The 109,732-nt window shown below is 48.1% G+C and overlaps 8 protein-coding genes and 1 long non-coding RNA gene across 20 annotated transcripts; 6 read left to right on the forward strand and 3 right to left on the reverse strand.

The window, feature by feature from the left end:
- Window positions 1-402: 402 nt before the first annotated feature.
- Window positions 403-16,272, reverse strand: brsk1a (BR serine/threonine kinase 1a). 9 transcript variants are annotated; one of them, XM_086140886.1, is made up of 19 exons: window positions 15,037-16,272; window positions 14,850-14,944; window positions 14,665-14,750; window positions 14,154-14,294; window positions 12,460-12,576; window positions 12,295-12,328; window positions 12,144-12,212; window positions 11,880-12,026; window positions 11,374-11,405; window positions 11,105-11,269; window positions 10,029-10,126; window positions 9,065-9,215; window positions 7,149-7,209; window positions 5,749-6,379; window positions 5,588-5,636; window positions 5,369-5,492; window positions 4,877-5,087; window positions 4,517-4,606; window positions 403-3,092 (listed from the first exon to the last, which is right to left on the reverse strand). In XM_086140886.1, exons 1-19 carry the CDS (start codon window positions 15,119-15,121, stop codon window positions 2,893-2,895), a joined length of 2,586 nt encoding a protein of 861 aa, XP_085997012.1. In that variant the 5' UTR covers window positions 15,122-16,272; the 3' UTR covers window positions 403-2,892. The 9 variants fall into 9 exon arrangements, with proteins under 9 accessions (XP_085997012.1, XP_085997017.1, XP_085997010.1 ...); XM_086140891.1 differs by having other exon boundaries at window positions 5,749-6,025; window positions 9,065-9,218; XM_086140884.1 differs by having other exon boundaries at window positions 9,065-9,218.
- A 1,341-nt stretch (window positions 16,273-17,613) lies between these two features.
- LOC147215000 (uncharacterized) lies at window positions 17,614-25,509 on the reverse strand. Its single transcript, XR_015104319.1, has 4 exons — window positions 25,439-25,509; window positions 24,461-24,637; window positions 21,638-21,748; window positions 17,614-20,764 (listed from the first exon to the last, which is right to left on the reverse strand). It is a non-coding gene; the product is annotated as an uncharacterized LOC147215000 (long non-coding RNA).
- Window positions 25,510-25,786: 277 nt separating this feature from the next.
- On the forward strand, window positions 25,787-45,233 carry LOC147215001 (proline-rich protein 12-like). The gene is made up of 15 exons (XM_086141041.1): window positions 25,787-27,088; window positions 28,974-29,131; window positions 31,499-31,660; window positions 31,901-36,813; window positions 37,083-37,304; window positions 37,435-38,191; window positions 38,272-38,774; window positions 39,643-39,759; window positions 39,853-39,986; window positions 40,644-41,077; window positions 41,165-41,284; window positions 41,666-41,763; window positions 42,745-42,876; window positions 43,627-43,722; window positions 43,827-45,233. The coding sequence occupies exons 1-15, from the start codon at window positions 27,006-27,008 to the stop codon at window positions 43,959-43,961; spliced, it is 8,064 nt and encodes a 2,687-aa protein (XP_085997167.1). The 5' UTR covers window positions 25,787-27,005; the 3' UTR covers window positions 43,962-45,233.
- A 254-nt stretch (window positions 45,234-45,487) lies between these two features.
- irf3 (interferon regulatory factor 3) lies at window positions 45,488-55,660 on the forward strand. Its single transcript, XM_086140682.1, has 11 exons — window positions 45,488-45,551; window positions 46,700-46,866; window positions 46,950-47,121; window positions 48,047-48,120; window positions 48,196-48,256; window positions 48,323-48,388; window positions 48,466-48,705; window positions 48,846-48,936; window positions 51,782-52,071; window positions 52,137-52,255; window positions 55,207-55,660. Exons 2-11 carry the CDS (start codon window positions 46,702-46,704, stop codon window positions 55,318-55,320), a joined length of 1,392 nt encoding a protein of 463 aa, XP_085996808.1. The 5' UTR covers window positions 45,488-45,551; window positions 46,700-46,701; the 3' UTR covers window positions 55,321-55,660.
- Window positions 55,661-55,672: 12 nt separating this feature from the next.
- On the reverse strand, window positions 55,673-63,728 carry LOC147215003 (chaperone Ric-8A). Its single transcript, XM_086140680.1, has 14 exons — window positions 63,567-63,728; window positions 63,038-63,128; window positions 62,912-62,959; window positions 62,614-62,631; window positions 62,437-62,526; window positions 61,740-62,362; window positions 60,531-60,666; window positions 60,104-60,292; window positions 58,583-58,677; window positions 58,346-58,496; window positions 58,180-58,275; window positions 57,953-58,097; window positions 57,597-57,876; window positions 55,673-55,924 (listed from the first exon to the last, which is right to left on the reverse strand). The coding sequence occupies exons 2-14, from the start codon at window positions 63,125-63,127 to the stop codon at window positions 55,786-55,788; spliced, it is 2,100 nt and encodes a 699-aa protein (XP_085996806.1). The 5' UTR covers window position 63,128; window positions 63,567-63,728; the 3' UTR covers window positions 55,673-55,785.
- A 6,061-nt stretch (window positions 63,729-69,789) lies between these two features.
- LOC147215004 (uncharacterized) lies at window positions 69,790-70,925 on the forward strand. The gene is made up of 4 exons (XM_086140458.1): window positions 69,790-69,910; window positions 70,045-70,128; window positions 70,229-70,381; window positions 70,483-70,925. Exons 2-4 carry the CDS (start codon window positions 70,058-70,060, stop codon window positions 70,646-70,648), a joined length of 390 nt encoding a protein of 129 aa, XP_085996584.1. The 5' UTR covers window positions 69,790-69,910; window positions 70,045-70,057; the 3' UTR covers window positions 70,649-70,925.
- A 436-nt stretch (window positions 70,926-71,361) lies between these two features.
- On the forward strand, window positions 71,362-89,651 carry LOC147215005 (transient receptor potential cation channel subfamily M member 4-like). Its single transcript, XM_086140899.1, has 28 exons — window positions 71,362-71,509; window positions 72,632-72,693; window positions 72,778-72,955; window positions 73,713-73,893; window positions 75,617-75,786; window positions 76,089-76,266; window positions 76,727-76,791; window positions 76,868-77,101; window positions 77,861-77,963; window positions 78,060-78,181; window positions 78,284-78,565; window positions 78,661-78,762; window positions 79,484-79,612; window positions 80,876-81,005; window positions 81,157-81,302; window positions 82,555-82,667; window positions 82,790-82,906; window positions 82,987-83,036; window positions 83,130-83,368; window positions 83,509-83,624; window positions 84,125-84,257; window positions 84,330-84,504; window positions 84,613-84,778; window positions 84,852-85,033; window positions 85,814-85,946; window positions 86,045-86,117; window positions 87,737-87,830; window positions 89,170-89,651. The coding sequence occupies exons 1-28, from the start codon at window positions 71,447-71,449 to the stop codon at window positions 89,196-89,198; spliced, it is 3,765 nt and encodes a 1,254-aa protein (XP_085997025.1). The 5' UTR covers window positions 71,362-71,446; the 3' UTR covers window positions 89,199-89,651.
- An 849-nt stretch (window positions 89,652-90,500) lies between these two features.
- On the forward strand, window positions 90,501-93,987 carry LOC147215006 (uncharacterized). Of its 2 annotated transcripts, XM_086141057.1 has the most exons (7): window positions 90,503-91,441; window positions 91,478-91,856; window positions 92,163-92,254; window positions 92,346-92,417; window positions 92,491-92,545; window positions 92,627-92,663; window positions 92,740-93,987. In XM_086141057.1, exons 1-7 carry the CDS (start codon window positions 90,884-90,886, stop codon window positions 92,759-92,761), a joined length of 1,215 nt encoding a protein of 404 aa, XP_085997183.1. In that variant the 5' UTR covers window positions 90,503-90,883; the 3' UTR covers window positions 92,762-93,987. The 2 variants fall into 2 exon arrangements, with proteins under 2 accessions (XP_085997182.1, XP_085997183.1); XM_086141056.1 differs by having other exon boundaries at window positions 90,501-91,856.
- Window positions 93,988-95,435: 1,448 nt separating this feature from the next.
- LOC147215007 (carbonic anhydrase 4-like) lies at window positions 95,436-106,060 on the forward strand. 3 transcript variants are annotated; one of them, XR_015104321.1, is made up of 17 exons: window positions 95,436-95,547; window positions 95,623-95,668; window positions 95,749-95,790; window positions 95,869-96,045; window positions 97,112-97,263; window positions 97,340-97,429; window positions 97,552-97,618; window positions 97,944-98,107; window positions 98,937-99,039; window positions 99,120-99,158; window positions 99,221-99,397; window positions 100,116-100,270; window positions 100,347-100,436; window positions 102,975-103,019; window positions 103,100-103,190; window positions 103,280-103,423; window positions 105,715-105,854. XR_015104321.1 is itself a non-coding variant. In XM_086140900.1 (17 exons), the coding sequence occupies exons 2-17, from the start codon at window positions 95,623-95,625 to the stop codon at window positions 105,874-105,876; spliced, it is 1,764 nt and encodes a 587-aa protein (XP_085997026.1). In that variant the 5' UTR covers window positions 95,436-95,547; the 3' UTR covers window positions 105,877-106,060. The 3 variants fall into 3 exon arrangements, 2 of the variants coding, with proteins under 2 accessions (XP_085997026.1, XP_085997027.1); XM_086140900.1 differs by having other exon boundaries at window positions 103,260-103,423; window positions 105,715-106,060; XM_086140901.1 differs by lacking the exon at window positions 103,280-103,423 and having other exon boundaries at window positions 105,715-105,907.
- The last annotated feature ends 3,672 nt before the right edge of the window (window positions 106,061-109,732 follow it).

The following is a 109,732-nucleotide window of genomic DNA, read 5'->3' on the forward strand; positions in this document are numbered from 1 at the left end:
GTTAGATGGAGAAAGTTGACTCGCTGTGGCGACCCCTGAAGGGAAAAGCCGAAAGAAGGAGAAGAAGTCCAGGTTCTTCCCCAGAGGTCCGGGTCCGGGAGGTTCTCCGATGAGGATCGTGTAAGGCCATCCTCGTGACCTTGGCCCGCTATCCATCGCAGGCCGGAAAATATCCAAACGCCAAGGAAAACTGCGAGCTGATGATGTTGGAAAACGGAGCAACTGTCATTTCTGCCACGCCACTGTTTTGTTTTTTTGTGTTTTTCTTTGACATATTGGCTGTGAGTGTGTGTACGGGACGAAATAAAAACGCCTTGCAGCCAACGTTAGACAAGAGCATGTTAAAAACAAGCGTTGCAACCGACCGCCACGATAAGAAACAGAAACTACACACACACACATGAATTTAGGGTTTATTATTGTAACCATAACAATAAGGTGGATCTCTCTTTATTTTGACCATCAATTCAATCATAATTGTTCTTTTTTTAATCACAGGCAATAGTTATAATAGTGCACTTTTTATATTTAAATTATGATACAGACATTTCTTTTTTTTTTTAAACACCTTATTCTACTGACCCTTATGGATGAGAATAGTTTACAATCTTAGCCACAAATCAATGAAAGTGAAAGTGATGAGAAATGTGATGATGATCGATGACGGTGAGCAATCATAAAAGTGTGTCAGGACAGTGAGGCGATCAACTTCCAATGGTTTTTCCATGTGCTGATGATGGCTACACAATGTGTGAGGGCGGACAGACGGGTCAAAGGGACAAGGCATAAAAGCAAGAGATGGAGCTAATTAAGCAAGCTTTCGACACGTGTGAAAGAAAGTTTGTGCCGGCTAGTGTTCGGTTATGTCGACCCGCTAAGTATTCCCGGGTCAATCGCGCGTATCGACGGTAAACCTGATGACGGTTGTGTGTAGAAGCGGCGCAAAAACGCATCCTCCGCGAAGTCGGCGGCTCGCTATTCCTCAGCCATCGTCCGCCGACCGATCTCCCGTAGAGAAGCGCGACGAAAAGAGACCGTAATCGGCAAAGCGACGGATAACGCAACACGTTTGTTCTGCTATCAAGTCGGTTTTCAAAGAAAGGGGTGGTTGGGGGTCGGGGGGAAGCGTGCGAAATGATACAGAAGAAGCTTCTCGTGTACTTTTGTCAGCATAAAAACGCGGCCCATAAATAAATACGTCACACGACAAACGATAGGACGAACAAGATCGATAAACGATGCGATAATTAAATAAATAAATAATGAATAAATAAAGAAACGGTAGCGATCTCTCTCTTAAAAACATTCTGCAATCCGGTTTGCATATTGTGCCGTATGGAAGACTGGTGATGAACATCGAATTCTCCGGTGGAGTACGGGAGTAATACTACGTGACGGCGGGAGGCGCTACCTCCGCTTGCAGGACGGCGTGACGTTTTTTCGTGTTGAGCGTGGATGCGGTGATGAGCTACTTGGCTTGTTGGTGAACACTGAGGTGAGGCGCATGGGCTAGCGGGCTGGCTGCCGGGCTCGCTTTCCGTTTCCGCGGTTCCCTTCGACAAGAAATTGACATAGCAAGCTTTTTAATCGCGGTACCATGAAAATGTCCCTCGGTGAGTTTTCCCCGGGTGGTTTTTTTTTCCCTTAGTTATTTCGTCGAGTTAGTACATGGATACTATGGCAACAGTAGACGAGAGAGCTCGACAAGAACGGTGGCTTCTGTCTGATCCACAGGCCAGGAATTCTCTTCTCTTTCAATGTGGGCACAAACAGCTGTGATGAGGTTCATGGAAATATTCACGCGTCGTGGTATTTTCCATACGATAATGTTCGTATTTCTGTCGAAATCAAAAAAATAACTTTCTTCAGAGCAACGGGGGTCCAATGCAAGAAAAAAAGCTTTGACGCATTAGTTCATCTTGTCTCTGAGTGAAAAGAAAATACAAAAAAGGAATCGGAGCATTTAACTTAAAATCAATGCCTGCCAAGACGCGTCCGGAAAGCTTCCCCTTTCCGACGCCGAGTCTTCTCCGTCTCTACCGTTTCCACTGTGCTACTGACATCCTCGAAAGCAACGTGTAAACCTAAATAAAAATCAAATAAAAAAATATTTTTTTTCACATTCACATATTTAGCTTACTTTGTTGGTTTCCTTTATCTCCGGAGAAGAGCTGGACCCCGTCGGACTTCACATTTCCAGGACGCAGTTTCTCCAGAGAAATCGAGGACATTTTGTTCAGCTCATCGCCGCTCGGAGGCGGCGGCGGCGACGGCGACGGCGGCGGCGGCGGCGGCAGCGGCGTGTCGCCAACTCTTAGGATTCATCGACCGAAATGCATCAGCATTCGTTTCATGGTAATCGGACCGGTAATTGCATGTTGCTGGATAGTGATATGAGCGCACTGGTTAATTTTAAGAGGAGCCTTGAGAACCGTCACAAAACAGGTAATTCTTTTGGTGTCAGATACTGCGGTACAACAACATGGTAGACTATTCTATTCTGATCATGTCAGTATCCTTTTGCAGGCTGATATGCTAACTGGCATGCACATTAGCACTTCAAAATTCCTAGTTTGATTTGTGAAGCTGTATCTATGATGGGTTCCGACTGCTCATTCACATCGTTTTCATTAAAGGGCGATTCCTCGACGCTTCTTTCTTGTTTTAGGGTAGGAATCCTTGTCATCCCGGGGGGGATCGCGATAATGTCGGGGGGGGGAAAAAAGCATGACCGGGGGAGGGGAGGGAGCTCGATCCTCGCTACGATCGAGCGCCTTCAGTAACTTAGTCGAGGAAGAATAGGAAAAGCTCATGGCTTGCGGGGATACTTGGAGATGAAGGTTTACTGTCCGTGGAGTTCCGGCTTCCCGCCGCACGCGCTCATTTTCTAGCCTACGGCTGAGATTGGGTTCCGTTAGAGGACAGAAGTCGGGCTCTCTCTTTCGCCGAGCCTCTGCGCTGCAGAACTCCCCCGCTGCCTCCGATGCCTCCGCCATCTGCTCGGTCGCCCCACTCGCACCTGTCGCCCCCACCCTCGGAGCGCCTCGAGTTTTGGCGGGTGGGGGTCCCGTGGGGTCGGCCGTTCTTCTCATCTGGGAAGGGATCAGGAGAAAAGGACGGGAAAGTCACTCTTACGTAAACACAGGGGGCGAGATGCTAATATCTTCCTCCTTTCCTTTGGGTTTTTCCCTTCAGGGGTCGCAACACTGAATCCACCTTCTCCATCTAACCCTGACCCTCCTCTCTCACACCAACTGCCTTCATATTCTCTCTCACGACGTCCATCCATCTTCTCTTTGGTCCAGTTCCAGCATCCGTCTACCGATATATTCACCCGCCTTCCTCTGTCGATGACACCACCATCTCTATCTGACTCCAAAACATGGGCCGTCCCTCTGACGGACTCATTCCTGATCCTCTCCGTCCTGGTGGCTCCCAAAGAGAGCCTCCACATCTTCATACTTGAGACCTCCGGCTCTGCCTCCTGTCTTTTGGTTACTGGCAATGTTTGTAGACCATCTCACCACTGTCTCCTCACCCTTTTCTTTCATTTTGGCTGATAGTTTTCTATCTCTTCGTACCCCGGCACTTTTCTCCACCTGCTCGAACCCGTTTCTTTACCTCTTTTCCAAACTCACCTACGCTCCGGACATTGACCCCAAGTACTTGAAATCCTACAACTTCTTGATCTCCGCTCCCTGTGGTCTCATCGTTCCACCCTGGTTCCTCTCATTCACACACATACACTCTGTCTTGCTGCGACTAACTTTCATTCCTCTCCTTTCCAGAGCATACCTCCACCTCTCTAGATGTTCCTCAACTTGTTCACTGCGCTCACAACAGATTCCGATGTCATCTGCAAACATCATGATCCATGGAGATTCCTGTCTCACCTCATCTGTCAGCCTGTCCATCACCGCTGCAAACAAGAAGGGGCTCAGAGCTGATCCCTGATGGAGTCCAACCTCCACCCTGAACTTCTCTGTTACCCCTACGGCACACCGGGACCACTGTTTCACAGCGTGCATACATGTCCTGCACCAGTCTTATATACTTCTCTGTTACCCCTACAGCACACCGTACCACTGTCTCACTGCGTGCATACATGTCCTGCACCAGTCTTATATACTTCTCTGTTACCCCTACAGCACACCGTACCACTGTCTCACAGCGTGCATACATGTCCTGCACCAGTCTAACATACTTCTCTGCCACTCCAGATTTGCAATACCAGCGTTCCTCTGTCGGCACTCTGTCGTATGCTTTTTCTAGGTCTACAAAGGCGCAATGCAGCTCTCTCTGACCTTCTCTGTACTTCTCTATCAGCATTCTCAAAGCAAATACCGTGGAAATATACGCCGCTCTAATTATAGCGTGAGGGAATATTAGCCCATGTCGTGTCGGTGGTGACGAATTATTTCCTGAGCGTTCAGTAAACTCTAAAAGACAACGGAAATCGAATTTGTGAGGTAGAGAAGGACGACGATCTCGCAACGCCACGCGTGAGCATGCTTACCAGATAGGGCTTGTACCATGGGTTGGTCATGGGAGCTGAGAAGCTGGGCTTGAATCGTTTCCACCACTCGTCTGAACCTGCGACTTGGACCTGATCACACGTAAATGCAAAGTGAGGCGGGCTTTGCGCAACGTCTGCACCCGCCAAAACCCTTCTCAGGCCCGCTCCCCTGGCAATTCAAGGGGCGCACCTACCATTGCAGACAGTACCTGCAGACCGACACTAAATTCAAGACGATACTGTGCGACGTTTCCCTAATTGGAGCAACGACGCGAGTACATGAAACACTTCATCGTGATGAAAAGTACCATTCAGAAGCTGAAAAAGCCCTCTCGGAAATAAAGGACGGCGGAAACTCGCCTGATATGAGGGTGAACGTCACGCTGTAGATTCCGGTCTCCCTCCTTCCCTCCCTCTCGGTCCTCTCCCTGTCCCGCTCCCTCTCGCCCTCGGAGAAGGCGATGTCCACCTGGAACTTGACGGGCTTCTGGAAGACGGAGGGGCCGCCGGAGGACTTGTATTCGGCTCGGAAGCTGGTCTGGGAGAGGACGCTGTGACTGAGCGACGGGATCTGGGTGGTGGGGAGACAGAGAAGAAGCAGAGAGACCGACAGACTTACGAGGCGGGAGAGGTTCGGGGACCAACGTGAGTATAGGGAGACAAAGGGTGAGGGTGAGGACAAGAGAGAAAGAGTGAGCCATCGGCCAAACCAAAGTGATCCATCAACATGCCACGAGTGACGACGACCGGAAACAAAGAGAAAAGTGAGACCACGACAGAAATGAAGCGAATACGACGTGAGAGTGAATCGGAATCTTTCCCAGCGACGGCCGACAAACGGCGGGCACTCACAGACAAGAAGGCGTGGACGATGTCGGCTTTGACCGAGCTCAGAGGCTTGTCTCTGATCACCACGAAGATCTGCTCCTCTTTCTCCAGGCCGATGAAATTCCCGAACCACGACTTCTTCGCCAGCCTGCCGATCGGACAGAGGACACGGAGGCCGCAAAAACGTGAGCGCCGGTTCGGTGGGCGGGAGGCGGTCCGGAGGAGTTTGGTACGGCAACTTACTCGGGGCTGGACTCCGGCGTTAAGCTGGACATGTCTTCTGACGTCGGGACTGCAATAAAACAAACGGCGCGGTGTTACATCTGCAGCTACGGGGGGACTTCGGAGCGCGACGCTCCTCCGGACCGCCGCAACACAAAGACACACCACGGGAGGCCACCGACCTTGCAGTTTACGGCGATGGAACCGCGGCGAGCCCAGTAAGTTGTTCTTAAAAGAATTGAGCCGAGTCCTCCAGTGGGCAGAGCTGCTGGCCGCCATACCGCTTCCCCCTCCCGGGCTGGAAGGCGGCGTCAGCGACAGAGAGCCCACCCCTCCCCCTCCCTCTGCCCGCGAGGAGGACGAGGACGAGGAAGAGGAAGGCGGGGTGGAGGAAGGGTGGTGAGGGTGGTGGACAGGGGTGCCCAAGGGCGTGGGCAACGGAGAGCCCTGGGGAGTGACCTGCGGCACAGAGTGGGCAGAGTTTGGGTAGAAGCTCTTAGTCACCGACTTCAGGACGGAGGACGAAGGGAAGAAGAAGCGGGGAATGGGTGAGAGGAGCGGAGAAGGGGAAGGCGAGCGGGAGGATGGGTTGTGCAGAGGCAGGGATTTGATGGGCTGGAGATGGGGTCGGTCGGCGGGTCCCTTGGTGGGCAAAGTCTGGGTCTTTGGATGGGGGGGAGCTTTGGGCTTGTCATGAGCCCGGGCCGAGCGAGGAGTGGTGGCGCTTCCCTGTTTGGGCTCCTTTGGGAGGGGGGTAGCGGAGGCAGAGGTGACGTCTGACTGGCTGAAAGTGAAGATGGGGCTTTGGTAGGACTGGGGGAGGGAAGGGGGGGTGGGTTCGTGGGTAGAAGAGATGGACAACAAGAAAGAGGGGATGGAACATAGAGAAAGAAGGATGGAAATGAATATCATGCTTCATGACAAAGGAGTGCATCTTGTGAATGGTGAAAAGTGTCAAACGAAGCGCCGGCACGTGGCTAGCGGTAGTAACCGGATTACTTGTGCAGTGACGGAGGGGCGGGTGGCGGTGAAAGGGTTACTGTCAACACGGGCGATCGATGATATTTACTCAATAATCGGAGGTTCGGACACCAAATGTTAGCGCACTATACGGTACACAAATAGCAATCATGCATTTCGAAAAACACGGTGAATTCAACTGATCCATGCATCATGAAGAAGAGCGGTAGCACAAGGACGACAGGAGACTATGGAGAGGAAATACAAACCTTGTTCAGTGACATTTGTTCTGGGGATCTACTTTTGATGAGCGTGGACGCTAAAGGGGATTGTCCAACGTGTGGGCGCGCCACGGATCGTGCATACATAAACATTTAGAAATCACATACTATCGAAAGATTAAACAAAGAAGCCAAAACACTGATATTCCCATTGCTTTCTGAAGTCGAGGTAAAAGGTGCGACGCATCGGGATGCGTCTGAGGGAAGCTAACGAAGCGAGGAAGCTAAAACGTCACACCTCGAGCCACAACCGCGTTTTGAAATCAGAGCCCGTACGTATTTCTGCAAAGAAAAGCCAGGAGCTACAGCTGTGTGTGCAGCGCTGAGCGGCGGAGCCTCACCCTGGGACTGCTGAGGGGGCTGGAGGAGAGGCCGGTGGACGCTCCGCTCACCGAACGGGATCTGATAAACACACCGGAGACACACCCGTCGTCATGTCGAAACACAAATACAAAATACAAAACTACGGCCGGATCTCCTTTTCCCCACGTTTTGCCACGTGGTTATCCCTTGTGTTGTCTTGCGGGTCAGAAAGTGACCCTCTACCATGTTTAGCTGTAGAAAAAAACACCTTAACCTATTTGTTTTCCAACTTGAAATTTTATGACTTTTCCTAAAGAGACCCTAGAATTAGAAAAAGTGATACTTCTTTTTTGTTTATGTTTTCATGTGGGCTGTACGCCACTAGCGTACAAAGATTGTCTTATGGGTCATTTTTGACCCGTAGGACAAGGGGAGTAAACACAATGTTAAGATCGCACAAGGGTTAAGTTTACTGACAGTAAAATATACAGTTTTACATCTTAAAATGTTCCTTGGACAGATACATTCATCTATATCATATGGAGGAAAATCTATTCTCAAGTGGGTCGGACAGGTAAACTCATGACATAGCAACTACTATTAATGTCACTAGGGTTCATTTCAGACCCGAAACCCGGTATCTTTCAGCTTTGTGACCCGGATTAAACCTGATCCGGCCCGCAGGCCTTAAGTTTGATCCATATTATATGATTCAATGTTTTGAGTTTTTCCCTAATTTTGCATGTAACTTTTCTCCAAAGGAATCCAAACAGTGACGAGCGCAACCAAAAGGCCAACGTCCTTTCTGTAAATACCAGTGAACCGTAACTATTCCGCGCTGCGGCGGAGGCAAACCTGGCGTATTTGTCGGCGTGCATTGAAAATATGACGTCCCGCAGCCGACGATATACAACGGACCCTTACTTTTCGTGGGAGTTACGTTCAAAGCCCCCCTGCGAAAAGTGGATTTCCGCAAATTCGAGACATTTTGATGGCATTTGATGGTATTTAGTTAAATGAAGCCTCAACAATCTCGCCCAACCCTTTACGAACCTCCTGCAATCTGTTATCAAGCCACCGTCGACAGTATTACGCTTCACACACTCTTATACAGTACATTGAACACTTTTGGATAATTGTAATGTGAAATCTTCTTCCTCTAATCCTTTGGGTTTTTCCCTTCAGGGTCTCCACAACGAATTCACCTTCTCCATCTAACCCTCTTCTCTGGATCCTCCTCTCTCACACCAACTACCTTCATATCCTCTCTCACGACGTCCCTCCATCTTCTCTTTGGTCTTCCTCAAGACCTCCAATCCCAGCATCTCTCTACCAAAATCTTCACTCTCCCTCCTCTGTCCATGACCCAACCATGTCAGTCTGGCTTGATCTCCAAAACATCTACCTGATGGACTCATTCCTGATCCTCAACAAGAGAACCTCCACATCTTCGTCTCTGTGACCTCCAGCTCTGCCTCCTGTCTTTTGGTCATTGTCAGTGTTTGTAGACCATCTCACCACCGTCTCCTCCACCTTTCCTGTCCGTCTGGCTGATGTTCTTCTATCTCTTCGTACCCCTGACACTTTTCTCCACCTGTTCCAACCTGCTGGAACCCGTCTCTTCACCTCTTTTCCACACTCTCCTACCCTCTGAAAATCCTACCTTCTTGATCTCCACTCCCTGTATCCTCAGCGTTCCCCGTGTTCCTCTCATCCACGCTCATATACTCTGTCTTGCTGCGACTAACCTTCATTCCTCTCCTTTCCAGAGCATACCTCCACCTCTCTAGATGTTCCTCAACCCGTTCCCTGCTCTCACTACAGATCGCAATGTCATCTGCAAGCAGGATCATTGAAATGTACAATAAACATTGAAACGCAATACAAAAAAAAAAAGGAAAAATTACAAAATTACAAAGTAGAAATAAATAAATACGGTGTTTCCATGCCGTACCTCTGGCTGTGAGCAGCCGTGTCCAGGGCCCGGCGAGGCGGCGTGGGCGACCCCTGCTCGGTCACGCTCAGAACCTCCAGGCTCTTCCGTTCGGGGCGGCAGCGTCCGTGGCGAGTCAGCATGGGAGAGTCCACACGCTTCCGGGGTGGATCTGCTGGAGAACCCCGACGAAAGCTGTCACGTCGACGACGTGGACCGTCACGATTCAACCGCCACGACAACACCGGGACAGTTTCACAGAGACGGGTGTTTTCCCGATAAACCTCAATCCTTCCACTCCCTCCCGCCATTCTGCGCCATTTTTTAAGCTTCTGCTTCCACGAAAGAGAAGAGAAATCCAGCAGCGAGCCTGTAAAGCTCAGGTTAACAACATTAAATGGGTAAAATGTGGTGACACAAAGACTTTAGAAATTGTTAATTGCCGTTAAAAATTGGATTCTGGAGCACCAAACATGCTCACACTAACAATGCCAGACGGGTGTTTTGCCCCCAGATGACCAAAGTAACAATATCACAACAAGGGCACTTTCAACTTGCAAAATACATATTTTATTGCCTGTTTATATATTGTATAGTTATTTTATTGCCTATTTGTATATTTTATATATATTGTCTATTTTACACAGTTTTATATTTGTATTGTCCAGGACTACAGATGGAAATAAGCTATGAGCTACAATCTGGTCCAAACATCTCTGCCTCTGTGCTTAAGGTATTTGTACACTGTCCTAATAAACTTCTAAACAAACAAACAAACAAACTTCCCCCTTCACCATCAAATCCTAGTAACTGACATTCAGACTAGATGCTAACGCGTCCTCGAGCTCCTATCTTGCAAAACGTGCGTTAACAGCACGGTTTGTTCCCGGCGAGGCGTCACACGTATCTGAGCACACGTCTCCGGGGTCAAAGGTGAAATCCGTGAAATCCGTGAAATCCGAAATCCGTGCCTCTAAGGACTGACCTATGTCGTTGCGTGGAGGCAAGTCCTCGTCTTCGTAGCTGGGGTAGCGCTCTTTCCTGTCCAGCAGAAGGTAATAAATCATCTTCTCTTGGTTTTCTCTGAGACGCAGAAACAGATGAATCAGTGACGGAGGTGTCCGGATGAAGAGGGAAAGGAGAAACATGGCGCGGGGTTTGGACGACGCCGCCGCGTCTTCGTAGTGGAAATACTGGAGTTGTTTCAATGTCCCTGAACGCACCGCTGGAGACGAGGGCGACGGCCCATTCATCCGCAGCTCATATGTCACATAACATTTACAGAACAGTGCCCTCTGCTGAACTAACATCCAGATTATCTAGCACTCTTTACCGAAGGGTAATTGCCGGTTTAATTTAGGAATGATGCTTATTTGTGCAGCCAAACAGCCTCTCGCTGCTCTTCATTCCAGTATCCTCCACGCTATTTCATGCTATTTCCCAGCGACGGGCAGCAAAACTGACTGGAAAAGTCATCATTTTATAAATAGCAAAATAACTCATTTTAAGCCGGTCATCAGTAATATATCCTGTTCTACATCCAACCAAATAATTGACTTTGGTCACAGTCGGTCTTAACTGCAAAAACACAATTCAGAAAAAGAGATGCACATCAGACTTACTTCACTTTCACTTTAAATCAGCATTTAAATGCTTTGCCCACAGGATATATTCACTCAGAATATTAAGAGACCAGACGAGCTCCTACAATGAATGGATAAACTTAGTCTGAAATGGTTAGTGACGCCGCGTCAACGGGGTTACATATCATATGTAAACGACAAATCCCATCTCCATTTCAGAGGGCCGGGTCGGTAAAAATCAATTACAACTGAAATGTTATAGATAAATCATCGAAAATCACACGAGGAAGACGCGCGGATATAAAAACAATCAACCGCGTAAACGCCGTCTCTTACAACAACTCCTCCGGTTTGCGCGAACCTTAAAACACACGGTGTCGGCACTGCGTTTTAAAAGTTTGGGTTGACGTTCTGGTGGCGCTCTCATGTCGCACGTGATAAAGAAAGAAAAGAAAAGAAAAGAAAGAGCAAATCTTACTCTTCACACTGCAAATCACGTGTGAGCTTGACTCTGTCTCTGAAACAGCCCAGCGAGTGCATGCTGTCCAACACATCTGGGTCCAGCTCAGTTAAGGACAAGATTCGCCTCACACACACTCTCCTCGGGGGAGGCTGCTCAGGACACGGCTCATTACGGCCACCCCTGGGAGACACACACACACACACACACACATGCACGAGTGACATGAACTTTATGCGTGCGGTTATCGTGTAGCAGCTGAGTACGTGAAGTGAACCTATACTCACAGATACCAGGCGTGTTTCTGGATGGTCTCTAGCTGTAAGAGGCGACAGGGCAGATGGAGCCATTAGTTTCTCGGCTGTTCGTGGCCAGAATGCTGACGGAGCAACGCTGTGAAAATGTTTCGCGCTAAATCTGTTTTTCCACTTTGTTTTCTTGCAGGGGCCGAAAGACATTTTAATTAAAAACAAACAAAAAATTGTCCCTGAGAAAGGCGAACTCTTTGACGAGACGCTCGAGAAATCCCTCGACCGTCGATCCGGACGATTTTTGACGGGCGCAGCGAAAGCCGACGTCAAAAACGCGCGGAGAATTTACCGGCCGTGACTCGGCTGGTGCGATTTTGGCGTGTGTGATCGCGTTGCGAATGTAACAGGAACTACGACCAGCGGCTCGGGGCTCTCGTCAGCCAGTGAGCTGTCGTTGAGTCCAACCGGTAGAAACCGTCGTCGCCGACCCGTACGCGTATATACGGACGAAGGAGGTTTCGGAGGCGACGTCACCCACGTACCGTGAGCCTCTTCTCCGGGTTCACCTCGATCATACCCTTCAGCAGGGACTGGCAGTCAGGGGGGATAAAGTGCGGCATGTGAAAAACTCCACTCTTCACTTTCTCTAGGAGCTGACGTAAATTGTCATGGTCAAACGGCAGGGCCCCCTGGAGGAAAAAAAAAACAAAAAACAAAAGGAAAGGGTGAAAGAACAGAAGGATACGCCACCGATTGTAAGGATTATCCAAATGTCGATTGCATTGGAATCTAAAAGGAAGCATTACCACCAGGAGAGCAAAGAGGATGACCCCGCAGCTCCATACGTCAGCTCGACGCCCGTCGTATTTCTCTCCCTACCCAGGACGTGAAATTGAAAAGTCACTTTCTTTGGAGATCTAGTCGAGCCTTATCCCGTTTCGTAGAGGAGACACTTACCCGTATAACTTCAGGGCAAGCATAGTGCGGCGATCTGAAATGAAAGAGGGTCAGGGTCCAGGTGAGGCGCCGCTACGCTACGTGGGCGTTGATAATCGAAGTATAAAAGGTTTTGGGTGCGTTATTATCAAGCTCTAACATCCACACGGGTTGAGTCATACGCACCCACAGCTGGTTTCCAGCAGGCTGTCCCCCACCTGCAGGGACGCCATGCCAAAGTCCGCAATACGGATGTTGTTCTTCTCGTCCAGGAGGAGGTTCTCGGGCTTTAGGTCTCTGTGACTGCACGGAATAGAACACAACAGGTCGCGTTTTCAAATCCGTTCTCTTGTGACGACGTAAATCGTGATCTGAAGTAAGTTTGAGCGGCTTCTGAGCGCACGTTTTACAATACAACTAAATTGCAACATCATTTCAAATTTAGCAGACTGCTTCTGACAGCAACGCTGGGACAGGGAGGGACAGACAAATGCTCTGAGAAGATCTTGGGTTCTGCTGCGACATCTGTCGCGGTCATGGCTGGTTTCCTTGCTGTGACTGTCTACTGAGTCCCACTGCAGTTATGTGTGTGTGTGTGTGTGTGTGTGTTAAAACGCGGCAGCTACTGCTAGCAATACACCGACGGAGTGAAGGAACACTTTGCTTTATGTCCTAAAACTTGAGATCTATGCTAACTGTGACTGTTAGGCTGGTGGGGTGCGGCGACAAATCCATTTGGCAGTTTTAGCGGAAAAAAAAAAAAAGGCAAGGTTGGGGTTTGAATCAGAAACGCCGCCGTTCCAAACGCCGCTTCGGTCCCGCGCAGGGAACGTCTTTCCGGAAAAAGCGTTGTGTTTACACAGCGGTACCTCGGAGGAGAAATGAAAGAGTCCTCATTCTACTTTTCACAATCGCCACGGCTCAAAGCCCTGCAGTGCTGCTTCACCACAATCCAATCCTGAATTTGGCAATAATTGAGAAACCTTGAAATACTACAATTTCCTGAGAAATAAATAATGAGAAGTTTTCTTTGCACTTCAAATTCCTCCGGCGGGCCAAAACCCTGGATCCGTTTCCCAACGGGCTCGGCTGCCAGGATACGCAGGTGACACTCAAGGTATCGCTTTCCGGCCAAGAAATCTTTCAAACATGTCAGCAACGAATGACCTTCTCGGACAGGATTTGCAGTAATATGTGATTTCAGCACAACAGGGACGTTAGCATCTCTGGTGTTAGCGCCGGCCAATATTAGCCACAGGCTCCGAGTACATTGTCATGACCAAGCATTCTCTGAGAGTGCGTGCGTCCGGATGGAAAAAAATAAGAATAAAAATCTTTGTCATGGTTTATTGCAGTACATTAAAGAATGATTTGATATAAACATTTATTTCTGGTGGCTTGAAATGAACCGATATGGGAATTTTTGGTCTTTTTTTCATCCCTGGAACTGGAATTCCTTAGCACGGCTGTATAATTGTTAAAACTATTCCTAAAGAGGCCTGGCAAAAAAGTCGAACAGATGCTTATAGGATGGTTAAATGTTTATTTCTACCATTTTTGCTTTATAAGTTGAGCAAAATTGGCCACGCGTGAAATTTACCGAGTCACTTTTCCTCGGAGATCAGTCCGACGGTTTTTATTTTTTTTTTCCCAGGTGCTCAAAAGACGGCTCGCAGAGCCCTATATTTAAGAGGCCTCCGTGACGCCGCCTTCAAAAGCAGCCAACCTGGAGGCCCTTTGAAGGCGCGTCACAGACGGCCCGTGGACATTTGCTCAAATCCAAACTTTACAAACCCTCTCGAGATACAGCGTTTTACACATTTTCACCGCACGACCCGGTCCGGCGACGAAACGAAACGCCGCTCTTTGTAGGAACTAACCAGATGGAATGACTGTGGCAGAAATCCAAGGCCGAGATGATCTGCCTGAAGAACTTCCTGGCCTCTTTGGGCGTCAGACGGCCTTTCTTTACCAGGTAGTCAAACAGTTCTCCTCCTGACACATGCTCCAACACCAGGTACCTACAGACATTCAAGGACAGTCGGGGTTCAGACCCTCCTGTTTTTCCTCGGGGAAAAACAGGAACACTTCTGGGAACCATCAAAACCGAACCGCCCGACCTGATGAGTATGACGACGGCACGGGACAATAATAAAATTGGTTTATCTCACGCCCGTTTTCAATCGGCGTGGGTATTCGGCGGCTGTCGGGAGTATTTTCCCCGCGAACAGATCAAACAGGAGGCGGGTGAAAACGCGAGTGTGTCGGAAATAACGGCCCATCATTACAGGTGTGCGTCCGTCAATCCATGGCGGGGGGGGGGGGGGGGGGAGGGGGGAGGAAGAAAAATAAAAATAAAAACAACATGCAAATGGGAAAGAGGCCACTCACAGATACTTGTTATTCTCGTAGACATCGTGCAGCTTCAACACATGTGGATGTTCAATCAGTTTGAGAATGGCAATCTCCCTCTCGACCTGCTCGGAAACACGGAGGACACACACACACACACACACACACGCGAATGTCAGAGGTCATGCCGGAAAGGTCGCCGTGAGAAACCGGCCACACCGTACCTTCATCAGGACCGACTCGGACAGCTTCTCCCTGTTGACTATTTTGATTGCTACTTTCTGACCTGTGATGCAGTGGACTCCGAGCTTGACCAGACCTGAGGCGGAAGCAGGGGAAGACAATTGAGAGATTATTCGGGCGGCGAGACAAACATTCGCGGGATTTGCATCGAGGGTCGGGTCGGCTCACCTGTCTGTCCCTTGCCCAACGTTTTTTCCAGTCGATAGGGCCCGACATATTGAGCGGACTGACTTAGAGACAGTTCCTTACTCATACTGCTCTCGCTGGCGGCGGATACGACGACGACGACCGCACTCGGATTATTGCAAGTACCGCGATGCGATACGGTGTGTCCAGAAGTTCGCGGCGGACTCGGACGGGGTCGGGGACGCTCGACCCGTTTCACTCGGCTGCTACTCCGGAAAAAAAGTTACCGGTCGGAACATCCGGATAGGGGAAACACATTCACGGGTCGAGCGACATGGTTGGGTTTCTGCGGGCCCCCCCCCCCCACCCCCAGGTCTTCGGTGGGATTAATGAAAAAGCAGAAACAAGCAGGAGAGCGGGAGCATCACCAGAAGAGCTTCGGCGTTAAAAACCAAAACCCAAACTAGATCCACCTCCGTTATTCAGCTTCTCACTAGCACATCCCCCCCACATTAACCGTGGATGCAGACATGTAAAAGGGGATGGGGGGGGGGGGGTGCAAAAAAAAAAACAAACAAACAAAAAATAACACAAGGAGGGTTTCCCCCCCTGCTGCAGCAGCAAACACCCGGAGGAGAATATGATGTGCACGCCGGCGCCGGCGTGTGAAAGCAGAGGTTTCCTCCCAGTCGGGCCTTCACAGGTGCACCGACATGCTAGGCTCTCCCGCAGCAGCTCGGCTAGCTTTAGCCTCGGCGCCGCGACCCCGCTCTCCCGCCGCCGCCTGTCAAAAACACCCCAAGTTATCCGGCGTCGGGAATCTCTCGTCGGTCGTCGGTCGCCGCATCGTCGCGGTGAATCGAGATGAAGCGCGTCGCCCGGCCGAAACGAGCATTTTCATCGGAGCCTAGCTCCGTCCGTCCGTCCGTCCGACCGTCCGGTTCTCCCCCCCGCACCCGGTCCCCGCTCCTCCTCCGCCGCCTCCCCGCCTCTCTCTACATCCCTGCGAGCCGCGGATCACAGCATCTCCCCGCTCCGCCGGAGCGCAGGTGTGTGTGTGTGTGTGTGTGTGTTGGGGGGATGGATGGAGGAAAACAAAAATTAAAAAAAAAAACAAAAAAAAACCCACGGATAAAGCCGCAGTAAAGCCGCCGGGCCTAAGCCTCCGCCTCACCCCGCGTCCGGTTCAGCCGGGGTAGCGGGCCCTGCGATTCACACTCCCTCCGCTTTCCTTGCCGTAAATCGATATTTTCTCTCCGCTCTTCCTTCCTCCGCCTTTCTCGCATCAGCATCCGGGTCCCACTCCCTCTCCATCCTCCCCTCCCTTCTCCTCCTCCTCCTCTTCCTCTCCATCCTCCATCCTCCTCCTCCTCTCCCCCCGCCCCTCCCCGGTCGTCCCTCCCCGGGGTGGGCGCATCCTCCCCGGGCGCGGCGGCGCGCTCGTCCCGCTGCAGCTCCGACTCGTTCTTGGAAAACCAAAACAAAGGTGGAACTAGAAGTAAAAATACTCCGTTTATTCAATCGACAATTAATCATACGTAGGTTTACTTTGACCTCTTTTTTTGCTCTTTTCTTCAACATTCAAAGTCGGTTCTCTGCATGTTCTGGACATTACATTACATTACATTACATTACATTTGGCAGACGCTTTTATCCAAAGCGACTTACAATAGAGGACATAGGGACTGCAAATAACACTTGCAAATACAAGATGCACAGGAAATATACAGAACAGTAAGCTTGTTTTTTTTTTGTTTTGTTTGTACACACACACACACACACACACACTGCATAGCCTAACTTGGTTCCTAACCTGATCTGGGGCATCAGCGCAGTAAAAAGTCCTGAAAGAGAAAAGTTTTTACCTGTTTCTTGAAGGTTGAGAGAGATGATGCTAGTCTTGTTGCTTCCGGAAGTTTGTTCCACCACTGGACATACAGAGGAATGGAGAGGATGTTTCTCACAATCCCATTTCTTCTTCTCCTTTTGGCTTTTCTCCTCAGGGGTCTCCACCTTCTCCATCCAACCCTCTTTTCTGGATCCTTCTCTCCCATATCCTCTCTCACGACGTCCATCGATCTTCTCTTGGGTCCAATTCCTGCATCCGTCTACCGATATATTGTCGCGCGTCATGAATGTTTGGGTTTATGTTGATGCTTGTTTTCTGTGTTTTTGCAGTTGCTGGGAATGATGTGGGTGTGTTTTGGGTGCAATGAATTCTGTTTTGTTTTTTTTACCTGGAATTGAGCAGGAACACTTGGAAGTACCAGAAATTCTCCTCCGTCTTGATCTCCACGTTCCCCCCGGGTTCCTGTCATTCACGCACATATACTCTCACCTTCATTCCTCTCCTTCTCACGATCCCGCAGTGACATGGAATTAACAATTGAATAAAAGTCATCAAAAAATTGCCCCGAGTGAGTGAGTGAATGATTGTTTGTCTATATACGGTATTCGTACCCCCAATGAAGGCTAGGATAGGCTCCAGCATGCAGGATAAGCAGCAGAAGATGGATGGATAAAAGTAATCAAGTGCAAATTAGCAGTGAAGTGAAAAGCACTGTGACATTAAACTATGAGGTCTGATGTATAAGACTGATATTTGACAGCGTGAAAGAATAAGAATAAGAACAACTTTATTTATCCCGAAGGAAATTGTGTTGCCAGAGTTACAAGAAAAACACAACAATAATAAATAACAATAGAAAATTGTATAAACAGTAAAAAAAAAGGGGAGAATAAGAAATACAAATGAACTATAAAGAGTCTTAAGTAACAAGTGAAGACTATAAGATGAGATCAGATAAGATAACATAAGAACAACTTTATTCATCCCGAAGGAAATTGCTGTGCCAGAGTTCCAAGCAAAAACATAACAATAATAGGTAATAGTAGGAAGGCGGGAGAATAAGAAATACAATAAAATATATATTGTCAAGGTTAAGGCTATAAAGTGTCTTAAGTACCAAGTGAAAGCTAAGGAGTGCACAAAAATATGAAAAAATATTGTACATGAAGCTGTAATGAAATGAAATATTGCACAGATGAAAATATATACAAATAAATGATTACAATTTACAGTAAGTGAGTGAGATTTTTTTTTTTTTTTTTTTTTTTAAGGTTTAAGATTTTGAGAAAGAGTGGCAGCAGAGGTTTTTTTTTATGTACAGTTTTAGCGCAAAGGTCAGTAGGTTCTCCTTCTTTTACGTTCGGCCGGTCAATCTCCTCCATCTGATCCCGCTCTCTGTTTCCTCCTCTTTCACATCCACTCGCTTCACATCCTCTTTCACTCCGTTCCTCCAGGTCTCCTGCCTGCAGCTCCAACCCCAGCATCCTCCTTCATCCCGCCCTGACCTTATCGCTGAAACATCTACCATGTGCTGTCCCAATCCTGACGCTCGCTCCCAAAGACAACTCAACATCTTCTCGTCTTCTCTTCGACGCCGCCGTCTCAGAACCAAACAGCATCGCTGGTCTCACAGCCGTCTTGTACACCACTTTTTCTGTTTTGATTTTTATTGTTTTTTTAAATCTGTATTTTGCGCACATGCATATATCTGGACTTGAGTATTCAGCATGACGGCTTAAATAAAATGTGTTATTATTATTATGGTACAACAAAATGGAAAAAAAGGACTATCCAACCAGCACACATCCAAGCCCTGATGCTGTTATTTAGAATAAACGCACAAGTTGAATTGACGAATGATAAACATCACAACGCGGATAAAGTCTAAAGAGACAGTCAGCAAACAGAGGTGACATAAAAAGGAAAAGAAGGAAATACTATTACCCCAATAAATATAAAAAAAAAAAAAAAAAATGTTATCGACAGAAATGATAAAAGGGAGAGTTTGTGTTGAAGTGATGCGAGAGGAGGAATGTAAAGAGAAAACAAGAGCAATGATATAATAATAAAATACTAGAGGTGTACTGATGCGGGTACAACCATACATAAAAACGAGCAAAATCGAATTTACCAAGAAGTAAAATAGAGGTAAATAAACACAAAAAAATAAACCTGCCAAGATGTGCGGGCCTGTGCAAACGGACAAATAAAAAATGAATCTAATGATCTAAATTGATTCCGTATTTACGATATCACTACTCAGAATCTGTCATTTGTTTACATTTGAATTTTGTCTTGGCGCCTTCTGTGTTCTATATAAAGCCTTGGTCACGTGCTTTCTGTCTGAAAGTTACTTGACAAAAGAACTCGCCTTGACTTCTATTAATAGAAAAGCTGTATGACTTGTGCAAAACTGAAGAGCTGCACAAAATGAAGGGTTTGTATTGTTTGTTGCTGCGACCACATATTTATCCGATGACCTCACTTATCTTTCACCTGAGAACCGCAAGCCAGGCGAGTTCATTAGTGAGGTGCGGTAATGATCAATAATTATCATCTCAGAGGGAATATGAAAATATACATATTTGCAAATTAGGGGACAAAATGTTCACCCCCCCCCCCAAAAAAAAAATCATGCATTTTAAATGATTGTCACCCACGGAGAGATAAATTCAGTGAAAATCAAAATCAAACATGTGAATCTAATCAGTAAGGCGATGCTTTTTGTCTTCAAGAAAGAATCTTAACGATCGAGAGAGTCCAAACGTGACAAAATTCCAAAGTAATTTATTTTACCACTGTCCTTGCGTACAAGTCTCTCACAAACATGCTGTGATTTAATTATACAGTTGATTTATAGCCATATTTTGGGGGGGGCATTTATAACCTGAGGAACAGCATGGAGTAATCTTTGAATTGAACGGTGGCTGATCTATTTTTAGCTCCACGAGTTTCACGGTCCCATCTGTGCTTTTCCTGCGACGACGAGTCAAAGAGGCAGCGCTATCATTTAATACTCGGACAGTTTTGGGCACGCACGATCCGGTGTTTGCGACAAAACAGACGAATTCGTCTCCGGCTGGGAGACATGCCGGTTTTGGACCGAATTCTATACATTCATGGTATCTTACCGTTGATTCGTGATGACCGGGACCATCATCAGACCGTTCGCAGCAGGAGCTGAAGCGTGCAAACCCTCGTTCGCTTTATTCAATCTCCAAAATTTCAGTTTGAAGTTTGGGGCAGGATTTGTGTGTCGTCACGGAGCCGAATTAGAAAGGCCTTTTCGATCTTTCCGCTGAGACCGAACATGTTATTTCAAATTGGGAACACCGTGTCACATCTCAGGGCAGACATAAATATAATAAATATAAATCAACTGACTTATTTTAAAGCTCATTGTTTCATTCTCCGCTCTTTTACTCCCCGAGCGGAGGTTTCAGAAGCCGGACCCAGGACTCACCGTTCTCTCTGACAGGATAGAAACGTCTTTTTCGTCATTTGGCAACCTTTGTTTAAATGCCTCGCTTTACCTCAGAAACGTTTCCCCTCTTTCCCACAGAGAGGAAAACGCTCTGAATGACTGTCTCCAGCGGGGAAAAGGACATTAGACTGCTCAGTACAAGTATTAATGCCAGGATTAAGTGAGATTAACTCCTTTCTATTCCATTCAGAGACACACTGCTTTGCGGAAGACCAAGTCCTGTTAGTATACAGGTCAGAGCATAATCATTGAAAATATATAACACGCGATATCCTTATTTTATATTAATAGCATGATTTTTCTTCTTGCATACAGCTTGCGGAGGACTGATGGTCCACGGCGGGACCGTGACATTATCAGGCTTCATCGGGATGTCACATGGTTTCGTCCGGGACACTGAGCGGGACATGCGTGGATGCTGATGAGTGAAACTTAAGCTGCGATTCAAAAAACAAACAAGAGAATACAGTTAAGATCACGAACCTTGAAGAATTTTAAAAAATGCATCCGGGGGAATGAGATCTTGAAGACACGATTGCCATTTAATGTTAATGACGATGTCATCCGCAAAGAACAGAATCCAAATGATGAAAAAAAAAAAGTATCATCATCCCTTTCACAAATCAGCTAAATGGAGCGGCTAATACATTATGTTTCCATTGCATCAGCCCTCGCAGGGCTAATAATATAACGGTTATGATGGCACGAGAGGAGGCTCCATTAAAGATCTGACCTCGGGCAAGCGATGGTGGGTTTAAAAGAATGGAAAAATAACGACGATAAAAATCACCGATCTTGAGCACCCGATGGAAGTGACGCCGTCAGCTGGAACGTCTGATGCGCGGTGGTGCGGAATCGTAAAACGATTATGCTATCTTTCTAGAAAACAGAAAATAAAACGGCTTTAAATGCCGGCTCTCGCTAGAACGTTACCATCTGGGGGACCTTCTCGGTCGCATACCATCCCCGCACTGTTTGGTGGAAGGGAGCCGATAGCGGCATCGGTGCCGGAGTTTATAGACTTCCTATATTTTTATCATCGGTAGAATTCTGAGTCCCCGGTTCTTGAATCTAAAGTGAGTCCCGAGTCTGAAGGAGGCTCCAAACTGGAGAGGCGGTCAGGAATGCACATGTGTCGGAGCACCGGAAGATACGTGTCTGGGTCCTTTAGTGCTGAGTCTAGTCTTGTATGCCAGGATTTGATCCGGCGTTGTGGATTCCTGCGCTCTAACACAGTTCTGATGCGTGTTTCCTGGAAGACCGACTTAAGTTGCGCCGATGTATCTCCACGGGTATTGGTGTGAACTTACGTTTGAGAGATGCATCGCTTGGTGCGTCAGGATCCCTCAGACAGGGTCCTGATGCAGACCTGGAAGGCGTCCATCAGGTCTTTACAGCTCTCGGCTCCCTTCTTTCTGACACTGAAACATAAAGCCAGATTTAACCGCGTCCATGGATAAACAGACAGACATATGAGAATTCTGCGTATCCCGAAAATTGCACGGCAAACACGGGGATGAGTCTAAAATCAGCCTAAATTTGCCCCCGGGATTATTTCAGCATGCACTGACAGTATTGCGTTTAACCAGAACATCCACAGCTGCTTTTATCTGCATTTAATGTAGTAGAAGAGCACGGGTGAGTAATCTGCACTGTAGCGCCACTAATACTAATCACCGCAGCACGTGGACATACTCCGAATGTCTGTGGCTTCTTGTGCTCTCGTAACATGAACCAGCAGCCAGGAGCGTGCACGTTCTCATGCGACCAACCGCTCACGTTGACCACCGTTTTAGACCTCGGGTCTACAGTATGAATGTTTGTAAAGCCGTTACGTCGCTCTGACGACCCGGCGACTCCTTCCCTTTACGCCGGAGAGGATCCGCTGAGAGTATTTGGAGGTAATGACTTCCTTTCAGGCGCCGGCTAATTGAATACGCCGCTAGTGTTTATGCAGTTATACTGTATTTTAAGCAACGCAACAAGTGGTAATCGGGGGAACGTGACCACGGCTCTGCGAGGAGCCAAACGCCGCCGAAGGTTGGGGCGCATCCACCCGGCCAAGACACCGGCTAATAATATAACCCCAACTACGTTTGGATCCGTCACTTCTTCATTGATCTTTTGACCTCCCCTATGTTGGACACTCACCATTCAGTAACGTCCTCTTTGATAACCTGGCACGGCGCCGGCACGGCTTCATCAGAGTCTGGCATTTTGACAGGACAGCTGGAGCACTTGCTCATGCGAGAGTCAAGCGGTTATAGGTCGGCGACGGTTATGATGGGATAGAAAAAGGGAGGGGAGCGGGAGAAGGGAAGAGGCACGGCGGTGACGCGTTACGACCGGCCGAGCTGGAACTCAAGCAATCCGGCAGAGATTTACATCTACCAGGGCTCGTCTTCTAATGTTTTCAAGTGTGACGCGTCCTCTTTTTTCCCTTTTTTCTTATTTCGTGGAGTCGATAATCGTCCCGTTTGTCAAGTAAAGAATACGCAGATAGATTTACGTGATTATATACCCGAGACAGTGCGCGTTTAAAGGACTCGCGATAGGGGAGGGCAATTCTCTGAGGGATGGAAAGAGATTCTTTTTTTTATAACAATAATCACTATGGGTGTTATTATATTTTATTTCTAGTGTTGTAACAATAATAAGAATTGTGATCTTCTTCCTTCGGCTTTCCCTTCAGGGGTCGCCACAGCAAATCAACTTTCTCCATCTAGGCCTCTTCTCTGGATCCTCCTCTCACACCAACTACCTTCATATCCTCTCTCACGACGTCCATCCATCTTCTCTTTGGTCTTCTTCTAGACCTCCGATTCCAGCATCCGTCTACCAATATAATCACTCTCCCTCCTCTGTCCATGACCCGACCATCTCAGTCTGGCTTCTCTGACCTTCTCTCCAAAACATCTAACATGTGCTGTTCCTCTGATAGACTCATTCCTGATCCTCTCCATCCTGGTCACTCCCAAAGAGAACCTCAACATCTTCATCTCTGCAACCTCTAGTTCTGCCTGCTGTCTTTTAATCATTGTAACAGTTTCTAGTCCAAACATCATCACTGGTCTCACCACGTTCTTGTACACCTTCCTTTCATTCTGGCCGATAGTCTTCTATCTCTTTGTACCACTGACACTTTTCTCCACCCATTCCAACCTGCTTGAACGCGTCTCTTCACCTCTTTTCGGCAATCTCCGTTGCTCTGGACTGTTGACCCCAAGTATCTGAAATCCTCCAGCTTCTTGATCTCCACTCCCTGTAGCCTCACCGTTCCACCCGAGTTCCTCTCATTCACACACATATATTCTTCTTGCTGCGCTAACCTTCATTCCTCTCCTTTCCAGAGCATACCTCCACCTCTAGATTTTCCTCTACCTGTTCTCTGCTCTGACTACAGATCACCATGTAATCTGCAAACATCATGGTCCATGGAGACTCCTGTCTAACCTCATCTGTCAGCCTGTCCATCACCACTGTAAACAAGAAGGGGCTCAGAGCTGATCCCTGATAGAGTCCCACCTCCACCTTGAACTTCTCTGTTATCTCAACAGCACACCGTACCAGTGTCTCACAGCGTGCATACATGTCCTGCACCAGTCTTACATACTTCTCTGTTACCCCTACAGCACACCGCACCACTGTCTCACAGCGTGCATACATGTCCTGCACCAGTCTTAAATACTTCTCCACCACTCCAGAGTTCCTCATACAATACCAGAACTCCTCTCTTGGCACCCTGTCATATGCTTTTTCTAGGTCTACAAAAGCACATTGCAGCTCCTTCTGGTCATCTCTGTACTTCTCTATCAGCATTCTCAAAGCAAATACTGCATCTGTAGTACTCTTTCTAGGCGTGAAGCCATTCTGCCGTTCACAAATGCTGACTGCGGCTCTCAGTCTAGTTTCCACCACTCTTTCCCATAACTTCATTGTATGGCTCATCGACTTTATCCCTCTATAGTTGCTGCAATTCTGCACATCTTCCTTATTCTTAAAAATAGGCACCATCACACTTTGTCTCTATTCTTCAGGCATCTTCTCACTCTCTAAGATCCAGTTGAAATAATAAGTATTGTGATGATTATCATTATTATTGTCAGTGTTGTTTACATTGCTCGTGTGCTTACGATGTCGAGAATAGAGTTGGAGATTGTTTGAGCGTTCTTCCTTTTCCTCTGGTTGCTCCCTCCAGGGGTCTCCCACGTCAATCACACCAACGAACTCCGGCCGTAAATCTCCTCTCTGGTCTTCCTCTGGACCTCCTGCCTGGCAGCTCCAACCTCAGCATCCTTCCTCCATGCCTCCTGTGTACATGTCCAAGCCATCTCACTCTGGCCTCTGCATCTTTACAAATTATGCAACACTGTTATCATGCTATTTTTGTAGATATAGGTTTTAGTGGCGTTTGTTACACTTTGAGGCCAAAACGTGTCCTCCTTTACTTGGTTTCCTCCTTGTGTACTGCACAACTTTGAGAGACTAAGTATGATAGAGCTTCTTCACAAGGATTCACCTTGGTTGAACACAAATAAATAAACAGAAATGGCGAAATGAGGATTGATCCTCGCATTGTCATGTTTCTGGAAGATGAGGTTGCAGCGCAAATGTTCATAAAACACATGGCACTGCACGCGTAGAAAATGCGATCGGATTTCTTTCATATTACACTCGGCTTAAAAGATTACGTTAATGCTGCAATCATAAAACTTGTTGCGTGCTTCGAATTCGACTTGCAGAAAATGCTCAAAATAGTTTACTGTATTGATTTCGGCCCCCCCCCCCTCCATATTTTATTTGCAATTTTAAACCACCAGAGGGCAACAAGTGCCTGCAGAATACACACACACACACACACACACACACACACACACAAGATGCTGGATTTCCGTTTGTTTACTGTAAACAAAGGCATTGAATTTCGCATAATGACAGCAGTGTAGATCCCTGGTCAGTCACGCTGTTTGACGTCCCCCTCCTCCCACAAAGGATGGTTGAAGGTGTTTCTCGACATGCACAGTGTGCGTGTGCATGCGTGTAAAAACACACACACACACACACACACACACATGCTGTTATTTCTCCCAAAATACAAAGCTGATATTCACCTGGAACCCGGAGCCTCTGCCTTCCTCCCCCGGTGACGGGTTAGTCATCCTCCCTGCGAGCTCAACTGCGCCACCTGGTGGCGGAACCGGTGAATTACACCTGGAATCTGGCAGACAGGTTGTCCGTATAATAAAAAGAAAATCCGATAAAGTAGCAGCGCTAGCGCAATTCAAACGCCACCGCTGATGTTTTAATTTTATCTATTTGTCACGCGTGCTGAACAACATACAATTCCCACTCGATTTCTTAGTGAAATTGTCGATTTCCTGGAGGTGGTGGTGGTGGTGGTGGTGGGGGCGCCGCATGCTTGAACTTAATGCACCTACAGTGATTTATTCTACAAAGCATGTTATTTTTTTTATACATATATACAGATGCGCCTGAGCCAGCGGCAGGAGGGGAGGGAGCTTTATAAATATATCCAAATATAGAGGGAAAATTAGCCCGAGAGTGAGACAAAAAATCTGGGAAAGTATGCAAAGCTGGTTGGCAGACAGAGGGCCGGGGAATGGAGGTCACCGCAGACGGTGAGGGAGCCGCGGCGGAGAGAGAGGCAGGGAGGGAGGACGGACTGCCGCCTTCAAACATGGCGCCTCCGGAGGAAAATTAGGGAGAGAACACACAAAAAAAACGCGGCCTGCTTTCCTCGCCGTCCCCCTCGGTTAAACCCGGGGGTGTTATCGGTTTTAGACGAAGCCGTTTCTTCGTTTATTTTCTTTTATTTTGTGTGTGTGTTGTTGTTTTTTCGCCTCCGCGGCCGGGGAGCGCCGTGACGCGAGGAAGCTAACGCCTTAGCATACGGAGGGAGGGAGGAGGGGGACAAGGAAAGGTAGCCGTGTTGTATTTTCTGACAGCCGGAGCCCGCCGCTGGAGGGCCCCGGGAGCGATTCACACTTTATTAAATACATAAAAGACGAACTTAGCTCCCCGGAAAAAGAGAAGAAACTCAGATTTGGGAGTTTATTCGCGGGGGGGATGGTTGTCACGGACGTGGCCTGGCGGTTGCCGTATTTCCGTGTGCTAGCATCGGGGCAGCAGCTAGCATAAAGAAAGGGGAGGAGAGAGGAAGAAAAAGGGACGCATTCAAATCAAATGTTTGTCAGCCGCCCGCCCGCCGCCGCCGGCCCAATCTGCGACACCCGCACCATGACCGGGCCCCGGCCGGACCCGAACCCCGACCCGAAGCCCCGGGACTGAGAGACGTGAGAGGCGACCCGAACAAAAATGAGAAAGACTGGCTTTTTCGGAGGCGGTTGGATCACAACCCCGTAGACCCCCCTCTTTTTTTTCCCATCCAGCTTTCTCCTCCTCCTCCTCCCCTCCATTTCTCTTTCAATATGCTGTTTTCCACTCCCGAGGACTTGCTTATAAATTCAGGGAAAATCGCCTGAAACCGAGGACGGGAAAGACTGGATTTTTCTCTTCTCCTCCCTCCTTCTTCCCCCCTTTCTCTCTCTCTATCTCTCCCCCTCTCTTCTTTCCCCCCTTCCCCTCCATCCGCCGTTTTCAGCCCTGCGACTTTGTCGCCGCTTTCGCCCCCGTCGCACACGTCGTCCCCCCTCATAGATGGATAGGAATTACCCGGGAACAGGGTTTGGCGATCTGGGCGCTGGAGCGGGATGGAGCTACGAGAGATCGGCGAAAGCAAGGTAACGCATCGGGGCTCGGACAATGTGCGTGCACCGCGACCCCCCCCCCCCCGCCGCCGCCGCCGCCGCCGCCGCCGCTAGCACCCCCGGTACCGTCACCCGTGTAAACAAATTGTCGGTGCACGGTGCGCCGGGCTATTATGTGTGCTGCATTGTCATCCGAAGTGTTTGCATAGTAATAACGTTATAATCGGGAACGGAGCCGTGCGTGTCGTGGGGGTGGGCGGGGTGGAGGAAGGAAAGCTCGGTGGGGTGGAGGGGGTGCGGGGGGGGTTGAATTGAATGTGATTGACAGACGGGTGCTTTAGGTGGACCTGGCGGGTTGGAGGTTTTGGAGTGGGTGGGGGTGTCTCCGGGAGAATGATTGTTCCCCGTGTGCAGGCCTGGAAACAGACCTCGCTAAAAGCCATCTCTGGAAGGATTGATAGGAAGGGGATACATACGCAGCAATGCCCCCCTCGCAGCAGCCCCTTGACAGACATCAACAAGAAGCATTGATGCATTTCAATAAGCATCTTTGTTTTATTGTGACCGCATGTTACACGGGAGGGGGGGAATGGAAGTGTGCATCGAAATCCACATTTGTGATGATTTTTTTTTTTTTTTTTTTGGCCCAAATCGTGATCTAGAAAATGAAGTGGTGGTGGTGGGTTATGGATGGCTTATGTTCATTTGCATAATGGGATTGTGCAATGTACCCACCGCATCCAATCTGCGGTTTGATGCTCGACTCCAAATTAAAAATAAGGCCAAGGTGACTTCACAAGACGACGACGGCGATGATGATGATGATGATGATGATGGTGGTGGTGGTGATGATGGTGATTGTCTGGACCGTGCAAGATAGCTCTTGTCTTTTCCCTTCACGTTAGCCTGCGAGCTAGCGTTGCAAAGCGTTTGCGGCCTGTGCACGCAAGTGCCACTGCCTCACAGCTAGCCGAAAATAATCAGGATATTTCTGTTTCCCCTGAGATAGCTAGCCGTGTATGCTGTAACGTCCCCGCTCCGATCCAAAGCGAGGAGCGGACACCTAAAGCCGGGGACTGCTGGTGTTTGCATGCAGCCTAGCTTGCGTTTGTGTCGACCTGCACCATCCAGCTGTTTAGCTACACCAGCTTCGTCAATGGAGCCCGAAAAAAGAGATAGCCTTTGTATTTTCTTTCGGTGGAATGAAATAGCCACCTCGGGGAAGGCTCTGGTTTGCACACCAGTCGGCTTTTTATTCATCCGCGTTTTTTCTAGCGACCTTGCTTCCAAGGCCTAGTGTCTGCGTTCGTAGCTCGGCTGCAGCCCTCTGCTCCGAGGCGCTGCTACCAGCAGCCCCGGTGCTAGCCTGCTCTCTGCTCACCACGCATTTCTGACGCTTCTGGAAAGCAAACTTCTGCAGGTGGCTCGTCCTCACTTTCTGGGGACGACGTGCGCCGGCCTCGCATTTCTAGCCCGGGTTTTGGGCCCCCGGTGCACACAAGCAACGGTTTGAAAACGATGCTGTCCTCATCGTTGTAACGTCTGCTTTGGCACATGTGCATCATGTGTCATTGTGTCGAAAAGGAAATGGGTGAAAAAGATTCTGTGGAAATCTTGTTCACGTCAGATTTCCCTCCGCCCTACATGGAATATGACTTAAACGGGCACAAGTGGCTAAAATCAACCCCAGAATGAACAATGTTGAGTTGGCATTCAAATCTGGACATTTTAAGTCTGAACATGAAATATAAGGCCAAATCACTTCTCCTTATTTTTTTAAACAGCTGAACCCGGCCTGCCAGGGCTCAGGGTGTTTTGCTTCCTTCTGTCCTTATTTATTTATTCGACATGCACGGTTTATGTGAACATGTTCTGACACAAATGACATTCCCAATCCCCTGCCTCCTCTCCTCCCCAGTCTTGTATATGGGAGTTCCAGATCATCCCACCCTGAGTCTGAGCTTCTTCACCGACAAGCCTACGCCACCCCACACCCTCTGCAGGGCTATGCCACCAATCACCACCCAGGGAGCTCTGGCCAAGGCGGAGCTTGGGGAGCAGCTGGACGGAGTTTGGGTGAGATAAATGTCATACCTTCCATGTCACAGCAATAAGGGGCCCCGGCAGTGAATTACTGTGTGAGTCCATGCGGGCCCTGGTAGAGCATTGTCACCCAAAAATGTCCGCCACTTAACTGCATTCAGCCTTCGCCTTCAGTATTCAGCCGTGACTTAAATAAGAACCCCATCGCGAAACAGTCATTGTGAAAACACAGATTGCGCGGTTTCTAAAAGGTTTATTTCCTCCAACGGATGTGTTGAATGTACAATTGGAACGGCCGTTGGCTATAACCTACCGCCCAATTTGACACGTTTGCCGTTACTTCCGAACATGTAATGCATATAAATTTACATAGGAGATATCTGTGATTTTTACGCAGAGAATTAGATATAAAACCATGCAGCTGGTGCAAAATCATACCGAGTTTTAATTTGGGGTGATCGGCACAAAATTCTCAATGTATCAAGATCGTTTCTATGTGAGTGAATTCACGATAGTTAACCTCCCGGTTCCCTAATTTGCCGAAAAAGGCTTTCTTCTCACACTTTGTATAAAATGAGACCTCCAATTAGAATAAGTTATCAAGTTCTCCAAGGAATAACTGCTTACTTTTTTTTTTTTCCTAATTATTTTTAAAGATGATGTGTTTTGTGGCTATTAGAGGTCTTATTTTACACAGGACATCCAATTGGAGGAATGAACACGTTTCGACCGCAAGCCTAAACGCGGGTTTGTCAATTTTCACTTTGGTCCTACAAGTTACGCCGTTCGCTGCTTGTTACCCGATGAGAGTTGGAAACAAGTGCCTGCCAGCTGCTGAGCTGCAGGGATTTGGTGTGGCAGAAGGTCAGTTTGCTCTGACTGTGGTAAATAAAAGACATTTCAACAGAGCGACTGGAGATATTCCAGAACCCAATTGAATTTCATTTCTTTATATTTCACAAGGACAAATTTACAGTGTGTTTCCTGGCCTTTCTTTTTCTTTTTTTTTTTGAGTTTGGAACTTGTAACCAGTGTTTAAAATGGGTCTGTGCAGTTCAAGTACCCTCTTCTTTTCTTTCACCGTACGGCTCCCGCGCATTTCGCTGTTCGGTGAGTTGGTCTTCGAATGTGTGCTGTACCCCTCCACCCCCCCACACCCCTGGGTATTGTGGGTAACACGGTCTGAAGGCTGCATGACTGTTTCACAGTTTCCAATTTTCTCCGTTTACGTCTCTCCTGCGCGCACAAGCAGACAAAGTCCATTTTTTTCCCGAAGGGTGCTGAGGTACTTAAAGAATCGTGCCTGAATATTGCAAAGTTTGTGTTTTTTCACACGCCGTTGAGCACCCTCATTTAAAACCGGAAAGGTAATTGTGAAAAAACAATGGAATAATGCTAGATTTTTTTTTTTTTTTTTTTGAATCCCGGGGTCACAATGCAAAGCAAATTTTCCCCTCTAGTCAGCTAAGAAATGGGATCCTTGCCATCTCCTCGAACGCCTCGACGTTATTGATGATAGTAAAACCGTATCCTTGCAGTTGGTTGTGTTTGATTAGCCCAAATGCTCTTGTATGACCAATCGGCAGTTTTTAACCGAGAAGAAAAGTGCTTCATCTCCATAATCTGCGTCTTAAGTAGGCCAAAATCGATTACTCTCGCAATAATAGGAGCACATGAAGACCTCGTAGCGGCTCGCCACATTGCTGATGATGTATTCACTGTTTTAATTCCAACGTGTGCAAAATATTTTGTTCCAGAGATGACGATGATAATTCCCTTTTGGAATTGTGCTCTTTGGCTCGGCCCCATTGTTTTCGCAGGGAACTAACATTCCTCCGAGACCTAGTTTTAAAAAGAGAGAAAAAAAAAAAAAAAGAAAAGGACGGGCGGTCTGTGTGATCTTAGTCTCATCTCTGTCGGCGATAGAGCAAAATGTATACGTGCCGTTTTAACGAAAGCTTTTAATAATGGAATAGTTTGAATGAGCGTCGTGTTCCATCGAGCGAAGCGGTGAGCGTATGGCGTCGCTTCACACGGCGGCCCAAAGCTGCCCGTCCTCCCTCTGTGGCTGGCTGTGGGTCTGGTTTTGCGGCATTCTGTCTGCGAGGACAAGTGATCCGCTCGTGACCCACATTTACAAAGTCACTCAGCCATCTCTTCTAGAACTGCTTTGTGTCTGAACTCTCACTTTTGTCACCACGGGGGGGGGGGTTTGAGTAGCACTTGTTTCTGCACTCCGCCATCTTGAAACGTTTTACCACCGCTGGTGTTTCTAAGAACGTTCTCGGCGTAAAGATGCATCGCTGAACGGTGGCTTTTGTACATTTCTCACGCGCATGCGTGACGTTCGCTATTCATGCTAACCAATCCATTTGCGTCGGTCTGTCTTTGCACCCCAAGGTCTGTCGGGGCTCTTTGACACGGGCCTGCACCACGCCAGCCCCTCCGCCCCCGATGCCTCTGTCATGAATCTGATCTCGGCCCTGGAGTCTCGGGGTCCCCAGGCTCCGCCCTCTGCCTCCTCCCTGCTCTCCCAGTTTCGCACGCCGTCTTGGCAGACAGGTGGGGCCGTGTTCGATCTTGCCTCGCCGTCAGTATAGCTTTCAAAGAAACTCCGCGCTCGGCTCCTCCGTCGTCCGGCCGACTTGAATTTCTTTAGCGTTTAAATGGTGAATATTTTAGCGACCGTACAATTAGTCATGGAAGCTAACGATGTTACTCATTGCTAGAACGTTGCTGCCTTTTTATTCTCCATTTAATGGATATTGAGTAATCTGTTATTTGTCTTCCTTTTCCAAACAGCGATGCACACACCTGCTCCTCCAGAATTATTCATTTCCGGAGCTCTCCCCGGCTCCGGTTCCTTCCCATCCTCCTCTGCACTCTCAGCTTATCAGCACCCCGCATCCTTTTCCAGTCGCTCTTTCCCCGCTGCCTCCCTTTCCCTCCAGGATACACCTACGTTTAGTCCCACGTCTAACGGCCTGCTCTCCCCACACGACCCCCTGCTCCACATCAAGGCTCCTTCCCAGTCGAGCCTGGGTTTTGATAGACTCCTGTCCTCACAGGGTGCTGCGGCAGCCGCCTACAGGGGCAGCCAGGATCCCACGGGTGCCACATCAGCCCAGGCATCCTCTGCCAGGCACCTGCAATCTCACCAGTTCAACCTGCTTTCGTCGCAGCTCCAGGACCAGTCGTCCCAGCTGTACAATGCTTCTGTCTTCTCCTCGGCCCAGCCCCAGCCTCAGTCTCAGTCCCAGTCCAACTCGGCCCAGGAGCGGGCCGTGCCGCGGCAGGATAGCGTCATTAAGCACTACCAGCGGCCCTCGCCGGCCCAGTCACAGCTGTCGTCGTCCGCCGCCCACTCCCTCCAGCACTACCTCAGCTGCGGAGGGGCGGGGTACCAACAGATAGCCACCCATCACAGGCACGCCGGCCTCTCTTGCAGCCCGCTGGGCGACCAGAGCCCCTCGTCTGACCACAAGGCCTCCTCCCGGGGCGAGCAGTACAGGCCGATCATCCAGCCCCCTTACTCTTCATCCTCGTCCTCCTCCTCTTCTTCTGCAGGGAAAGGCACCAAAAGCAGCTCGAGCAGCGGCTACTCTTCTGCCAGTTCGGCCTCCTCCTCGAGGACTCCGCACACGCCCCCCTCCGCTTCCTCTACCTCCTCCTCCTCTTCATCTACTTCCTCCGCAACCTCCGGGGCTCATCCGGCGAACTCCATCCCGACCTCCAGCTCCAGCGCGGCCCCTTCCAGGCAGCAGCCGCCTCCGCAGCCCGCGCCGCCTCCCCCGGCCCCCCAGCCCCAACAGGCCCCCCCCACTTCCACTTCGACCCCCCAGTCCCTCCCCAAATCCTGCCTCTCAGGCTATGGGTCCCCAGTGCCCCCCGTGAAAACCCCCACCTCAGCACTCACCGGCCAAACGCCGCCCCAGCAGCAAACGCAGTCGTATTCGCCAAATCAGCCTCCCACTTCCCACTTGGCGCAGTCCTATGGAGGCTTCAGTTCCCCGCAGGCTCAAGACCTGAGCTCAGGTACCGGTGGAAAAGGATACGGGAGTTTAGGCGGGCGAAGCCAGTCGTATCCCACTGATTTATACGGAACTGATTCTGCTTATGGGTCACTGCCATCCTCTCTGGGCGGAGCCGGAAGCCCGTCTCTAGCCTACGGAGCTCCGGGTCATTCTCCTGCCCTTTTAAGGTCAAGTGGTTCCTCAGGTAGTGGAGCGTCTGGGGGAGGAAGCAGCAGTGGAACGGCGAGTGGGAACTCGGGCTCAGGCGGAGGTGCGGGGAACAGCATGAACAGCGATAGGGGAGGTGGAGGGGGAGGAGGTGGTGGGGGAGGAGGCGGTGGGGGAGGAGGAGGAGGAGGTAGCGCCGGGGGTTCCTATCATATTCCAGACTCCAGCCCCTCCCCGTCCGGCAACTCGGGCATTATCCGTCCAGGGTTGCACTCCCCGGTGCCAGCCTGCCCGACGCAGTCTCCGGGAGGCGCCGGCTCCAACAAATACATTTCCTCCGTTCTATCTCCCACCTTCCTCTCGTCTCCGCAAGGGTACCCGGACACCAGAGGCCCCGGCTCCCAACCGCAGTCCTACCATTCCACCTCCTCCAAAACGAAAGCCGACGCTTCGATGTTGGGAGTCAGCTCTCAGAGGTCGCAGGAGGAAGTCGACGACGACGACGAGTTCTTGATCCAGCACCTGCTGCAGGCGCAGGCGAGTCCTGCTCCCCAGGCCGCTCACCATCATCCCCAGCAGCAGCCGCAACAGACATCCCAGCAAACGCAGCCTCAGAGCCAGTCAGCGCCGCCAACCACTGACGCGGGTAAAGGACTGAGCTACGACCTGGGAAAGTCCTCCGAGGAACGATACCATCCTCAGAGCGTCATCCGTACCCACAGTGCCACATCCTCTGCTGGAGTTGGCAACGCGGGGTCTGGAGGGTCCATCTCCGGGCTGGATAACCAGCTGGAGATGTCGCTGAAGAAACAACATCAACAACAGCATCATCATCAGCAGCAAAGGAACGACAGAGCCGTAGGAAGCGGCCGAAGCAGCGGGGGAAGAGGAAACGCCGAACAAGTGCACTCCCACCTTCATCACCACGACAACTTGGGGTCTGTAGTCCACTATGGGCGAGGCGACCCGTACACGCAACACTCCCTCGCTCCGCAGCACTCCACGCATAGTCAACACGTATCTTCGCACTCTCAGATACCGACTCATACCCAAATGGAGCTCCAAAAGAAGTCCCAGGAACGTGCGGAAATCCCCTATCCTCGGAAGACGCCGGAGGTCCAGCAGCCGCACTCCCAGACCCAAGGGGCCCCCTCCCTCATGGACTCCCCGACAGACCAGTCCCACCAGCCGCCGCACCTGCTCCAGTCGGTCCTGTCCCACACCACCCGCAACAAGCTGGAGCCTCACCAACAGCACCACAAGATGGACTCTCATCAGCAACATCCGCACCATAAAATAGACTCCCATCGGCAGCACCAACAACATCATAAAATGGACTCCCACCAACCCCATCAGCAACACCCCAAGATCGATTCCCTGCCTTCGCACCAACAACACCAAAAGATGGACTCCCATCAGCATCAGCAGCACCACAAGATCGACTCCCATTCGCACCAACAACATCATAAGATCGACTCGCAGCAGCAACAACAACAACAACAACAACAACAGCAGCAGCAGCAGCAACAACAACAGCACTCCATCAACCAGCAGCAAGCTGTTATGGACGGCGCTAGTGGGCGACTCGGTTCGAGCAAACATCAGGCTCAGTCTCAGTCCCAGACCACCCAGCTCCAGCTCCAGCTGCAGTCCCAAGCTTTAGAGGTGGCGGCGGCTCACTACAACCACGGTCCCCCCTCCCATCAACACGAGCAGAGCCAGGTCAAACAGAGCTCGGTGGTCTCGTCTCTGGACATGCTGGAGCGCTCGCTTTCTCAGACCTCGGGCGCCGACGTCGCCGTCGCGGACGACAGACGCGGCGGACCGAGTAGCGGAGGAAGGAGCGGCGGCGGTGGCGGCGGCGGCGATCGCCACAGACAGCAGCAGCAGGAGCAGCAGCAGAGGCAACATCCGTCTCACCATCAACCACAGCAACCGCACCATTCGCAGCAGCACTCGGCCTCGGAGCTGCACTCCTTCCTTTCCGAGCCCGAGATCAGCTTGTCTACCCCCTCGCACATGCATCACCTCGCGCAGCACCACACCCAGCAGCAGCAGCAGCAGCAGCAGCAACAACAACAGCAGCAGCAGCAGCAGCACCCCGCCTCTCAGCACCAACAGAGCCATTCCCACCACCCCCACAACCAGCCCCACCCCCAGCCGCCGCCCCCGCACCCTCACCACATAGCCCCCCAGTCCGCCTCGACCCATTCTCAAGCTCAGCCCGACCCTCAGCAGTCACTGTCCTCCCAGCTCACCCCCCAGCAGACTCAGCTGGACCAACAGCGCTCAGAGCAGCACCAGTTCGACACGGTCAGCCCGGTGGAGAAAGCCGATCAGAATCAACAGAGTAATCGCTTTGTACCTCTAACGTCCATCTGCTTTCCCGACTCCCTCCTCCAGGATGAGGACCGCTCCTTTTTTCCAGGAATGGAAGACATGTTTTGCGCAGATGACTACAAGTCGAGCTGTACTGGCGGCGCGGGACCGGGTCAGGAGGAGATGAACGAGAGCCACGCTGGCCAAGAGGGGATCGATTCCATGAAAGCCGGACAGAGCGGAGGTGGGGCAGGAGGAGGGAGCGGAGCTAGCTATGATATCATGGGTCACCACGGTGGAGATCAGGGTTACGAGCCGTACTGTCATGGCCTGGAGGAACCCAGTAATAACACAATGACCCTGGACTTGGACTCCCTGAAAACCCACGAACTGCCTTCCACCGTCAACACCGAACAGCTCGGTTTGATTCAATCCCAGGCCCCGGCCATGGGTATGGGCTCCAATAACGCCGGCCCCAACAACCCTGGAGCCAAACTGTCCTCTGGGCCGGGAGGAACCAGCGCAGGGACAGGTTCTGGAGGCCTTCAGTCGCCCATTTTCTGCTCTTCTCGCCCCAAGAAGCTCCTCAAGTCGAGCTCTTTCCACCTGCTGAAGGAGCGTCGGGACCCCAACACGCTGCCCAAGAAAAGTTACGCTCAAGAGTACGAGTTTGAGGATGACGAGGACAAAGCCGACCAACCGGCCGACATCAGGTTGAACAGTCGGAGGCTCCCGGACCTTCTACCAGACCTGGTTTCCAGCTGTAGAAAGGGAGGAGGGGGCGGTGGAGGAGGAGGAAGTGGACCTCTCAGCCCCTTAATGGGCGACATCGACTTCTACCACTCCTCCGGCTACTCGTCCATGGGCGCTCACTCCCTCCTGCCTCAGGAAGGCCCTAAGAAGAGGGGCCGGAAACCCACCAGGCCCAAGAGAGAGGGTCCCCCGAGGCCTAGAGGCAGGCCTCGTATCCGCCCCATGCCCGAGCCCTACACGCCCAGAGGGATGATGGGGGAGATGGGCGGGGCGGCCGTCGCCAGCGGAGGGGGATTTAACGTGGAGGGTCGAGGGCGGGGAAGGGGGCGGGGAAGCCGAGGTCGAGGAGGACGGAGGGAGGACATGTACATGGAAATGGGCGGGAAGGAACAGGAGCAGATGCATCACCATCACCTCCATCAGCAGCAGCTCCAGCAGCACGAGCCGATTCCACCTCTCAAGGTCAGCGGCGCTCTGTTCTCGGGAAGACTCATTTGAATGAAAAATTGACGGGGCCTCGGAAGAATAAATTTGTGTTTCGCAAATGGGCCCCATCTGCTGATGTTAGATTGACAAATTCTCTTGTTAGCTGCAGTTCAATTATCACCCCTCTTGCGTGCAAATACACAAAAACATCTAATTAATAGCTCATCCTACAAGAAAAAATATAAACCTCTTTTTTTTTCCATGAATAATTAAATTGTCATTTGTGTTTTTTTTTCACTTAACAGATTAAGTTGCCAATTCCCCTGTCGTCCTCGGATGCCTTGTTGCGGACGGACTCTCTGTCCGGCACAGACCCGGCGTTGTCCGACGGCTCGGTGGGCTCGGCTCCCTCGCTCGGTTTGAGCCCCGGACCTTGCAGCACCGAGAGCACCAGGACTCAGGAGAAAAGCAAGCAGAAAAGTCAGATGATGAATGAAGGAGTGGATGAAGAGGGACTGGAGGAACGGGTAAGATCAAGAGTAGAGAAACACATTTAGTTAAACACTATTAAAGCTCGTTCATCTTTGGTTATAGTTGTCGACTTGGCGGCAGATGCAGCCTATAGATAATAGATCCTCTGTTTTGTGTTCATCCCAGGGTGATGAGAAGGACTCTGAGTCCAAGGCCGGTTTTGTCGCTTCATTCTTGGACTTCCTCAAGACCGGAAAGAGACCTCCGGGCCTGGACATCTCACCCGGGATGGAAACCGACAACGGGGAAACCTCACCCTGTAAATCCGGGGGCTTGCGCCCGCTGTCCCCTGCCCCTCCCCCGCCGCCGCCGCCGCCCTCATTCGGAGACGGTGAGGGGAACGGAGGTCTCGCTCTAGGCAACTGTCCCAGCCCCAAGCGATTAGAAGATGAGCTCAAGAGGAATCTGGAGACCCTGCCGTCGTTCTCCTCCGACGAAGAGGACTCGGTGGGAAAGAACCAGGACCTCCAGAAGAGCATCTCCTCTGCCATTTCTGCTCTGTATGACACCCCTCAGCTCACCTCTAACATCCAGCCCCCGCTACCTCCACCGCCCCCTCAGCCTCAACCCACACAAACCCCACTCACTCCCACACTGCAGCCCCCCACGCTCAGCCCCCAGCCCGCCATCCACACGCCCCGCGAACACCCCGAGTCCAGCGAACCCGACATCCTCCAGCCTGAAGAAAGAGACATGGACGAGAACAAGGAGGAGGAGATCGAGGAGGAGATCGAGGAGGAAATCGAGGAGGAGGAGGAGGATGAGGAGGAGGAAGAAGAAGAGGAGGAGGAGGAGGAGAGGACCACGGGAGGCGACGGGGAAAGCGATGTTGCAGAGGAGAGAGAACCACAGCTGGAAACTCTGGACGGTCCCAAGCTTGAAGGTAAGCCCGCTCGTCCCGTCTCGCGTTTTTCTTAATATCTGCCTAGAAATGGACCTGATCCGCGACCTCTTCCGTTCCAGCGTCCCCGCCCGAGATCCCTCCGGCGCCAGCGACACCAGAACCTCCTTCCGCCCCGCCGTCCCCCGCCTCCTCCTCCTCCCCTTCGCACTCCCCGCTTCCCCCTCTGTCACTCCCCTCGCCCATCCCTCAACCAGAAGAACGGGAGAACTCCCAACCTCCGAGTCCTGCTGCTCCCAAATCCCCGTCTCCTCCGCCTCCCGTTGCCGCTGCCGTTCCTCCACCCGCCACTCCTCCACCTCCACCTCCACCTCCTCCTCCCGCCTCCCCTCCCCCGCCATCCTCTCCACGGAAGGAGTCCCCCATGCCCTCTCCAGAGTCGCCCGCCTCTCCTGAAGAGGAGCCTCCGCCGCCGAAGATCACCTCCTTGCACCTGGCCCAGAAGCAAGAGGACGCCGCCATTGTCGGAGAGAGCGAGGAGGATGAGAGCGAGAGCGGCGGGGAGGGGATTTTCAGAGAGAGGGATGAGTTTGTGGTACGCGTGGAAGATATTCGAACTCTCAAGGTATTTGCGCTCGGCTTTTACCGACTCTTCTTGTGTACTTGTACTCCAGCGAGTGTCACGAGCGGTTTTACGTCATGCTAGTTTTGACTGCGCCTTGTTGCATGTCGACAATAATGTCATTAGGAGTAACAAAACCCCTGCTCGGAAACATCGTGTGTCTGAATGACCAAAATACCTCTTACAGTATCTTGACAAGAGGCCATATTGTATTTTATCGCATCACCGCTGTTATTATTCAGTCCTGGTCTCTAACACTTGGGGCTAATGTGAACACGTGTCAGAACCTCCTGCACTCCTGCCACCCTTTAAGATTTAGTGTTTTATGTCATACATACAGTGTGGAAACATGTTTCCCTGTACAGTGAAATTCTTACTCTGCTTTCCACAGTGCATTTGGATTTGTATTGGCAATAAATAGGTATTGTAAACATTAGTATAATTTGTAACACTGTTGGCAGTGCGAGTAAAACTAGCTTTTTAGACCCAAAGCTCTCCCGGCCACGCCATCCAGCAGATGACCCGTGCAGCACCGAGGCCTCAGCGTTTGTGGCTCCAAGAGTCCGGCGCTCATACGTGCAGTTTTAGCATCCAGCATGTCAGAATGGAGCCAAGGCGCGGCACCAGACGCAGCGTTCTGCCGCTGCGAGGCCGATACTCGACCAGCAATCAGTAACGCTGTCGTTTATTTGTTAGGACGCTCCAATCGGGGGTTACCTCGATTTGTAAAAGTCGTAGAAATGCTCTTCGCCAATACTATTCTGATACTAAATCACGGCAGATTTCCAGAATATACCGGTTAAGCGTTAGCCGACATACGGACACATTGTGGGGTTAACACTTTTCGGGGGTGTTTTGTGTTCGTGCGCAGCTGGCCCTGCAGACCGGTCGTGAGCCTCCACCCATCTGGAGGGTGCAAAAAGCCCTGCTGCAGAAGTTCAGCCCGGAGATCAAAGATGGCCAGAGGCAGTTCTGTGCAACAAGCAACGTGAGTTCACCTGAAACCTTCAGAGATCTACTCCGCAGCCTGGAATTCTCCTTTTCTGTTTTAACACTCTTGTTAAATCTCTTCCGCTCTCAGTATCTTGGGTACTTTGGAGACGCAAAGAAGCGTTACCAGCGAATCTATGTCAAGTTTCTGGAGAACGTCAACAAGAAGGACTATGTCCGAGTCTGCTCCCGACGACCCTGGCGCAGAACCACGCCTGCTCTCAGGTACAAATGTTCTCCTGATATGAATCGGTGCTTAAACTTGATGGATCTCACGACTGAAGAAATACCCGTCTGAGGTTTGAGAATTCGGAGGTCGGCGTTTGTCGGCCCTCGGCCTTAGGGAATGAAAGAAGTTTGCACGTTGTAATTCTGTGTCTCGGAACCCCGAGGTCGCGATGTGACGGAAGGTCAATCCTCGATTTAAAAGTAATTCCGCGTGGAAAACCGATGCGACGTTCTGCCAGGTCTTTTTTTTCAGAGTTCACCCTAGAGGCTGATGAGTATATTATAGTAAGTAAAATTAAAAACCCAAATGACATTCACATGAAGGGGAGCGGGAATTTAGTAAAGTGTGTGTGTCGATGACCCGGTCTCACGGCCGTGGGTGTCTGCCAGCTTTAACTTGTGATCGCAGACCGATGGTGTGGAGAGTTCATAGAGTCGCTTCTCGCCGTCTTTAAAAAGCAGTGTTGGATTCTTTAATTGAAAACGAGGTCCGTGCCGTGGATCGCAAAAGTGCTGCCGTCACAACGTCGACGACTGTCGACGAATCCCTTCGTGCAACCAACCTGAGCCTGATTGGAAAGCGTGTCTTATTGTACTTTAATTTGAAAAACTGAATCGTCACACTCAACTGTACTCATTTCCTACGCAACGCAGACGCCAGTCCTTCCCCAGAATGGCTTCCCCTCCTGCTACCCAGGTTACCAGAGCTATGGAAAAAGAAGAGAGGCTGAGCGCGGCCGGCCAACGAGAGCAGAGGGACAAAACAAGAACGGTCACATCGACGGCGAAAGAACAGCACGGGAAAAAGGACGTCGCCGGTGCCTTGGCCAAAGGCAAGGAGAGGGAGAGCGAAAGGGAGAGGCGCGTACAACCGTCCCACGAGAAGGCGGAGAAACGCTCGGCTCCGGTGGAGCGAGGGAGGGCGAAGGAGGAGAAGAAAGCACAGGAGAGGAGGGAACGGCCTCCCAAGTCCAAGCCCGCCAAAGTCAAGGCAGAGCCACCTCCCAAGAAGAGGAAGAAGTGGCTGAAGGAAGTCCCCTCGTCGTCCGAGTCCGACTCGTCGGACGAAGGGGCGAGCGAGAACGAGAGTAGGTTTATTTTGTCGTGTCGGGTCGGCCGTCGCGTTAAAAACGAAACGTCTCTCAAAGTTCTCGCTCCACCTCTGTTTCACTCAGTGCCGGTGAAAGGCGGCGTCAACAACCGTGCCATGAGGGAGATGTTCAGGAGCTACGTGGAGATGCTGGTCAGCACGGCCCTGGACCCGGACATGATCCAAGCCCTGGAGGACACGGACGGTGAGCGCTGCGCCGACTCTCCTCTCAACACGTCCGCGATGAGCGATTTCTTTTAAAACATGCCACCAAAGCACGAGAATTTGCATCCCTTTAAGCTCTGAAGGATATTTCTACCCTGGCACAGCTTTGTGGAGAAGAAGCGGGAATTAAAACAATCCTGTTTAGACGGGGCGAACAAACAGCCTCACTTTGCATGTGTAGATTAACCTTGCTGTGATTTTTGCAATTCAAAGAAGAACGCGCATCGGAGGGAAGCCCGGGGAAAAAGTTGAAAGACGAGCAGCCGCGGAGCCGCCTCGAATCCGTCCTCGGTATTAAAATGACCGACGGCTTCGTGAATGACGACTGATGAATCCCGTCTTTGCCTATTTCGGCCCCCAGATGAGCTCTATCTTCCCCCGATGAGGAAGATTGACAGTATCCTCAGCGAGCAGAAGAGGAGGCTGCTGAGGAGAGTCAGCATGGGCTCTCAGCACCAGGTAACGCACTTCTGTCCTCTTTAACCTCGGGTTTTTTATCCGGACTATCGGTCTTTTTATCAGCTACTTGGGAAAACACGTCTTTATTTCACACTAATACCAATTTGCTCGTTGCTCCAAGCGTCAGTTCCCTTTTGCTGCACAAAACGCACGCGTTCATGTGCTCAGAATGAGGAATTGCAAACCAGTCGATTGGCTTTTAAAGGTGTTCCCGCAGCTTCTTGATAGAAAAACATTCGCGGAGTCAGCAGACTCCTCTGTCGCTGTGTCGATTTTTATGCATTTGCAAATGATGAATGTCTTAAATCAGGTGTTGAAATAAGTAGATAAGCCATTATTTATCACGTAATAAATAAAAGTTCCCATCGGCGCGTCGTGTGGAAAGTTGATCATCTCAAACGTCACGTAGCTGTGAAACACTGGCCCACCGGTGAGCTGGTTGCCGTGATACCAACTGCATTAACCTAAAGCTGCCAGAGATCACAAATACATAGTCGGTTGTTCTAGAATAATTGTGTCAAGACTTTAGAATTACCAGTGAGGAGCAAATCCAAACCACCCGGCGGTTCCTCCTGGTGCCCTCAAGAAGCTGTTTATCATATCAGAGTCCACAGCGAGGAGACGCTGGCGAGCCGCTCCGATTTCAAACAGAAAACCGGGAAAACTTAGATTATGCTTCGCAGGGCTTTGAACGCAATCGCATTTGTCCTGAATAGCCATGTTTGCCCGTCTCTTAGAATTATCCCAAAGGCGTGTTTTGTTTACTTTGTCGGATTGTTTTCCCACCTGGTGGTAAAACTCAGACCGGTTTTGTGGAAACCTTTGGACAAAAGACATTCTTTGGCATAAGCGAGTGAAGCAAAGGCTTTGAACGCCACGCCAAGAAAAGTAATCACAACAACCATCTAAGTGTGATCAATATTTGGCCCATCGGCACACAGATTTTATTTATTTATCAATTCTTCACTCCATCTTCTCCAGGAGCTCCTGCATGCGTACCCCCAGATTATCGTGGATCCGTTGGACTCCGGAGTGGTGAGGGTGCGGCTCAGCGGCGACGCTTACAACCGCAAGACCCTCAACAGAGTCAAGAAAACCCTGCCCAAGACACAGGTGTGTGTCTGCGTCTGCATGTGTGTGTGTGTGTGTGTGTGTGGGAGAAAAAGTCAAGGGTTGCCATAATAAATGATAGAACAGGAACCCGAACGTGATTTATAGGAGCCTTTGTTGCTATACTGACCCGAGGAGCGGCTATGATTCTACAAGTTTTATTGGTAATTACGTTATTAGATAACTTGCTGCTGATTTTTATTTTTTTTTTCCAGGTAATTTCTTGCTGGAATTTTAGGTAAATTTCTCCTGGATTATTTAAAGCCACTCATTATCGGTTTTAATTACGGCCTTTTCCTGGGATGTCCTGCTGGTAAAACAGGAAATAAATATTTGGGTGAAAGTAAAAAAAAAAAAATTGACATTTTCAACATGGGGGTTCTAGGTGGGGTTCTCCAGTCCAGGACCGTGCAGGAAGTTCATCGAGACCCTGCAGATGAGAGGGTGAATGCTTGTAAAATGGAATTTGAAAAAGCAGTTTTTTATATTTTTTTTACCAGCAAACGATACATCGGTTTTCAGTTTATCGTAAAAAGCGTCATAAACGGGAGAGAAAGGCGCGCGGATAAATGTCTGTTCTGAAACCGCATGAACGACCACTTTTCTGACAAGCTAACCTGTTTGACGGCTTCCACGTAACACGCGCTTAAAAACTCTGCCCTTCCCCCGACTCACACCGGACTGCCGTAACGGTCTCGCGTTCGACAGACCTGACCAAATATCTATTTTTATTTTTTCCTCCACCCTCCCCAGGACTTGAAACTGTCATCGGAGTCGTACCGGATCTACAGTCTCTACCACTCCCTGCATCACTATAAATACCATACCTTCTTACAGTGCAAGAAAGAGGTAAGGAAGCGGGAGGGAAGCGGGAGGGAAGCTCCGCGCCCAAATGCAAATCGGGGAGGTTTTCGATGCGGGTTTTGACGGCGTTCCCGCTCCGTCTCTTGCAGACCAACACCATCGAGCAGGCGGCCGAGGACCCGGGCCAGGAGGAGGTGGTGCAGCAGTGCATGGCCAACCAGAGCTGGCTGGACACGCTCTTCGGCTCCTTCATCGAGCTGCTCACTCTCAGCACCAAAGCCTGAGAGGACGTGCGGAACGGGAAGGGGATTTATAGCAAGAGCGTTAAAAAGATAAAGGAACTGGATAGCTCCCGTTTGTACAGCCCCCGCACCCCCCCGCCCTGCAGCCCTCTTCAAATCCAAGATGTGAGGGTGAATTTTCACGGCCCCTGATGAACTCAAAACGGGTCTGACATGGGACACTGGCCTCTGTTTTTATTTTATTATTTTTTGTTTTGTTTTGTTTTGTTTTTATTCCCCCCCCCCCCTTGCAATTGTTGATCAATGACTGAGAGAAAAAAAAAAAAAAAAAAGTGTTTGACTTTTGGGCCCCTTCGGACGGGACGTCGCCGGCGGGTCGAGGAGGAACGGGTCGATCCGCGACGGAAAAAGGGGGGGGGGGGGAAGCCGTCGGCCGAGTCAGCGGAGGAGCCACTAACATCCTGTTAACTGTGTGTTATTAAGACAATAGCTCAAAGAGAAACTATTACCGCTTAGTTTTTACATAAATTATTTTTTTGAAAAGACTAACATCAGCTGTTGGCGTTTCGGGGAAGAATGGGAGAGGGTGAGAATGCTTTTTAAACTGCGTGCAGAGCGTGCTGTGAGCGGCGAGTACATGGACGCATCCGTGGACGGAAACATGAAATGTGTTGAGAAATGCTCTCGCTATCATCCTGTGCTATGTGAAGGGCAGCACCGGCCAGCTGTGTGATAATATATAAACACATTTTTATTATTTATATGAGGAGGTTTTTAACTTAAACTCTCACGAGCGCCGGGTTGCTGCCCGAACATTTGAAATACTTTTTAATTGTCCACAGGTTCAGTATACAATCGTAACCCACATATCCGACTTGTCTTCCCCTCTATACAAAAGAAGAGACATCGAGGCTGAAATATTGTATTAAATACAGTGGGTGTAAAATAACGGAGGAAAAGAAAACGAAAAAGAAGAGCAGGAAATGGGTCGCTATTTGAAACTTTTACATTGTTGTGCTTCAGTTCAATCATCACTCATGCAGGTGCAAATAAAAAGAAGTAAACTATCCGTTTCCCGTGAGGGAAGAAGGAGTATAAATAGGTGATATTTAAAGAGAAAATAGTCATTTCATTTTTATCATTTTGATGTATGTGCATACTATTGACTTATTTTGAAAACAATCTAATTTTCCATAAAGAAAAAAAAGGAAAAATGGCCTGTAAATATTGTACAGCTCTTGATGAAATTCTTTGTCCTTCTGTACATTAATAACTCTCCTGTATTTGAGAAACAAATAAAACCTGCAAAGATCACGCGTGACGGTCCTCACCTGTTCCATCGATCCTCCCGTCAGACCCACGCGTGGATCATCCACGCTCGCTTTCCGTGATACCGGTCGAAGCAGAAGGATCTCTGCCTCTCTTTTTTTTTTTTTTCCTTCCCCTTTTCTGCTTTTTGTTTTGCGTGGATCCTGCAGAGCGCCGCGGATCCCCACGCTCCGCCCCTCCCCCTCCCGTTCCGGCCGGTGACGAAAACGAAACCGAAAGTCGAAAGTCCGGCATTTCCCGGTAAGGAGGGCAGACCGGGAGGATCTCCGCTTCCACCCGCGGAAAGGACGCTCTCCTCCGCCGGTAAGCCAGCTCCTCTCCCTCCCTCTTCCCTCAAACATAATAATAATCTTATTTATTTGGTTTTGCTGCTTTTGGCGACATGACAATGTCATCGTCTCCGGTCTGCGTCGAGGAATTCGGTGATATTTCTTCCTCTTAAGTCACTTATTCTGCTGGAAATCTTGAAATCGTGAATTAAATTCATTCGAGGAAGGGCTTCTTCACTTCCAATCACCCGTGTGGAGTTTCTAAATAGAAGGACCGGGTTTGTGTGCAGGTTTTAGTTTATGGTGTCTCGTTATGTAAACGTAGAGTCGGTAAAACCAGGGCGAAGCAACAAGTTATTGCTTTTGTTATTCTACATTTAAGCGGGCTTGAGGTCATGTCAGGACATGTCGACGTCGTTTGTGGTGAAATTGAGAACAATAAGTTGAAATGACTTAAAAAGATATTTAAAACTTATGGAAAAAACCCAAAATATACTGTTTAATGAGTGATATTCCCTTAGATCCATTCAGCTGAATACATATTGGTCTATGCAGTCATGGGCAAAAGTTTTGAGAATGACACTTTCACAAAATCTGTTCCTTCGGGGTTTTTAGGTGCTTTTAGGTGTTTGTCAGGATGTTTCTATGGTTGTGTCATTCTCATAACTCTAGGCCATGATTGTACATTGTTTTACCCTGGTTTTCCCTTCCAGTTCATTAATTGCAAACAAAACAAGCGTCCTTATGTTTCCTGTTAAATATCACTGATGTACGATTGAATTTATCCATTTTTGTTTGTTTGGATTCAAGATTCAAAGCGTTTATCGTCACATGCACAGCATAGAAATTCCTACTTTGCTGTCTGCATTGCATTTGATTATGTGCGGATGGAAAAAGTGTAAATATTATAATGAATATGATTATAGATTTGAATATGAACAGCGGCAACTCCCAAAGAATGAGTGCAATTTAAGTAGTCAGTAGGCTTGAATGTGCGAGAAGAACGAGCGTCAGCCGTTTAATAGTTTATATGTTTTCTTTGCTTCTACTTTAAGTTGGAGGAAGTAAAAAAAAAAAACAGGGTGGGTTTGTAGAAACGACTTCCCGTGCAGAAGCCGTGCGGTGAACCTCCATCCTGGACCGAGAGGACACGTCTGAAGACGTTTCTGTTTCCTCCTGTAGAAATGTCTCACTCCAGGCCGCTGCTCATCCCGTGGCTGCGGGAGCAGATCGACAGCGGGAGCTACCCGGGCGTCCACTGGACCAACCAGGAGCGGACGGAGTTCTGCATCCCGTGGAAGCACGGTTTGAGGCAGGACAGCTCCGACGCGGACGTCCTCATCTTCAAGGTGCGTACGGTCCGTCCATCTACCTTTGTCGTGACGGTAGGAGGAGCGTCGAGGTCACCGTTATTCCCCCGTCTGCCCTCCAGGCCTGGGCGAAGGCCAGCGGCAACGGGCGCATCCAGGGAGATGCCTCCATCTGGAAGAGGAACTTCCGCAGCGCCCTGCGATCCAAAGGCTTCAAAACGGTGGACGACCAGAAGGGGGACGCCGCCAACCCCCACAAGGTTTTCAGGTGGCCGGAAGAATCCGCCTCAGCAGGTGACGACCGGCGGCTGCGCCCGGAAAATGATTCGCGTTTAGAGTCCTTGCTGTCGTTTGTTTCAAACTTACCGCTCAGAACGGCTTATCTATTTTTCTTTCACCGCTGTGGTGTAAAAGGAGGAGTTTTTATTGTCATATTTACAGGCTCCGCTACGAAATGAGTACCCGGATGTGATTTCAAGCCAGTACAAAAATAAATAGAACAGCAAATGTAAACAAATAAGAGCGACGATTTAGCTGACGTCAGTCCGGTTAGCACTAAAATTACATCTGAAAGCAGAGAGGTAGTTTGTATTCTTGCCTTGGCGGAGAGTTAGAAAAGAAAAACGCATGCAGGGACGAGTGCTGGAATCCAAACAAGTTTGACTTAGTAGGGTTTTGAAAAAATCCACCACCAAAAAATGCTCCAATAAAGAAAATATGATTTATTTTACATACAACAAAATAGTTATTCTCGCATGCGTGACGTTTCTCGCAAAAAAAAAAAGGGAGATATGTGTTCACATGTCTCCGGTAAGCATCTCAGGAAGAGCCTATTTTTTAAAAATAAATAAAATAAATCTCTTCTTTTTGAAGCAGTTTTTGGTGTGCAGATTCTTTCAAAACTTTACCGTATTTTTACTGCACCAACGAAAAGATGATAAGATGTACTTTATCGAAATTCTTGTTGTCACAGCAGCGCAACAATTGCAGTATCAATAAATATTGGTATTAATAGTGAGACATTTAAAAGATAGCAAAAGCAGAGTGAACAACAACAAGAAGGATAAGAGCATAAACAGTGACAAAAACAAACAGGTTGCGAGTGGAGTTTATCGTGTCTGTCGTGCAAAACATGATGAAAATGCCTGAAACTCAACATTTAAAGTTGTCGTCAGCGCTTCCTGCTAACGCCGCTCCGTCTCTGCGCTCCCTCACAAAGGAAACTCCTCCGGTGGATCTCAGGACCAGGGCGACTCGGAGCCGTTCCCGCCCCGTCCTCCCTCCGTCCCGGCGGTAAGCGACCGCCCGGCGCCGGAGTTCACCTTCGAAACCGTGCATTCCGTTCAGGCGGCGTCTCTGCTCTCTCAGGGTCAGGTGGTCCCGAGCAACGAGGACTTTCTCCCTGTGGAGGAGGAGCTTTTCTACCCGGGTGAGTTTTGTCGTGTGCGCCGAAGAAGAAAAGCATCTCCGAGTCGGTAATGTTATCGTCTTATAGCGGCGGACGTCTCGGAGGACATTCTTCAGGAGTGTCTCAAGGAGCTGGACATCGGACCTCCCGTAGGTGAGGCGTCTCCGTCCTCAGGAAGGCGTCGCCGCTTCCCTCCGATCTGCCGCTGAGCTTCTCAAACTTTCCCGCAGAGGCCGCCGGCGGCGCCGGGACTCCTCCCGAGCAACAGCGGCGCCCCGATCTGGTTGGTGCATATGTGTTGCCGGGGCAACAGCAGTACCCAGTAGCGTTCGAGGCTGCCGTCGGCGAAGCCTGGTCGCCCGAGCAACCGGCGCATCCAATAACGGGAGCCGCAGGGGAGTCCGAGGAGAAGCAGCTGATGACGGAGTTCCTAGATGTCATCAACAAGACCAAAGACGGGGAACATTTCAGTGAGTTCAGCCGCTCCCGACTCCCACGCCACATCGTTCAAAATACGTTTTTATCCAACAGAATTGGGGGGAACCCTCTGTCACACACACACACACACACACACCCGCTCTGCCCCCCCCTCCCCCCCCCCCATCCTCAGGGACACACTTCAGGATTTCAGTCTTCTACCGGGGGCTGAAGGTGTCTGAGACGCTGGTGGAGAACGAGGCCGGCTTCCGCTTGGTTTACAGGTAAACCTCACGCGCCGAAGATGTAAATGCACTATATGGACAAAAGTATCGGCTCAGACGCCCAAATAATGGGAATTCCACGGCCTCAGGTGTGTCACATCAAGCGCCTCGGCATGTTTTTACAAATATTTGTGACAGAATGGGTGGCTCTCAGGAGCTGGAGGTGAATTCCAGCGTGGAGCTGTGATAGGATGCAGCTGTGGGACAAATTCAGTCGCCCCGAAATATTCCACAGTCCACTGTCAGCTGGATTAGAAGAACATGGAAGCATCTCAGCCACCGAGTGTTAGGCCACGTAAACTGACGGGGTCAGCGGATGCCGAGGCGCATCGTGCCAAGAGGCGGCCGACTTTCTGCAGAGTCCGTGGCTACAGACCTCCAGGCTTCACGAGGCCTTCAGATGAGCTGAAGAACAGCGAGCAGAGAGCTTCAGAGAATGCGAAGCGTGAGATGCAGCGGCGTAAAGCACGCCGACACCGGTCTCACTTCTCTGAAGTGAACGATCACGCTTCTCCATCTGGCAATCCGATGGACGAGTTTGGGTCTGGAGGTCTCCAGGAGAACGCTGCCTGTCTGACCACATTGTTCCAAGGTTGTCTGGAGGAGGATCATGGTGCTGGCTGGTTTTTGGCCTCTTCGTTCCAGTTAAAGGAACTCTGAAAGCTTCTGCAAACCAACACATGTTGGACAATTCCACGCTCCCAACAGTTCGGACCCTTCCTTCTCCAACACGACTGTGCACCAGAGCACGAAGCAAGGACCACGAAGACATGGAGGACCAAGTCCTGATCTCAACCCCGTAGAACACCTTCAGGATGATTGAGAGCGGAGACCGAGAGCCAGGCCTTCTCGGCCAGCATCACAAACACACTTCTGGAAGAAAAACTATCCATAAACCCCCTGGTGAAGCTTGTGGACAGCCTTCCTAGAAGAGCTGAAGCTGTTCTCGCTGCAAAAGGTGGACCAACGTCATATTGAACCCCAGGGTTTAGGAACAAGATTCACTGACGTTCATAGGCGAGTGCAGGCAGGTGGAAATACTTTTGTCCATAAAGTGCTACACAACCTAGAACAAAATGACCAAACAATAGGATATACAGTGAACCCTCGCTCATACGGGGATTTTTTTTTTTTTTTCTAGTAATTCAGTTCTCGCGATTTATCATTCCTCTGCGTTTTTTTTTTTGTAGTATTTAAATTTTTTTTTTTTTCGGGATGAAATAGCCATATTCTACCATTAAAAAAAAAAAAAAAAACACTAAAAAATATCGGAATATTAAACTAAAATATTGTGAAATTGAACTAAAATTCATTTTATAAAATAAGTAAAATACAAGATCTCCTTTACGGGGATTTTTTTTGTCTAGTAATTCAGTTCTCGCGATTTATCATTCCTCTGCGTTTTTTTTGTAGTATTTTCATTTTTTTTTTTTTCGGGATGAAATAGCCATATTCTACCATAAAAAAAAAAAAAAAAAACACTAAAAAATATTGGAATATTAAACTAAAATATTGTGAAATTGAACTAAAATTCATTTTATAAAATAAGTAAAATACAAGATCTCCTTTACGGGGATTTTTTTTGTCTAGTAATTCAGTTCTCGCGATTTATCATTCCCCTGCGTTTTTTTTGTAGTATTTTCATTTTTTTTTTTTTCGGGATGAAATAGCCATATTCTACCATAAAAAAAAAAAAAAAAAAAAACACTAAAAAATATCGGAATATTAAACTAAAATATTGTGAAATTGAACTAAAATTCATTTTATAAAATAAGTAAAATACAAGATCTCCTTTACGCGGATTTTTTTTTTTTCCGAGTAATTTGGTTCTCGCGATTTATCGTTCCTTTGCGTTTTTTTTTTAGTATTTTAATTTTTTTTTTCGGGATGAAATAGCCATATTCTACTGTGAGAAAAAAAAACAGTAAAAAATACCTGAAAATTAAACTAAAATATTGTAAAATTAAACTAAAATTCATTTTATAAAATAAACAAAATACAAGATCTCTTTTGCTAAACCGAGATAGCCAGCATCATGAATTCTTGCTCCTATGGTTGTAGCCACGCCGAATAACATTGGCTGAGTCGATCCGTCCTCTGCACGCTATTGGCCGATTGAGCTCCGTTCCTCAAGCTGATTGGTTCACGGAGAACAAACAACCAATCGTGCTCGGCATACAATGTCCCGGTCCACTTCGCTGCCGTGAGCGTGAACGTCGACCCAAAAGCCTCCGATAGCTGCTGACTATTCAGATGTTTCATCTCACTGGTCGTATTCCTATCAACAATGCTCAAAAAGGAACACTAAAATAAAATGAAATATTATTATGAAATACTTTGTTCTTTACATAGTCCAATGTGCCGATTCAACGTTGATGTAACGTTCTTAAACAAGTCCAAATCAATCAGTGCTTCTGATTGTGTTCCCTTTATCTTTTTTCTGCAGTATAATCATATTTCTAATAATGTTTACACTCTTCCTATCAGCAGATATCCCGATGCACTGCGGAAAGCGAAGGAGGAATATCAGTGAACGGGGAAACACATTCCTACGCCGCGCATGCGGCAAAAAACGCTTTGAATCTTTAAATCGATCGCGTCTGGATTTTCAAAACTTCACTTTTGGCAGGGGGAAGGTCTTGGAAACCCAAAAGCGAGGGTCCGCTGTGTTAGAGTACATGACGCGTTCGTTTCATCGCCGGTTCAAAATACTTTTTCCGCTGTTTCGATGTGTTTTTCATTTCGTTTAAGGAATGACGGCTTTTAACAAATACACGTCTAGCTGAATGTTCGCTTTAAGCTTCTGAAGGAGTCACGTCAGGTGAAACCTCGTCCTCCTCGCCAGGCCCGAACTCACCGCCCCGATCCTGGACCCCGAGTCGGGCCTGACGACGGTCTCTCTGCCCGCCGTCGGCGACATGCTGGACCAGACGCAGGCCAGGCTGACGCGGAGCATCCTGGAGAACCTGGGCGGCGGGGTGGACGTCCGCGTGCTGGGGCTGGAGATCTTCGGCCAGCGCAGGGGAGACGTCAGAGCGTTCTGGAGCTTCTCCAATTTCGACGGGAGCAGACGGCCCCGAGAGATTTCCAAGGCGCCGCCGCAGCGGCTCCACAACCTGAAGGACTTCATCCAAGGTAACGGCCGTCGGAAGAGCCGCCGGAGGAGATCCCGGCGCTGACGGCGTGTCCTTCGCCCGCAGGGATCCTGGAGTTTATCGACGGGAAGGAGTGCGGCCCCTGCTCCCTCTTCCTGTGCCTCGGGGAGAAGTGGCCGGATCCCGGCGGCAGACCCTGGGTCAAGAAGCTGGTCACGGTGGAGGTGAGAGATCCTCCTTCTTCTTCTTGGGACACATTACATTACATTACATTACATTACATTACATTACATTACATTTGGCAGACGCTGTTATCCAAAGTGACTCACAATAGAGGACATAAGCACTGCAAATAACACTTGCAAATACAAGATGCACAGGAAACATACAGAACAGTAAGCTGAGGTTAGTTTTGTTTTTGTTTTTTTTGTTACATTACATTACATTACATTACATTACATTTGGCAGACGCTGTTATCCAAAGTGACTTACAATAGAGGACATAAGCACTGCAAATAACACTTGCAAATACAAGATGCACAGGAAACATACAGAACAGTATGCTTGGGTTAGTTTTGTTTTTGTTTTTTTGTTACATTACATTACATTACATTACATTTGGCAGACGCTGTTATCCAAAGTGACTTACAATAGAGGACATAAGCACTGCAAATAACACTTGCAAATACAAGATGCACAGGAAATATACAGAACAGTAAGCTGGGGTTAGTTCTGTTTTTTTTTTGTTTTTTTTTTGTTACATTACATTACATTACATTACATTACATTACATTTGGCAGACACTTTTATCCAAAGTGACTTACAATAGAGGACATAGGGACTGCAAATACACTTGCAAATACAAGATGCACAGGAAATATACAGAACAGTGACAAAGACATACACACACACACACACACACACACTGCATAGCCTAACTTGCTGTCTAACCTGATCTGGGGCATCAGCGCAGTAAAAAGTCCTGAAAGAGAAATGTTTTAACCTGTTTCTTGAAGGTTGAGAGAGATGATGCTCGTCTTGTTGCTTCCGGAAGTTTGTTCCACCACTGAGGTAGTAGAACTGAGAACAGTTTTGCCTGAGATCGCTTAGAGCGAGCAGAAGGTACACATCAATAACACTAAAATCAAACAGCACCCAGAGGAAGTTTACAAGAAAGCCAACAAAAGATTGTTTTTTCTAAAACGTGAGACACAATATCCTCCTTGGAAGTATGAAAGTATCCTAACCTCATCAATAATAGTCTGGTATGGTAACTTGGACGGTCGCTGACGCTCAAAACTTCTACGCATCATCTATAAATCATCTGGACCAGAGGTCGGCAACCCGCGGCTCCGAGCGGCTTGGGAAAATAAATTATAAATATTTAATTGAAGTGTATTTCATTTGTGTTAATTCCTTTTTTTAAACTTTTTGTTCTAAGTTGGAAGATTATTGTGATCTTGAAATATTAAATAAAATTATATTTATTATTTTTCGCCGCTCAAAATAACTCGCGGAAGCCGGTATACCCGCCGGCCGGTAAAGTCCCGATTTGCAGATGCTGTGCGCAGAAGTTCAGGAGCAGAAGTCCCATAAACCAGATAAAATAGATATTTATGAAGATATTTTGTAAATATTTATTTTTATTGTTTACTGACACAGAGATTTTTTTTCCTGATTTATTTCTGAAATTCAGGTCGAGGCTCCGCTACACGCTCTGAAAGCCCAAAGCTCAAAATGAGTTCACTACATAAATAAAGTTCAATTTTTCTCCGTAATACTTTGTAACTTTCAGAAGCAACACACTACACACTTGTTTATACAAAGTGTAAAGGTAATAAAAAGCAATATATACAGTGGTACCTTTATTTTAGACGTCAAAAAGTAATTGCGGCTCCCGGTGTTTTCTTTTCCGAGGAAACCTGGTCCAAATGGCTCTTTGGGTGTTAAAGGTTGCCGACCCCGATCTAGAATCACGGCTCACACTCTCCATAGACGCTCTGTACACAACGTTTTGTCAAAATCCCTTCAGAACACACACACCCTGCACATCAGCTGTTCACACTCACGCCCTCCGGGAGGCACGACAGGTCTCTCACAACCAAATCTGTCAGATTTAAAAACAGCTTTTTTTCCCGAGAGCTATACAAATCGATCAATGTCTTGATGTATCGTGTCTGCCGATCATGATTTTCTGTCTGTATTGTTGACGATGGAAGTGAAACAGGAGCGATGTGAGCATGATGTGCTGCATCCAAAACAAATTCCACCAACGCTGCCGCGCGGCCTTTAATAAATGATTCCGATTCTTATTCCTGATCCAGAAATTATCATATTCGGCCCAAAATCCACGCTCGGATCCTGTCACAACTTTACTCTCCATTGACGGTCACTCTGGTACGAAACCTAGGAATCTACATGGACCCTGCACTCTCTTTCAGGCCACAAATAAACCACATCACCAAAACATCTTTTTTCCACCTTCGAAACCCTAGCAGGCCTCCGACCCGCTCTTTCACCCTCTGCTGCAGAAACACTGGTCCATGCATTCATCACCTCCATCTTATACGGCCTCCCCTCTAATGCTCTTCAAAAACTGCAATATGTCCAAATCTCTGCTGCCGGACTCCTTCCCCGCTGCCCATCAAGCAACGCATTCACTTCAAGATCCTCCAATATCTCACCGATCTCCTACATCTCCACTCTCCGGCTCGTCGTCTTCGGATGCGAACCTCCTCACCCCGTCTTCAAGTCCAAGTACCGCACCTTGGAGGACAGAGCCTTCGCCATCTGGAACTCCCTCCCTGGCCATCCTAGAGTCCAGTTCACTGTCATCCTATAAACAAAACCTCAAGTCCACCTCTTCCAAAGCACCTACAGCCTTTCCCAATAATTGTGTGTCTTCTGTCTTTCACGTCTTTGAGTACCATGAAAAGCACTTTACAAATCTTATGTATTATTATTATTTCTTCTTTGTGCGGTTTGTGCGACCGGCAAACGTGTCTCTCGTGGGTCGCCGCCAATTCTTCTTGTCGTGGCAACCGGACTTGACTTTCCTCACCGGAAGACGTTTCACGCCCTGGTCTCGGACGCCGCTTCGCTTCTCAGAAGCTAAGATTTCCACAAGAAAGCGAATCACGAACCTACATTTTTTTCTTTCTTTTCCCCGTTTCAGGTGGTTTTCACTTCGTTGGAGCTGATAAAGAATATGGCGGTGGAGGGCGGCGCCTCCTCTCTGCGGTCCGTAGACCTGCAGATGTCCCTGGAGGAGATGATGGAGCTTTGCTGAAGCTCCGCAGAGGGTAGCAACCCTTCCTTGCCGTGCCTTCTGGACATGGATCAGAGTGATACCTGGCGTATTCCCGTCCATAAATACTTCACCGTCACCAAGAAGAGCTCAGCTCCTGGTCTGCTTTCCTTTTCTTTCCCTCACCGGTCGGTCATTCACACAACAAGTTCATCCTCCTCACTCAAAAATGCAGATAACGACATTTCCTAAAGCTATTTCTTGCAGCGATGAATTCCTGTAATGCTCGAAAAGCCTGTCGTCCTTTTACCGTGTGTCCTTTTTCAAAATGTCCGTTTCATCCCGAATCTGTGGATTCCAATAATAAAAGTGCAGAAAGCGGGAATGTGTTTGACTACGTCACTGTTTTTATTAGATGCCTTAATTCCACACATTAACAAGAAACGTATTTGCGCTCGCCGAAGGGTTGGAGCGTCGCGTGGAGGACGGTCGTGGATGAGACGGCGGTCAGTCGACGTCCTCCTTCTCCTCCTTCTCCTCCTTCTCCTCCTCCTCCTCCCCTCCGGTCAGGCCGTTCTCCCCCAGGCCGGCTGCCGGGACCGTCCTCCCCCCCAGGGTCACCCCCACCGGCTGGATGAGCTCGTCCCTGCAGGGCAGACAGAGAAGAAAGGTGGCCTCCTGCCGAGCCGACCGGAGACAGCGGTGTGTGTGTGTGTGTGTGTGTGTGTGTGTGTGTGTGTTGACGGCGTAACATCCATTTATCCGTGATCTGGGCCACTAGAAGGCCACTGCTAGAGACGTGCAACCCCTCTCGTGCTCACGTCTTATGGAGATCGTTCACATGTCTGGACCATTCAAGGTTCTTCGGTGAAGCTCCTGTGTTTGGACTGTGGGAGGAACCGGGCAAAGATGGGAGAACATGGAGACTCCACGCTGAAAGGCCCCCAAGGGACCTTCTGGTTGTGAAGAGGAAGCTCTAACCACGTGTGCCGCCCTTGACATAAAATGTTCTTCTCCTTTGGGCTTTTCCCTTCAGGGTCTCCACAACGAATCCACCTTCTCCATCTAACCCTCTTCTCTGGATGCTCCTCTCTCACACCAACTACCTTCATATCCTCTCTCATGATGTCCATCCATCTTCTCCTTGGTCTTCCTCTAGACCTCCAATTCCTGCAGCCGTCTACTGATATCTTCAGTCTCCCTCCTCTGTCCATGACATGACCATCTCATTCTGACTTGATCTCCAAAACATGTGTCGTCCCTCTGATGGACTCATTCCTGATCCTCTCCATCCTGGTCGCTCCCAAAGAGAACCTCCACATCTTCATCTCTGCGACCTCCAGCTCTGCCTCCTGTCTTTTGGTCATTGTCACTGCTTGCAGACCATCTCACCACCGTCTCCTCCACCTTTCCTTTCCTTCTGGCTGATAGTCTTCTATCTCTTCATATCCCCGACACTTTTCTCCACCCGTTCCAACCTGCTGGAACCTGTCTCTTATCCACGGTCTCCTACGCTCTGGACTGTTGAACCTAAGTACCTGAAATCCTCCAGCGTCTCGATCTCCACTCCCTGTAGCCTCACCGTTCCACCCTGGTTCCTCTCATTCACACACATATATTCTGTCTTGCTGCCACTAACTTTCATTCCTCTCCTTTCCAGAGCATACCTCCACCTCTCTAGATGTTCCTTAACCTGTTCCCCGCTCTCACTACAGATCACAATGTCATCTGCAAACATCATGGTCCATGGAGATTCCTGTCTAACCTCATCTGTCAGCCTGTCCCTCACCACTGCAAACAAGAAGGGGCTCAGAGCTGATCCCTGATGGAGTCCCACCTCCACCCTGAACTTCTCTGTTACGCCCACAGCACACCGTACCACTGTCTCACAGCGTGCATACATGTCCTGCACCAGTCTAACATACTTCTCTGCCACTCCAGACTTCTCATACAATACCAGAGCTCCTCTCTCGGCACCCTGACATATGCTTTTTGAAGGTCCACAAAGGTGCAATGCAGCTCCCTCCCTAGATGTTCCTCAACCTGTTCCCTGCACTCACTCCAGATCACAATGTCATCTGCAAACATCATGGTCCTTGGCATACAATATTGCATAAAAATACATACTATTGAAGAAGTGACTTAAGTCACGATCTTCTCGAGTGTTCAGAAGGTCCCTGTTTCCTTCTCCGTGCTGTCATGGAGCGGAAGGAAGATGTGGTCTAACAAGTATCTCAACGGTGGTGAAGAAACACCGACGTCTTCAATATTGCCTCTGTTCAGGGAACCCGAAGTGTCACGCCGGCTCTCCAGCCCACCTGGACAGCTTGTTGAAGAGCATGATCAGCCTCTTGGCCTCCTCCTCCTTCTCCTCCTCCGTCATGCCCTCCATGGGGTCGGGCTGCGCCGCCTCCACGCGCCCCGTCACCGGGTTGATCCGGTCTTTGACCAGCCGGTACTCCTCGGTGTCCGAGTCGGAGTCGGTGGAGTACTGGGCGTCGGAGGCCGAGGTCCGCGAGCCCACGCCGCTCAGGAGGCCCCTGGTGGCCAGCAGGCCGGCGGCGTTGCCGTAACCCGTGTACTTGACGAAACGCCTGACTGGGGAGGGACGAAGATGGACAGAATTTCACCGTCTCCTTCCGCGTCGACCTTCTCGCGACCGCTCTGAGGTTACCGTTCTCCTTGCAGAGGACGAAGATGAGGTCGGCGGCGCAGTGCTTCAGGTCCGTGTCCAGGTGGGTCATGAGGCGTATCAGCCGGCTCTTCACGGTGGAGCCTTCCTCCGGACGCTGGGACACGTCCCTCAGAGGAGGCAGGATCTGAGCCGGGAGAGGACACGGCGGGACGTCAGCGACCGCAAACGCGATCCGACGCGAGAAGATCCGGCGGGACGACTCCTACGTGTTTCCTGATGTAGTGGCGCGTCTCCTTGTGCGCCCGGCAGCTCTCCGTCAGCAGATTCAGGATCGGCGTCAGCTTCTCTTTCACCTTATCTCCCTTCGGAAACACACACACATCAGCTCCCACGTCTCCATCTCCACGGCGTCCGCCTCGAGCGGTCTTTTACCGACTCCAGGCGTCTCTCCATGAAGAGCAGCAGGGTGTGCACGCTGTCCATGTTCACCCCTTGGCTCTCCTGGGATTGGGGTCCCAGGGGCACCGTCAGCAGCACGTCCAGGCACTGCAGCGGCAGCGCCGACAGGAGGTTCACCGCGTGGCTGCCGGACGGGGGGAGAAACGGCCGGTGAGGAGGAGCGGTTCACCGAGAGGCCGGCGAGAACCGGACGGACGGACGGACGCTCACCCCTGCAGCTCGTCGGTGTCGTCCGCCATCACGCACGGCCTCATCAGGCAGAGGCGCAGGATGGCAACCAGGTGGCGGTAAAGAGCGGCGTCCCCCTGCAAGCCCATCAGACGGCGGCTTGTTGAGACGCATTTTGGACCAAAATGTAATTACTTTTTCATTTCATTTTGTAATAAAGTGCCGCATTTTGTAATAAACGTCCAAAATGTGATAACTTTTTCATTTCATTTTGTAATAAAGACGCATTTTGTAATAAACTTCCAAAATGTAATAACTTTTTCATTTCATTTTGTAATAAACTGACGCTTTTTGTAATAAACTGCCCCAACGCATTTTGTAATAACAGTGCATTTTGTAATAAACGTCCAAAATGTAATAACTTTTTCATTTCATTTTGTAATAAAGACGCATTTTGTAATAAACGTCCAAAATGTGATAACTTTTTCATTTCATTTTGTAATAAAGACGCATTTTGTAATTAATGCATTTTGTAATAACGGTGCATTTTGTAATAAACGTCCAAAATGTAATAACTTTTTCATTTCATTTTGTAATAAAGACGCATTTTGTAATTAAGGCATTTTGTAATAACGGTGCATTTTGTAATAAACGTCCAAAATGTGATAACTTTTTCATTTCATTTTGTAATAAAGACGCATTTTGTAATAAACGTCCAAAATGTGATAACTTTTTTATTTCATTTTGTAATAAAGACGCATTTTCTAATAAACTTCCAAAATGTGATAACTTTTTTATTTCATTTTGTAATAAAGACGCATTTTCTAATAAACTTCCAAAATGTGATAACTTTTTCATTTCATTTTGTAATAAAGACGCATTTTGTAATTAATGCATTTTGTAATAACGGTGCATTTTGTAATAAACGTCCAAAATGAAATAATTTTTCATTTCATTTTGTAGTAAAGCCGCATTTTGTAATAAACGTCCAAAATGTTGAGCTGCATTTTGTAATAAAGCTGCATTTTGTAATAAACTGCCCCAACGCATTTTGTAATAAATTTCCCGCATTATGTAATAAGTTATTACATATTGAGAAGATTATTACAAAATGCACTTGCAACTTCTTTATTCTCTAGGAAATGTCATAACATGGTGCAATATGTAATAACAATTCTAAAGCATAGTTTATTTGTTCAATTGTATTTTATTTTACATTAAAGTATTTGTAAAAGCCAGGCCTATTATTAGTATCACTGTATTAGCCTAGCAGCAGTACTTAGCAATTACTATCAGTACACTATTCAAAGGTTGCATTAACCGAGAATATTCTATAAATTCCATGTTATCAAGTTTCCAAGAGAATAAAAAAAGTTGCAAGTGCATTTTGTAATAATCTTCTCAAAACGTAATAATTCATTACAAAATGCGTTGGGGCAGTTTACTACAAAATGTGGCAGTTTATTACAAAATGAAATGAAAAAGTTATTACATTTTGGACGTTTATTAGAAAACTGCACCGTTATTCCAAAATGCGTCTCCAGAGCGTCTCGGCAGCCTGACCTCGCTGGGCTCCTGCCTGTGGCCGCTGTAGGTGATGTTGAAGAGGATCTTGAGGATCTCGATGATGCGCTGAGACGCCTCCAGGGAGATGGGCGGCGAGGCGGGATCCAGCTCGCACTCGTACTGCTCCCTCCACCGGACCTGCAGGCAGCTCTCCAGGGCCGTGGTCAGGATGGAGACGCCGCCCTCCTGCGAGAGAAGAGTCGGCGCATAGGTTTTTCCCCGGCGGCTGCGCAAGATCTCCACGCTCGTCGCTCTTAAATCTATCGGACGATCGACCGGGCGCCGGGAGACGTCACGTGCGAGACAGAGCGGGTGAGAAGGTCTACAGATGCAAATTAGCTATAAGCTAGAATCTGCTACAAACATCTCCGCCTCTATGCTTAATGTACACTGTCCTAATAAACATCTAAACAAACAAGGTCACCTGGTGGAGCTGGGCTGCGAGCTCCGGCCGCAGGGCCGTGATCAGGAACACCAGCCGCAGCTCGTAGAAGTGAACGCTGGAGGGCGCCGAGGAGCCGAGGCTGCAGGAGAGGCGCTCGATGAGGCCGCACATCAGCCTGGGAGGGAAACCCAAAGAGAGCAAACGTCTGCCAGAACCGTCGCCGAGAAGAACCTGCCAGGATCGAGCACAAGGTCCTGACCCTGGCCTTCAAAACCACCTCAGGAACAGGTCCAGCTTATCTGAACCAAATGATACGACCTTATGTTCCCGGCAGAGAGCTGCGTTCCTCTAATACAAACCTACCAGCAGTACCTTCTGCTCGCTCTAAGCGATCTCAGGCTAAACTGTTCTCAGTTCTACTACCTCAGTGGTGGAACAAACTTCCGGAAGCAACAAGACGAGTATCATCTCTCTCAACCTTCAAGAAGCAGGTCAAAACTTTTCTCTTTCAGGACTTTTTCCGCGGTGATGCCCCAGATCAGGTTAGGCAGCAAGTTAGGCTATGCAGTGTGTGTGTGTGTGTGTGTGTGTGTGTGTGTGTGTGTGTGTACGTTTGTGTATGTCTTTGTCAAAAAAAAAAAAACCAACTCACTAACCTCAGCTTACTGTTCTGTATATTTCCTGTGCATCTTGTATTTGCAAGTGCATTTGCGGTCCTTATGTCCTCTATTGTAAGTCGCTTTGGATAAAAGCGTCCGCCAAATGCAATGTAATGTAAAAGAACCCGTCGTCAAAAATCCCCGACAGATTCGTTCGGAGATCGAGTGCTAAAAAGCAGAGGTCGACCGCGAAGCCGTGCTTGGTTGTGACCCGTCAAGCCATCTTCCATCTGGGACAAGGCTTGTTCAGATGTTTGTGAATCAGCGGTCGTGTTTCTGCGCTCTCAGCGGGAAACCGTTATCTAGTCCACCCTGCAGAAGGTGCACGCTGCGTCAGCGCTCGTTAGCCATCGCTTTTACTCAAAATGAAATATAAAATATAGACTCATTGAGAAAAATCAAAATTCATTCCCGCGTGGCTGAACTATAACGCTTTTCTGCAGGTTCACCTTCTCACCCACACGTCTGGACTCTTCAGGGTCTCCGGTGAACCTCCAGCCGACCCAAGGAGGCCTCCTGTAGGAACCTAACGCGACTTAACACGTCCTCGACGTTATCGTGAACCCGCGGATAAACGTTTGAAGCCCACCTGAGCGCGCTGAACCTCTCCTGTGCCCAGGTGCTGTTGTAAACCACATTACACAGCACCTTCATGGCCTCCTTTCTCTGCGCCTCGTCTCCGGAATCCTCCTCCGCCTCCTCCGCCTCCTCCTCGTCCCCGTCCACCTTGCTCTCCCGGCGGTCCTTCCTCCCTCGCTCCAGCATCTTGTGATGGACGCCTCCCCGGTGCATCTCATTGATGCTGGTCCGGTGGCTCCCGGACCAGCTGACGCTCTCGGGGTCTCCGCCAATGTCACTTTTGCCGTCCTCGTCGAAGGCTTCGCCGTCGCCCTCCTCCTCCTCCTCCTCCTCCTCCTCGTTGGCTTCGCCGTCGCTGTCGTCCACGTCGCCGCGGCGCCGAAGCGCTTTGGCCTCCGCCAGAGAGGAGATGACGGCGTCGTAGAAATCCGAGTCGGGGTCGCCCGGCTCCTCGCAGGCCTCGTCGGCGGTCAGCCCCGCCAGTTTAGCCAGCGTGAGGAGGGCGGCGTCGGTGACCAGGGGGCCGAGGACCTTCTTGTCCCTGGAGAGGATCCTCAGGGTTCGGAGCGACACTCTCAGCAGGCGGCACTTCACTCCCGTTCTTATGAACCTCACGAGCACGACCGCCAAATTCTAAAGACGCCAAAAGAGAGGTTAATATCCGAAAGCGTCTTTTTTTCGAAACGCCTGAGCGCTGGAAGCGGGACCTGTCTGAGGAGGAGGCCGTGATCCTCCGGGTCCGGATCGTCGCAGTCCGAGTCGGACTCGGCGCGCTCCCTCACTTTGTTCCTCTTGAACTGGAAACCAACCGGATGGGAGAAAGGAAACGGGTCAAAGAGACGGACCGGGTTCGAGGTCGGCGGCCGAGCGGAGAAGCGCCGTACCTCCTCCAGTTTTCTTTGCTGGACGGCGTTCGGGCCGGCGGGGGGGACAAGAGAGAACACTTTGGTTTTATTCAAACACACACATCGCGAGGCCGGGACAGCGTGGAGGTGGAGGTCTTATTCAGTCTGCAAGAGCGTGCAGGCGGAGAGGATCAGGGACGACTGATACAGCAGAATTACTAATCAGAGACGCTCTGGGAGGAGACGACGGGAGGGGAGGGGAGGCGAGCGGCGGGGGATTTGCAGGAAACGCAGGAAGCGGCCCGGCGGACGGTGAGGTGAGCGGGCAAACACCTACCTTCCTCTGGTCTCGCTCCTCTGCGTCAAAGAAGAAGCACTGGGCAAACTGTGGGAGTCCAGAGCGAAACGTCACCAGAGAGACTGGTGTGTGTGTGTGTGTGTGTGTGTGCGTGTGTGTGTGTACCTCCTTGTTGAAGTCCTGCAGCCGTGTCTGAACGCCATTCTCATCCCCCTGCCTGATGCAATGAATAATCCGCTCCACGTTCACCTCCATGCTTCTCCCACACACACACACACACACATTAAGACGGAAAATCTGCGCAAGGATCACAATTAAGGTTCATCTCAAAGAGATAAAACAAGTCGAAGTTTTATTGTCAATTTCTGGACGTGCAGAGGAAAATGTTTCTCATAATCCCACGGCGACATGAGATGAACGAGATAATGATAATAAAGTGCAAATTATGGCAAATGAGTCAGGAAACGATGAGATGGGATTCATAAAGTGCACACAGATCCAGTAGCAGAAGCAGCAGAGGGCTTTTTGTGTACACTTTGAGGCCAAAACATCAATCATAAGCTATAAATGTGACAATAAATATTGAAAAAGGATGTGGTAAAAATGACAGAAAGCAAGTTCCTTCACCGAACATCCAGAAGATCCTGACGATCACGCGTTCAAACCAGTTTCACTCCGTCCCTCTCGGACTCACCTTGGTCTCGGGGTGGCTCGTCTTCTTCCGCCCTCCCAGTTCTGTCCCGGCTCTCCGTCTCGGCCCGGATCTCCACGGTTCCCTACGTTCTGCTCTTTGAATTTGCTCAATTCACTTACTTTCCCAGCCGAGCACTCGGTCTAACTCTATCCCCGCACCTCCTCCTCCCCTAATCCAGCAGAGATGCAGGGGCCGTGGAGTTTATAATCCACTAATGGACTCTAAGCTCATATCTCTCTGTGATGACCCTCTAACCTTTTATGGGTTTTGCAGGCTTGTTCTTCTCTCTCTCTCTCTCAGCCTCCGAACAAGCTTTCATTCAAATCTCCTAATAGCTCGGGAATCGCTGAAAAAAAACCATTAAGGATTTTTATAACCCCCCCCCCCCTTACGCTGTGATGTAATCACGTCGGAGGTACAGATGGCGCAGCTCCGGAGAAGCTAGTCGGTCGAGGTGTTTTCCTCGGAGGAGTCTTTTTAGGAGCTGCTCGGCGGAGATGGTGGAGATGTTTTTCACCGTGAACATCAGGGATCGCCTCCGGTCTTATTGAGTTTTCCCTTTTTTTTTGTGTGTGTGTGTGTGTGTGTGTGTGGGGGGGGGATTTTCTGTTTTATTTTGGAGACAGAAAAGAAACTAAATGGTTCAAAGTGCCCAGAATTATTCATTCATTCATAGATTCTCGCGAGGCCGGAGCCGTTCCCACCAATCACTGGCTCACCCTGGACCTGTCAATCAAAGAGCCGGCCAATGGAGACACGAAATAAGATAAGATAAGATAAGATAATATAAGATAAGATAAGATAAGATAAGATAAGATAAGAACAACTTTATTTATCCCGAAGGAAATTGTTGTGCCAGAGTTTCAAGCAAAACATAGCAGTAATAGATAATAGTAGGAAGGAGGGAGAATAAGAAATACAATAAAATATAAAGTGTCAAGGTTAAGGTTAAGGCTATCAAGAGTTTTATGGTCTTAAAAAGTACAAATTTGAATATTCCCTTCGGCTGAGGGAAGAGGAATTACAAAGTCTGATAGTGGCGTTCAGTGGAGCTCCTGGGTTGTTTCAATCTACGACTGAAAGAGCTCTGACAGGACGTCAGTGTCCATGCAGGAGGTGATGGACGTTGTCCATGATGCTGAGGAGCATCTCTGACACCTGCACAACAGACTCCAGCTCTCCTGATGAGCTTGTTGAGTCTGTTGGTGTCAGCTGTCTTGATCCTTGAGTGGTAAAACATCTGCGGCATGGTCCTGCAGACGTTGACAGATCTGAGCCTCCTGAGGAAGAACAGGCGGCTCTGACCCTTCTTGAAGATGGCGTTGGTGTTCAAGGTCCAGTCCGGTTTATTGTCCAAGTGGACACCCAGGTGTTTGTAGGTGTCATCAGTCACTCATTCACCAGTCTTATGGAGACCTCCAACCACTCGCCCTGGGTTCCCCAGAGGGGTGACCATCCAGAGGTGCGGTCCGGCGTTCAGAGAATAAATGAATAAATGAACGAAGGATGCGATTCGATAACTTGCTCCTGACGATCTGTTGACGCACCAAGACACATTATCCATCCGTTTATATCTTCCCCCGTTTATCCAGAGCAGTGAGACCAAGACCTCCTCTCCCACCACGTGGTCCAGCTCCTCCCCAAGGCGTCCCCAGGCCGGCCCGGAGACGTCGTCTCTCCAGCGCTTCCTGGGTCTTCTCCTCCAAAATGGATGTGGAATACCTCCGACCGGATGCCCGAGCCGCCTCATCTGGCTCCAGCATCTCTACTCCGAGGTCCTCCCGGACGACCCGACTTCTCGCCTCATCTCCGAGGGAGAGTCCGGCCACCCTGAGGAGGAAACTCATTTCGGGCGCTTGTATCCGCCATCTCGTTCTTTCGGCGAATGGAGATCTTGGCGTTTTGGCCTTCAGGACCTCTTCCCCGACCCGGTATGGGGGTTCCACCCGCCTCCGATGGCGCCGATCCTCAACCTGCGAACCGTTCCAGTGAGAGCTGGAGATCGTGGACCGATGAAGCCAACAGAACCGCATCATCTGCCAGAAGAAGACACTCCATCCTGCGGCCACCAAGCCGGATCCTCCGGACGCACAAATTCTGTCCATAAAAGTTAGGAACAGGAAGGGGGACAACTCGGAGTCCGGCGGAGTCCAACTCTCACCGGTCCGACTTACAACCGACGATAGCCATCAAACAGGGACCGAACGGCCCGGGACCTGGTCCAATCCCTTCTCCAGGTCCACAAAAACAGACGTAGACTGGTCGGGCAAACTCCCGCGCCCCCTCCAGGACCCTGCCGAGGGTCTAGGTCCGGTCCGCTGCTCCACCACCAGGACGAAAACCACACCTCTTTCCAGATCTTTCCAGGGAGGTGAAGGAGTGTGATCCCCCTGCAGTTGGAGCTCACTCTCTATTGCACCCGTCGAATAATAAATCATTTTCAAACCAATCAGGTGAAAGCGGGCAATTTTCCACGGCGCATCTGATGATCACTAATGTGTCGCGGCACAGTGACGGGAAAGATTTTTGCCGTTTGACCCCCTGCGGGGTTCGGGGCTCGGACGGGGGGGGAAAGACCGATCCAAAAACAGCTTGATTTTGTTTTTGTTTTTGCTCGAGGATGAGGAGGAAGTTTACTCGTTGCACTTGTCGCGAGCGACCCGCCTGCCCTTGAGGGACGACCGGCAAGACGCGACCTGTGAGAAGATCTGTGAGAGCGCCCGGCGGGCTTTCCTGGCAGGATGCTCGCTCTTGTGCCCAGTGGGTAGAGGAAACGGGGCCGGGGGGCCGAAGCGGCCGACGGGTGGCCGCAGGCTTGCAACAACAGGAAGAGCGCTACGTCAGCGCGCATGGGAAAAAAAAAAAAAAGACGCAACGAGCGCTTTCATGGAACGGAGCGCGGTTTCCTTCGAGATACTTTACACCGTCAAGAGGAAACCCGAAGGTGGCGATATCCAGGACGCTCGGCATCAATCACAATTACCGTCGCAACTCCTGCCGAGCCCTATTTTGCATGTAGCTTAAACACAATTGACCCAAATGAGGTTCTGAAGGCTCATTCGACTAATTAGATTGTGTTACGTAACACGGCGCTCTGCGTGATGAAGACCCGCCGGAACGGGACGACCTTTTTATCAGAACTCAGAGCAGCCTGAGCTTCAGTGTAACCGTTGTGTTGATGTTGTTATTGATCGATTGGTTGAGTCATTTTTTTTACTAAATATCAGTCAGAAGAGAGAGAAGTTTTATTTTGAAAATGTGGACATGTACTTTTACCTTCATCCGAATACGGTCACATTAATTTAACAGAACTAGTGAAGACTGAATTACAATATTAAAGCATAATAAACAGGGTATTGTAAGCAGGAGGTGGTTTCATATGTGTGGGCTCTTCATATGAACCTGATTTTAGATACTTTGGAGGGATTCATAGAAAAACTAAAGCATTATTTACTATTTATTTCACTTTACGTTGAAGTGAGAGCTGTAATTTCCAGACTAAAAGCTGCTACTTTTTTCACACGCTTTGAACACTCGGATTAAACGACGACGAAGCTCATTTATTCAGCCTCGTCACGTCGGACCGATGAAATGGCCGTGAAATTGTGAGGCCGTTCCATTCGACACCGAAGAAGACGACTTTAAATGGTTTTAATGCGCAGGAGGAAGACCAAGTTAGACATCAGCTGGAGGAGGACAAAGAAAATGAATGGATGGACTTTTCCTTGTCATATTTACTATTCATCTTTTTCATCAGACTTGTTACAGGCACTTTTAGGAAAAAAAAGCATTTCCAATACATGTTTGTGGATGTTGCCGGTGTGTATTTAATTAAAAGTGAAAAAACAAGTTTCTGTGTAAATATCTCCCGCCACGACGTGGACGCCTGTGGCTCACAGACAAGTACAGCCTATAAATCTACACATATACTTGTTATTTTTTAGCTGATGCGGCTTATATTCAGGTGCGCTCAATAGTCTGGAAATTACGGTAATCGCAGCAAAAGCCAAGAACAGGAGTGGGCAAACTTTTTGGCTCTAGGGCTCAATTTGACAGACGGGCCGGGTCAGCACAAGATAGGATACATATAAAAAAAATTTAAAAAAATGCGTTTCTCAATGGTACATATCAGACTCGACATTTGTCTGAACGTTGTCTGACATTTGCTTTGAATATAAAACCGGCTTGATTTTGAAGGCTCTGACATTTGCTTGCATCTCATGCATATTTCATTCTCTTGTAGCTTCACGTCCAGCTCATTCATGTGTCAGTATGTCCACGGTAAAGGCTAAATCACAAAGACAATCTGTGTCATTCAGCTCAGGAAAATTCTAAAGTGTTCTCAAGTAGCTCCAAAAAATGAAATAATCTCCTGTTTGAGCTCCTGCATTATTGATCCAATCATTATTTCATTCACATCAAGAATGGGCCGGATTAAAAAGCCCAACGGGCCGGATGTGGCCCGCGGGCCGTAGTTTGCCAACCCCTGGCCTAGAATGACTACTTGAATTCATCAAGTACCTCTTTAGATCATTGACAGCCCAACATGTCCTTTAGCTCTGCCCAGTGTAGATCTTACAACTGTGTTGTTTCAGAAAAAAAAGGATGATCGCTTTCGGCGAATACTCAAAAAACATGCATGTCATCTCTTCAAACTAAGTCTCAGAACTCTAACCATCTCTTGAGGCGCGCTCAGTAGTCTGGAAATGACGGTACCAGTCCAAAAATGTCGTGGAGACGGAAGAATAGGGGGCTATTAAATGCAAATACTACCTCAGAAGTACTTAAGAAACAGATTATTCGCTAATATTTGCACCACAGACACTCCATCAGGGACTCCAACAGGTGCTCCGGGTTCAAAGGTCGTGGACAGGAGTGACCCATTAGATTAATATCATTACTTATCACTCCAAACCCACATTAAGTTCATATCAATTTGTTTTAAAGGCGGTTGGTGCTCGCACCTCACAGCCCTCACAGGTCGGGGTTCCTCCCGCGGTCCAAAGACATGCAGGAGATTTTACCGGAGACCCCGAATAACCCGGAGAATGAGAGAAGATGAACGGTTGCGCGTCTCAGTGTGACGTACAAATAACCGAAAGGCTATACGTGCCGTCCTGAATGCAGGATAAAACGGATGAATGGCCAAACAAAAGTCAGGAGGCCAGACGTGTCGTCCGACACGTAACCTGCCCTCACGTTTCTGGTAACATTTTGTGAGGAAATGATTCACTAAATAAACCCCGAGTGTGTAATTCACACTCAATCACCTGCTGGACCGTTAACCCGCCACGTCACGGCGGCGATTACGGCGCCGTGTGATGAGTCAGTGCGGCTGCTTTGTCAACAAAAGCGACCCAGATGTTGCGCAGGAAAGTAAACAATGGACGCCAGAGAGGAAGTTGTAAGAGACACAAGAAGAGGGGCTGGAAAACACGGCGCTAGATCTTTTGGATGATTTCCTTGAGGGATGTTAATATGTCTGATGGGTGTGATCGCCGTCCCATAATTCACATTTCTAACCGAGAGTTCCATAATTGGCCGAAGAGGAGATTTATGGATGTAGCCAGGGAGGTCGTGAAGTGTAAAAGGATATGGAGACCCCTGAAATAAAACAAAAAAACAGAATTCTACAGGTTTCAGTTCTGCCATCCTTCCACCCGCTCATGGGCAAAACATGATTTTTGTAAAGAAACGGCGAGGAGGGGGGGGGATTGTGAGTGAAGGACGTTTCAGGAATAAACACCATGACGGCAAAAGTGACTCAAGGGAACAACGCACAGGAAAAATGGAGCGATAAAGAAAAGCCCGCAGGAGAATTGGTATTATTTTGGGCCCGGCGGGCTTCCTGCAGGTGATGGCAATGAAAGAATGATTTCTGGAACAATTGCTCAGGAGCAAGTGGAGTGGGAAGAGAGGGGACGGGGGGAGGAAGTGAAGGGAGGGGTTGGCCTTTGGGGGCAGAGAGAAAACACACACACACACACACACACACACAAAAAAAAAAAAAAATCAAACGTAAACACCACAAGGTCACCTCGAGGATTTACGCATCGCTCATTACGGACGGTAATCATGTTTGTTTATTCCTCTTTGGCCGCCGATGTAAAGGGGGAATAAATCTGCCAGAGTGAACGATGGATGACAAGCATGGGAGTTATTCTGGAAACATTGTGACTGTTCCGCAGACACGCCCCCTCGCCCTCTCGCCCCGCCGCCGCCGCCCTATAAATGACCGGAGGGCCCGACAGACTTCAGCATCCCAGCATCGGCGTGAGACCACACACTCACCTCTGGATTGGTTCCCCACGACGACTACTGCGGACTTTTACATTTCCTCTGTGGTACGTTTGCTCCTGAACGCCTCCTTTCGTGTTCATGATTTCCTTGATGATGGAGGAAAACTTTTTTTTTTTTTGTGTGTGTATATGTGTGTGTGTGTGTGTGTGTGTTCACCCGGTTCTTCTCTCTCCACCAGAGGCCACTGCGGTATGGAGATAGCTGCTCTGCTGTTACTGACTGTGCTTTCTACTGCCGCCTCACCCCTTCCACCCACTCCCAGGTCAGTGAAGAACATTGTTAGACGTACCTCCAGAAGATCTAATCCCGCTCAAGCGTTTTTGTATTCTAATCCCAAATCTTGTTCCCCTCGGGGCCGACAGGTCAGACGCCGACGCCGTCCTCACAGGGGACAATGTCAGGGATTCGGGGGTGAAAAGGTCGGAGGGCACGGAAGAGCGGCGAGTCCGGTTACTGAAGATCATCCCTTTCCATTCAGAGGAGAAACACCTGGACATGGACGCGATGAAGCACAGGTTGGTCCACCGCTGTGTTCCGCTGGAAAACGTTGGCACGTCTTGACTTTAGGATGTCACGTTCTTTAACACCCTGCCTGTCTTATTTTTTGCTTCCCCAGAAAAGTTCTGGAAGTGCTGCTCCGCGCGAGGCGGGCACCTCAGCGCGGCTGCCAGCTCGGCACCTGCCAGGTCCACAACCTGGCCAACACTTTGTACCAGATCAGCAACACCAGCAGAAAAGATGAGTCCAAAAGGGCCAACGACCCGCAGGGATACGGGAAATAACGGAAGGGATGACCGTTAAGAAACGAAGACGCCTGGAAGTTCTTCGCATTGTCTTATCTATCTATTTGAAACCAAAATATCTCGGTGTATGTTCTGACTGACTGGTACTTATTATGGACGTGTGCTTTCTGTAAGGATGTGATGATTTATTATATTTTAAATAGTGTGAAATAACTAACCGTGTTGCTAAGCAGATCTTTATGTATTTATATGTATTGCACCATAACGTATTTAAATTGTGATTAAAAACCGAGTGCAGACGATGCACCGCCAAGTACTCTTGCCTCCAGTGTGTTACTGATAACACACACACACACACACACACACACACACACACACACACACACATAATCCTGTGTCAGGTAGTCCTCTGCTCCTGGGACACACTTCTGACCCCTGTCAAGAGATATGCCTGCAAATGCACTTGCCTGCAGGAGATCAGTAGCAGACCTGCAGGAGACCTGCAGAAGACCTGCAGGAGACCTTCTGAGGACCTGCAGGAGACCAACAGGAGACCTGGAGGAGACCCCTAGGGGACCCTCAGGGGACCTGCAGGAGATCTGCAGAAGACTTGTAGAAGACCTACAGGAAACCTGCAGGAGACCTGCAGGAGGTCAGGAGATGTTTACAAAGTGTTAATGAGGCGTTCAGGAGCTCCTCCAGACCACACCCTCACCTGTGAAGCCGCACCAGCCGCTTCCCCTGCCCTCCCCCGGGTGCAGATCGACTCCTACCGACGCTTAATTAGCTTTCTCGCCGGATGAGCGTCAGGAAGGAAAGAAGGTTTTCCACCGAAGCATGAGGGACACGGGGGAGACCGGGGACGACGGGGGCGAAAGCGGTAAATCCGAGAAGGACCAGGTGAGTAGCTCCGGTTCCGCACGTCCACCTGAGGTGCCTTCAAGCTCCGGGAAATGACACACAGCTTCGGCTACGGGACCTGTCTTGGCTCGCCGAGCTTCTGAGTCATTTTGACGGGCAGCGGACAAACCGGCCGTCCGTTCACGGCACGTATCTCACGGAGGAAACGTAAAACACGCCCGCTCGTCACAGAAGTCGGGTCTTCACGTTAAAACCGCAGAGAATACAGCGGGGGAAAGCCGGAGTGTGAGACCGGGGTCGGTGCGCTCCGCCCGGCTACGAGTTCCTGCCCGGGCTGCCCGGAGAACCGGTGTGCCGTTTACGTTCACTTGAACCGGCTCAAGTTAGCTTCGGAGGAGGAAGGGAGCGGTTCGGAGTTTTAAAGTGACCACAGCGACGGCTAAAAGCGTCGTCGAACCGGTTTTTTTTATTTTTATTTATGTGATAAACTGAACTTTTATTCAATTTAGTTAAAACCGGTCAAAGAGGAATTTCACCTTAGCTAGCTAACTTGGGTTTGTGCTTCATGCTACATCGTCAAATGAGCTAGTCCACTTTCTTCTGCCGCACCAGATTCTGAGCTTTTCCAAAATAAAAACTTTAAAAGTTGGCACGCCTCGCACAAATATTTCCTCTACCGAGCTCAGACAAAACGCATTCCGTTAAAGGTGTGTCACTCCTGCAGAAGACCTCGGCGTTTGGTTTCCCAGACGTGTTTGACATTGTCACACGATGCTACTGCACTATTTTTACAAAAGTAGTACAAGTACAAGTTTTGTTTACTCCCAAAGAATTTAATTTGTTGTTTTAAGTACAGAATGTACAGGCTGTTGTGCAGCGAGGACACCAAGAGTGTCGTAAACACCTCTTTCTCTCTCTCTCACACACACACACACACACACAGATTCCCTCATGATCACACACTCAGTGTTGAGCTGAAACCACAGCACAACGCTAGAAGTCACAGCAAGGTGTTCAGACCCACCAGTGCACGACCAGGTAGTATTTATGGTCTGAAGTCAACATTCCTCTGTTAGAAGTTTCTTACCACCCGTGGCCACGTGCTCCGTCCCTCGCGTGACCCCGCCGACCCCAACGCGCTGACGCCTTTTATGATTTCAGAGCTGGATCCCCAAAATCTTCAAGAAGAGGCTGTGCACCACCTTCGTGGAGGATTCTTTCAGGTAGCCTCCACGAAGCGACGCTCTTTGCATCCCTTCCCTCCTAAAATGTCTCTTAACGGCGTTTTTCTCCTCCGCCCCGTCCAGCAACGGCGGGCTCTGCCAGTGTGGAGGTACCAGAGATACCCATGGCTCCGTGGCGCTGGGCGATTATTTCAGCACAGCCATCGTCAACCACTGGGACAGCGCCCAGCACTCCTCTGAATATCCCACCGACGCCTTCGGGGAGCTGCAGTTTGCAGGAGCCAGCAAGAGGCACAGCCACGTGGGTCCCCGATTCTGATCACTTAAATCAGGATTGTAGATGAGCTTTAGGGGTTGCGTGGCTCGGGTGGTAAGAACTTTAATTCCCGAGCCAGTCCAACGGCTGTCGAGCAAGATGGGGTTTGTCCACAACGGTAACATGCAGCAATTCTTGTTAATCTTCTTGTCGTGGGCCTGAATTTCAACATGACCTGGATGACTGAGAAGCTCCACAGATATAAAAATGCAGCAAGTTGTGCTGTGTGTGTTTTATCTTCTGATAAAACGGCCCACTCCTAAGTGCTTTTTCATTTCAAATCTGACTTCTTTTTTATTTTCTTTCAAAAAGAACACAGAAAACATCTTGTCTCATTCTCAAAATGTACTTTATTGATCCCAGAATTGGGAAATTCTTTAGTATAGCAGCATAACAGACAATGAAAAATAGTAATAATATTAATAAAAATCTGAGGGTATAAGTATGATCTAAAAGCGTCTGTACATTTTAACCTCATACAGAAGAAAGAAACGTTAGTTGTGTGGTAAATGATTACAGTTTTTCACTAAATAGGGTTATGGCATGTAACAGGAAGGATTCATGCCCGTTTTCCTCACTTTCCTGCTATTTTTTAGATCTCTTGTTTGGTTTAAAGTTGATGAAATTGACCTGCTTTCCAAGAATCTGAACGTTTGCAACGTTCACATCCGGCTTGTGCAGAACACTGACACGATCAATTGGTGATTTGATTTTTTTTCTTTGTCTCTCCCCGGGACTCCAGTTCCTCCGGCTGTCATGGGACACGCCTCCGTCCATGGTCTACACGCTGATGACAACACACTGGGGTCTGCCGGCGCCCAACCTGGTCGTGTCCGTTGTGGGCGGAGAAGGCAGGACGAAGGTGAAGACCTGGGTACGGGAGGTCCTCAGGCAGGGGCTGGTGAAAGCCTCACAGAGCACAGGTAAACACACCACGCTAGCAAACGGTTTTATCTAATGAAATCACCTCTGATGCGCTGATTTCGTTAGTCTCGGCTGTTTGCACAACACCGATGCTTTTCCAGATTCTTCCCCGGCCTTGTCAAGCTGTTGTCTCTATTGATAAGGCTTTTTGACGAGCCTGGTGAAAAATGGAAAATGTAGTGCGTTTACTCTCCTATTTGTTCAAGTATAATAAATGAAGTGTCCATTTACTGTTTAATTTACGGGCGCTTTTGATATGAGAAATCTAAATCCTTTAAATAGAAATACAACGATGAGAAATCTGGAACAATATTCAAAAGATGTTCATAATCAGAAAAAAAAAAGAAAAAACACGCACATCTGCTGTGAGTGCTGGGTCAAAAATGTCGAATGAATAGAGTTTTGAAAAAAAATAAAAATTCTGTCTCTTCTGTTTGCTCTGTTTGTCTAGTTCTTCCTCTTATGTATATAGTCGATATAATATATTGTATGCTGAAACCCTTCGATCAAGAATGTTAAGTTACATATCTGTACATATTTGAAAAGTATCCTGTTCTCGAAACAAGTTGAAGATAATGTTAAAATGACATGCTATATCTAACAAGAGCTGCAAAAAAAGGAGGAAAGCAGTCACATGATCATTCCCTTTTAATAATGGCACCACAATAACATGTTTGTTAACACATATTTTTGGTAAGAGCGTACGTTTGCTCGAAATGTCACGCACGAATACATTTTTTGTACTCCGTGTAAAAGAAATTATCTTTATTTTTGGAGCACTCTTGGTGTGCGTATTTTTTTTTTTTTTTTCAAACTTCTATTCAGACGTTGATAATTTTCCATCAGCATATTTTTCTTTATGGTCCCTCAAATCTTACAGATTTAAATGTCATTTCTTTGTATTTTCTTTTTATTTTTTACAACATTCCCATCATGAACATCAAAAAGAACTGTCCAAGTGTGATTTTGTTCATAATGATAATAATTCCATTGGTTAATTTCCGACCCCCCATTGCTGGATATCATCTTTGCCCAGTATTCAACACATTGATTGTTGTTGTTAACATGGAAAATTACCCAGATTGTGCAATTCTTTCAACTCCATAACTGTCATAACCACTGAATTGTCTTTCATAGTATTACTCAAAAATGACTAATAATGGCACCAGGAAATGGACATTGTCAGCTTTTAGCAGGAAAAATCCAACGACTTCAAAATGCTGCAGCATATCACCGAAGGACTCCCCTCGGGGTCTTGTTCTAATTTGGTACCACAATAGCCGTTTCCTCGACTGCCGTGCCAGTTGCAGGTGGCACATTACGATAGTCATCTGAGGTCACGTCAAGGAGTTGTCCTCAAAGCAGACCTAATGAGACTTCGGATCTTGGCCGAGGCAGTAGATCGCGCCATTATTACTTCATCAGATGGTATTCGTATCTGTTTCTTTTGTAATTGACGCAAATTCTTCAGATTTCACTCTTCAGGTCTAGAGGCGCATGTGATCATTCTCGTGCGTGATTTAGATTTCACTTTGCACAAAGTAGGACACGACTGGCCCTTAGACTCGTCGTTCATGGAGGAAAACCACACAAAATGCCCAGGGGTCTGGAGGGGGTGGGAGAAGCTTCATGAAGAGCTCCACCGGATCCTCTTCTCCAGGCGAACGAACCCGGCACCTACCCCTGTCGCATTTGCTTTTTGTCCCCCCCTTCTCCACGCAGGAGCCTGGATACTGACGGCGGGCCTGCGCGAAGGCGTCGGGCGGTGTGTCGGGGAGGCGGTGAGGGATCACGCCACCGCGGCTTCCTCCGTCTCCCTCAACAAGGTGGTCGCCCTGGGCGTGGCTCCGTGGGGCCTGGTGTACAATCGACAGCAGCTGGTTAACCCACAGGTTGTATGGCCTTTTATTACATCAAGCGTGTGTTTTAATGTGCAAGTTACTGAAAAGAAAAGAGGATGACTTTACATTACATTTGGCAGACGCTTTTATCCAAAGCGACTTACAGTAGAGGACATAGGGACTGCAAATAATACTTGCAAATACAAGATACACAGGAACTTCCACTCATTTGCAGAAACACAAGTCTGTATCAATATTGTCTTCAAGATTATCTGCCATTTAAAATACAATCTTTATCGCTGTCAATGAAAGAACACTAACTGAAACCAATCCTGTGGTTCTTCATGTCGTAGGGCAGTTTTCCCGCAAAGTATTATGTCCAGAATACGTCGCGGGACTCCTGCTGCCTGGATAACAACTACCAGGCCTTCTTGTTGGTGGATGATGGAAGTGTGGGACGCAGAGGAGGAGAAACAGGCTTCAGGACCAAACTGGAAGACTACATATCCCACCAGCGCACAGGCATATGGGGTAAGGGAAGGAACTTCGCAGATATTGATGGTCTGCCATGATACTGCACTTAAAATAGAATTTGGCCTCCACCGTCTGTCTGTAAACCATCTGCAAACTTCAAATTATTCCTTTCTTTTGTCTCCGGTTTCCCTCTGCTGTTTACCCACCTGTTCTGTTTCGTATGAAAATGATTTTCTAAATGTTCCTTGACCTTGAGCTTCCATATCTAGCTTCTCGCGGGGGATTGTTTCTCCCCTGCCAGCTGAGATAAGCTGATCCTTCGGCACACAGTGGATAAATGCCATTGCAAGCTGGTACATGTGTGTCAGACGCCGCTCCGCAGCATGTAAAGTCAAGCAGAGAGCTGCCAAGAACTTCACCGCTGTACTCTGTCAAAAGCTGTGTATTTGCTCGAGCCTTTTTTGGTGCACAGCTTCCAAGATCTTCCTGTTTATGAAAACATTTTCTTTCTTTTTAGGCAGTGGCAGCATTGACATTCCTGTCCTTTGCATGCTTGTGTGCGGGGAGTCAAGCATGCTGGAGGTAAGGAGGTTCCTCTAAAATGGTAAATGTCAACCGGAGAACACAGAAGGGAGAAATCTATTTCTATTTTCCTCAGAGAGTGGATCTTTCTCTCAAAAACTCCATGCCCTGGTTGGTGTTGGCGGGCTCAGGAGGCACCGCCGACTTCCTGAGCGACATGCTGGAGAACCTGTCATCGGTTCCCGTCGTCCAGTCTTCCAACGAGAGTGACGCAGAATCGGGTACCAATGTGGATCTGAAGGAAAGAGTGGCGGAGCGCTTTAGGAAGCACTTCACTTCAGAAGAGGAGACGGACAAACTTGTTGAATGTGTGAGTGCCCTGCAGGGCCTGATTCAAGCACTCCCGTGTCACAACACAACCACGTGAAAGACGCACGTCTTTCCACTTCCTTTTTCTGTTGAAGCTCAGCAAAGTGTACGACTCTAAGCGAAACAAAATCACTGCATGCAGAAGCTATGACGTAATGAAAGGGAGCACACAGCCAGGATGTTTATCTTCCTGGTGTTACCAGAAGGAATGAACACATTTTTTAGTCGTCATCGGCTGAGGCTGAGACAGCAGCATGTTATATGTACATAAGGGTTCATTTAACTCACAATAAAGACTGCAGGTGTAATAACAAAAACAAACAAACATAAAAAAAAATCACAACTTCACGCTTGTATTTATGCTGCATATCTTTTCAAGATCTCCCATCTGATCATTTTAACTTTATTTTATTGCTAAAGATTGCTTCCAATCACAGCTGCATCCATTGACCGTAGTAGAAGTGGCCAAGCTGTGCCGCCCGTCAATGGAAGGGGGAAATAGAGACACATAAAGATTCATAAAAGTCCTTAAAAGAATCAAAGAATGGCAAGGAGTGTCTGCAACAGTGTAGTGTTAGAGCTTGGCGCTGATTTAAACTGAATTCTCACACATCTAATGACGCATCATGGGTCCGGCTACATCTTTTGGCTCAGTCGCTCATCACTCATTCGTTTTCTTTCGCACTCCATTTCAACCGCCATTGTGTTCTGAGTTTTTAATCGTCTATTTACGTTCTATCCTACTTCTCTGGCTCTCCAGGCTCTGAGCATCTACCATAACAAGGAGCTGATTACGATCTACCACGGAGAGCAGGAGGGGCCCAATGACTTTGACACCGTTCTGCTCAAAGCTTTAGTGGGAGGTACAAGCGCCGCTTTCGTGCTCTGCGGATTTACCGTCCGTCGGTGTGCAAAAGATTCTTCACCCTGTGCTTTCCGTCTGATTCTGTGCTTCTCAGCCAGCAAGCAGCGAGTGTCAATCGACGCCAGCCCGTACAACGAGGAACTAAAGCTAGCCGTCACCTGGAACAGGGTGGACATTGCCAAGAGTGAACTCTTTAACGGAGACATCAGTTGGAGGGTGAGAAAGAGAGACCTCACAATAACAATACAAGCTCTGTGTGGAAGTTTGTGACCGTTCGTGAATGTACAAAAACCGTGTCGCCCCAATCCGATGTAACAGTACGAAGACCTGGAGGATTCCATGACGGACGCCCTGATCAACGACAAGCCTCAGTTTGTTCGCCTCTTCACCGAGAACAACCTGAACATCCTGGACTACCTGACTTACGGCAGGCTGGAGAGCCTCTACCAGTCCGTAGCCAACGGGACTCTTCTGTATCAGCTGCTTCAGCGTCGCCTGATGGAGCGACTCGGGACCGTCGCCGCCCCGTCTCAGCCTCAGGACAAATTAAAAGCTGAGAACATCCAGAGCGGGCCGGCGATAGAGCTCAGCCTTTTTGAGGTACGGCGAGAGTCACTCTAGCTGCTTTCACACAATATTGTAGGAAAACTCAAACTACCTGGCTCATTGTTTTGTTTCGATCTTTGCCGTTTCAGGTGTCAGGGGTCCTGGAGCTGTTAATGGGTGATGTTTGCCAGCCGTTCTACTATGACGCATTGGGCTTAGAGCAGATCTCTTCCAAGAGGAGGGCGCTTAAGGTAAGCATCGCTTCTTCTCCATGTTAACCTTTATCTACCCCAGGGGTCGGCAACCCGTAACACCCAAAGAGCCATTTGGACCCGGTTTCCTCGGAAAAGAAAACACTGGGAGCCGCAATTACTTTTTGACGTTTAAAATTAAAAAAAAAAGGTACCACTGTATAGATTGCTTTTTATTACCTTTACACTTTGTACAAACAAGTGTGTAGTGTTTTGCTTCTGAAATTCACAAAGTATTACGGAAAAAAATTAAACTTTATTTATGTAATGAGCTCATTTTGAGCTTTGGGCTTTCAGAGCGTGTAGCGGAGCCTTGATCTGAATTTCAAAAATAAATCGGGAAAAAAATCACTGTGTCAGTAAACAATAAAAAAATAAATTTATTTTACCTGGTTTATGGGACTTCTGCTCCTGAACTTCTGCGCATAGCATTTACAAATCGGGCTGGCGGGTATACCGGCTTCCGCGAGTGTGACGTTATTTTGAGCGGTGAAAAATAATAAATATAATTTGATTTGATATTTCAAGATCACAATAATCTTCCCACTTAGAACTAAAAGTTAAAAAAAGGAATAAACACAAATGAAATACACTTCAATTAAATATTTACAATTTATTTTCCCAAGCCGCTCGGAGCCGCAGTGTAAAGATGGGTTGCCGACCCCTGATCTACCTTTATCCTTCCGATGTAATGTACGGCACAAATATGTTTTGGCTCCAGCGGGCCAGTAAGCTGCTGCGTGGAGATTGCTTGTATCGGCAGAAGCGCTGCCTCTTCCCCTGGGCCTCGCTCTTTGTCTGGGCCGTCCTGCAGAACCGCAGCGAGATGGCCACTTTCTTCTGGGAGATGGTAAGAGTTCTGAGAATTAGTTTGAAAACATGACATGCATGTCGCAGGGAAAGCTGTTGTGAAGAACTACTTTTAATTTGGAAAACAGCAAAGATGGCCGTTCCGGAATCAGAGAGTGAATACTCATAAAGGACGATCATCCTTTTTGTCTTCTGAAACAACACGGTTACAAGATCTTCCCTGGGCAGAGCTAAAGGATCTGATTGGGCTGTAAATGATCTACAGGGTTACTTGATAAATTCAAGTAGCACATCGTTCTTGGCCTTTGGCCTGATTACCATTATTTCCACCTGAATATAAGCCGCAACAGATAAAAATATTTTATATATGGTATGTATGTATGGGTAGAAGCTAAAGAAAAGTCTTCAAATAGGGACTGGACTTTTGAATACGGTAATTTCTGGACTATTGAGCGCACCTGAATATAAGCCGCACCAGCTAAAAATAACTAAATAAATCTATGTGTATATATATATATATATGTCACACTTGTCTATAAGCTGCAGGTGTCCACAATGTAACAGGAGATATTTACACAGAGATGTTTTTTTTTTTTAACTTTTAATTACATTCATACTGTTAACATCCACAAATTCGTACTAGAAATGCCTTTTTTTCTGAACAGTGCCTTTAACACGGCTGATGAACAAGATGAATAATAAATAACACAAGGAAAAGCCCGACAATCCATCCATCCATTTTTTATCCCCGTTTTTACAGCTGATCGCTATCTTAAAAAGCGCATTAAAATGTTTAAGTCATCTTCGTTGTCAGAATTGAACAGCATCACAATTTCACAGTCATTTTCGGTCAAATTAGCCGCATTGCTGTTTTACGCCGCTGTGTTCAAAGCGTGTTAATAAAAGTAGCGACTTCTGTGCAAAATTCAGAACTGTGCAATATTTCATTTCATAACAGCTACACTACAATTTTTCCTTTTATCATACTATTGTGCACTCCTTACCTCACTTGTTACGAAGACACTTTTAGTTTTATCACTTGTTTACTAAGACACTTTATAGTTTCACTGAGACACTTTATAGTTTATTTTTATTTCTAATTCTGCCCTTTTCTTTTTATTATTTATTACTGTTATATTTTCTGTAACTCTGGCACAACAATTTCCTTCAGGATTAATAAAGTTGTTCTTATCTTATCTTAGTCCGGAAATTAGAGTAAAAGCACCTGGGGAAAAGTCACCAAATAAGAAAACAGTTCTTATCGGGTCGGGTGAGTGAACGGAGGTTGTCCATGACCCCGCAGGCTGGTGAGTCGGTGCTGAGCGCTCTGAGCGGCTGTAAGATACTGAGGGAACTGTCCAAACTGGAAGGAGAGACCGAAACCAAGCTGTCCATGAAAGAGCTGGCACAGAGGTTCGAGAACCTGGCACACGGTGAGAATGAATCCGTGGAGCTGTTGTTTTTTTTGGAATACTTTTCTCACCCGGAGCTATTGTGTTGTGATTTTGAGCTGGCGTGCTTTCAGTTTCAGTTCCATCAAGGGCAACGATTTGTTTTTTTTTTTTTTTCCTCCCCTTCTCCTAGATATCTTCAGCTCTTGCTATCGGAGCAACGAGAGTCGCTCTTTCACCCTCCTGATCAGGAAGTCTCCGGTCTGGGGCGGCACCACCTGTCTCCAGATGGGGATGAGCGCCGATGCACGCCTCTTCTTCAGCCATGACGGCGTGCAGGTACATCCCATGCGTTCATACCCGCCACGCAATACTTTCATTGTACCGTTTTCCATTATTGTCAATGCTTTGATGAATTGGTCACCCGCTCCAGGCTAATGCTATGCATTTTCATATAACATAAGATAAGATAAGATAAGATAAGATAAGAACAACTTTATTAATCCTGAAGGAAATTGTTGTGCCAGAGTTACAGAAAATATAACAGTAATAAATGATAAAAAGAAAAAGGCAGAATTAGAAATGAAAATAAACTATAAAACTATAAAGTGTCTCGGTGAAACTATAAAGTGTCTTAGTAAACAAGTGATAAAACTATAAGTGTCTTAGTAACAAGTGAGGTAAGGAGTGCACAATAGTATGATAAAAGGAAAAATTGTAGTGTAGCTGTTATGAAATGAAATATTGCACAGTTCTGATATTTCATTTCATAACAGCTACACTACAATTTTTCCTTTTATCATACTATTGTGACTATAGAAGTGATTTATAACAACATGCAGAACCACTAAAGAGCAAACCTTGTGGGTTTAATCAATAGACGGTTGATTGTCTCCTCATTACCATCATTTCTGGACTACGAGCCGCTACTTTTTTCCACACGCTTTGAACACGGCGGCTTAAACAACAATTTATGGATTTTTTGGGGGGCTGACGAGCTTCACGCCACCAAATCATTTCACCTCGTCACATCGGACCGATGAAATTACCCTGAAACTCTGCTGAGTTTCAATTCTGACACCGAAGACGAAAACTTTAATGGTTTTAGTGCGCAGGAGGAAGATCAAGATAGCAATCTTCTGGAGTAGGACAAAGCGGAGATAGAAAATGGATGGTTAGACTTTTCCTTGTTATTTATTATTCATCTTTTTGTGTATTTTCGTGTATTTGCAAGTGTATTTGCAGTCCCTATGTCCTCTATTGTAAGTCGCTTTGGATAAAAGCGTCTGCCAAATGCAATGTAATGTAATGTAATCTTTTTCATCAGCCGTGTGACAGGCACTGTTCAGGAAAAAAGCGTGTTCATATACGTATTTACCGATGTTACTTGTATGGTCAATAATTAAATTAGTAATTAATTAAAAGTTAAAAAAAAACCTTGCTGTGTAAATATCCCATGTTACAGCATGGACACCTGCGACGTGGACATTTATTTGTTTTTCATTATGGTATACAAAAAATTCAAGAATCCATTCCTCATTTTGAAAGGCTTATATATTCATATATATATATTTTTTTTTTTCTGTCTTAGTCTCTTTTGTCGCAAATCTGGTGGGGTGATATGAAAAGGAACACTGAAGTGTGGAAACTCCTGCTCACCTTTTTCTGCCCCATCCTCTGCTACACCAACATAATCTCCTTCAGGTGACGTTCTTGTATTTTGTTTTTTTGCAGCTGACTTATCTCGGTAACATTTAAACAATACAGATTTCAGCGGGTGCCGTATATTCTTTCTGAAAAATCCACTTATTTTCTGAACTTCACAGGAAGATAGACGACCCGCAGCTGGAGGAGGAGGCGAAGCCGAATGAGGACGGTGTGGGCCGGGATAACGACAGTCTCTACGGCACCACCATCTTTTCTTTCTCAGACATCAAGCATATGTAAGGATGCAACGTCTAGTTTGTTGTTGTTTTTTAAGTCGTCTTCTAGAACTGTCGTTAAGCTTCATTCATTTTGTCAGTGAACCAGACACGCAAGGACCAAACACTCCCAGGACAGCCACCATCAGAGGTGAACCATTAGCAAAATAGCGCCGCACAGATGCACAAATCGCTGTTTTGTTTGCCGTCGCCCGCTAAAATGCGGACTTGTGTTTCCTCCCAGGCATACCCTACGCGGCGAGACCACCAAAGCGTCCATTCATCGTGTCGAGATGGCGTCAGTTCTGGTTCGCACCTGTCACGTCGTTCCTGGGCAACGTCCTGATGTACTTCCTGTTTCTCCTGCTGTTCGCTTACGTCCTGCTGGTGGATTTCAAGCCTCCGCCACCCGCCGGTCCGGCCATCACGGAATATGTGCTGTACTTCTGGGTGTTCACGATAGTTTGTGAGGAGATCCGAGAGGTAGGCGAAGCCAGATGATCGTTTTCCGTCCAGCTTTTAAACAGCAGAGTTTTAATTGACCTCCAAATGAATGAATGAAACAACACAGGGTCCAAAGGCTTTGCATTGTCCGGATAGTAAATTTGACTTTCTTTTCCAAGACGTTCTTTTTAGGGACCAAGACTTTGCGTCAGAGAGTCAGAGTCTATATTCAGGACGTGTGGAACAAGTGTGACCTCGCTGCCATCATACTTTTCATCATAGGAATGATCTGCAGGTACACCACCAAGGCTTTCTTAGATATTTAACTGTAATTGTTGTATTTTAGATTCACAATACAATTAGTTTTTAGTTTGAGAAAATATCATGCTCAGTTTAACAAGAAATGACCTGAAAGGGATGCTTCAAGATGAATAATAAATGCCAAAATTCAACATATAACCACTAATAAATCGGATGATACATTAAGAATGTTTTTAAATAATTAGAAATGTCCTACAATCGCCATAATTATGAGAAAGGATAAATTTGTAGTTCAACCCGTTGCATTCAAAATCTGTTTTGGGCGTCACATTAAATTTAAAGTGGTATTGGCTTTTGACTCCAGTGTTGGTGTTATTGTAGTTTTAATATGATATCATATGACACTTATAATTAACTGAGGTGTGCATTTATTGCGGTATATATTATTATTATTATTATATATTCAGCAATTGAAGCTATTTTCAAAATGGACCACTAGAGGGTGCTGCCACATCACACTTTGCTTCTCCTCAGGATGTTCAGGTGGACCTACGGGTTTGGCCGAGAGGTTCTTTGCGTGGACTACATGGTCTTCACCCTCCGCCTCATTCACATCTTCGCCATCCACAAGCAGCTGGGGCCAAAAATCATCATCGTCGGGAAGATGGTGAGAAAATATCGACGACTCGGTAACCTGGGCGAGTCGATCGGGGCAATAAAACCGAGCTCCGTGTTCCAGATGAAGGACGTCTTCTTCTTCCTCTTCTTCTTGGGCGTGTGGCTCATGGCGTATGGAGTCGCTAATCAGGCTCTGATTTATTCCTACGACCCTCAACTGAACCGCATCTTCCGACGGGTTTTCTACAGGCCGTATTTGCACATCTTTGGACAGATCCCCGTCGAAGAGATGGACGGTAAAAGTGTTTGCGTTCAAACAAAACTGCATTTTCCGCATCTGCTACGAGTTAAGTAACTGCATCAGGACGTGACGTTAAATGTTTCTTCCATGCGACGCCTCTCAGTGGGCAAGGAGTGGGACATGGAGTGCACAACCAATGTGACGCTGATTGACGCTGGCAGAGAGCCGTGCAGAACTCTGTACAGTAACTGGCTGGTGGTGATTCTGCTTGTTATTTACCTGCTGGTGACCAACATCCTGCTCATCAATCTACTCATTGCCATGTTCAGGTAACACCGCACTGATTACAACCCGCGCCTGCTGAGGCATCATGATGCATTGGTGATGTGTTTCTGTCCCCAGCTACACTTTCTCCAAGGTTCAGGCCAACAGTGATATTTACTGGAAGTTCCAGCGGTACAACCTCATAGTGCAGTATCATTCCCGCCCCTCCTTGGCTCCGCCATTCATCATCCTCTCGCACATCAACCTCTTCATCAAGAGAAACATCCGTAAAGTGCCTTCTGTCAAGATCTACCACTTTGGTGAGTTTTTAAAAAAGCATTTATTTAAATTGCAAAAGGGAACATTTCCAACCAAACTTGAATATCACAGTTTAACCCGGTGCTTTTCAATTATTTTCCGATACGTTCCACTCTCCGCCACAACTATAAATTGTACCATTTGTCCAAAAAATTGTTTTATGTGCACCTTTGCATCACATCGTATCCTTATTAACATTAAAGAAAAGAAAAAAAGAAAGAAATAAAGGTCAACTTGCAACAAAGAATAACTTCAACATTGTTTTTTAGTCTGGTACAGAAAATGTTTAAATTGAATTGCATTTTGCCTGAAAAAAAAAACAAAAATTAAACTATAAACATTTTTTGACCGACTGAACCATTTGATACTGACAAATAAAATGAGATAAAATCAAATTGATAAGCAACATTAACTCAGGAGCAAAATATAGAAAACACTTAAACTGACAAAACAAAAATGAATACAATCATCTGTGCTGATTTTTTTTAATCAAAATGAGGATGTCAGGATTAATGGCTAATTAATAGGCTTTGTCATATTTCCTGGTGTCTTATTATCTCCCACCACCTTTCTTATCATTCCTGTTAAATATTTTTTCCATGATGTATCTTGAGGGTTTGTTTAATGCACTTCATACCTCCTGTTCGGTGCTGTGCGTGCATGCTTGCTGCAAAAAAAAAAGAAAAATGTACATCGCAGTGCGAATATTCCACTTTTTGAGAAGCTACGGTTTAATCCGTAGTGATGAAAATAAGAAGAGCGGCCTTTGGTTTTGTGGTCAGTGTTGCAGCTGACGGGGAAGGCAGCGAACAGGCTCATGACGTGGGAAACCATCCAGAAGGAGGAATTCCTGACCGCTCAGAACAAGATCCAGAAAAGCAGCGACTCGGAGAGGCTGAAACGCATGTCTTCCAAGTGAGGGGAACACACACACACACACACACACACACACTCCGCCCGCTCCCAACAGACGTCACATTACATCCAACGACTTTATTTCTTCTATATTTCAGAATGGATGGTGTCATTAAACATTTGACTGAAAACAGAGATTTTGACCACAGACTGAGGGCTTTGGAGACGGAGGTAAAGTCAAATAACCCTTGTCTGTTGTAGCTTTGTAAAATGGCACAAAGCGGAAAATAATATATATAAACTCAAGCCATCTGCCGTACGTGAAGCGTATCTAAATGTCACTTATTCACTTATAGACCTCCACAGTGTGTCATTACCTCCAGATCTGATACCAACATCTGGGTTTACAAATGGACACACACACGCATATTTGGTTAAAGAGAGAGTTTGACAGCGTTTGCTGTTTTCCACTCTTTCCTCGGGGTGGAAAACGCCGATCTAAAGAAAGCACCTGGTCACCTCGGGTTGGCGTTTAATGTGGAAACCGCCGGAAAGCAGCTGCTGTGTGACAAACCGCTTCGCTGAGACAAAACTTCCTGTTTCCTTGTTCACAAGGCTTCCAGAGACAAAGGGTTTCTCTTTGTGCAAAAACAAATCCGAGAAGATTCCTTGAACTCTTTTCGATTCACTCTGGCTCGATCCTGATGAAGCTAGCCGCGGCCCGCTAAGCTCTTCGGAGGGGAAAACAATTGCAGATCGACAGTGATGTAATCGGGCCGCGCCGGTTGGATGTGGATTAGCTCATCGGAGATGTTCTCCGCCGCTGTTCTCTTAACAATGATGAAAACAACTGGAAATCAGAAAAATGCAACGCTGCAATTTAGTCGGCTGGTGTCTTAGACCGGCTCGGAGCCTTAAACTCAGCTCCGCAACTGTCTCGTAATAGATCATATGCTATTTCCATAGTTTTCACACTTAAAATCCTTATAATCGCCTTATAATCTGATGCCTTATGCATGAATTCTTATTGCGCTTGTTGACCTCCAACCAGTTTTATGTGGCACACTGCGTTCAAACCTGTGCCTAAATGTTTTAGCGCGACTTTGTTAAGCGACCAAGCCGCTTCGCCTCAATGAATGTCGGAATATGGGTTGCAATGTCAGACAACGTTGGAGGAATTATGTAGCGCTGTTCTAACGTTGTTCCAACTTCACACTAACTTCAACCATAAACTAATCCGAAAACAGTACGTAGTCCGCTTACCTCCGCCGCTTTTTGAAATAGCAGTACGTACTGAGCTTCAACAGACTATTACTGAGGACCCCTAACATATTAAGAGACATGCTCAGGAAGCTCAGTCACGCAGTGGATGATGGGAATAAAACAGCCGCCAAAGAATTCAACCTGAATGAAAGAATGAATGGTACGCAAGTGGTTGAAGCAAGCAGGTGAACTGCGTGAAGAAGACCAAACAGAGTTTCTGAGAGCATAAACCTAGATGAATAAAGTTCCACTAAACTGTTTTGATTTGCTTTATTTACTATATTATAACTGAAAATAGACCTGTTCATTGACACCGCGCCTTGCGACGATACTGCGCCTTATAATGCAGTGCGCCTTATAGTCCGCAAGACACGGTAATAGCCTGGTCAACACCTTTAGATGCACGCAGGCATCACAAGCAGGCCTTTTCCCTCCAAAATATTTGGACAAAATGAATAACATGAGTTATTGTCTCTTCAGACAAGTTGATATCTTCATATATCATATCTTCACCGTGTTGGATAAAAGTTTAAAGATGTTCTGATCCTGTACCGTGCTGTACTCCTCCTCCTCCTCCTCCCCTGCAGATGGAGTACTGCTCCAACGCTCTCAGCTGGATCGTGGACACCTTGGCGCAAGGCAGTACCTTCAAACCTCCTCGTCCGCCACCTGCATTGAGAGGTACCCGCTCAGTTCATCCAAATGCATCTGTCTGTCGCTATAGAGCAGGGGTGTCAAATGTAAAAACTGCGTCTGAATTTTAAAAATACATCAAACTCATGAAATAAAAATGCAGTTCCTATATTGTCTTCTCGGGCTGCACTGTTTTAGTCAGTGTTAACAACACGGCGCAACGCGATGTGACTCACAAAACTTACAGCAGATTTCCGGGTCTGGAAATAGCGTTTTTTATTTCTTGCTAGAAATGTACCTGCTTTTCCGTCGGCCCGTTGTCAAAAAGAGAAAAGTGGACATGGAGTGTAGGGTTTTCCAAGAGAAATGGACCACTTTTTATTTGTGGAAACAAACAGAAACCTGTACGCTATGCTTGGGGTGGATGCAGCAAGTTGGGGTGTCACTAAGAGGCTCGCCGTGGCGAAAAATACTGAGAAGACACAAGTGGGACATCGCACTTACTTTTCTTCATCTCAGATCATCATCAAACCTTTATTCATACTTGTAAGACCACTGAGGTCTCCCTCATTTTCAGGGTCGACAAGTTTACAAGCAAAGCAGAGCACAGCACAACAATAAAATGAGATCAAATTAAAAAACAGTAGATAAACTAAAAACAGGTGAAAATGTGATTAAATTAAAGACAGTACAGAAGCAGTAGATAAAACTCGAAACAAGTAAAAATGAGATTGAATTAAAAAATACAAGGGGGTGGATAAAACTAAAAAACAAGTGCAATTGGCAGTACAAATTAAAAAAACAGTAGATAAACTAAAAACAGGTGCAAATGTGATTAAATTAAAGACAGTACAGAAGCAGTAGATAAAACTCGAAACAAGTAAAAATGAGATCAAATTAAAAAGTACAAGGGCAGTGGATAAAACTAAAAACAAGTGCAATTGGCAGTACATACATTTTTAACCAAATGTTTAAAAACAGTGGCAGAGGGGAGGGCAGCAGATTGTTGTATGCAGATGTATTTTTTAAGGCATTTCATGATTTTCCTGTTCTCCTTTACACTAAAACAAAGCAAAAATGTGGACTTAGTGTTACTTCTAGGTAATTACGCTCTGATTTTGCTGGTCCGGCCCTCTTGACCTCCAATGAGGTCGTATGTGACCAGAATGAGTGCCGTAGAGACAAGAAGGTCAGGCTCGCACTGAAGCCTGCATGAATACTAATAGAAAGTACATAAAATATCAGCAAAATGAAATGACCGTAAGATACGGAGGCTGAAATTCCTATTTATCTCTGTAGTTCCAGTCGGCGTGCTGTGGAAGCTCCGCCCCCTGCTGGCTTGGTGTCGACCCTGCAGCTCCTCTGACTCTTCTCTCCTTTTCCACAGATGCCTTCCCCTCTTACAATCCCGCCTGATCAGGCCGCTGCGATTCCTCCACCTGCTCGGGCTCAATTCCGGACGCCATAAGTCCTCGCCATAAAGCGGCGCTGCTGCCGTCAGCGTTTACCCGGCGGGACCGTGTTACATAATGGCCTCGGCTCAGGGGCTGGGCGTCTTCCTGTGCAATGCATGCAAACTTCTACGGGTGAGAGCTCATTCCCCGCGTTCATATTGTGGTGCAATAATTTTATTTATTTTACATGCTCATACTTCAGATATGTTTCGTGCAAAAAATGACAGCTGGAATTTTTACTTTTTTTTTTTTTTTTCTTTTCTGGAATTTAAGTGTCATATAGATGCGTAGTTTTATTCACAGACATGAAATGTTCTTATCGATGTGTGATGAAACTCATGTTTCAACTGCTTATCATTGGAATTTTTTTATTGTTACTCTTGCAGATATTTGGTACTTCAGATAAAATGTTTAATCAGATCCACAGGTGTCTGTCCATATTTTTATTTTATTTTTTTTGTATAACTTTCATCTTCCTTGCTCTTCTTCTTCGAAGGAGGTCTCGTCGTGTCCTGGATGCACCAGAATGCATCTGTCAGAAACCCTTTGCAGGCTTTACTTCTCTCTGCTTTTCAGCTGTTCGCTTAGAAGACCTGATTGTTTCGGAGGTTTTCTTGACCCCTCCGCGCCCTTTGACCTTTTAAAAGCTAAACCTCACCCCGGTTTTAGGGGACACGCGGTTTTAGGGGCGTGTGATCGGGGCCCGGCGGTGCCGAGTTTCAGTCCGCCGCGGCAGAAGGTCATATAGCAGCGTTTTGAAGGAGCCTTTACTGTAAATAGCTGTGCGGGCCATTTGTCACTGGCGGCGGCGGCGGCGGCGGCGGCGGCCCGCTGAGAGGAGCTGTGTCATCGCTTTCTGCCGGCGTGCTTTCTGATGGTCTCTTATGGGAACATGTGAGAACATGAACGTGTCTCCGTGCCAGGTGTCTTCATGTCAGCACTCCCGGTTCGATTCCCAGTATATTTAAACGCCCGTCATGCGCAGAAGTTCCACGTGCACGGCAACTGCAAAGAAGACTCGAAGGCGCTCACGTGTGCACGGGACGCCGCACGTTTTCTATATTGCTTCCGAACGTCACCCGACGTTCCTCAAGCGCCACTCATCTGGGTTTTATATAATTTTATATAATATCATTTTGAATTGTCACTGTGAAGGCAAAGTGAAGTTTTGCAATTGGAGCTCCGTGTTTGGAGAACGTACAGGTTTTTAAAAAAACAAAAACGTTATTTACATAGCGCGTGAGCGAAAAAATACCAGTTGAACTCGAAGCGAGTATTTATTATTTGCTTTGGTTGTTGCTCCGCCCTCTTTTTGTCAGATCTGTCCCGGGGGGGGGCACACACACACACACACACACACACACACACACACACACACACACACACATCTCACCGGCTGGAGGGCACCGGCGGCATTCTTTCCCAACATGTGTCCCTGTCACTCAAGCAGACGCACAACCACACGGGACGCACCAGTTGTGTTTCCACTGTGTCCTCTGAGGTCCCAGCAACCGGTCGCTCCCCTGGACCAGAAGGTGTCTTCTGGATCGCGTTCTTCTTCTCCCAGGAGGTCCGAGAACCACGCGGCTTTTATTCGGCTTCAACGAAGAGGACAAGCTCTCTGAGGATTTTTAGTTTCCGCCCAAGATGGTTCCCGGGAAACGCTGGAAGGCAGGGCTCCTGCTGGTGCTGCTCTGCGCTTCGCCCGCCTTCCTCCCCGCAGCCGTGGAGGCCCAGGACCTCGCAGATGTTCTGACCAAGACGAGCCAGGAGGTCCCGGCTGCAGCGGAGGAGGCTCTCGACTCGGAGGAGGCGGCTGTCGACGGCGGAGGAGCTGCAGGGGATGATGGGATGGAAGCAGATGAGGATGAAGAGGAGGCTGCGGAGGAAGAGCTAGAAAAAGAGATGGAAGAAGAGGAAGAAGGAATTGAAGAGGAGGATGGAGAAGCAACGGAGGATGAAGAAACTGAAGAGGAGGAAGTTGCATCTGAGGAGGACGCAGCTGAGGAAGAGGAGGAAACTGAAGAGGAGGAGGAGGAGGCAGAAGCCGAGGAAGAGGAGGAAGCTGAAGAGGAGGAGGAGGAGGAGGAGGCAGCAGCTGAGGAAGAAGCAGAAACTGAGGAGGAGGAGGAGGAGGAGGAAGCTGAGGAAGAGGAGGAGATTGAGAAGAAGGAGGAGGAGGAGGAGGAAACTGAAGAGGAGGATGTGGCTGAAGAAGAGGAGGAAGCTGAGGAGGAAGAGGAGGAAACTGAGGAGGAAGATGTGGCTGAGGAAGAGGAGGAAGCAGCTGAAGAAGAAGCAGAAACTGAGGAGGAGGAGGAGGAGAATGCGGCTGAAGAAGAGGAGGCTGCAGAGGAGGAAGAGGAGGAAACTGAGGAGGAGGAAGAGGAAGCAGCTGAGGAAGAGGAGGAGATTGAGGAGGAGGAAACTGAAGAGGAGGATGTGGCTGAGGAAGAGGAGACTGCAGAGGAGGAGGTCGAGGAGGAGGAAGCGGTAGAAGTTGAGGAGACGGCAGGGGAACCCGACCAGGACGAAGCTTCTGACGAAGAAGATGAAGAGCTAGAAGGCGTTGCTGCTGAGAGCGAGGAAGAGGAACCTGCTGAGGAGGAGGACGCTGAAGGTAAGACAACATCTAAACTGTAATAAAGCTGCAACAAACGAGTGAAGGGTGGAGGAAGTGGTTCCTTGTGGTCGGGGTGGTTTCACCTCCAGCTCACACACACACACACACACACACACACACACACACACACACACACACGGCGCCTGCATGTCATTCCGAAAATAGCCCGGCTTATCTGCTGGCAGAGGAGGACCGCCTGACCAAGACCACCTTCCAGACCTTGTCATAAGATCTGGTCTTCCAGGACATATTGATCCATCGGCGTATTGATTAACTCCTCCGAACCCACCGTTTCTCCCGCAGAGGAGCCCGAGGAGGACGGCGGCGAGGAAGACGGCGCCGCTCCTCAGCTTTTCACCTCCAGCTACCCGTGCGGCGTTTGCTCCGTCTGCGAGGTACCGCCGCGCGACCGGAACAACCAATATTTACAAGCCGCATGTCGGGATTCAAACTGAGGAGTTCCTGTTTGCCCCCCCCCCACGTCAGCACTGCTCCGACGGCTGCCGGAGGTGTCCCGCCGAGGACGCCGCCGACCCCGACCTCCGCGACCTCTGCCAGGTAAGCGCCTTCCTCCTCGGTGCCGTCGAATCCGACCGACGCGATTCTGACGGAGGACCTCCACCCCCTCCAGGCCTGCTCGTCCTGCTACCTCTGCCCGCTGCTGTGTGACACCGTCTGCACCCCAGGTAAGCCTCCCGCCGCCGCCGCCGCCGCCGCCGTCGCCGCTCTCCCGTCACGTCCTCTCACCCGACGCCTCCCTCCCGCAGGTGGTCTTGTGGACGAGCTTTTCGGACCCATCATACAGTAAGGAAGCGCCTCGCTTTGTCACGCTTGAGGAACATCATGTATCCACAGCGGCTCCGTCTCTGACCCTCCGCAGGGCCGTGGCCTCCTTCCTCTGAGAGCTCGGAAGGAGACGGGGGGGGGGAGGAGGAGGGACGCCGGCGGTTTGATGTCGTTTGGCGCCACCCGGTGGCGGCGCCGGGCTCCTCCTGGTGCGTTCAGGTGCTCGGACCGGGAGTCGACGCCGGCCGACGTCGGCCGAACCAACGGCGGTTTTATCGGAAGAGTTTTTCACGAAACACGGCGAGTCTTGGTCGTCTTTGCGAAGCCGTACAAGTGGAGACAAAGGCGACTTTTCATTAGTTCTGGTCCGAATGTTCTGGTCTTGGCAACCGGGCTTGAGTTTGCTCACTTGAAGACGAAGTCCAGTTGCCACGACAAGAATTCACCACGACCTGGACGACTGAGAACCTCGACAGACAACCCTTTTTGTGAGGTTGACGACAAATGTCCTTTTTGTTTTGTGTTTTTGTTGATGGACCTGGCACGCTGCGTGCACGTGGAGTCCCTGCCAGCAGAAGGGCCAAATGATAGCTAATAACATATTTATTGCAATTGATGTTGACAATGCAATGCAATTCTTACTCCGTAGGGGAGACACAATCCAAATTAAACCCAGTAGAGACAGGAAGTAAATCATTGCCCAGAAATAATTCAAGAAATATTGAATATTCATGAACGGGGCGACGGAGCAGGTGATGATGCTCTGCAGAAGCTAACGTGGCTGCATTCTTGGTGACGATTAACGCTTCATTTTACCATTGACGTCACAGGAGCATCACAGAAATGTACCCTCTCTGAATGACCTTGACCTGGTTCTGGTGATTTTCCCAAGTACAATCAAACGGCGCCGCCTGCCACGTAGGTTTGCAACCGGGCCGGACTTTTTTCCAGGAAACTTCATGCTTCGTCCTCGGTCACCGAGTTTCTGATCCACCCACGAGTCCTCAATGTATCAAAGACAGCCTGTTTTTCTGGAACTGATGGTAAACAAAATGTTTTTCTTTTTTTTCCCGTATCATTATGATGAAGCAACTATGTTACCAAAACCATAAACAGAACAGGCCGGTTTTCGTTGCTGCTGCGGCGACGGGGAAGATCGAGCGCCAGCCAACTAAAATCCAGGGTGGTAGAAGAGCTCAGGTGTTTGGAGAGCAAAGATGGAAAGAAATGTGTTCTGATTGGAGACGATGCGGTTTCACAGATCTGGCGTCCGCCGGCTGGAGATATGAATAGAAATACAGATACCGGAAGAGAAAAATAAAATATCATTTTTACGCTGCCAGTTCGAATTGCTGTTTCACTGTTATTGCCGTTGGCGAGAAAAGAGACGCAAAGAATAAATAAGTGCACATACAGTCACGTATCACCCGTTCAAAAGTATGTAAATAACGCAAATAGAAAAGAAAAAAGCATTTTATATTAAAATTTGGAAAAAAATGAACCATTGCATATCCAACATTAGAAAATAATGAAGATAAATAAGTGCACGTTGAAAAAATATGGAAAATACATGCATGACACTTTTAAAAATTGAAAAAATAAATAAAAAAAATCTGCACACACTCTAGAAAATATGGAAAAAATCACAAAATGGAAAAAGTAAGAATATATAATATAATAATAATAATAATAGTAAAAGTACTATGCAGCTGCATTCATTATAGGGCAGATTTAAAAAATACAAAACAACCCCTCTTCAGCTGTGTTTCAGCAGAACCCCTGCTGAGATGGTCTCCTGCTCCTCTTCAGAAGAACCGCGTGCAGAAGCTCTTCTCCCGCCCGTCGGTCCATATTTGACCAGTCGATGATGATATTTCCACGTCTGGAACAGAGAATCATTTGTTCACTTTGACAAATCACCAGGCGGACCGTCTCCGCGTCGCCATGGAGGACGGTCTTCTCTTAGAATAAGAGAGTGAAGACCCGATCGAAGACCGCTCGGCGCCTCTGGATGGAAAGGGAAGCGTTTGGAAGCCGCTTGGTGGCCACCCGCTGGAACTCCTGATTTCCCTCTTTCGGGGCCGAGGTCAAACAGACCTGCAGGCTAGGTCAGGTTCAGGAGGCGGGCGGCGTTGTGTAAACACGAAAGATAGTTATCATAAAAATATCTGTGAAAGGTAAATGAGCCGGAAGCGTCCGGCCGCTGCAGCGCCGCCTCGATTCTCCCAAACCTTCATCCTCTTGAGACGACGCCGTCAGGTCTGTTTTGATTACAGCGAAATGTAACATCGCTTCCCTGACGAGCTTCTCATGCCTGTAGGACTTCTTGGATGCAATCCGCTGCAGGGCGGCGTCTACATTTGCAGGGCCGAATTTTGCACGTTTGTCCCGATTAAAAGCGAGAATAGTGGCGGTGCAAAAGCTCAAAGTTATCCCGGTGTCACCTGTGTGTGTGTGTGTGTGTGTGTGAAATTCAAGTGAAATTCTCCTCTGGCCCCCCATTGGCTTTTCATTCAAGAACACAACACAGGGGAAATTCACCAGGCGCATTTCGGTCGAAGCCATTCTCGTTTTTGTATTTGAACGCATCGCGTCGTCCGCCATCGACGGCGACGACCCCTTTGACCTTTTCGGAGGCGGACGCCGTGACCTCGCCGGCCGCCGCAGCCCCTCCCTCGCTTCTCATCCACCTGTATTTTCTGACTCTTGTTCTCACGGACCATTTGTGTTCAGGTTTTGCGTCTCCCCAATAAGGTGGGTGTTGTGACAGTACACAGCCATTCACACACACACACACACACACACCGCCGCAGCCGTCACATTGACGTGACACACACTCCCGACTCACTTCGGTCTGCTTCTCCATCTCCAACATCCCGCCGGTTCCTCCTCCGGCTCCGAGGTAAGATGTCTTGCTAACGGAGGACGCTCTCCTCCGTGGATTCTGACGCCCGGCTTTTCGTTTTCCTCCCCGAAGATGCGTCTGGTAGGACTCCTGCTGAGCCTGACTCTGGTGAGATATGGTGAGTGACATTTTCATCCTTCCGTCCACGTGTGAGGATCACGGGATTCCTGAGATCGCCGTCACCTTTTTCCTTCTCAGCGTCGGCCAGCGGCGAAGCGAGCTGGTGCTACACCGGCTGCGGTAAGCTGCCTCAGAAGATCTCCTCCTCGGGTTTTTTCCACGCCGGACCTCTGGACTCAGACCGTGTTTCCCTCGCAGAGCAAACCCCGAACCACTGGCAGGAGATCTCCGGAGCTCACTGCGGAGGAACGCGCCAGTCACCCCTCAATATCGTGACCGCCGACGTCGTGATGGATCCCAAACTGCTGGATCTCTCCATCGCCAACTTCGACTCCAAGGAGGCCATCAAGAGCATCAATTTCACCGCACACACAGGTATCTGGAATTATAACCGACGATGATCGAAAGACAGGAGGCAGAGCTGGAGGTGGCAGAGATGAAGATGTGGAGAGCGACCAGGACGGAGAGGATCGGGAATGAGTCCATCAGAGGGTATGGTAGATGTTTGGAGGGAGGAGGGAGAGGGGATATATCGGTAGATGGATGCTGGAATTGGACCAAAGCTAGAGAGGATATGAAGCTAGTTGGTGTGAGAGAGGAGGACCCAGAGATGGAGGGTTAGTGGAGAAGGTGGAGACCCCTGAAGGGAGAAGCCCAAAGGAGAAGAAGATCTGGGATTATATTACACAAATGGAGCTTCCTCCTCCTCCTCCTTGCAGCCAGAAGGTCCCCGGTTGGATTCCTCATTGAGAAGTTTCTGCACGGTGTGCTCAGGGTTCCTCCAGGTTCCTCCAACCATCCAAACATTACATTACATTACATTTGGCAGACGCTTTGATCCAAAGCGACTTACAATAGAGGACATCAGGACTGCAAATAACACTTGCAAATACAAGATGCACAGGAAATATACAGAACAGTAAGCTGGGGTTAGAGAGGTTTTTTTTTTTTTTTTAGACAAAGACGTACGCAAACGTACACACACACACACACACACACACACACTGCATAGCCTAACTTGGTTCCTAACCTGATCTGGGCCATCAGCGCAGTAAAAAGTCCTGAAAGAGAACAGTTTTTACCTGTTTCTTGAAGGTTGAGAGAGATGATGCTAGTCTTGTTGCTTCCGGAAGTTTGTTCCACCACTGAGGTAGTAGAACTGAGAACAGTTTTGCCTGAGATCGCTTAGAGCGAGCAGAAGCTACTGCTAGTAGGTTTGTATTAGAGGAACGCAGCTCTCTGCCGGGAACATAAGGTCTTATCATTTGGTTCAGATATGCTGGACCTGTTCCTGAGGTGGTTTTGAAGGCCACATGCAGGAGCTTCATCGGAGTTGTCCGTGGTTGTATGTCTCTACGTGATGTGCGAATAGTCGTACGTCTCTAGATGCGGCCCTGTGATTGGTCCGGAAGGAATAACGGCAGAAGTGTTCCTTCCACAGTGAAATGTGTTCTGGAGGTGGACGATGTGGAGGTCATGGGAGGCGGCCTCGACGCCGTTTACTCCACCATCCAGCTCCATTTTCACTGGGGCGACAACGAGCACCACCCCGGGTCCGAGCACACCGTGGACGGGAGAAGATACCCGATGGAGGTAGAGCGGCGCCCGAACCCGTCCGGCCTCCACGCCGACCGCGCTTCACTTTCACTCCTCGTCCACCCCCGTGTAGATGCACGTGGTCAGCCTGAAGAAAGGCCTCAGCGTGCAGCAGGCTGTGGACGACCCGGAGGGGATCGCGGTTCTCGGGTTCTTCATCGACGTAAGTCATGGAACGGCGCATTCCTCGTGTGAACGGGTGAAAGTGGAAAGCGGCGTTTGAGCGGAAACTATCTTTTTGTGTTCGCATTCGCCACCGCCGCGTTTCTGGATCTCGTCGCGGAGGCGGTGGAGGACGAGAGCGCGAGCGAGCCGTGGGAACATCTCACGTCCCGGCTGATGAACACCACAGGTGGGGTTCTTCTCCGGTTTGACGGTACCTCCCGGCGGAATGTGACGGCCCGTTAAAGCTCGACATATTTTCCAGAAGACCCGGGGGGTTTCGTGAGATTCATTGAGACGGCCTTCTGAGATGAGAGATAAACGGCGACAGGGCTTTTGCATGGCGGACGGGAAAAAAAACACCTGTTTCTGAAAACCAGTTTTAGGAATGCACGGCGGCCGAGCCATCAAGCGACACAGAAACTTATTATACATTAACCGAATCTTGACATCCATTCAATTTAACAATGAATTTCCAGCAAAGGTTCCTGAGAGGACTTTCTCTGACCCTGCAGGCAGCACGGCGAACCTCTCCAACCCCATCTCCATCAAGGACCTCGTCGGGGAGGTGGACCTGAATAAGTTCTATCGCTACATGGGCTCTCTGACCACCCCCATGTGCAACCAAGCCGTGGTCTGGACCGTCTTCAAGGAGCCGATCAACGTCAACAAAACCCTGGTGATTTTTAATCCCCTCCCCCATCGTTACCCCTAAATTGCATTCGTCAATTAAGTTCATCCCCCGAGGCCGGAAGCTGACGACAAACTCCCGAAAGACTGGCCTTGGGGGCGCCGGTCCGAGGACCGGAATATTCCGCGCCGCCGCCTGATTATTCCCCGTCGGCGAGTGAGTGGTTGAAAAATGACAGCAGTCATATGATGCCACTCGCGATGCTGAGATTAATCTTATCTCTGACAGCTGTCAGCGCACTGAAAATGCGGCGGCAGCTGCAAACGTCACTGGGAGTTGTTTAGCTTTGGAGCTACCGGTTCTACAGGTGAGCTAAGCCATTTGGAATATAAACAAAGGGTTGTTACATTTTGCCCTTCACACTCCAGTTGTCGGCATCTGCGTTCTTTCGGCCGGAGATCTGGATGACCGACAGCAGCGCGACCTCGGGTTCCGATGAGCTCAATCTGGAAAGAAATAGAGCGAGATAAAACGAGCGGAAATTTTTTCTCCTGTGCATCGTGTATTTTCCTGTGCAACGTGTATTTGCAAGTGTATTTGCAGTCCCTATGTCCTCTATTGTTGATAAAGGCGTCTGCCAAATGCATTGTAATGCAATGTAATGTAACATAAAGAATCCCGCTGACTCATGAGGCGACCGGCTTCATAGCTTGAGTTGCAAAACAAGTTCGGGGGTGGAAAAAAAAGTCAAACAGAGTACATGACCTCCTGTTGCGGAGCTGCAAATAACCCGCAAGATTCGTTCATCGGCACATCCCATAATGAGCGTTAGGCGTTGTCCCCACCAGCTACGTAACGCCTTGTTTTCCGGCTCCAGGTCGAGAGGTTTCCCGCAAGGACGGCGCTCACCAACGCCTACCGTCCGACGCAGGCGCCCAACGGCCGAACCGTGTTCGCCTCCCCCGGCACGCTTTCTCCGAGTGGGTTGGAAAAATCACACGCCGCCTTTTAGTCTGCGAGCGATGGCTCTCTGCAGCGTGTCCGTTCGTATTTCCCGCAGGTCCGCCGGTCCACACCTGGTGCTACGACAACCACTGCGGTGAGTATCGGCAAGACGACCCCCCCGCCGATGACCCGGACTTCATTGTCCGCCTCCTTCAGGTAGCGGCCCCTCGGAGTGGTACCTCCTGCCCCAAGCGAAATGCAACGGCGAGCGCCAGTCGCCCGTCAACATCGAGGTGGAGAAGACGGCGCTCCACGGGCAACTCGGCGCCTTCACCTTCACACAGTTTGACAACAAACAAGCCATCGACTACATCGTCAACACGGGCCATACAGGTTCCAGCCGGCATGTGGTCACCAGGGGTCATAATCGCAGACCTAAGAATAGGAGAATGGGAACACGATAACACAAGGGCCTGTGGATTGAGCTTCAGGACCCTGGTTTCCTCCAGGGGGGGGGGGGTTCTGTTTGGAGTTTCCATAGGGTTCCTTCGGGTTCCTCCCACAGTTCGAAAACGTGCAGGAGCTTCATTGGAAACCCTAAATTTCCAAGAATGTGAACGAGAGGGTGAACGTTTGTTTGACTCAAAGTTCTCGGTCTTTCAGGTCGCGGCAAAATTCTTGTTGAAATCATCTGGGCGTGGTAACTGGTAACGTGGTAGCTTGAAGACGCTTCCTCAGTTCTAGGAACCGAAGAAGCCTCCGGGAAGAAATTCAGGTTCAAGAGTCAAAACAAGAAGATTTTGTTGGTCTCAATATGATGTTTGTGATTAGCTTTCTCGTCCAAATCTTCATGTCCCGGCAACTGGACTTGAATGTCTTCACTTGAAGATGTTTTAGCCCTTCATCCCAGAGGATTCCTTGGTTCTCAGAACTAAAGAAGTGTCTTCAAGCGAAGACGTTCAAGTCCAGTTGCCACGACGAGACCATTCGGACGAGACATCTAATCACAAACCAACAAAATCTTCTTGGCGGTAGATAATGTCTGGATGGATCACCGGACGCCAATTTCAACCCCCTCTTTCCACAATCCACCCTCCCTGTCCTCTCCTAGTCAAGTGCGTTCTGAAGGAGGACCTGGTCCGGGTGTCCGGCGGCGGCCTGGGGTTCGACTACACCGTCCTCCAGTTCCACTTCCACTGGGGGGACCCGTCACAGGACCACCAGGGCTCCGAGCACATGCTGGATTCAAAGAGATACCCGATGGAGGTATTTCACGCAAACGTCCCGCCGCTGCTTTGGGTCGCCCCGCTCTCGCCGACGCCCTTTGCAACTCCACCTCCAGATGCACATTGTGACCAAGAGGGTGAACATGTCGGTCGCGGACGCCCTGGCGGACCCCGGCGGCCTGGCGGTCCTGGGGTTCTTCATCCAGGTAACGTTCAGCGTTCTTCACAGGCCAGGTATGGGACCGGTAAAACCAGAGATAATTAGCCCGATCCAGATGGGACCGGGAAGCCTCCGGCGAGGCCCGAAGGAGCTTCAGAGAAATATCCAATAGTCTCCTCTTTGATCAGCGCTTTATCTTTCTCAGCGCAATTATCAGATTAACATCCTTTGTTGCGTGGCGTCTTGTATACCATCTGTCTGAGATGAGTGATCGGTGTTTGTCTTTCTGCGACACGGTTTGCACGGCCGCTTCCATGACAACAGCCCGCCTGCAGACATGTTGACAAGGTCACCTTGATGCGCGGATGTTTCACATGCCACCAAGATCTCGGGCGGAGCTGCTCGGCCCTGCGATCGTCCGTGGTTCATCGGTGATGGGTTCGTTGCAGAGAACAAATTCCCCAGGATGATTCTTAACGGATAAATTATATTGTAAAGAACAAAAAAAAAAAAAAAAAAAACGATGCTAAAATGACGCACCGTTCAAGCCTGGAGGTCTGGATTGCGGAAGACGTCGGGTTTAATTTGTCGGTCATAAAACTTATTTAACCCCCCGTCACTTCGAGACACAACAAAAACTCCTCAGGGGTCAAATCTGAGGCGCGTCTTCTTCCTCTTGCCGGCCTCAAGCTGAGCAGCTGTGCATAATTACCAGTAGAAAATGAGGAGTGGCGTTTACCTGCGGGTAAAATGTCACGAGGCCCGTCAGGCCGCCGCTGACGGCAGATCACTCCAGGAAATCATCAACAGATCAATATCAGCCGGGTTCGCCCGGTGTGACGGGACGGCCGACAGCAAATCGGCTTCATCTTCACTGCCACGAAATGAATGAGGTGAATCTCCGACCTCGCCGGGCTTTTCTGAAAACCTACCTTGAACTTGATGAAGATGCGCACGAGTCGAAGCGTCCGAACGCCAAGGTGACGACCTGGACGCTCGTCGACCCTCGGCAGGAGCCTGGAGGCCCAGCTCTGCTTCTTCTTGACGTTCAGGGAAACTCAACCAAAACTAACACCTTGAATATATGGGAAATATGTCACAGAAAAAGTAAAATCCATTCGTTCTTCTTGACACCATTTGAGAGCAGATGGAACCATATAAGGAGAATCAGGGGAAAATTAATAAAATAGTAACATTGTTTTTAGTAATACTAATAATACTAATACTACTACAATAATAACAATAACAACAACAATAATAATATTAATAATAATAATAATAAATGGCCGTCTTTATTTATCTTTATTTATCTTTATCAACTTTATTTATCCCGAAGGAAATTGTTGTGCCAGAGTTTCAAGTAAAACATAACAATAATAGATAATAGTAGGAAGGAGGGAGAATAAGAAATACAAATGAAAATATAAAGTGTCAAAGTCAAGGCTGTAAAGTGTTTTAAGGTCTTAAAAAGTACAAAAGTTTGAATATTCCCTTCGGCTGAAGGAAGAGGAATTAAAAAGCCTGATAGGCTCAGGTAGGAAAAACCTCCTGTGGCGTTCAGCGGAACTATGAGGAGAATCGGGAAAATCAATTTAAAAAAAAATCAATAAAATAGTAACATTATTTTTAGTAATACTAATAATACTATTACCACAATAATAACAACAACAACAACAATAATAACAATGATAATAATAAATGGCCATTGTTAATACTACTACTACTGCTACTACTACTACTACTACTACTTATAATAATAATAATAATAATAATGATAATAATAAATGGTTGTTGTAAAATAATAATAATAAAATAAAATTGGTTGTCATAAATGCAATGATAATAATGATAATAATAATAATGATAATAATGATAATGATAATGATAATGATAATAATAATAATAATAATAATAATAATAATAATAATGGTTGTTGTAAAATAAGAATAATAATTATAAAAATAAAATTGGTTGTTATAAATGCAATAATAATAATAATGATGATGATAATAATAATAATAATAATAATAATAATGGTTGTTTTAAAATAAGAATAATAATTATAAAAATAAAATTGGTTGTTGTAAATGCAATAATAATAATAATTATAATAATAGTGATTTAAATAACAACAACAACAACAATAATAATCATCTTGTTTAATTGAATTATTTTTCCCTCCAGGAGTCGCCATGGCTGATCATCTCCCTCCATCTGACTCGCTCCTCTTCATCCTCCTCTTCTGTCACCCCAGCTGACCTCCTGTCCTCTTCCCCTCCTTCCATGAACCTCCTCTCTGGTGTTCCTCCAGATCTCCAGCGTCCCTCCATCGGTCCACGTCTGGACCATCTCAGTGTGACTTTATCCCCAGAACATGATGAACTCCTTCCTGATCTTCTCCTCCTTCTCAAAGAAGAACCTCCACATCTTCATCTCTGCCGGCTCCCGTCTTCTCTTCAGTGTCTCCAAACCAAAAAGCTTCTCTCCCCTCCGTCTTCTCCACCCTTCCTTTCCTGACACCACCTCTTCTCCACGCTTTCTCCGGAGCGTTTTGAGGAGCACTGACGTTCTCCTTCCTTCCTAGGCCGCGGACACCAACAGGAGTCACGGCGGCTCAGAAGGTGAAGAAGTGAGTGTTGCTTCCTTCCCCGTCAGAACGACCGCGTTCACCTTCAGAGAAGGTTCATTGAGGTGACGGTTATTTCTCAGCCTCCTCATGCAGACCACACGCCGGTTCCCGGCTCCGATTCGAACCCCTGGTGGACGCTAACCAGCTACCTGATGCACGTCCAGGACGCGGGTGAGTCGTGTTTGTTTTCCCCACCGCCCGGCGGAGACGACTGACCCGCTCGTGTTTTGTTTTCGAAAGGACTCAAAGTTCGTTTCCAGGAGGAGGTTTCCCTGGACGACCTGCTGGGCGAGGTGGATCGAAGGGCGTACTACCGCTACAACGGCTCGTTGACCACGCCTACGTGTGATGAGGCGGTGGTTTGGACGGTTTTCAAAACCCCTATCAAGGTGGACAAAGAGTTGGTATGTGTTACTCAGCATGCTGAGGGTTCAGGAGAAACAATCGGCCTGTGAGATTACATTGAAATGCAGAAGGGGCAGATGTTATTAACTGGTTTCTGTTGGTGGTGCTGGTGGCAGCACGTGGATCTGCGTCAAACCTCCTGTGACTAAATTCCAGCGAAAACCAAAGCCCGCAACTAGTTTTCTGCTTAAATCAGGAGTGGTGGTTTAACAGCCGGTAAACAGATGACAGATGATTCAGGAATCTGAACTAAGTTCCAGAACCATCGAAGCTCCTCCTGCAGAACGTCGGTAACATCTGCGGCGTCCGAGCAGCTTTGGTTGTCCTCCAGTTGCACCTGTCTTGTTTATTTTGAGTTAACAATTAGAGCTTCTCCGACACCAGCTGACTCCATGTCCTCTTTCACTGCATCGGTCAATCTTCTCCTTGGACTTCCTCTGGACCTCCTGCCTGGCAGCTCCAACCCCAGCATCCTTCTACCAGTATATTCACTCCAAACCATCTCAGTCTGGCTTCTCTCACCTTCTCTCCAGAACATCTACCACGTGCCGTCCCTTCTGATGGACTCATTCCTGAACCTCTCCGTCCCGGCGGCTCCCAAAGATGTCCTCAACATCTTCGTCTCTGCCTTCACCTCCAGCTCTGCCTCCCGTCTTTTCTTCAACGCCATCGTCTCCAGGCTGGACAGCGAGGCTGGTCTCACCTCTCACCTTTCATTCTGGTTGCATCTCCCTTCTTCTCCCTTCTTCAGACCTCTATCTTCTCTCTTCAGTCCCCTCAGTGGTCCACCTCTTCTCTTGGTACCTACAGCTGAACCACCTGATCTTCTTTCCTTGCAGACCACACATCAAGCGTTCTCCTCTGTCTCCCCGACCACATGAGCTAGAAGTTCTCAACTCCTCCCTGAAAACCAAACAACACTCGTCCCTTTGCAGCTTCCACCTCCAGCTCCTCTGCTCTGCCTTTGTCTTCTCCATCTTCCTTGTCACCAGGGTCCGGCTACCTTCTCACCTACCGGTAGCCTACAAGGTGTCGTCCACCCGCTTGCTCCTACCTCCATCTGTCGTTTCTATCCCGGAGAACCAACCTGCGCTACACTTCTTCATCACCTCCATCTCCTGCACTCACATGTTCACAGAAATCTACACTTCACTGCCAGAAGTTCCTCCTCTCCTCTAACGCCAATCCCGATTCCTGGTTTTAGACTCTTCAGTCTCTTTCCCCTCCAGAACATCCCTAAAAAACACCTCTTCCAAGATGACTCAATTTCTCTTTAAGCCATTGCTTCTCAAATAGCGGTCCATAGCTAATGGTGACATGCTAACGGTGTAGCATCAGCTTTTTTTTTTTTTTGTGCCGAGCCGTGGCGCACACACCACGGGAAAGGGAAATATGAAGCGCGGTGAACACACTCTCAAGAGACACTGTGGGAAATATCTAACAAGAAAAGCGGTGATAGACGGAGATAACGAGACAAACAAGAGCCACCTGAAAGCTAAGACGAGGAAATATGACAAAGCGCTTAGCTTAGCGCTTGGGGTTCGCCGTGACTTTGGCGGGAGACGAGGAAAGACCGGTGTGTTTACTGCGTCCAAAAATGTTGGCAGCAGAAAGCTTGGAGACAAATAAATGACGGTGTTGATTGAGGACATCGTTCCCCAATGACGCCGACAAGTCGCTTGAGCTTCTTCGTCAAAAGCATGCAAGCATTGTTACGTTTATAAATGTTCATAAGGTTATCCGCCGGTGCAAGGTGATCTATATTTCTTCCTTTTATGCTAATAAGGATACAGTGTCATGCAGAGTGCAGAGGAGCTGGTGTGAAATGTTATCTTCTCCCCTGAGGAGGTGACAGAAAATAATTGAGAATCACTTAAGCTTTAAGCACTTTTGGAAGTTAAAACCTGTTCCTCAGCTTCTCCACCTGCTCTCCTGGATTCACACCTTCCTCCTCTGCTTCAGGTCAACCAACTCCAGCCTTTCCAGTCAGCGTCCCTCCTCTCCATCCCAGACTTTTTCCTTTCCTCTTCTCTCTTTTTGCTTCTCCTTCACGATTTCCATATTGGGTTTCGGCGTGAGAGAAACTGGTTGGCGCTCCCCTGAGGATGCACTGATTTCGTGAAATAAAAAATCCAAACATGCCGCTGAAAGCTGAGGTAGGTCTGGCGGGAGGCCCCAGAGGACGACTATTTGTTGCAGAAAAAAAAAAAACAAAAAACTCCCGCCAGGTCTGCTACCTGCATGAAATCATTTCCCCGTGAAATGTCAGATCTGGTGTCTCCTCCATTAGATGACGATGTTTCCGGTTATGATGCAGTACCAGGACGTGTTTCGTCCTAACCAGTCCCTGGGCGGCAGGACGGTCTACAGGTCTTCGTCCGACGCCGCCTCTCCTCGCCTGGCGGCTCTGCTGCTGCCCTGCTTCCTCGTCCTGGCGGCCGAGACGTTTTGATGGCCGTCGGATTCCACGCCGTCGGCACCGAAGCTCCCATATAACCGGAATCACAGCGACAAATGGATTTATTTAGAGAAAACCTTTAATTGTGCTGCTCACATACTCTAATCCTCACAATTATTTAATGATTTTTCTGCTGTGACTTGTTTAAACTCCAAATATACGAATGCTTGATTCTGGATGTGTGCTTATCCATCGGGGGAGGTGGGACTCGGGTGGTTTCTTTTATTTCCCGAGCGTCGGGTGAAACCTCGCTATCAGGAATCAATCCGACGTGAATAACAAAGCAAACGGGCGGCCATTTTGGCTCTTTTGCAGCGTTTGACTCCGCCCATGTTTCCTCGCGGTGACCCCAATTCTGACGGCTCAGCGCTCTATGAGCTTCTTTGAAATAGAAGAGACTCGCAACTGAAATGAGGGAATTTTTTCTCGCTTTCCTTTCTCTGAAATATTTGCCTTTGGCAGGCGTCTGAAGGTATGCAGCTCGTAACTTCATGCCGGAAGCTTGAATGACCAGGACTTTCTAGCTGTTCAACGCTGTCGCTGGGAAAATGGCCTTCGCTTCAAACAGTCGGGTGGAGCGAGCGGTCACACCCAACGGCGGAATGACGGCGCCTTGTAAATCAATCCAATTCCCACAATGCCGGCCTGCCTCGTTCACGAATTTAAATAGTTGCAGGGATCCAGCGTATTTATTTACATGTGTTCAATCTGGAAGCGCGTTTTCGTGTTCAATGAAATTCTTCCTTTGCCGTTGACATCCAAGAAGGTGTGATGAATAAATAATAAATATACCGTCGTGACAGAGCGGGGATCTGTAAACTCATGTGTCTACACAGTATTTGACACAGAATTAGAGAATGTAAACAATGTTGGTAGGTTTCGAGCTAAAGTTGGGCGCAACTTTGACGGTTTGCAGGTGCCGACACTGGAAACGAACAGTTTGGCGACATCATCCGGGCTGACTGGAACAGTTGAACGCACGCCGGCTGCGTCGGATGCAAAGCACAGAAATGCCGAATTTACCTTTCAGGGTAATTGAAAGGTAAAAACTGTCCCGTCACTGGGGAAGGCGCGCCGGCGTGACAGCATCGTCGCTCCGCCCGGTTTCACCTGCAACCCGATGATTCCACCGGAGGATCACCCGATACCGCTGACCCATTTCTGCCGCCTCCGGTCTGGAGCGCCGTTTGTTCTGGAACCCCGCAAAGAATTGACGAGCAGCCATCGGCCCGATAGCAGAGACTGGCCAAATCTATATTCAGCTAAATCTATATTCAATGCTAAATCTATATTCAGGGATATATCTATTTTCAGCTAAAACTATGTTCAGTACTGAATCAATTTTCAGCTAAATCTTTGTGCAATGCGAAATCTGTATTCAGCTAAATCTATGTTCACTGATAAATCTATATTCAGCTAAATCTATGTTCACTACTAAATCTATGTTAATGTAAATCTAGGTTCAATGCTAAATCTATATTCAGCTAAATCTATATTCAGTGCTATACCTTTTTTCAGCTAAATCTATGTTCAATGGTAATCTATATTTAGCTTAATCTATATTCAAAGCTAAATCTATACTGAGCTAAATCTATGTTCAATGGTAATCTATATTCAGCTAATTCGATATTCATTGCTAAATCTATTTTCAGCTAAATCTATGTTCAATGCTAAATCTGTTTTCAGCTAAATCCATGTTCAATGCTAAATCTGTATTTAATGCTAAATCTATATACAGCTAAATGTATATTCAATGCTAAATCTATGTTTTCAGCTAAATCTATGTTCAATGGTAATCTATATTCAGCTAATTCGATATTCATTGCTAAATCTATTTTCAGCTAAATCTATGTTCAATGCTAAATCTGTTTTCAGCTAAATCCATGTTCAATGCTAAATCTATATTTAATGCTAAATCTATATACAGCTAAATGTATATTCAATGCTAAATCTATGTTTTCAGCTAAATCTATGTTCAATGGTAATCTATATTCAGCTAATTCGATATTCATTGCTAAATCTATTTTCAGCTAAATCTATGTTCAATGCTAAATCTGTTTTCAGCTAAATCCATGTTCAATGCTAAATCTATATTTAATGCTAAATCTATATACAGTTAAATGTATATTCAATGCTAAATCTATTTTCAGCTGAACCTATGTTCAATTGTAATCTATATTCAATGCTAAATCTATATTCAGCCAATTCTATTTTCAATGCTAAATCAATGTTCAGCTAAAACTGTGTTCAATGCTAAATCTATATTCAATGCTAAATCTATGTTCAGCTAAATGTATATTAAGTGCTAAACCTTTTTTCAACTAAATCCATGTTCAATGCTAAATCTATATTTAATGCTAAATCTATGTCCAGCTAAATCTATTTCTAATGCTAAATCAGTAAGATATCTATTTTCAGCTAATTCTATATTCAATACTAAATCTATTTTCAGCTAAGTCTATGTTCAATGCTAAATTTATATTCAGCTAAATCTATATTTAGCTAAATGTATATTCAACATGATTATAAAATCATCATCTATTTCCTTAACGGTTAGTACCTGAACTGAAAACAAGGCATAAATGAAATAATACAGAATATTGATCATATCGCTGAAATGCGGGAGAAAATGTTTTGATCTCGGGCTTAAGTTTTGCTGACTCATGCCGTAACCCAGAGCGACACACAGAAAGACTGCAGGCATTTTAAAGAAGGCTGAAGTCAACGTGACACGTGTCTGACTGACGAGCTCCAAGACAATCATCATCCATCTGGCCCGATATCTAGAAATATGTAGATGCAATGTAAGATAATCATACTTCGAGCAACTTTCTGCGTTTTGTGCTTGAAGGTACCCGAGTTGCATAACCTCCACCTCCATCCCGATGGTGATCATGAGTGACAGATTCATTCTGCCGGAATGCCAGGGGTGGAGATAACATCTGATCTGGGCTTCAGCCGGCAGAGGGACCATCGTGACCTTTGACGGCAGAAGTTAGGCTTCGTGTTCAGCGACGGCGAAGATCGTCTTATCAACGGAAAGGCGCGTGGAGAGAATCCTGTGGAACGACCATCGGTATCTGAGAGGACGCCGCACATCTGCGGGCACGTGCTGCGTGATCCTGCGCAGCTCTATGAGCTGGTTACCACCTCCTCACAGCCAGAAGGTCCAACAGGAGGACCTCTCTGTGTGGAGGCTCCATGTTCCCCCCCATGTCGGCGTGGGGTTCCTCAGGATATGATTGGTCCATCCAGGTTGACCCCACCTGTTGCCCAATCACAGTGGGATAGAACCCCCTCCAGCCCCCCCAACCCCGAGTGGAGAATGAGAGGATGAATGAATGAATGAATGAATGAATGAATGAATGAATGAATGAATGGTTATGTTTATGGTCCAAAAAGTGTCCAAAACCCCAAAGGAGCGCAAGACTGGACCCTGCATGATCCTGGAGCATTTACAGACTGAGCACCCCTCAGGACACTCCACAGGACAACCCTGCAGGACACCTTCCAGGACACCATTGCAGGACACCCCCCAGGACCCTTCACAGGACAGCCCTAAGGACACTCCACAAGACACCCCTCTGGACACCCCTCAGGACATCCCCTTAGGACACCCCTCAGGACACCCCACAGGACACCCAACAGGATACCCCTGCAGGACACCCTTCAGGACACTACACAGGACACTCCACAGGACACACCACAGGACATCCCTGTAGGACAGCCCTCAGGACACTCCACAGGATACCCCTCCTGGACACCCCTCAGGACAACCCTCAGGACAACCCTCAGGACAATCCTTAGGACACTCCACAGGACACCCCACAGGATACCCCTGCAGGACACC

Source organism: Fistularia commersonii, chromosome 33 (genome assembly GCF_037954325.1).
Source record: "Fistularia commersonii isolate RoL2024-O1a breed Wild chromosome 33, RoL_Fcom_v1.0, whole genome shotgun sequence".
Taxonomy (NCBI): Eukaryota; Metazoa; Chordata; class Actinopteri; order Syngnathiformes; family Fistulariidae; genus Fistularia; species Fistularia commersonii.

Excerpts from the sequence above, each read along its gene's own strand:
- brsk1a (XM_086140882.1), bottom strand. The coding sequence starts at position 15,121 with ATGAGTAAGGAACTGTCTCTAAGTCAGTCCGCTCAATATGTCGGGCCC. Across the intron at positions 11,406-11,879 it reads ACCCGGAGAAGAGGCTCACG|CTAGAGACCATCCAGAAACA; the intron begins GTACGTGGGTGA and ends CGCCTCTTACAG. Across the intron at positions 11,270-11,373 it reads CAGAAACACGCCTGGTATCT|GGGTGGCCGTAATGAGCCGT; the intron begins GTGAGTATAGGT and ends TGTGTCTCCCAG.
- LOC147215001 (XM_086141041.1), top strand. The coding sequence starts at position 27,006 with ATGGATAGGAATTACCCGGGAACAGGGTTTGGCGATCTGGGCGCTGGA. Across the intron at positions 31,661-31,900 it reads CACGCCGTCTTGGCAGACAG|CGATGCACACACCTGCTCCT; the intron begins GTGGGGCCGTGT and ends TTTTCCAAACAG. Across the intron at positions 37,305-37,434 it reads AAGAGGGACTGGAGGAACGG|GGTGATGAGAAGGACTCTGA; the intron begins GTAAGATCAAGA and ends TGTTCATCCCAG.
- irf3 (XM_086140682.1), top strand. The coding sequence starts at position 46,702 with ATGTCTCACTCCAGGCCGCTGCTCATCCCGTGGCTGCGGGAGCAGATC. Across the intron at positions 48,389-48,465 it reads GGACATCGGACCTCCCGTAG|AGGCCGCCGGCGGCGCCGGG; the intron begins GTGAGGCGTCTC and ends ACTTTCCCGCAG. Across the intron at positions 52,256-55,206 it reads AGAAGCTGGTCACGGTGGAG|GTGGTTTTCACTTCGTTGGA; the intron begins GTGAGAGATCCT and ends TCCCCGTTTCAG.
- LOC147215003 (XM_086140680.1), bottom strand. The coding sequence starts at position 63,127 with ATGGAGGTGAACGTGGAGCGGATTATTCATTGCATCAGGCAGGGGGAT. Across the intron at positions 58,678-60,103 it reads ACAGGCAGGAGCCCAGCGAG|GGGGACGCCGCTCTTTACCG; the intron begins GTCAGGCTGCCG and ends ATGGGCTTGCAG. Across the intron at positions 57,877-57,952 it reads CGTCCTCTGCAAGGAGAACG|TCAGGCGTTTCGTCAAGTAC; the intron begins GTAACCTCAGAG and ends GTCCCTCCCCAG.
- LOC147215004 (XM_086140458.1), top strand. The coding sequence starts at position 70,058 with ATGGAGATAGCTGCTCTGCTGTTACTGACTGTGCTTTCTACTGCCGCC. Across the intron at positions 70,129-70,228 it reads CCCCTTCCACCCACTCCCAG|GTCAGACGCCGACGCCGTCC; the intron begins GTCAGTGAAGAA and ends CGGGGCCGACAG. Across the intron at positions 70,382-70,482 it reads ATGGACGCGATGAAGCACAG|AAAAGTTCTGGAAGTGCTGC; the intron begins GTTGGTCCACCG and ends TTGCTTCCCCAG.
- LOC147215005 (XM_086140899.1), top strand. The coding sequence starts at position 71,447 with ATGAGGGACACGGGGGAGACCGGGGACGACGGGGGCGAAAGCGGTAAA. Across the intron at positions 76,792-76,867 it reads GGGAGTCAAGCATGCTGGAG|AGAGTGGATCTTTCTCTCAA; the intron begins GTAAGGAGGTTC and ends TATTTTCCTCAG. Across the intron at positions 85,947-86,044 it reads CTGAAACGCATGTCTTCCAA|AATGGATGGTGTCATTAAAC; the intron begins GTGAGGGGAACA and ends TCTATATTTCAG.
- LOC147215006 (XM_086141056.1), top strand. The coding sequence starts at position 90,884 with ATGGTTCCCGGGAAACGCTGGAAGGCAGGGCTCCTGCTGGTGCTGCTC. Across the intron at positions 91,857-92,162 it reads TGAGGAGGAGGACGCTGAAG|AGGAGCCCGAGGAGGACGGC; the intron begins GTAAGACAACAT and ends TTTCTCCCGCAG. Across the intron at positions 92,418-92,490 it reads ACCTCCGCGACCTCTGCCAG|GCCTGCTCGTCCTGCTACCT; the intron begins GTAAGCGCCTTC and ends CACCCCCTCCAG.
- LOC147215007 (XM_086140900.1), top strand. The coding sequence starts at position 95,623 with ATGCGTCTGGTAGGACTCCTGCTGAGCCTGACTCTGGTGAGATATG. Across the intron at positions 99,040-99,119 it reads CCCCGGCACGCTTTCTCCGA|GTCCGCCGGTCCACACCTGG; the intron begins GTGGGTTGGAAA and ends TATTTCCCGCAG. Across the intron at positions 103,424-105,714 it reads TCAAGGTGGACAAAGAGTTG|ATGACGATGTTTCCGGTTAT; the intron begins GTATGTGTTACT and ends CTCCTCCATTAG.